We start from the raw sequence: 144,179 nt of genomic DNA, 5'->3' as shown, positions 1-144,179 counted from the left end.
TTTTTTATCTCTAAGAAAGACTCAAAGGAACTAAGACCCTGTATCGACTTTCGAGGGCTTAATAAAATAATGATACAAGACCAGCACCCCATGCCCTTGATCAAAGATATCCTTGAGGCAGTCCAGGGAGCAGTGATCTTTACTAAGCTCGATTTAAGGGGTGCCTATCACCTTCTAAGGATTAAGGAGGGCAATGAGTTGAAGACGGCCTTCCAGACTCAGTTTAAGCTTTTTGAATACTGTGTGATGCCCTTCTGCCAGGTAAACGCGCCGGCTGTATTGCAGCTGTTTATGGAGAGACTCTTTGCAGTCCTGCTGTATATTTCTGTCATTGCATATTTTGACGATATACTGGTGTTTTCCAACCAAACCGATTCACATCATGAGCATCTCACAGAGGTACTTAAATAGTTAAGAACATCAACTGTTTGCTAAATATGAGAAGTGTCTAATAGCAGTTACCTCTGTCCCTTATCTTGGGTTCATCCTGTCGAGAAAGGAGTAGAGATGGATCCCAGCAAGGTCTCTTCAATTATGGATTGGCCAATACCCTCCTCAGTGAAGGAAATCCAAGCATTCCTTGGCCTATTGAATTTCTAAAGAAAGTTAATTGAAAACGTCTCGGACAAGGCTCTTCCATTAACAGCTTTATTGAAGAAAGACGTTCCATTTCTCTGGAGTTCTGATGCTGGACTAGCCTTTCAAGGTTTAAAATCAGCATTTTGTTCTGCTCCCATTCTCAGGCAACCATACCAACAATTTCCTTTCATTGTCGAAACACACACATCAGCAGGAGCCATAGGGGCTGTTCTTAAACAAGAACAAGATGGGAGGAACATCCAGTCGCCTACTATTTCCGATCCCTAACCTCTAGTGAGACTCAGTACTCTGTTATAGAGAAAGAATTGTTGGCTGTTATGCAGGCTTGTATCGAATGGCACCACCTGCTTCAGAGTTCTTCCCATCTTTTTGAAATAGGGATGGATCACAGCAATCTTAAAGTTTTACAACAGATGGAATGTCGAAATGACCGTCAGGCCAGATGAGCTTGTTTTTGCACGATACGATTTCTTCATTACCTGTATTCCAGGCAGTAAGAACACTGTGGCAGATAGCCTGTCCAGATGCCCGTCGGTTTGTCAAAACCTCCCCTTCAACGCAGAGCTTCTGTTACAAGACGTACCATTTGTGGGTATTGTGTCTCAATTCCTGTGAGAGGTGAAGACTGCGTCAGCAAAGGCCTTAACACCACTCTTCCGAGATGTACAGGCCCAGATGTCTATCAAGGAGTGATTACTCTTTCTTAAAAACCGACTCTACATTCCGAATATCCATCTTCAACATCTCGTTCTTTCATGTGGTCACCACTCTCGTTCAGCTGGCCATAAAGGGGTGGTGGCTACCACACATCTCATCACTCGAGTCTTCTGATGACCAACCATATGGACAGATGTCAAGCAATATGTACAGTCTTGTACGGTCTGTGCCAGGAGTACATATCTAACCTCCAAACCTGTTGGGTTGCTAGAACAACCCAAACTGCCTGCTGAACCCTGGACTCACATATCCACTGCCTTTGTGTTGGATCTCCCCCCCCCATCTCAAGGGTTTACAGCCATAATTCATTGATGTGGACAATTTCAGCTAGGTAGCCCATTTTTCGCCACTAAAAGGAGGACCCTCGGCCCCAGAAATGGCACATGTATTCCTAAGAGACATCGTCAGACTACATGGTATACCCGAATCTATCATCTACGACAGAGGGTCCCAATATACATCACACTTCAGGAGGGTCCTTTGTGAGCTAGTTGGCATCAAACGGGCACTCATGTCAGGGTACCATTCACAATCCAACAACTAGACAGAACTCTTGAATGGCACAATGGAAAAATACCTCCAATGTTTTGCCAATGCTGATCAAGATAATTGGGCTAATCTAATTTCCATAACTGTTCACTCGGCTATAAAGATGTTTCCCTTCTTTTGTCTTTAGGGTAGACATGCCAGTGTGTTCCCTTCTATGTCTTTTCCTCCCACAAATCTAGTCAATGTAGACTCTGTGTTGGATTCCATCTCCTCTGCCAAGAGAAGGGCTCTACTCAACTTGGAAGAGAGCTGCAAGAGATACAAACGCCATGCTGATTGCCATCACTGCCCGGTACCAAATTCGAAGGAAGGAGATCTTGTTTGGCTCTCTTCTAAATATCTGCCACGGTGGACTCATCCCTCCAAACTTGCACCGATGTACCTTGGTCCTTTTCCCATTGTGTCACGGATAAATCTGGTGGCTTTCAAGCTCAAGTTACCCAAATACCTGCAGCAAATCCATCCGGTATTCCATGCTTCCTTGTTGAAGACTTTTGTGTCTGACAAATAACAGAGAAAGGACGCTTACAAGGCCCCTGTCAGGGATCCCTCCCCTGATATCTACGAGGTAAAGGAGATTCTGGATTCTCACTATCATAAGGGAAGGTTACAATATCTGGTCAGATGGAAGGGTTATTCTTCTACAGAAGACTCTTGGGAACCTATCACCAACTTAACAGCTCCCAGATGTTTGCAGAGGATTAATCAACTCCATCCGAGGAAGCCGGGGGTGTCCGCTCCTAGAAGGGGGCATACTGTCATGAAATGCCATGCCTGGAAGCTTTGGAGCTGGTGGAGGAGCCGCCATTAATCAGCCCGTTACGTTTCTCCTGATACAGTCTAGTCTTTCTGTACCTAGACTGTTATCTGTGCCTTGGCCCCGCCCCCTGGTGTGTTGCAACTTTAGTTACTATCCATTCCAGTGCTCCTCTGTGTGCTATACCTCAGAGATTCTCTGCTTTTTGTCCGGTGCCTGCTTTCCTCCTTGATTAGCCCTCTCTTTCCCTTCTGTATGCCGACACACTCTGCCGGCCTTCCTATCCCATTTCTCCCTGTTGCTTCATTAGTCAGCTTCTCTCGTTGACGGCTCGCTTTCCATTCCTCTGTCATTTCCTGCTTCGCTTGTCGCTCTCTCACCGACAGTCCTCTCATCCTCTTTGCTTCCTGATTCGCAGTCAGAATCCCTGCCTTCCGCGCTCTCTCCCTCTTTCAGCTGTTTTCCGCGAGTGCCAAGGATCAAGCAGGTTTTGTACCTTCTTTCCAATACGTATACCTAGCCAGGCACTCGCTTCCTTTTTTCTTTTATTACGTTACACTCGCCTTCTCTTACCCCTTGTTTTCCATCTCTTGGATTCTTCCCAGTCATCGCCCCCTTTTCCTTCTACTTCATTTTACTTCCCTTCTTTACTTCTTGCTCCTGCAATCCTCCTGTTTGGGCTACGATCCTCTGCTCTCTGGCAATCTACTTGCCTGGTGGATATCTTTGGAACTTCTTTGGTTCAGACTCTGGAATACCTTACAAAGTTCACTTCCTCCAAACGCTCTTCACCTCTGGAACTTTATCAATTCCTTCATCCGACCAGCTCAACACTCAACAACACCTATAGGGGTTCTATCTGCCCTCTGGCTTTTAACCCTGACCTGGGCTGCACAGGGGGGATGCCATTATTTCTTGATTGTTCTCCAGTCAGAAAGAGTGGGTAATCCCGGAACAGACCCTATCTCTCTCGTGAAGAAGAGGACATTCAAGGAACCTACCACCGAATTCTCAGACTCCGAAGCCTCTGCCAGCGAGAGCGACTCAGATCATCAAGTGAGATCTGACACCTGCCTCCAGATCTCCCATTGGGGGGCAACTCTCCACTCAGAGGAGGTTTGGGAAAGGTTGGTTCCTAATGCTTGGGCATGGCTTATCTCTCAACACCACCTCCTTACCACCATATGACCAGATGCCAGAACCAGAGTGAAACCCTGACCCATAGGCCCTGCGAATAAGCTGAACTCTCATCAAGGGATCAACTCACTCCTCCTCAATAAAGTTATCTTACCTTTTCCTCCACAGGAAAATAACTAGGTGTTCATGCCAACACCCTGAGGTTCCTTCTGGCCCATCATAGGCCCTTTTTGTGAGAAAAGGTTCCTGAATTTTACAGTCTACAAGATAGGAATATGTCAATCCATTATCCCCATGACAGCACCAGATTTGGAGGATGCCTACGTCCACATACACGTCAGAGAGAGAGACCAGCAGTTCCTCAGATTTGCAAAACAGCAGAGTCACTTTTAGTTCTGGGCCCTCCGTTTCAGTCTATCCTCAGCACACAGTACTTACACCGAGATCCTGGCTCTTCTGGTGGGAATCCTCCATGTCAGAGAGATCAAGTTACACCCTTATCTAGATTACTGGTTGGTGCATAGCTCTTGATATCAGAGGCTTTCGAGGGCAGGACTGCTGTCTAACCCTCATCAGGTTTTGGTGGATCCTGAACCTATCCAAGATCAATATTCCCCTGGGATCCAAATGGACTTCATTGGCACTGGCTTTGACATTCCAAAGACACGCATTTCCTTTCACACAGCAAGGACCTATAAAACCAAATGTGCTTGTTTTCTGACAAAAGCATCTGCCCATTATGCCATTATGTCAATGGCTCCAAACCCAGTGGGCTGTATGTTTGTGGTCCGCTGTGACAGGGCTCCCCTGAAGCTCCTGACAAATCTTGTGCTCCCACACTGGTTTTCCAGTTAGTAGTTGTTTTTAACAGGACCTAAGTGCAAGGAGTGGGTGCAAGGCCACACATCCGTCTTATTTTAATTAAACAGGAACTCTTTTGCATGCACAGTTCATGCATTTAATTTCAGAAGACTGGTAAAAATAACACTGGTGGACCCTATACAACACAACCCTTGATGTTACTACATGATAGAAGCAGCTACAAATCAAGGAATAGACACTTTCCAAAAACTACCATTTGAACCTGGCCATGACATGGCAACAGCCGGAAAAGGCTGAAAGTGTCCAATCATATATTGGTGCCACACAAATCTGTGTGTGTGTGTGTGTGTGTGTGCACGTGCATGGCTATACACAAGTCAGCATAGACTAAAGAAGCTCTTAGAGCTGCATTCTACAACCTGCAGACCCAGCTTACACAGTCGTCTGGGCACTTAGAAAATGCCTGATCAAATGCCAGTTAGCTCGCTTTTCAGGGAGCTTCAAGCGTCTTCTCTGTATTGCAAATCCACTGTTTAAATTTCTTAGCTGCTTTAGCATGAGACCAAGGGAGGGGGGGGCAATGATCCATTGCTTTTGTGGTCTCAGATGGCACCCACCGCAGCTACCCAGTTTAGCAGGAGTGTGGGGTTCTTCTGCTTCCTTCTCTGACATTTCTGCAAGACAGCTTACCAATCAGCATAATTCAGTCAACACCCCCAAGTACTTCAGAGAGACAGCCTGGTAGCCCTTCTCCTCCTTCCCTCTTTTATGTAGGGTAAACAGCTGTTAATGGGTGAGGCAGAACCTTTCCTGGCTCCAGGACACCCCCTGTAGGGAACAGCTCACACCTTGTTCATATGCTAATCATTGACAGCCCTGCCCTTCCCTTGGAAGGACAACCCTTACAATATGGATGAATAAAGCATGGCAGCTGTCTTTGCCTAGCTCCCATCATTTTAACTTGGCACAAGTAAGGGAAATCACCTGAGACACTTAGCTAAAAAGGGGCCAGAGAGACTGCCCACTCATGATGGTAGACTTATTGGAACCCCCATCATATGGGCGCATCTCCCCGTCCCCTTTTTTACATCAAGGTGCAGCATCGCTGATACAGAGGGCCTGGTGCCACGTCGAAACCTGGTGAGTTTTTGTCTGTTGAATGTGGTGGAAGGGGGATTTTCACTGCGGACTGTGCAATAAGAGTTTGGAGCTCGAGGGAGACAGCAAGGTAGACCTCTTGGGGAAATTACCAGGGATTCTTGCCCCTGCCCGACCAATGTCTGATAAACACCTGACAAAACGCTTTTATTGCCCTGCCAAGCAGAATTCCCAGCAGGTCAGTGAACACAGTTCCTTAGCAAGGTATAGTGATCTTTGAGGTCTGCCAACCAGCATGCTAAGCAAGGCAAAATGGGTGACTGGGACCCAAATTTCAAGGAGTCCTTTTCTTGAACCAAAGGTTCTTGCCTCCCAATACCCTTAGCTATTGCTTATTGTAATTGAGTGGACTTCACAGACTGCCTAGCCCTTCCCCTCATCTGCCAACTCACAGATTCTTTTGCTGAACATAGGATACAATGGGCCTCATTACAAGTCGGCCAGTCTGGTATCAAAGTGCTGGTATTAATGTATACGGGCCCTTTACCAGACCGGCCGACTAAAGGCTTACCGGTGAGGTACATGAGTTACCTCCAGCAAAAGCTGGAGGTAAGAGAGGCACCTTACATGCAAAAAACACTGTCATTACCGGCAATGGTTTTGCCGGTGCTGGTAACGGTGACAAATCCACCCATGGAGTCCTATGGGACTTCATGAATGGGGATTTACACCGTCACTCTGGCACCCCTAATCCGATGATAATGCTGCCATACTGAGTGCCGGAAATGGTAATAGAATTTTCCGGTATACTGGCAGATTTACCACTAGGATACCGACAGCATTGTAATGAGGCTCAATTTATTACATGGCCACAGTAGTGGCCATGTAGTTATGGTAAAGTTGCTGTTTCCATAGGAAGAGCACTTTTTGGGCAGCTTATGACTCGGCTCCCCCTGGACGAATCCTCACCAAAGTTTGCAAATAAAGTATATGGGCCACTTTGAATGTTTTCCAAAGCTTGGTGTGGATTCGTCCAGGGGGGCCAAAGTTATAGGGGGGGTCCGAAAACGTCTTTTTTTCCCATAGACTGAATGGGGGAAAAACTTTGCACACAGATACATGCCAAACCGCTGGACATATTGTCAACATTTTTGCGGCAGGGGCAGGGGCTTGTTCCCCAAGGCGTGCTTTTGTAAAATTTGTGAGAAATCCTACTGTAGTTTCCTTTAAAATGATCAGAAAGTAACACTCTAAGAATTAGTGATATCTATGTCCGCTCTGCGGTCCCACTTCGCTGTTTGATCAGTGGAGCATATTTCTATTGGCTAATCGATGGCTTGCTGTACGGCAAGATGTTGCGCTTTCACCGATTGGTTCTGCCGCAGCGTCACATGCGTAGTGTTCTTTTGATACGGCCGCCATGGTCATTTAGTTTTTGTGCTGTACGCCGAAATCCCCGCAAACAAACCCTTATGGAACACTGTGTGGAAAGGTAAGCATTACTTATATGTGGCAGTAGAAAGTGAAACAGTGCTTAGTTCTTGTTACCACTATTGTGTCGTGCAGTGAAACTTGGTAGGCAATGTACAAGTCCTTACTGCGTCTATGTAAGAAGCCACCACCAAAAGTACTGCGGTTACACTGGCGTCCTATATTTTGGAATCTGAGGCAGCCACCTGCACAGTTTCGTAAACACAGCACGTCTGCACGTGGCCGGGAGTAACGGTTCTCATGATTGACTGCTGCTATGTTGTTGCAAAATGAGAATGTATTTGCGTTCGGAGTGAAGGTCAGTTAATTTTATTTCATTTTTCCAGTAGGCGCTCAGTGTGGTCGCACATGTACCAGACATCATAAGGGTCAATTGTTTTTCAACCTTGACGTACAGGGAATGGAGACAGAAAGAATGTAGGGAGTCACAGTTTGTGAAACATTCCCTTTGATAAGTTATGCTTCAAAAAGGTTTGTGAAGCACATGAAATATCAGTTCCCGAGGATGTCTTCTTGCAAACAACTACTGTGTGACTGCAGAGGCTGAAATGGAGGCAGTGCATATCATGTAAGCTTATTTTGCAAGCCTGTACACCAAACTGCCATTTAAAAAAAATGTTTTTACTCGTAATGTATTTGGAAGTTTGTGTGCCGTTGAAATTTCAGATTGCACATTGCTGCCGTCTGTATGATGTCACTACAATTTCCACTATTACCTACGAAATTTATGTGGCATTGCTATTTTTTTACCTATTATGCAGATTGTACATTGACACCGTTTGTAGGGAGTTAGTACATTTCCACATATAACATTATTTTTTATAGAAATGTTATGTGTTACACTTTACATTTCCGCAAAGGCTTCGTATTGATAGATATTTTTTGTCATTTTCCTCTGTTACTTCCTTCCGTATTGCGAAAGTCCTGGATTGCAGCGTCTGAGTGATGGTTTTTTTAATCGTCAAGTGCAGCTACTAGTCACCGTTGTATGTGCGTCATCATTGAATAGGATGACCGCATCGGACCTCTGTCGGTACGCAGTTGTAGCAGTAAGAAGCAACATACCATACTTTCGGGTGTCATTGTTCACAGCCATTCACATCGCCGTGTAAATCACTGTGACAGCAATACGCCTACTGTGGCAACAACGCATAATTTCAGTGTGGTTAAACAACGTCACCATTGCCACTAACATTATAAGTAACATACCATACTTTCTGATGGACTACATCACAGCGATTGCCGCTGTCTTGTCAATGAATGTGAGAGGAAAACGACTACTGTGTCGCCACTGCATACTGTGTGTGTGATAAAAACTGTAGCGCCAACGCATGGTGATTGTGTGGGAAAACATCAATGTGACCGTCAAAATTAACCTTTTCATTGTGCAGCAGACACACAAACTTCCAATTTCTTTGCAACTGAGAAAAGGGCGATGATTTAGCACTGTGCATTGTGAAATAAAAGTACCTTACTACCTTTTACATGTTACTGTTTTTTTTACCCATTTCGTGTTTCCCTTCACAATGTGCTATGCTACGTTGCAGGTTGTAGTATGTTCTATAATAGGTGCCGTATCACAGTACGTAAGTCCTTATGGAATCATTTGTTTGCGCTGCCAAGGTACATTTTCCAGAACGCTATTGCATACCACTTGCTTTGCGAACGTAAGGCTCAATGCCATCTATTAAGCTTTTGTGCCGTTAGGGTACTTTCTGTTACCCAGATGCACCAATTACCAAGAGCAGTTCTGCATGAAGACTTTCTGCTATGTTGTCATATTTACCATCTTTCTAAAAGTGGAAAAATGAGATCAGGTGCAGTGAAAGTACAAAAACGTTTCAAAAGCTATGCTTCCTTACACCTTCTCACTACACATTTCTTCACCCATTTCTCCTTGTGACACTTACACAAAAATGTGTGCACAGGTCGGTGGTAATGGTGTTGCTTGCAATATTTCTGCTATTAGTGCACTTCACTTCACAGGGTTTGTTGTGATTTTGTCCACACATTAGAAGACTCATTCTTTGCCTTCTGTGCGCACATTTTTGCCAAACATATTCCCTGTATTTTCCACACATTTATGGAAAGATCATTGCGCACGAACAAACACCTTTGTGTTTTACATGTGGTAGTGTACAAGAGTCGTTATTTACATAAGAAAACAATGGTACGCCTTTCGTCTCTGAAGGGTACGCTGTAGGTATGCTTACTGACCACAATGTCGGGGCGGTAAATACTGCCATTTACTGGTTGGGACAAAACATTGCATTGCAGTCGCCATGTCCACCAGGCACTGGCTTTCTGTTAAAGGTGTTGCTGATAACCACACATTTTAGAGTGAATACAAATCTTCTTCGCCCACTGTGGTCACATGTTTTCCTTTTTTACTTTCTGGCAGCTGTAATGGAAAGCAGAAAAAGACTTTCTATGCAACGGCCGTCTTCCCTTTCCATGGTGGCCATCTTGGAAAAGGATTTGTTTTCTTCAAACGGGAATGCCGCAGGCGTTCCGGTTGAAGATAAAAAATCCTTTTTTATGGTACAATGGGTTAGTGCCATAAAATCTGTATAGCTAATGGCATTCAGCCCCCAATCTTTTAGGGTGCAGTGGGGTTTACTGATTGAAAGACCTCGGTATGCACTCTTCCTTCTATTGTGGTGCAGACTTCTTTGCCTTCTTTACGCACATTTTTGCAAGACATATTCCCTGTATTTTCCACACATTTATGGAAAGGTCATTGTGCATGAACAAACACCTTTGTGTTTTACATGTGGTAGTGTTTTCATACTTCACAAGTGTCGTCATGTACATAAGAAATTAACGGTATGCCTTTCCTCTGAAGGGTACGCTGTAGGTATGCTTACTGGCCACAATGTTGGGGAGGTAAATACTGCCATTTACTGGTTGGGACACTGGCTTTCTGTTAAAGGTGTTGCTGATAACCACACATTTTAGAACGAACACAAATCTTCTTCGCCCACTACGGTCACACGTTTTCCTTTTTTACTTTCTGGAAGCTGTAATTGAAAGCAGCAAAAGACTTTCTATGCAAGGGCCGCCTTCACTTTCCATGGGAGCCATCTTAGAAAAGGATTTCTTTTATTCAAACGGGAACGTCGGAGGAGGTGTTCTGGTTGAAGATAAAAAATCCTTTCTTTTGGTGCAATGGGTTAGTGCCGTAAAATCTGTATTTGTAATGGCATTCAGCCCCCATTTTTTTTAGGGTCCAATAGGGTTTACTGCTTCAAAGACCTTGGTATGCACTGTAGCTTCATTTGTGCTGCAAACTTGCCCTGTTGAGTTGTGAACAGGAATTGTTTCAGTTACAAGTTCGTACAACAATATACAATGTCCTTCCGCACTATCACCGACTCACCCATATTATTGTGAAGTGTGTCTGAGTTTTGTACCATGTGGCCATGCTGTGCTACAGCATATGCTACTGTGCAATTTGTAGAAAGATGGGCAGTGCAGTCAAATGCTGCTTTACAGTATGCTTATGTGTTATTATTGGAATCCTTCTAAATAATCAGTACATATTTTGGTCAACTTATGTTATGATTCACTTACAGTACTGCCAACGTATGCCAATAATTAAAAAAACGTTTCTCAAAGGGACATTATGGTTATGTTGCCTTACTAAAAACGTCCAAAATTCACTACAAAAAAATCTTTGTTAAAGGGACGTTATGGTTAAATTGCCCTATTAAAAACCTATGCCATTCTGTAAAAAACTTTGTAAAAGGACGTTATGATTACAAGTAAAATCTAAAACCCCTGAAATTCGGGAGTTATGGTAGGCTAATCAGCCATTTTTCCCATCAGCACTCTCCACTGCTACCACTAACACCCCGAACATTAAATATACCACCACTCATGTCATTGATGCCATCACTGACGCCATCACTTCTTTAGCCCCTTTCTTTTATGTCAGCTAAGCAACCATAACTCGCGCCACCACCGTGCACTGCTAAGACTAACACCCAGGATATCAAAGATGACATGACAAATGTCATTGATGACATCACTGATGACATCAAGGGGGTAATTCATAGAATTCAGTGCACAAGTGACGCATGCAACTGGCGCACAGTGTGCACGTGCGGCAGTTTGCACCAGCTGTGCGCCAAAATCAATTTCCACACACAGCGTATTCATGGATTTCAACATCCATAACCAGCCGTGGCGCAGAGTAGCGCAGCGACCCTGCAGCAGTGCCAGTTACGCCCCCAACCCCTCACTGTACGCCATGAACAGCGCACAAATCCCGTAAATGGCGCACAGGCCAGTGGACCAGCATACAGCCCCCCAACCACGAAAATGTCTGTAAAACTCCCCGCTCACTCCTCTGAATACACGTACCCCGCTGTGTGGGGAAAGTTTCACATGCGATTGCCCCTGTGTGAGCGGGGTACGTGTATTTCGGGGGTGTGTGTGAACTTTCACACGCGACCGGCCCTGTGCGAGTGGGGTACATGTATTTCGGGGGTGCGCGGGAACTTTCACATGCGATTGGCCCTGTACGAGCGGGATACGTGTATTTCGGAGGTGCGCGGGAACTTTCACACGCGATTGGCCCTGTGCGAGCGGGATACGTGTATTTCGGGGGTGCATGGGAACTTTCACACACGATTGGCCCTGTGCGAGTGGGGTACGTCTATTTCTGGGGTGCGCGGGAAGTTTCACACGAGATTGCCCCTGTGCGAGCGGGATACGTGTATTTCTGGGCTGCGCAGGAAGTTTCACACGCGATTGGCCCTGTGCGAGCGGGGTATGTGTATTTCGGGGGGTACGTGTGAACTTTCACCCGCGACCGGCCCTGTGCGAGCGGGGTACATGTATTGCAGGGGTGCGCGGGAACTTTCACACGCGATTGGGCCTGTGCGAGCATGGTACGTGTATTTCGGGGGTGCGCGGGAAGTTTTACACGTGATTGAGCCTGTGCGAGCGGGGTACGTGTATTTCGGGGGTGCGCGGGAAGTTTTACACGTGATTGGGCCTGTGCGAGTGGGGTACGTGTATTTCGGGGGTGCGCGGGAAGTTTTACACGCGATTGGGCCTGTGCGAGCGGGGTACGGTTATTTCTGGGGTGTGCGGGAAGTTTTACATGTGATTGGCCCTGTGTGAGCGGAGTACGTGTATTTCTCGGGTGCGCGCAAAGTTTTACACGCGATTTACCCTGTGCGAGTGGGGTACGTGTATTTCGGGGGTGCGCGGGAAGTTTTACATGCGATTGGCCCTGTGCGAGCGGGGTACGCGTATTTCGGGGGTGCGCAGGAAGTTTTACACGCGATTGGGCCTGTGCGAGCAGGGTATGTGTATTTCTGGGGAACCCCAATGAATTGACAATGTGTGTCCTCCCAGGTGTGCCCTCTACCCCCTCCCCAGGGCCTGCAGGCAGACCCCAACACAGGGGTACACACTGCACCCCTGGCCATGCCCACGTGTCACCATGCAAGAGTGAGCACTGACTCATGTCCCCCAGCAACCCCCATCCACCCATCATTGAGGGTCACCTGCCAGCAGACCCCGACTCATGTCCCCCAGAGCTCCCATCCACCCAGCATTGAGGACCACCTGCCAGCAGGCCCCGACTCATGTCCCCCAGCACCCCCATCCACCCAGCATTGAGGGGCACCTGCCAGCAGGCCCTGACTCATGTCCCCTTGCAACGCGAAAGGAAGCTGCACAATCATGGGCCTCATGTGCACCAAAATACCACTGCAAGCCACCCCAGTCTTGACATGCAATGATTTCACCAATCCACCCCACACCGACATGCCTATGTCAGGACACAAATCAAAAGTCAACCATGTACATCAACACATGTCCGTCACACACACACACTGTTTGCCATAGATTGTGTAAAACCACAATTTTGCATGCATGAACCCAATGAGCGAATCCCACACATGGAATTAAAATATCAAAATGTATTATAAACAAAATCAATGTAATGAAATGAAAGGCAAAAAAATAATACAAACGTGAAATGAAATGCATGGCCAAAAATATGAAAAATGAAATGTAAAAAGAATGCAAATAAATTCTGAAGAAAAATGGTCCAAATGCTCTGTCCACCAAAACAAATTCAAAGGAAATGTAAAAATCAAAATCCATTGCCCCATGGTGAAATCCGAAGAAAATATGCACATAAATCCAAAGTCCAACTATGCACAAGGAATTTTGAAAGGGTCCATGAGCCCAACAAAAGAACTGAAACCTATCTAAGAAACTACCTAAGAAATAACTATATACAAAAGTGTGGGGCATAGTCCAATCACCCCAAAAGAAATGAAAACGAAAATGAAACCTAACACTAAAAACTATTTACAATGGTGGCAGGCTAGTCCGACGGCTCACTTTCCGATGTCCCGGACCAGGGCATCATCGAACTCCTGCTCAATGTCCTGGAGGCGGTCCTCTTCCATGGCCCTGAGGGTTCCCAGGGACGATGCCATGTTGGACTCCAACTTCCTGCGAATAGCCTCGAGGCACTCAGCCCGCCTCAGTGACCTCCACATGGAGTTCTCCGCCCTGACCATTGTAAGCCGTGCCTCTTCCACCCGCCGCCGCTCCGCATCTATACACTGGCCCAACCGCAGCCACATGGACGACACACCCATTCCAGGGTCCTCCTGCCCTCTGGCCGATGCCTGCCTCTGATGTCGATGGCCCGGGCCATCATTGCTCCCACCTAGAGCCTGCTGATCTATGTTCCCTGTCCAATGATGCCTGCACATCCTCCATCTGCTGCTCTCCAGTTGTTGGGGTGTCAGCCGACTCCCGACTGTGGCAGGGATGGGATCTCCACCAAGCTGGCTGTGTTGGTCGGGCCAGGTCCACAGGGGGCCCTGGTGGAATCCCGGCTGGAAGACGGCAGGGAGAACGACTGACGCATAGTCTCCACAGAGGAGGAGAGGCCCGCCAGAGTGCGCGACACATGTAGGAACCCACCACCAGGGCCCCTCCCAACAGTGCCACGTCGTGACGCTACTCCTCATGATGTCGTGCGTGCTCCCCCCAGGAAGCATGCACATCATCACGAAGGACACACGTGCGTAACTTGACAACAATCAGGATGGAGCCCATACGGTCATGGGACTCCTCGTCCGCAGGTAGTGGAGAGGCAGATGACGTGGGCCTCCCCCTTACCTGCGGACAGGCCTGGGACGGGGCATCCCCGATGGTGCATGGTGGTGCAGTCACAGGGTCAGGGACAGCGACATGCACAGGCCCCTCCGCGGTGACCTGTGCTGCCTCCTGACCTGGCCCTCGACTGCACCACTTGCATCAGTGGTACTACCCCCACCAGGCCCCATGTGCGGCTCAGTAGTGGGCTCCTCCTCCACTGTGGAGACGACCAACCTGGATGTCTCTGCACCGTCTTCTGCCATTGCAAGCCTCTGTGGGGGCTCACCCGGCCATTCCGCTACAGCCGTAGTGGCAGACGCGGCACCAGTCCCCTCGCTCCCAGATGATGGCAATTCCTGGGAGGGTGGCTGGGTCTTGCGTCGCCACCCGGTGGAGTCACCCCCGCCGCTTAGCTCCACAGCGCCGTCTCCGCCCTCTTCTTCATTGGCCGCTGCGAAGAGGGAGACATAGAACACAAGCATCAGGGTACTGTACAATAGTCCCCTAGACAGGAAGCAATAATACATGAGTGGCACTGTCAAACGTCACTTCCATCCTGTCCCTCCACAACACATGGGTCAATGCACACAACACACATGCAGAAACAGGCATGGCGCATGCAATCAACATCAGCATCCATGTACAAGGGCCTCTGTTAACTAAAATGTTGCCTTCTAAATCACATGCATCATGGCTCATACTGACCCCATGCACACACATCACTGGAGGCTCATGCATCCATGGCGTTTCAAAGTCACACACACACTTTTCAGACATGCACAACATACATGTACATGAGAGCAGCACCCATCTCTCACGCACCACCCATGTCCAAGAACAGGGACTAGCATGCATTCATGTGTGCATTTCGCATGCAGCTCCCCATGTCTCATTGGAACACATGCACCATCCATGTGGTTCATGCATTACTGGTCTCACATGCACTACCATGATGTCCCGGCTCACACACATCCATACATGGCCTATGTTAAACATACAGGTAAGTAGCTGACTATCAGCACACTGCAACATGCCCTGTTTCACACAGCAATGCATGGCTACTTACCGCTCAACTCCAGACGGGCCTGCATCCTGAGGATCTGGCGGTGAGGCACTGGGCGAATGCGCTCCAGGACCCTCATCTGCTGGTTGGTAAGCTGGCCCCGGCGCCCGCTGCATCCTCTGCCTCTAAGAGGCGCCCAGCCTTCCTGAGGGTCCTGGACTTGTAATCCTCCCAGCGCTTCTTGACGTGTCTCAGGTCTCGGGGTGCCACCCCCTCCGCATTGATGGCACCCACAATGTCCATCCAGATCCTCATCCGTCCTTCCTTGTCGGCGCGCGATGGTGTGAAGAGGGCATCATAATGCCCCAGGACATGCTCCACCAGGACACCAACTTCCTTCTCACTGAAGCTGGTGGCCCTCTGCCTCTCTGGCTGGGGGTCGCCAGTGGTCTTGGAAGGTGTTTGCCCTGACATGGCGACCCCCGAGGCAGGCGTGGGTGGGCAACTGGGTCCTGGGGCTGGGCTGTGGAGCGATGGTATCCCAGTCAGGAGTCTTCTGTTCCAGCAGGGGTGGACACAGCAACTAGACCCCTGCAGATGGCTGACGTGCAGGCACCAAATAGCAGGGCACATGGGCAGCAGGAGGGCAGGCAGCAGCAGATGGCAGGTGGGAGCGTGCTCGGGGTTATGGGGGGCAGAAATATGGCCTTATGGGCAGGAGCGTGATCTTCCGTGTGTTTTCGCGTGGCCAGCTTGATATGGAGTGATTTGGCACGTGAAAAAAGTGCACGTCAGCGTGAAATCCGAGGAAAGGCCCTTAGCAGGTAAGAGCGTCTGTGACGTTACGTGCACAGGTGTTTCCCTCATGACGTGTGCATAGTGGTTCAGCATGTGAAAAAACTGCACGTCCGCGTTTGAATGCGTGTAATCCGAGGAAAGGGCCTACGCGCATAAGTGACGTGACATGCACAGGCGTTTCCCTCAGCACGGGCTAAAGGTGAGCGGGGCCAGCAGTTCGCTGTACGTGCCTTTCGTGGAGAACGACGTGTGTGTTGCTACTTCGTGTTGTTTCGCGCGCCATCACAACTTCAGAGCAGATCAAGGATATATCTCTTCTTTTGGCGGGGGTATTGGCTATGCGTGTTTTTCATCATCGCGCTAGTCTGACGGTGAGTCGCGCACGCTATTTTTCCCACTTTGGGTGCCCCTGTGTATCGCGTACCTGTTTTCGAGGTCATAGTAGCCTGCGCGTCCCACGCGTACGCGTTTTTCGTGTTACTGGGTGACACCGCGTACTGCGGGAGGTTAATTCCACGCACGTAGGATGCAGGGGATGCGTGCACGGTTCTACTGCAGTTTTGGAGTGCCTGAGCGTTGCGTGACCCGTCACTACATCACCGGGGTCACATACAGCCTTACAGGTGCAGGGGTGCTCTTAACATCTTGCATCCCACCCCCTTCACCCCAATTGCCCAGGACAATTGTGGTCTACACCTCCCATTGGCACTCCTAAATCTGTGCCGGCACTACTCCATCTGTGCCATGGTTCGGAGGCCACGAAAGGTGAGGGGCGCCTCAGCTGGGTGTCCTCCTCGTGGCGGGCGTGGTAAGGGACGTGGCCGGGGTGATCAGGGAGTAGGGGGACTCCAGGGTGTCCAGGGTGGCCGCAGAGGGGGAAGAAGCAGAGGTGCGCCACTTGTGCACGATGTTGTGCCATGTGTCGGTGCAGTTATGCCACCAGCCTCTGTGGTTCTGGGAGATGCAGCTTCTGCATCTGGCACTGGCGCCCGTGTGACCCGGCAGTCCGTTTCATCGACTTCCAAGGGCCCAAGGGTAGTGGTAGCTGCATGTGCAGCTGTGGACACCAACACCCAGGCTCAGGGTCTGCCAGCCCAGGCTGCATTGGCACTTGAGGAGTCCTTGGAAGATTTCCAATAGGGCAGGAGGGAAACCATAGATGCACGTAGGGCTGCCCTGACCGAGACACGTGTCCCTGGGGCAGTAATGTCATCTGCTGCCCCAACCAGCCGGGTGTTGGCAAGTGCAGGGGCAGATGCAGCCAACAACACCCCGGTTGTGAGTTTGCCAACCAGGACAGTCACAGTCAATGACCCTGCCACAGCAGATGTTGCTGCGCAGGGTCCATTAGAGGGCACCCAGCTGCCACTGACGCAAGTCAGGCCTTTGGTCGTCCCTCCACCTGCCACTCCCTTGGCTCAATCCACCGGTGCCACTGGCCATACTGATCAGGGCGGCATTTGCCAGCCAGGGTCTGCGCCACAATCCAAGAGGAGGAAGGCTGCACCTGCAGCACAGGCTGGGACCCCACACACAGCCACGACCTCCTGCATGTCGAGGGAGAAGCCTTTCTGTAACCAGGAACTGGACTTCCTCGTGGACTACGTGTGGGACCGCAGCCGTGACATGCTAGTGGGGCCTAATTGTCAGAATGCGGCTGCCCACCGTGATACCCACTGGAAGCAAGTTGTGGAACATGTGAATGCATTCGGTCATGAGGTGCGCACGGCGCAAGAGTGCAAAAAGTGTTGGAATGACCTCAAACGCAGCACTAAGGCTAAGCGTGCCTCAAATTACAACTTGACTCTGGTGACTTGCAGTGGGCCTGCACCTGAGGAGGAAGACCTCACTCCTCACGAGTCACTCGTTACGGAGTTCATACCACCTGAATCGGTCAAAGAAGTGGGAGAGATGACGGACTTTGATGCTGTCGGGGTGTTTCTCCCGGGGTCGGCTGGGCAGTCCGCGGACCTCCGGGCTGGGAGGCCCCAACTCCTCCCGTGTTCCCCAAAAATGAGTATGAGACACACGCAAGAAGCAAGGTGGTTCTGCTGTTTATTGAACAACGGCAGGGATGGGTCTAGGATCGTACGCATCCGTCCAGACTCTCAAAATTCGTGGGGCTCGCAGGCCCCTTTTTGCCTCAGTATGACGCGCTACTTGCGTCACCTGGGAAAGTTAGCGAAAAACCTATCGCCACTCTGGATTGGTTCCTTGAGTGGTAGGGTTAGTATAGAATACATATAGAGAACATTGTTAGTGGTTGAGGGTCAGTCAGGTGGTATACTTGGGTTGTCCCTTCTATTAGATTCTTGTAAATCGTTACACGAAGACCTCTAATGATTGGCTAATGTTAGTGGCGTCAGTGATGAGTGCCCCCATGTTCTGATTGGTCCACTCGCGAGCCCCCCAGCCTGGGACCATCGTTGTTCCCAGCTCGCGGTGTACCTGTCATTTGCAACAATATGTAACTATGTGTTCGTGCAGACAATGCGTGGATTTGCTCATAGGCCTGAGAGCAGACCATTCCCATCGCTGTAGGTGTCCATTGGGTCATTTCATTGTTGCAGCCTGTGTCCCAGACGTGGGACCCAGGCGACTTCTCCTTCGTGGGTCTGGCACCTTGTCAGGTTTGGCTTGGTCACGTGAGGAGAGACCGTGGCTGAGGCAGAATTCTGCACATTTAAAGTTGTATTTGCTTCTGCGTGCCTGGTTTTGCTTACAGGTGTGACCTTGGCGTCGGCTGGTAGCATACGAGTTGCAACATCGCTCCCTTGGCTGTCGGCTCTCGCTGGGCTCGTTCTGCATGGTCAGCACTTGTACCCTTGCTCATTCAGTGTTCATGGCGACTCTTGCTTGCTGCCTACTTGGGCCTGGTTCATAGGTGGGGATATGTAATGCACGGTACTTATGTTGCGGTGTGACATGGCTTTATAGGCAGTATCATATCTTTGTTGTATTTTCATCAAGATGCAAGGGTCGGAAGAAGCATCAGCAAGCGTGTAAGCGAGTGCTTTGTGCGTCTTGCGTTTCTGCATTTCGGAAAACCTATGTGAAAAATAATAAAGGTCCGCGTCAGTGGGTGTATCCGTCACCTACGTCATATCACTGAGTATATTCTTCGTGTGGGTTGTGTGGGAGTGTCCAGTGTGCACGGTGGCACGTGTGTTCTTGACAGTTGGCTAGGTCGTCATGGCAGCTCTAATGATGTGGGTGCTTGTTGTTGAAGTCTTAGTCGAGTTCATCCATGCCGCAGGTGTCGGCTTGAGTAGGGCAGGCTGGTGGGCACATCCGTATGTTCTTGAACCAGGGTATTTGGTCGTCTGGTAGATAGACGAATTCATCTCGTGGCGGGTGTCTGGGCCGCGATCCTCTGGGCCAGGATCGTGAGGAGATTTTGGGGAGTTTTTTCTCCCATTCTCCCACTTCATGTCATGCATGCTGGACGTGGTTCTACCTCTTACGATCACAGAACAGCTAGACCGTTCTATTCCAAATGGCGGTTGTTCGATACGTTGCCGGGAAAACGACATTTGCACTTTTCACGTCGCTAACTTCACATGTATTCTGCTTCGTCACGTGAACTACGGCATTACGTATATAAGCAGCGTGGAAACTTCACTTGGAAAAATCATTTGGCGTTGTGTAACTGAACCTCCGATCTGCGTCCTTGCAGGTTTCCTCAGCTGCTTCTTGGGCCTTCTATAGCGTGTTTTCCGCCACACGCTGATTCCTGGAGCTGTTTGTTCGCGTATACTTCCACACGCACACGTTGTCTTCAAACACGGCTGTCTTGGGCTGTGTGAATCCTGTTCGCGTGCAAATCCACAAGCGCACGCTATCTTCAAGCGCGGCTGGCCTGGACTGCGTGAATCCTGTTCGCGTGTAAATCCACACGCGCACGGTGTCTTCAAACGCGGCTGGCCTGGGCTGCGTGAATCCTGTTCGCGTGCAAATCCACAAGCGCACGCTATCTTCAAGCGCGGCTGGCCTGGACTGCATGAATCCTGTTCGCGTGTAAATCCACACGCACACGTTGTCTTCAAGCGCTGCTGGCCTGGGCTGCGTGAATCCTGTTTGCGTGCATAGCCACAAGTGCACGCTATCTTCAAACGCGGCTGGCCTGGACTGCGTGAATCCTGTTCGCGTGTAAATCCACACGCACACGTTGTCTTCAAGCGCTGCTGGTCTGGGCTGCGTGAATCCTGTTCGCGTGCAAATCCACAAGCGCACGCTATGTTCAAGCGCGGCTGGCCTGGACTGCGTGAATCCTGTTCGCGTGTAATTCCACACGCACACGTTATCTTCAAGCGCGGCTTCAAGACTGCGTGAATCCTATTCGCGTGTATTTTCACACGCGCACGCTATTTTCTTCGCGGCTGTTCAGAACCGCGTGTACTTTGTTTATACCATAAAAAGGGCGCTATTTCCAACTCCTGCACCTGTGATATTAACAGGGGGATTGATTCATTTCTATACTTTTCTCTACGTTGGAAGGAAGCTTTTCAAGGATTATTTGAAGGTGACAGTGAACAGTACTTTGGACGCTATCCTGTGGTGCATCAACCCGGTATCTAGCGTGAGCCTCGTTCCGTTCGGGATAAGTCTCCCTTACTAATCTTCCCTTCCTTGTCGTTTGTTCTACTTCTGGATTTTCCTCAAGAGACTTCTGCTGGATTCTTCTGCCCTAGACTTAAGGTCAGTGTGTGCATCAATGTCAAATACTGTTCTATCATAGTCAATTTGGGGCAGTTTCTTATGATACTTTATTTTGTTCTAGGCTGACTTCCTATACCTTACCCACGCCCTTTCCAGTGATCCATCTCTCTGCCTGTTTTACCAGTCAGAGAGTTGTATCATTTGGAAGGTCTAAACTTGACTTCACAACTATCAAATCGTGTGAACAGGGATCCGGAAGACCCTACCATCTGTATCCTTTTGAGTACCGTATCCTTTTCAGTCAATACTTTGGTACTTTATGACAGAATCAGAAGCCATGGAGGGAACGGATCCTTTAGCTGTTTTGACTCAGTTGATCAGCGATTTGAGAAATGAAATGGTTACGGCACAGGACATGTTACGGCACCGTATGGACGTTATGCAAGACGCCATGCACGCTAGTCCTCAGGGAGCACAGGTTCCAATGGCCACTGCATCTGGATCTGGGACTATGACACATCCACAGGAAACTATTAATGTGGTTATGCCCACTCAGTTTCCCTTGGCCCCCCCGGAACGGTTCACTGGTGATCCCAAAACCTATAGAACCTTCGTTAATCAGTGCCGACTCCATTTTCTTTGTCGTCCTACATCATTTCCTGACCTAACCACAAAAGCAGCATTCGTGCTTTCCCATTTAGGGGGTACAGCTGCTGCTTGGGCTAACCCTTTGTTGGAAACAAATAGCCCTTTGTTATACGACTGTGACGATCTCTTGGCTGCTATGAGTAAAGTCTTTGACATGCGTTATGCTACTCAAGCCATGGATCTGGAGTTACTTAATCTACAACAAGGCAGTCAACCTCTTTTGCCTTACATTGCCCGATTCAATCAACTAACAGCTGAAACTCATTGGCCTGAAGGCAAGAAAACGGCTATTTTCTACAAGGGTCTTTCAGAAGAACTGAAAGATGCCTTATCTACGGTTCCGGTGGTTCCTACGGGATTCACAGAGCTGCTCGATTTGGTTCTACAAATTGATGCCCGAAGAAATGCTCGGAAAGGAGAGAAAAAACCCTTCTTACAAGCCTCGGTTCGTTCAGAGACACCGGCAGTCCCCTCGAACGACCCTGAACCAATGCAGATTGGCGCCGTGAGAGGCCGTTTGTCCAATGCAGAACGAGAGAACCGAAGAAAGAACCATTTATGTATGTATTGCGGTTCATCCGAGCATTTATTAGCGACATGTCCTAAGAAACCCGTCAAGCGTACGGGAAACGCCAAAACTCGACAGTAGCAGGAGTCCCTGTGTCGAGTGTTTCCTCGGACTCCAGTACCATTCCTAATCACGCACCCATAGCTGTTGAGGTGACGTTACATTGTGATGACCGAGAATTGGTTTCCAAGGCCATGGTTGATTCCGGAGCCACCAACAATTACATAGACATCACATATGCCAAGAATTGTTCCATACCCCTTGTAAACAAGAACAAACCTGAAACGGTTAATACCGTGGACGGATCTGTTTTGACTTCTGGTATGGTAACCCAGGAGACGGTACCTGTTCAGATGACATTATCGAATAATCATTCGGAAGAAATCGTCTTCAATGTCATAGCTGCTCCGCAGTACGAAATCATACTTGGTCTTGCCTGGTTAACCCTTCATAATCCCGCCATTGACTGGGTTTCGGGATTGCTCCAGTATCCTTCAATTTATTGCAATGAACATTGCTTTACCAGTCAGGAGGTGTCAAACAATCAACATATATTGGCCTCTATGGGGGGAGTTTCAACTATTAGCGTGGTACATCAAAGCGATACTACCATACCATGCGAATACGCTGAGTACGCTGATGTCTTTGATAAAGGCCAGGCAGAACAATTGCCTCCACATCGACAGTATGACTGTCCAATTGAATTGATTCCTGGAGCTAAAATTCCTACAGGTCGTTTATATTCACTGACTCCAAAAGAAGACGTTGTGTTGAAAGAATACATCGACAAAGCTTTAGCGATGGGATTCATACGACCGTCGCAATCACCTGCTGCGTCGCTTCTTTTCTTTGTTCCGAAGAAAGAGGGAGATCTAAGGCCTTGCATTGATTACAGGGCACTTAACGACATCACCATAAAAAATCAATATCCTTTACCGCTGATAAACGTTCTATTGGATCAATTAGGTACTTCCAGGTACTTCACCAAATTGGACTTGCGAGGAGCATACAATTTAGTTCGCATTCGTGAGGGCGACGAATGGAAGACCGCTTTCAAGACACGGTATGGTCTTTACGAGTATTTGGTGATGCCTTTTGGTCTGTGAAACGCTCCCGCTACTTTTCAGTTCTTCATGAACGATATATTCAGGGATATAATGGACCAGTTCGTGGTGATTTATTTGGATGATATTCTGATCTATTCATCATCTTTTTTGGAACACGTCAAACACGTTTCTACAGTCTTACAAAGACTCAGGGAGAACCTTCTTTTTGTGAAAGCCGAGAAATGCGCCTTTCATTCACAGGAAGTGGAATTCCTGGGTTACGACATTACCAATCTAGGTGCTCGAATGAGTCGTTCCAAAGTGAAGGCCATATTGAATTGGCCTATTCCGCACAATGTCAAGTCATTAGAGTCTTTCCTAGGCTTTGCAAATTTTTATCGCAGATTTATTCGTTCCTTCTCCAGAAGAGTAGCTCCTTTGACGGCTTTAACTAGTTCCAAAGTTCCTTTCTGTTGGAACCAGAATGCCCAAGCATCATTCGAAATGTTAAAGGAAGCATTTACCACTGCACCTGTGCTTCAACATCCAGATCCAGATCGCCAGTTTATCGTTGAAGCGGATGCATCCAGTGTCGCTACTGGAGCGGTACTCACACAAGTTTGCACAGAAACCAAGGAGGAGCACCCAGTGGCTTTCTTCTCTCGCAAACTTACCCCATATGATTGAAATTACACCGTCACTGAGCGGGAATTGCTGGCTATCAAGGATGCTTTCCGAGAATGGCGTCATCATCTTCTTGGGGCCAAACATCAGGTGTTGGTGTACTCTGACCATAGAAATCTTCAAGCATTCAAATCTATGAAATGCCTTACGGCTCGACAGGCCAGATGGCATGTCTTTTTTGCCCAATACGATTTCCAGGTCACATATCGTCCTGCCAGAGAACACGTTAAGTCAGACGCGTTGTCTCGTATTGGTGAGGAGGTGAAGGAAGAAGCACAAGTGCAAAATCAGTTGTTGGCAGATCATGTAATATGTAGTTGTTCTGTTCAACCATCCTTAAAAACCAAAGTACAAGAGTGGGTGAAAAATCATCCACAAGTTATCCAGGACATGAATCTGGACGTACATAACGGTTTACCTTTCACACAAGGAGTGCTCTACTTACCAACGTCTTCAACGCGGAATAAGGCCCTCAAGTGGAATCATGATTCCTTGATCGCAGCCCATCCTGGACGGAAAAAAACACTAGAGCTGCTCAAAAGATGGTGCTGGTGGCCATCCATGACAAAAGATGTCATAAAACATGTATCAATTTGTTCTGTATGCATCCAATGCAAAAACACTCCTGGTAAACCAGTGGGCTTACTCCAGTCCCTACCTGTCCCTAACAAACCATGGGACATGATATCTATGGACTTTGTGGTAGAACTCCCACAAAACCAGGAGTACAATACCATATGGGTTGTAGTGGATTACTTCACTAAATTGGCTCTTTATATTCCCTGTATTGGTTTACCAACCGCTGCTGTTCTGGCTGACCTATTCATTCAACATATATTCAGTTTCTTTGGTCTACCGTCAGTAATCATTACGGACAGGGGCTCACAGTTTGCATCACGCTTTTGGAGAGCACTAACATCAGCATTACTGATTGATGACAGAATGTCCAGTGCTTATCACCCTCAAACTGATGGACAGACCGAAAGAGTCAATAGCACTATGGAACAATATCTGCGGTGTTTGTGTCTGCAGTTTCAATCAGATTGGCTCAAGGTCCTGCCGGCAGCAGAATTAGCCTATAACAACTCCTATCATAGTGCCATAGGCACTTCACCATTCTATGCTCTTTATGGACAACACCCCCGATCAATACCTTTGGATTCCAGCTTGTCTTTGGATACTCCTGCCATAGGCCATACTTTTCGTGATCTGAAGAATCTACAGAGGAAAGTGAAGCAGCAATTGGAGCAAGCTAAAAAACGCGACAAGTTCTATGCCGATGCTCATAGAGTACCCGCACCTGTCTACAAGGCTGGTATGAAAGTATGGTTATCCACTAAGAACTTGAGGATACCAGGCAAAAAGAAATTATTGCCTAAATACATTGGTCTGTATGCAGTACTCCAAGTAATTAATACGGCTGCTGTCCGTCTGCCTTTACCACAACGATGGCGAGTGCATCCCGTATTCCACGTGTCACTCATTAAGCCGTGTTCTGAAGCTACCAGATTGCCTGTACGGCCTGTTGCTATTTCTGTGAGGGGTTCAGATGAATAAGAGGTACAGGACATACTGGATATGAGACTACGTTCTGGTAGGCTGTTTTATCTGGTGGATTGGAAGGGCTATGGTCCCGAAGATAGGTGCTGGGAACCTCTTTCCAATATACATGCTCCTGCTTTACTGAAGTGTTTCCACACGAGAAGGGGAGAGGTTGCCCCTTTGGGGGATGGCACTGTCATGAATGCTGGACGTGGTTCTACCTCTTACGCTCAGAGAACAGCTAGACCGTTCTATTCCAAATGGCGGTTGTTCGATACGTTGCCGGGAAAACGACGTTTGCACTTTTCACGTCGCTAACTTCACGTGTATTCTGCTTCGTCACGTGAACTACGGCATTACGTATATAAGCAGCGTGGAAACTTCACTCGCTGCTTCTGATCGAATTATTTGGCATTGTGTAGCTGAACTTCCGATCTGCGTCCTTGCAGGTTTCCTCAGCTGCTTCTTGGGCCTTCTATAGCGTGTTTTCCGCCACACGCTGATTCCTGGAGCTGTTTGTTCGCGTGTACTTCCACACGCGCACGTTGTCTTCAAACGCGGCTGTCCTGGGCTGCGTGAATCCTGTTCACGTGCAAATCCACAAGCGCATGCTATCTTCAAGTGCGGCTGGCCTGGGCTGCGTGAATCCTGTTTGCGTGTAAATCCACACGCACACGTTGTCTTCAAACGCGGCTGGCCTGGGCTGCGTGAATCCTGTTCGCGTGCAAATCCACAAGCGCACGCTATCTTCAAGCGCGGCTGGCCTGGACTGCATGAATCCTGTTCGCGTGTAAATCCACACGTGCACGTTGTCTTCAAACGCGGCTGGCCTGGGCTGCGTGAATCCTGTTCGCGTGCAAATCCACAAGCGCACGCTATCTTCAAGCGCGGCTGGCCTGGACTGCATGAATCCTGTTCGCGTGTAAATCCACACGCACACGTTGTCTTCAAGCGCTGCTGGCCTGGGCTGCGTGAATCCTGTTCGCGTGTAAATCCACAGACACACGTTGTCTTCAAGCGCTGCTGGTCTGGGCTGCGTGAATCCTGTTCGCGTGCAAATCCACAGCGCACGCTATCTTCAAGCGCGGCTGGCCTGGACTGCGTGAATCCTGTTCGCGTGTAATTCCACACGCACACGTTATCTTCAAGCGCGGCTTCAAGACTGCATGAATCCTATTTGCGTGTATTTTCACACGTGCACGCTATTTTCTTCGCGGCTGTTCAGAACCGCATGTACTTTGTTTATACCATAAAAAGGACGCTATTTCCAACTCCTGCACCTGTGATATTAACAGGGGGATTGATTCATTTCTATACTTTTCTCTACGTGGGAAGGAAGCTTTTCAAGGATTATTGGAAGGTGACAGTGAACAGTACTTTGGACGCTATCCTGTGGTGCATCAACCCGGTATCTAGCGTGAGCCTCATTCCGTTCGGGATAAGTCTCCCTTACTAATCTTCCCTTCCTTGTCGTTTGTTCTACTTCTGGATTTTCCTCAAGAGACTTCTGCTGGATTCTTCTGCCCTAGACTTAAGGCCAGTGTGTGCATCAATGTCAAATACTGTTCTATCATAGTCAATTTGGGGCAGTTTCTTATGATACTTTATTTTGTTCTAGGCTGACTTCCTATACCTTACCCACGCCCTTTCCAGCGATCCATCTCTCTGCCTATTTTACCAGTCAGAGAGTTGTATCATTTGGAAGGTCTAAACTTGACTTCACAACTATCAAATCGTGTGAACAGGGATCCGGAAGACCCTACCATCTGTATCCTTTTGAGTACCGTATCCTTTTCAGTCAATACTTTGGTACTTTATGACACTTCAGTCCCCCCTTTGGTCGACTTGTCGACCACAAACATATCTTTTTCTTTATCTCATCTTACTCTCCATATTTTAGTCACTCCTCCCAGGTGTCCATAGTGGTTGACAAGGTCTTCGAATGACCAATACATGTATACACAGCTCCCTCCCGGTTTGCAGTATACCCATCTTCCGATATAGCTCCTCGGGTTTCTTGGGTTTTCAAGCTTTACGGATGGTGGGTCTAAGTGATTGGCGATGATCTGTCTGCGCAGTTTCTCTCTTTCCTTTATTATCACGTCTGTGTGCTGGTCATCGTCAGTTGGCATCAAGGGGTGCATGCCGACCATTTCGATCATTTCGTCTGTAGTGCGTGCCTTCCTGGCCTTCCAAAACCTTATTATGTTCAATACAGCTCCAGCAAGTATTATGCATCCAACTATAATCTTCAGTCCGTCCGACAGCCATGATGGCATCCATGACCATAACAATGAAAACCAGCTATCATCCTTCTTCACTCCTTTACTTTCTTCCATCATCTTGGAGTGCATTTGGGCCAGTTGTGATACTGCTTCAGTAAGTGTACCATTATCGGCATCGTTAGCAGGAATAAATGTGCAGTATGATTGTCCTATCTTTGCGCAAACTCCTCCCTCCATCGCTGTGAGGAGATCCAATACATATCTGTTCTGTAGTGCGACCATTCTTACCGCTCGCAGTTCCTCTTTTATTGCATTGAATCCGTTTACTGTTGAATTAATCGTCATCATCAGTTCCCATCGGGTTATCTGGAGCCATTTAGCATTCGCATAAGCTTGAAGTCCAGGGTGTATTATTGACGAGAAGAACATAGCAGCCCTGCAAAATAACCTGTGTTCTGGTGGGATAGACGTGAGTGCTGTTTCCGACCTTCCCCACATGTAGTTTCCTGTTAGGGTTCTCCTTGTCTCTTTTTCCTGTTTAGGACATTATTGGTGTTGCTGTTGTTCTCTCTCTCCTGTGATTGTACAGATCTCTTCTTCCTCTTGTTCCCTTCATCCATCTTGGGGAAGTTGGCCATATTCACATGTTTTTGGGGCACCACTAGCGATGGTACATTGATCTGTACCATTGTGCATATACCATTCCACAACGGGGGCAGGGTGTGATATGCCTTATTTCCGCAGGCCCAATAGTGATCCATTATCACTGCCGTTCCAGCACCCCCCTCTGGTAATTCTAACACGCTTCCACAGTTGGTGTTGTATCCCACCTCCACATCTCCTCTGTGTTGGTAGCATAACTTGGGCGCGGTCAGCGGTAGTATGCTCATTGGGTCTTCATCCTTCTCCATCCATGTCAGCATGGGTACGTACTTGCCCCATGTCATCCAACATCAGTCATTGTGTTCCTTTATGATGGTAATATTTTCTCTTGTTACCATGTTGCTACCGACCACTCCTATGTCCCATTCATTGTTCATGTATACCTTCCCTGTTATTGTTACCAGTGGCCTTTCCCAACAGCCTTGTGTACCAGGAACTTCAGTGGCGTACCAATCACATGGTAGGTATTGTAGTGTTACTTTCTTCGTTTCTCCCTTTTCAGGGCCACTTGTCATGTATCTGAACGCTTCAGCATGCAAACTGCTCTTATGGTAACTCAAATATGACTTGAGGAAATTGTTTTCGTATGGGTATGTGTCTCTTGTTTTCCACTCCATTCTCATCACCGTTCCTTGAAATCGCCCTCTCGTTTGGAATAGCACCAGATATACTATACATCGTGCTGTCTTTTCTTCTATTTCTGTGGCGACGAATGTTCGAGAAGCGCTCATGGCGTATGGGATCAAAGAGCAAACATAACAGCTATCTTCTGTTGTCTGCTTACCTATTTGGGTCATGTGCTGGTACCACATGTTGTTTGAGACGTGTGCTGAGTCTGTTATGTAATTATCAATACCCTTATTGTCTGAATATGTGCTGCGTTTAACTCTACTTCCCTTATGCGGAGGGTTGCTAGTACCACCTGACGTCACACCTGTTGCAGCCGTGGGAGGGGGTATGTTAGGTCTGGGTGCAGCCATAATATTGATAGCATAACTTTTCTGCCATACAGAGGCAGCCAATAGACCAGTGATGACCAATACTCCTATCATTTTTATTACAAAGGCTAGTCTCACCGGCATTTGCTCTTAACTTGCTGCAGTCCGGCAGCTTATTCTTGCGACGTTAAAGTTGCCCACCTGAAAATCCTCAATACGCTTGTTATTATAGCTAGTTGTTGTTATCAAGTTCTCCCTATCAAGTAATCGTTCAGTGCCCAGGCGAAGAGCTGTTCCCACGCTAACCTTAGTGATCTATCCCTTAGCGCGGGTAAGTGCTGGTGAAGATGGGGAAATGATTGTTCTATGGCCAAAATAAATGCGCTGTAATATACACGTACCCTCCTTCTTTTCAGGTACTTCGGTCTTTTTATGTGATATACAAATTGGTGTGATAGTGCTTCAGGGGTGCTATCATCCGTGTGCAGCATCTACTCCTGGGCACAGTACACTGTTAGTCACCTAATTTCTTAACAGAACAATTATACACGGTACCTGCATGTGCAAGAGAAGAAAAAAGAGAGAACATACAAGTGTTTACATGTGTGTGTGCACAAAACAATGTCCTTCAATTGGGATGACCTTAGCGGGGAGGGGGTTTGGGGCTCAATTGGCGGAAGTCTGTTTACTTTTCGATCTCGTGACCATGGGATGGGCTGTGGGCAAGTGTCCAGTGTCTATTTCAGTAGTTGTCTCTGGGGAATCTGGGGTGTGATCACGTATGGTGACACTACTGTCATCAGCGGTGGCCGACGTTTCCTTCTCCGTAGCCAATTCCGTTGCTGTCGTTGCTCTTCCAATGGCCCTGTCGTTAACGCTAGGGCGGGTCTGGAGTTTGTAGATCTTCACGTCGTGTAAGAGATTCCAGGCACGCTTGTCCTGCAATTTCACCGCTCTGGTAGCTACCTCTTCTACCAAATTAGGACCAGTAAAGCCTGGGCCGTTCCACTTTCTATTGAAGTTGCGGAGTAGCACCTGGTCACCTTTAGCAATTTTGCTTAGTCCTTCCTTTTCCAGTTCCTTGTCGGTGTCTTCTTGTTGAGAACTCTTCGACCCGCCCCGCGTGCGCTCGAGCTGTTGAGATACAAACGCTACACTAGTAATCAAGGAAGACACATATTGATACATTTCATCACCAAGAACAGTTGCAGTGTTTTCATAGTCTGTGAATGCTCTTGATGTAGGCGTTAGAGGAAGGCGCATTTGATGTCCTGTCACCACCTCGTGAGGAGTGAGGTGGTGATCAGACCCTGGCCTATTCCTTAGCTCAAATAGAGCTAGCGGAAGACAGTACAACCAGCTCTTCTTTGTTGTTTGCTGTATCTTTGCTATTTCTTCTTTCAATAGGCCATTCAGACATTCACATGAACCGTTGGCCTGTGGGTGGTATGCACACGCAAATTTATGCTTAATGCCCAGCAAGGACGTGATGTGCTGAAACATTTCATTAGCAAAGTGTGGGCCGTTGTCTGACCGCAACACTTCACACACACCCCATCTGGGGAAAACCTCTCTCACTTGAAATTTAGCTGCTCTGAACACATCTGCATGTGAGAAGGGTCCGGCCTCGATCCACCTGGAGAATGGGCATACCACTACAATCATATACCTATTTCCTTGACATACATTGATCATATCAACGTAGTCAATATGAATGTGCAGGAAGGGTCCCTCTGGCCGGGGTATAGTACCTTTTATCACCTGCAGCATGTGACCGGCCGTAAACTGTTGGCATGTAAGGCAGTTGCTGATAAAATTTGTTACAGGAGAGTTTAACTCGGGGCAGAACCAGTCTTCCCTAATTCGTGCTGCAATAACTTCCTTTCCAGTATGAGATGGGTGATGGAGCTGGGCCAGGGCGGTGTTCAACAGTGCCAACGGCATGACCACCTTTCCGGTGTTATTTTGACGCCACAGTGAGTCAGTTGGGGACATCGTACATCCTCTTTTTACCCATAGTTCCTTTTCTGCCATTGGTGCGGCCGCCTGTAATTCCATTATCTGTGTGGCTGGGAGATGGGTGTACCCTTCTTTCATCAACATCTGTTTGGCCATCCCCCTCCCTCTCCCTCTCTTTGACTCTGGGGGGTTCCATATTTCACCAAAGTACGCCGCATGTTTGGCATGTGCGTCTGCTGTTTCATTCCCTTTTGAGATATGATCTTCCCCATTAGTGTGTGCCAGGCATTTGACCAAAGCTATTTCTTGGGGATCATTAATTACTTCAATTAATTCAGCTAGCAAGAGAGCATGTTGCACTGGGGTGCCATCAGCTCTCCTAAACCCCCTTCTCTGCCATTTTATCAACCCCGAATGGACAGTTGACGTGACATATGCGCTATCAGAATATATAGTAACTCTTTTGTCAACGCTTTCCTTCAACGCCAAGATCAGTGCAACCAATTCTGCTGCTTGAGCCGAATAATGCTGTGGTAACTGTACACATTTCACCAGGACACACATCAAATCTTCTGTCATTTTTACAACTGCTGCCCCAGTTCTCCTTATCTCATCACTCTGGTCTATTGTTGATGACCCATCAATGAACAAAATGTCTCCACCCTTGAGTGCATCCTCTTCAACTTTTCTAGTGCATGAGTACATTTCGATAGTCTGTGTACAATCGTGAGCATAATCGCCTTCCTCAATAACTTCCACTATAAACCTTGCTGGGTTAACTGTACTACATCTGACAATTGACAGTTCAGGTCTAGACAAAATGATCTCATAACCTGACGCCCCCTGCGTGGTTAGTGTGGACTTAGGTTTATTCAATATTGCAAACAGCGCATGCTCCACAAATAGTGTGGTTGGGCACCCCATTGTAATCGATGATGATTTCTCTACCGCAAATGCAGCTGCGGTGAGACTCTGTTCGCAAGGGAAATGACCTAACATAACAGGGTCCAAGTGACCGCTGTAGAACGCTATTGGCTTGTGTCCCATGCTGGTTTTCTGAGTCAATACTGCTTTCATTACTGCAGAGTCGCAATGTGAAAAGATAAAGAACTGTCGTTCATAATCTGGGGTGGCTAGTACCGGAGCAGTGGATATGGCGTGCTTCAACTCGTCAAATGCCTCCTTCATTTCCCTTGTCCACCCCAATGTTTTGTCCCCTTTGTGTGCTTCTCTCAATGCTTCAAGTAGGGGTCCTATGTATGAGCTGTAGTCAAAAATCCATGCTCTACAGTAGTTGCACAGTCCCAGGAACTGCTGCAGCTCCCTCACCGTTTGTGGCGTGTTTGATATAGCTTGTGCTCTTTGTGGTGCAATCTTCCTTCCGTGTTGGGATATTAGTTGACCAATGTATAATACCTGTTCCTGACAGTACTGCAACTTTTCTTTGTCTACCTTGTAACCTTTTTCAGCCAATACTGTCAGCATTTTCAATGAGTCTTCCCTGCACCTTTCCTCGCTTGTGCTGCAAATTATTATATCGTCAACATATTGCAGCACTGTACTTTCCAATTCAACGTTTCCCAAGTCCATCTGTATTACTCTGTTGAAAATTGAGGGTGACTCACAGTACCCTTGTGGTAACCTGGTGTGTTTCCATTTTCTGTTTCTGTACGTGAAGCTTGTCAAGTCTTGTGAGTCTGGGTGCAGGGGTATTGAGAAAAAGGCATTTTTGAGGTCAATCACTGTGAACCGTGAGGCCTCTGCCGGAATTCCACATAATATTGTGGCCGGGTTTGCTGCTATGGGGTATTCTGCTTCCACAATGTTGTTCAAGGGTCTGAGGTCCTGGATAAAACGCCAAGACCCTCCTTTAGCTTTGCGCACTGGGTACACGCCCGTGTTACATGGTGATTCTGATGGTGCCAATATGCCATTGTTTATTAGGGCCGTTATTGTTTCGTATATGCCCTCATCTGCCTCTTTTGATAGTGGGTATTGCTTCACTCTAGGGAGTATTGCACCCTTTTTCAGCTTTATTCTTACACCCCCGATACTCTTTATGCAGCCTACGTCATAGGGACTGGTGGTCCACAGTGATGTTGGAATTTTTGCCATATCTTCCTCATAAAAGAGAACTGGGGTAGATGCGGGTGCTTCAAGTGCCATGGCCATTTTCTGTGCCACTTGCTTATATGTCACTCTTAGCCATATATCCACACTCATCATAAATACCATTTCACCCTCTTCCTTGTCTTCTGAAAAGAGCTCCTCATCGGACACCTGGGTGGGCCTGCATCCCTCATCCAGGGCTATCACTGCCCTCCATGCTCTCCCTTCCCGGTCTTGGGCATGTACTGCGATATAATCAGCAGTCGCTATAATACTCTCGGTGCTCACCGAAATCACCTTCCCTTCTGGTTCATTGGCTGGTGTTTCAGGCCTGAACAAATATGCTGCTGGCCTCCTCCAGATCTTTCCTTCTATTCCTGGCATCTAGGCGAATGCCATGTCCGTTCCGTACTGGAACAGTTCGCCATCCACTGGCTCAGCCCTAGTTACTGTCTGTCCACAGTATGCTTGCAGTATTTGTCGTGCAGTGAGCATATTTATTCCTGGAGTGGAACAAATTATGCCATCCTCCGTGAAGGAGATTGTCATATTTAGCCTGCTCATTATGTCCCTCCCGAGTATGTTCACTGGTGACTCCCTTGAATACAGGAGCGGGACAGCCATGTCATAATCTCCAATAGATAAGGAGATGTTATCAGTAAAGGGAACCAACCCCCGAGCCCCAGAGAATCCTTGGGTGTTCATGGCCTCACCTGACATCTTAAATCTGCCTTCCCTTATGCAAGACCGGGTTGCCCCAGTATCAACAAGGAATGATAATTTTTTGTCACCTATCGTTACCTCAATGCGTGGTTCCTCGGCACTATTATGTGTTATCGACAAGATGGGACACACCAAGGATGTCTGTGAGCTGTCCTATTGTGGGTATAATGATTGACCACTTCCTGTGTAAGGGTTGTGTCCCAGGACAGTCACCCTTCCCAATTGTGTTTGTTGTATCTGTGTATCGGTGGACGTTACCTTTTGGTCCTGTATTTGAGTGGGCTGCTGCACTGGCTGCACTTGGTGTTGTTGTGTTATTGCTACCTGTTGTTGCGGTAGTGAATATGCCTCTGGCTGTTGTTGTGTTATTAACTGTTGCTGTGTACTGCTCTGTGGCGGCCCCTGCAGTTGTTGGTATCCCTGCTGCTCCCTTGTAGGCCCTTGTTGTCCTTGTTCCCCCCATGCTGGTGTGGAGGGTCTCATTCTACATGTACTTGACATATGTCCCAACATTCCACAAATCCAACATACAGGTGGTTCCCTGGTCTGCCATGGGAAAGTTCCCGCATTGTCCTGGTACACTGGTTGCCCAGTGGGGTAGAAGCTTCGGAATCCTCCCCCTTGCTGTTGTGCAGGATAGCCATATCCCCTCCCCCTCATCATTCCTCCCCTTCCCCTGATGTTATTATAATTTCCAGTTCCTGAAGCCATGTACCCTCCTCCCATGTTAGCCGTGTATGTTGGGGGTGGTGGCAGCTGTTGTGTTATAATTTGTGGTGATTGTGGTAGTGGTGGTATTTGTAGTTGTGAGGGATCCTGCGTGGCCACTACTTGAATGGGGTTTAGTGTCATTGTGGTTGGTGTAGTTATTAGTGCAACTTCCATGGTGTACTTAGTCAGTTTTTTCTGCACTAATTTAGCCTCTTCCGCTTTTCTATCTTCTTCCTTTTGTTTCATCTTTTCTTGCCACGTCCTACAATGGTGTACTATTGTCAGTTGTATTTCCGGCCAAGCCTTTGCTTCCATCCCCACTACTTTCTTCAATTGTTTCTGTACTGCCTCCGGGAGCCCTTGTATTAGTATGTGGTAAAATATTGCCGGTGTCTTGTCCCATTGCTCTCTAGTTTCCATACGCCACTTCTCCTGAATTTCCTGGATATAATCAACAGGATCTTCGTTCTCACGCATCTTGCGTGACGTAATTGCTCCTATGTCTGAGGTGTCTGGGTATTGTACCCTCAGTGCTTGCCATAATGCATGTCTGCAATTCGCAAATGGCGCCCCGTCATGTGATGTGTTCGTTATTGTCACCCCGGGGAAACCCGCTCTCTTCCAGATGTCATCTGCTGCATCCCCTAATATTGATATTAGTAGGCCCTTCACGTCCCCCACTGCTAGTTTCTGTCCTGCAGTGTGTTTTTCCATCTCATATATCCATTTTCCCGCTCCTCCACTTAGTGATGGGAGCCTACACTTTATATTTTCCTTATCTGCATGCTTCCAGGGGACGTATTGTGGTCTAACCCCGCCTCTCTCCAATAGTGGCATAGGATTGTATCCCATCTGTCCCCCCAGTTGTCGCGGTGTAGAGTCTGTATACCCCTCCTCTTCTTCTGTGTCGTCTACGTCATTTGTTATGTCCATATTTCCCCCGCTCATTGCGGTTTCCCCTTCATCTCTTCCCCTTCTCTTATTATTTCCTTTATTTGATGTGGGCGTATGTGTTCGTTCTTCCTGCCTGCGTCCGGGGAGATCTCTAAGCCTGCCGGCGTAGGGGGTGTGTTCAGGAGCGGGTGTGGGCGGACAAGTTGGACGGGATGATGCGGGTGTAGCTGCACGTGTTTGCCTTCCTGCCATTCCTTGTTCTTTCTCCTCACTTCCCCCCAACTCTTCCTTCCTTCTACATGCCCATGGCGATTCCCTGTTGGTGCAGGTGATGTACAATTTGTCTAAGCTTTCCCTTTCGCCGCTTCTTCCTTCTTCCCCCATTCCTTCTTCTTCCTCACTGCAGAAATCATCCAGGAGCGACAACCCCCAATCTGTCTTTTTCCCCCAAATCGTCACTGTTTTTAAATCTATTAAATCCGTTCCACCCACTTCTTCTTTACCAATTGCTCCCCTTTGTGCTGATGTTGTGGCTACTTCTGTGTCCCTGCGTACATATTTCCTTACCCCACTCTCTCCTTTCCTATCTCCTCTTTTCCCTTCCCTTTTCTCTACTATTTCACCACCTATTTCCTCTCTTTTCTTCTTTAATTCCTCCTTCACCTCACTACTCACCTTTTCTAATATCCTTTCTTCCTCTCTCCTCCTTCCCCATCTCTCTCTCTCCCTTTCGAATATGCTTTCTATTACCTTCCCTTCCTCGTATTTCTTGGTGGTTTCTGATAGTATTTTTCTCTTCCATATTTCCATTTCCTTTTCTTTCTCTTCTTCCTCCCTTTTCCTGTCGCGCTGCGCTGCTCGAGATACCCCTTCTGCTATCGCCTTCATCCTTTCAGCTTCCCTCTTCCGTTCTTCAGTTCGCTCCCTCATTTTTTCTAACTCGTCCTTACTTTCCTTCCTTTCCCTCCTTCTCTCTCGTTCCTCCCTCTCAAGCTGTTTAATCAGGGCGTTTTTCTCATTCCTTAACTCCGCCAATCGTTCCTCCAACATCTCCTCCTCTGCTCGTGACAGCTCCCCTTCTTTCTTTTTGCCTCCTTCCCCTTTTATTTCACTGCTACTCTCATAGTCCTCGTTCATTTTCCTTACTACCTCCTTCTCTTCTTCCGTTAATGTCCCTCGCAATTTTAATATCACCTGCTCAGCTACCCACTCGTTGTGTCCTATGGCTGGGATTGGTTCTTCACTAGTCTTCCCTTCCCTTGCGTGCATCTTCGTATAAGTTGGGCCTACCGCACTTGTCACCTCCCCCCCTGTGTAGCTACCTGTAGCTATATATAGTGGTGGGCTGTATGCTGGGTTCGAATACCCCTCAGCCACCGTTAGTTGTTGCCTTACCACTTCTCGTAGTTCCGTTACAGGATATAAGCCCCCTTCCTCCTTTTTCACTACTTTCGCTAAAGGCATGTCGTCGGTCCGTTCCTTTTTTATTTCTGTTTCATTTATGTTGCTGAGCTTTTCCTCCCCCTCTCGGCCTCTTCCCGCGCACTGTGCGCTTTCAGCCTCCTTTTCCCCATTCCCTTCTTCCTCCTTAATCTTCTTCTCCTCCTTCATTTCCTCCACAGTGAACATTCCGGTTGGTCCTGGTCAGGACCCCTGGAACATCCTCCATAAGTTAAACACCTCCACGTGGTGTGTCAATTTCTTCCCCTTATATGTGTTGTGTAGATGTGTCAGTAGCGAGTGTTGGACGTATGGGTCGAAATTGCTGCTAGGCGGCCAGGGTGTCGTCATTTTGTTGTCCGTCCCTTGTGTCCATTCTATGCTGTATTTAATCAGTTTCTCCCTATGGGGTGACAGTGTTTTACATATATGCTGTAGTGGGGTAGTGAGGGTGTTCCCCCACCCTCCCGATCCTAACCCGTATGACATAGTTACACTGTGTTGTTTTAGTTCCCTTCAGTATAGTAGTCGTTACCTGGCCCCGTAGTTTGGGGACTTACGACCGTCCGCTAAAAATGAACTCAGTCAAATATGACAATTGCAGATGTGTTACCTGGCCCCGTAATTTGGGGACTTGCGACCGTCCGCTAAAAGGAAAAACAGCCAAATATAATGCTTGCAAGTATGTAGTCTTTTCTCTGTCTTTGTTCCTCTTCCTTAATACCGTTACGGCCCCCTACGGCCAAGGCCCACGTAGCCCCCTGCGGCTGTGTGCCCCGTGTGACGTGCTTATACAGCCGTCCCACTTTTCTTCACCCCTCCTCCTCCTTCCTCACTCGTTGTGGCCGGCGTTCTCCGTGCACGGTCACTTCCCCCTCTCCACCTGTCCCGGATTTAACGTGGCCGCTAACCTCCGTGCCCACCCCCTCGCCACTCTTCAACAATGCTGTGTGGTCGAGGTATCCTATGAAAGCCCTACGGGTGACGTCACCAACCTCTTCCAAAACTATCGGTAAGATCTTTCACACTTCAGAAAGCTTGAAGTAAGTTTTGCTATTTGTCCCCGTTAACCCCACAGCTCTCCTCTTGTCACAGCTGGAACAAGGTAACCAATAATATAATCAGACTGCGCACGCTGCGTCGCCTCGCGTGTGATACGCCCCTCAGCAGGAGTGCTTAACCAGCCAATTATCTTCCGTATTAGGCAACCAGTTAGCTACTGCCTACAGGAAAACGTCATCTATCTATCGAGTTTCGCTGCTCGATCAATAGGGATCCTCATCTACTCATTGATCAATAACCGTCAATTCGTAGGAAGTCACACACACACACACACACACACACACACACCCTTACAGGTGGTCACGACCTAGGCCAATCAGTGTCTACGAGCAGCCACACGTGATGTTTTCATGCTCCGCCCACTCTTTTCCGTAACGTAGCGGACGGCTCTCGCGCTTGTCCAGCTACCATTCACTTCACCGTCAACACTAATTTATCAAATCTTCGCGGTACACCTTAGTAACACCTCCCACCACCCTTATTTCACTCCTCCCCCCTCCCTCACAATCTCACATTGCTTGTTGGGTGTGGCATACTCACCAAGTTCTCTTGATGCGGGGTCGCTCGACTGCGTGCACCCCTCCAAGCGGCTCGCCACCTCCCCTCGTCTGGACCACGTCTGGACACTCGCCAACCGCGGGCAGGATACTCCTCAACAGGCTCCCGAGGGCCAATATCTGGATTTCGCTGTCCGGTCTTCTCGCAGTTCCGCGATGGTCCTGTAGTCCTCAAAAAGGGGGCAGCGGCAGAGGGGGCCGCGCCGCCGGGCATCCTCGCAACGAGAGTATTCGGAAAAATAAAAAGGTAGATTGTAACCAGATCTCAGCAATGCCTCCAACTTGTCGGGGTGTTTCTCCCGGGGTCGGCTGGGCCGTCCGCAAACCTCTGGGCTGGGAGGCCCCAACTCCTCCCGTGTTCCCCAAAAATGAGTATGAGACACACGCAAGAATCAAGGTGGTTCTGCTGTTTATTGAACAACGGCAGGGATGGGTCTAGGATCGTACGCGTCCGTCTAGACTCTCAAAACTCGTGGAGCTCGCAGGCCCCTTTTTGCCTCAGTATGACGCGCTACTTGCGTCACCTGGGAAAGTTAGCGAAAAACCTATCGCCACTCTGGATTGGTTCCTTGAGTGGTAGGGTTAGTATAGCATACATATAGAGAACATTGTTAGTGGTTGAGGGTCAGTCAGGTGGTATACTTGGGTTGTCCCTTCTATTAGATTCTTGTAAATCGTTACACAAAGACCCCTAATGATTGGCTAATGTTAGTGGCGTCAGTGATGAGTGCCCCCATGTTCTGATTGGGCCATTCGCGAGCCCCCCAGCCTGGGACCATCGTTGTTCCCAGCTCGCGGTGTACCTGTCATTTGCAACAATATGTAACTATGTGTTCGTGCAGACAATGCGTGGATTTGCTCATAGGCCTGAGAGCTGACCATTCCCATTCCCATCCATTGGGTCATTTCATTGTTGCAGCCTGTGTCCCAGACGTGGGACCCAGGCGACTTCTCTTTCGTGGGTCTGGCACCTTGTCAGGTTTCGCTTGGTCACGTGAGGCGAGACCGAGGCTGAGGCAGAATTCTGCACATTTAAAGTTGTATTTGCTTCTGCGTGCCTGGTTTTGCTTACAGGTGTGACCTTGGCGTCGGCTGGTAGCATACGAGTTGCAACATCGCTCCCATGGCTGTCGGCTCTCGCTAGGCTCGTTCTGCATGGTCAGCACTTGTACTCTTGCTCATTCAGTGTTCATGGCGACTCTTGCTTGCTGCCTACTTGGGCATGGTTCATAGGTGGGGATATGTAATGCACGGTACTTATGTTGCGGTGTGACATGGCTTTATAGGCAGTATCATATCTTCGTTGTATTTTCATCACGATGCAAGGGTTGGGAGAAGTGTCAGCAAGCGTGTAAGCGAGTGCTTTGTGCGTCTTGCGTTTCTGCATTTCGGAAAACCTATGTGAAAAATAATAAAGATGCGCGTCAGTGGGTGTATCCGTCACCTACGTCATAGCACTGAGCATATTCTTCGTGTGGGTTGGTGTGGGAGTGTCCAGTGTGCACGGTGGCACGTGTGTTCTTGACAGTTGGCTAGGTCGTCATGGCATCTCTAACGATGTGGGTGCTTGTTGTTGAGGTCTTAGTCGAGTTCATCCATGCCGCAGATGTTGGCTTGAGTAGGGCAGGCTGGTGGGCACATCCGTATGTTCTTGAACCAGGGTATTTGGTCGTCTGGTAGATAGACGACCAAATACCTGCGTGCCCCGTGTGACGTGCTTATACAGCCGTCCCACTTTTCTTCACCCCTCCTCCTCCTTCCTCACTCGTCGTGGCCGGCATTCTCCGTGCACGGTCACTTCCCCCTCTCCACCTGTCCCGGATTTAACGTGGCCACTAACCTCCGTGCCCACCCCCTCGCCACTCTTCAACAATGCTGTGTGGTCGAGGTATCCTATAAAAGCCCTACGGGTCACGTCACCAACCTCTTCCAAAACTATCGGTAAGATCTTTCACACTTCAGAAAGCTTGAAATAAGTTTTGCTATTTGTCCCCGTTAACCCCACAGCTGTCCTCTTGTCACGCCTGGAACAAGGTAACCAATAATATAATCAGACTGCGCACGCTGCGTCGCCTCGCGTGTGATACGCCCCTCAACAGGAGGGCTTAACCAGCCAATTATCTTCCGTATTATGCAACCAGTTAGCTACCGCCTACAAACGTCATCTATCTATCGAGTTTCGCTGCTCGATCAATAGGGATCCTCATCTACTCATTGATCAATAACCGCCAATTCGTAGGAAGTCACACACACACACACACAAACCCTTATGGGTGGTCACGACCTAGGCCAATCAGTGTCTACGAGCAGCCACACGTGATGTTTTCATGCTCCGCCCACTCTTTTCCGTAACGTAGCGGACAGCTCTCGCGCTTGTCCAGCTACCATTCACTTCACCGTCAACACTAATTCATCAAATCTTCGCCGTACACCTTAGTAACACCTCCCACCACCCTTATTTCACTCCTCCCCCCTCCCTCACAATCTCACATTGCTTGTTGGGTGTGGCATACTCACCAAGTTCTCTTGATGCGGGGTCGCTCGACTGCGTGCACCCCTCCAAGCGGCTCGCCACCTCCCCTCGTCTGGACCACGTCTGGACACTCGCCAACCGCGGGCAGGATACTTCTCAACCGGCTCCCGAGGGCCAATATCCGGATTTCGCTGTCCGGTCTTCTCGCAGTTCCGTGATGGTTCTGTAGTCCTCAAAAAGGGGGCAGCGGCAGAGGGGGCCGCGCCGCCGGGCCTCCTCGCAACGAGAGTACTCGGAAAAATAAAAAGGTAGATCGTAACCAGATCTCAGCAGTGCCTCCAACTTGTCGGGGTGTTTCTCCCGGGGTCGGCTGGGCCGTCCGTGGACCTCCGGGCTGGGAGGCCCCAACTCCTCCCGTGTGCCCCAAAAATGAGTATGAGACACACGCAAGAAGCAAGGTGGTTCTGCTGTTTATTGAACAACGGCAGGGATGGGTCTAGGATCGTACGTGTCCGTCCAGACTCTCAAAATTCATGGGGCTCGCAGGCCCCTTTTTGCCTCAGTATGATGCGCTACTTGTGTCACCTGGGAAAGTTAGCGAAAAACCTATCGCCACTCTGGATTGGTTCCTTGAGTGGTAGGGTTAGTATAGCATACATATAGAGAACATTGTTAGTGGTTGAGGGTCAGTCAGGTGGTATACTTGGGTTGTCCCTTCTATTAGATACTTGTAAATTGTTGCACGAAGACCCCTAATGATTGGCTAATGTTAGTGGCGTCAGTGATGAGTGCCCCCATGTTCTGATTGGTCCACTCGCGAGCCCCCCAGCCTGGGACCATCGTTGTTCCCAGCTCGCGGTGTACCTGTCATTTGCAACAATATGTAACTATGTGTTCGTGCAGACAATGCGTGGATTTGCTCATAGGCCTGAGAGCTGACCATTCCCATCGCTGTAGGTGTCCATTGGGTCATTTCATTGTTGCAGCCTGTGTCCCAGACGTGGGACCCAGGCGACTTCTCCTTCGTGGGTCTGGCACCTTGTCAGGTTTGGCTTGGTCACGTGAGGAGAGACCGTGGCTGAGGCAGAATTCTGCACATTTAAAGTTGTATTTGCTTCTGCGTGCCTGGTTTTGCTTACAGGTGTGACCTTGGCGTCGGCTGGTAGCATACGAGTTGCAACATCGCTCCCTTGGCTGTCGGCTCTCGCTGGGCTTGTTCTGCATGGTCAGCACTTGTACTCTTGCTCGTTCAGTGTTCATGGCGACTCTTGCTTGCTGCCTACTTGGGCCTGGTTCATAGGTGGGGATATGTAATGCACGGTACTTATGTTGCGGTGTGACATGGCTTTATAGGCAGTATCATATCAGCAAGCGTGTAAGCGAGTGCTTTGTGCATCTTGCGTTTCTGCATTTCGGAAAACCTATGTGAAAAATAATAAAGATGCGCGTCAGTAGGTGTATCTGTCACCTACGTCATAGCACTGAGTATATTCTTCGTGTGGGTTGGTGTGGGAGTGTCCAGTGTGCACGGTGGCACGTGTGTTCTTGACAGTTGGCTAGGTCGTCATGGCATCTCTAACGATGTGGGTGCTTGTTGTTGAGGTCTTAGTCGAGTTCATCCATGCCGCAGGTGTCGGCTTGAGTAGGGCAGGCTGGTGGGCACATCCGTATGTTCTTGAACCAGGGTATTTGGTCGTCTGATAGATAGACAAATTCATCTTGTGGCGGGTGTCTGGGCCGCGATCCTCTGGGCCAGGGTCACGAGGAGATTGGGGGGAGAATTTTCTCCCATTCTCCCACTTCAATGCCCAGTCCAGTGAGTGTTGCTGCGTGTTTGTTGAGGACATGTGTGTTTTACTTGTGTGATGTGTTGTGCATGACTGCCACTACATGTCATGTGTACATGGTTCTGATGTGCAAGTAATGCAATTCTTCACTGATGCATGGCTGCTCTGCAGGATGGTGGACATGTGGAGCGGACGGGGACTGTCCGCATCACCACTATTGCACCCTACTCACATGCTGGTCACCAGGATGCCCCTCCGGTCCATGTTCCAGCTCACTGGCCCTTCTGCATGTGGCCTGGGGTGACCTTCCTCTCAGCCCTGGGACTATGTCATAGCATGACTGACGTGCATGTGTCCTCTGCCTGCATGTGGGTACTCCACATAGGCATGCTCCCTTGCCCCTCCACCCCCCCTCTGCACCCCAATTTCACCTTTGCACTGGTCTGCTTCAATTTTGCCGTTGAGTACTTGCCTGTTCATGCTTCCTGTGTACATGCTAACTTCCACCAGCCAATCTGCCAGACATATGCTGTGGGGTACATCCTTTGTACTTGATGCAGGGTGTCTCACTTGGACTGTGCAGAGGTCAGATGCCCTGCAGGGACATGAGTGCCCATTCATGCTCCATGTGGATTCCATGCATTCCCCTATGTGTCCTTGACTGGATGATCATTGTAGTACGTGTCCAGGGTGACCTACATTGCATGGCATTTCATCAGCCTTCCCATGGCCACTGTGGCTCAGTCGTGCATCGCACACATGTTTAGGGTGTGACAGTCTGTGTGGGTCACAGGCCTCAGCCTGTTTCATGGCCAATGACTCTGTCCAACTGGTGTAGTGTCTTCTACACACGTGGGTGTACTCCTGAGGTTTCCTCATGTGTCCTGCTTACTATCCCATCATCATCTGCTGTGTTGTCACTTGACTCACATGATGCAATTGATGCTAGTCAACACTGTCTGTCAGTACATAGGTCTATGGTCACGTGATGGCTGAAGTTGACCTTGCACTGCCTTCACATTTTCTGATACACATCATGAAGTACTTGTACATGTGGATAGTGAGTAATGTACAAATGTGCTGCACTGCATCAACCCACTTCAGAGCGATATAACACCCGTCTACATGCCTAATCACAGAAGCAATGTCAAGTTGACCCAGCATGCATGGCAGGTTCTCTTTTGTGTGTGACATGTCTGCTTCATGTGTTTGGTGTCTGTGTGATGTCTATGTGTGTGTTGTGTGCTTCTAACAAGTGTAGTGACCTTTTTTCTCTCTACTTTTCAGATGATGACGCAATGAAGCCAGAGGATGGTTTTGTAATGCCAGGCACAGGGTTGTTATCACTACAGCAACCCGGCACAAGTGGGGGTAGTGGGGTGGTAGGCCACGAAAACCCACATGTGCTACAGTCCATCTTGACTTTGGCTGGCACTGAGTCCCGCCCTGATGACCACTCTGACGTCCATGTCGAGTTGGATGTGCATCAGGTCCATATCCCATGGGTGAGTGATTCTGATGTGGGCACTCCTCTGTCCGTGACACCTGCACTGAGGGGTCAGACAGTCTTGGAACCTCCGCCTGTGGTGGATAGGGACGCAGGGTCACCCTCCACACCAGTCACTGATGTGCCTGGGCCATCACGTCGACAGGGGCATGTAGTCGTGCAGCCGCGAGCGGTGCCAACACAACGAGGACACCCGGACCTTAGGTCCCGCAGGTGTCAAGCCCAGCAATGCGGCCGCCGCGCGCAACCGCTGTATACTGAGTGGGAGCAAGACATGACTGCCAATTCTGAATGCCAGGGGGCAGCAATGGAGATCATCGCTGTGAGCATGCAGCGTGTGGCCCAATCCGTGCTCCCCCCTGCTAGGCAGGTACTTCTCCAGCAGCAGGCGGCACAGTCCACGGCCCGCTCGCTCAGGCTGGGCATGGCAGCCTCAGACAGGGCACGCCAGGCTGAAATGTTGTCTCTGCGTGAAGCAATTGCTGCTCACGCAGAGGCACACATGGAGGCCCTGAGGGAGGAGTATGCTTCCCTCAGATCCACTCTGGGTGTCCTTCTGATGTCCCAGAGGGAGCAGTCAGAGGAGAGGTTTGCGCAGCTTCAGCGTACCATCTCGGCTGAGCTACATGCTTGCCGGGAGGTGCATCAGTTGTCCAGCCAGGCCTTGCAGGAGGAACTCCATGTTACACGTGTTACCTTGCAAGAGGAAGCACGCGTATCACGTGAGGTTCTGCATGCAGACCTACGTGTCATCGCCACACAGAACCAGGCTCACCCGTCCGGCAGACTTGCTGCCGATGAGGGGCAAGCTGCGGCTAGGCATGGTCAGGCTCCTGTGACACGTCCTCCTTTCCAGGAAGAGCCAGACTCGGACGACGAGGTATCTCCCACATAGGTCGGGCTGTGCAGACGTTGAGCCCATGGAGGTTTTTTTTTTCCTCAACATCATCACATGTGGGTGTTGAGCAGCACCCTGTACCTCCCCCCTCCTGGTTGCCTCCCTCCCCGGGTTGTATGTGGCCATTTTTGATTTTTCTTTTAGTTTAGTTAGTTAAGTTTCTATTTGATAGTTAGTTTAATTAGGTAATGTAGGTTTTTGAAAGTTAGTGTAATCAGTTAATATAGTTTAAAATTGCTTGTCTGTTGTGCTTTCACTTGACGGTGTGGTGCTTTGTGGCTTTTGAAAGCGTCCACTGTCTGTTCCAGCTGGTCCCTTCAAGCTTGTCTCGTGTATGTGTTTGCAGCTTGGGGTCCTGACTCACATATGCACCTCCTGCTTCCCCTATCCATGGGCTCGCAAGGATGGTTCGGTGTAACAGCCTATTGCACAAGGGCTTAGGACTGTCATATCTGTGGCGTGTCTGCTGCTGTACTACTTGTGTTGACACCCCTAATGGGGATGATAGGGGTGATTTTGACCGCAGTTCTTCCTATGCTAGATGGGTGGTTTCATGATTCATGTGTGCATTAATTGCTATACATTGTGTAGTGTGTTTCTTATCTTTGCTATACATGTGCTTCATGCAATTCATGCTGTAGACAGTGGCTGACACACTTTGGCTGGAAAGGTTGCACTGATGGAGTGATTTCAGATGTACGTCTCTGACATGGTCTACTCATGACATGCCTGAGGAGACACACACAGGGAAATGTCATGCATTAATCATGTGTTTTCTGCCCTTTCTGCAGGGGGATGAGCCTCCAGACCACCTTTCCCAGCAAACATGGTCCATTGGCTGTCTGGAAGCTTGCCACGTTTGGTGGTGCAGACATGCACATGTGTGCGCAGGCAGAGCCACAGGGATTGTGCTCATACATCATACAGAAGTTGACGTGTTTCAAGAAACTGCAGGAAAGGTGAGCAGCACAAGGGGGCCACACTGCAGCCAACCGTCCACCAGGACAGTTGCACATGCATGCTAAGTAGCACCACTGACGGTGAGCTTGGACAGATATTGGTGTTGAAGCGCACAGTACAGCTAAGATGCGTTGGTGGAGTAATGGATAGTTGATGGGAAAGTTGTCAGGAGCACATGCAGGGGCAGTGGCACATATCCTCCGGTCCAACATGGTCCATTGAGGCAGTTGTATTATCCTTGTAGCGTTCCAAGACAGGGAAAGAAGCAGCTCACAGGGACAGACAGCGAGGGACAGACTCGTGTGCAGTGCATTTCATTTACAGGTTTGAATTGCCACATGCGCTACCTACTTTATTTAGGTTATGCTGGAACATGACTTGTACTGAAGTCGTACCTTGCTAAATGCGTCTGGATGCTTACCCAGGGAACATTGGATGTTGTGTGAATCTTGACACATTGGTCTTACATTTGCCATGCACCCACCGGCGCATTACTTACTGCATTGACTGTGTATGAACCATCACAGGGGGAATCTTACGTATGGGTACGAAGCACCACACCAGATAGTTTGTAGAGCATCTTGTTACTTTGGGGCATGCATGGTGATGTGAGTGTGTGTTATGGGCATGCACAGATTAGTGACTCTGGCTCTCTTTGCAGCATTGAACTGCTCATGTTACCGGACCTGAGAGTGTGCAGGCAGGAGGCCAGCACTCACCCCAGAGATAGGTTTCTCTTTGACTTCAATTTGAGTAATTTGGTACTATGTGCATGATGTACATGTTTGGTCTGATTTTGTATGTGTTAATGTGATTATTATTTTTTTGTACATTCCCTACTTTCCCTTGTCAATCCCACTCCCCTCTCCTGCCCCTCATTCCGGTTATCCAGTATAGCAATGCATGGCCCGACTGCATATCCCTGACCCTCCTTCCCCACCAGGGTCTCAGAGGCCTGTGTGAGTTTGACCTTGCAGGCACCCAGACCACGGTGGGGGTGGTTGGTTCATGCCACTCCTGCGCCTGTACATGGGAGCTGTGACAGTACACATCAGTTCGTGGTGCATCTTTCGATATTATGTACCACACATGGTAGACATCCTGTAGTGACATTGTTTTACTGTGCTACCTTGGTTGTTCCATCATTGTGCTAGTACTTGGGCTTTGTGACGTACTGCTACTTCAAGTCATCTACTGGAGGCTCTTCTGGTTTGTTTTGCTGCCTGCAGGCTATTTGCTTGGCTTATGTGTTGGCCTGCTTTGAGTTCTCTTTGATGTGTTGTTTTTGCAAGTCAAGGTGGCCTCTGAGGGTGCTGGACACTTTTTACATGCAAGGTGGAAGATGGAGACAAAGGGGAAGGGTGATCCTGTGGCCAGGTGAACTTCAAGGATGAAGGCTACATACCCCATGCGCAGTTGTTCAGTGGGTCATGGTGATATGTGAGGGAGGGGGGGTATTTTGTTGTTGGACAGTTGCCTTGCCCCACAGTGTGATGGGCGCCCTGACATTGTAAGTGTGGTATCCTATGTACATGATGTATTCTGCTGATCAATGGCTGTTCATGTGTTGTGTTTACCTTTCAGGTGTGAGGGTATAGTTGTGGTTTGACATGCTGGGGTGTACACATGGGCAATGTTCACATGTGATGAGGACACTGATGGTCACTTGATTGCACATGCATGTATTCAGTGCATGTCCCTACTGGCACACACACTCGCACTATGATCCACAACATGTACAACCACCCTTCCATGTCCACATGTGCACACAGTTAGCCTTCTGGGGACCACTGTGTCCCTGCAGCACATGATTTATGACCATTTGTGGATCCTGTACATGCGTGATTTGTTTTTTATTTAGTTTGTCATTTTCATGTGATGCTCAGGGTGTGCATCACACACAATGACTGGTCACTATGCTGTGTGCTAAGCAGTGTGTTGCAGGAGATGGACACAGCACACGTATTATGCAGTGTTTATTTTGCCTGCACAATGTGCATGTGAACAGGCATTCATTGTTATGTTCAAGCTACAACTGTTGTTATGCATTCGGGTATGACTTGCTTTGTGTGGGAGGTTGTTGGTCAGTCATTTCATCTGATTCCATGTCAGGCATCATTGTCGGATGCCACTTTGCATTTTTCACATGTCAACGTGTACATTATTGTTATTGCCATGTCATGTTGTGGTTTTGGTGGCTTTGTGTGACATACCAGTGATTGGCATGGCCTGTTTTGCAAGTCTGTGTGATACACACCTTGCATGTGTACCTTTTGGTCACACAGGATTGGTTAGGCTTGAGTACCTAGGGATGCACACAATGTGGTTTTACCATGGCAACATTCTCATGGTGGTAAGGTTGTGACAGTTGACTGTCTCTTTGTCATCATCGATTGTCACCTGGTATGTGCCAGGCCTGTGTGCACTCCACAGGGGTGGGAGTTTAGGTGAAAAATGTGGCCACAAGCTGGGTCCGGGCTGCCTCGCTACTTGTCCTATCCCCTCCCATGGGCAGCGCCTGTGGTTGGGGATGTGGGGGCACCACCATGTCCACCGGTACGCCCTGCCGTGTTGCAACATTGTGCAGGACACATGCTGCCACAATGATCCTGCACACTACTGGGAGTGCATAGAGTAGCTGGCCGCCAGAGCGGTCAAGGGAGCGGAAGCGTGACTTGAGCACTCCGAATGTGCGCTCCACTATGGCCCTGGTTGCAATATGGGAAGCGCTGTATCTTACCTGGGGTGGTGTGGTGGTGTTCCGGATTGGCATCATCATGTGGTTGCTCAGAGGGTAGGCACTGTCCACTGGAGAGGTGATAATGGTAGTGATTATTGTGGTTTGTGTATTTGTCTGTGTGTGACATGCATGTATGTGCAAGGGCATTTGTACTCACATAGGAGCGATGTGTCGCCATGCTGTCCAGCTTCCAGGGCCCGGCTCAGGGCGGACATTCTGTATATGAAACTGTCATGGGTGGAGCCAGGGTAGTTTGCATAGACAGAGTTGATGATTCCCTTGGCATCGCATACCATCTGCACGTTGATCGAATGCCAGTGCTTGCGGTTTTGGTAGATGTGCTCAGTGGCCCTAGGTGGACATAGGGCCACATGGGTGAAATCTATGGCATCGAGCACTTTGGGGAAGTGTGCCACCCTGTAAAAGTCCTGGACAACGGCCTGCCTTTCTGCAGGTGTTCTGGGCATGTATATGTGCCTGCGGACTGAGGGGCGCGCAGTCATGATTGCCAATACCTGGTGTAGGCAGCGTGACTGCGTGGCCTGTGAGACCCCCCCCCCACTATGGCAGAAGTCTGGTGAAATGACCCAGTGGCCAAAAAATACAGGACATTGAGCGCCTTCTCAAGGGGATCAATGCTTGGGAGCAGAGGGTGGGTGATGTAAGGACATCTTCCCACTCCCTGACCAGGTCTAGGATGATACAAGGTGGAAACCTATACCCGCCGTAGTCCTGGTCGTCAGGCATCCCAAAAAGGCCTGTCCGGGGGGAAAAAATGCGGGCCCTGGCTATTCTCCTCCTCCTGTAGTGTCCCACGATCAGTGCTGCGACAAATGGGACATTCATCATAGCGGTATGTACGTGTTTGTTGATTGTGTGCGCTTTTATACTGTCAGCGGGGACGCTTCTGCCTGCCTTCCTGTGGCGGACGTGTTGACGCCTGTGCGCGTCTTTTAGCGTGCGCTTGTTTCCCATATTCAAATCCATGAATACGAGTTGTTCGCGTGTGTGTGGGTGTTCCGTGTATTTCCCTGCAGTTACGCCTTCTTTTTCACGCGTTGTTCCCTATTTCGTGCATTACGTGCACGTGCACTTCCTTTTTCACGCTTGTGCCTGCTTGCGCCAGCTTGTGCCACTTTTTTCGGCACACATTTGTTGCATGAATCGGCCCCCAAATGTCTGACTTACTTATATTGTGTCATTGAAAAATCTAGGCCAGGTGGTTTTCTTCAATAACAATCACAATTTCAATTTTTTTTTTTTATTTATTTATTTAAATTTATATAGCGCGCAAGCAGCCCAGGGGCATTGAGGCGCTGTTACTTGCAATAACTTAGTTACATGGTACATATGATAGCGATTGTTGACACATTATGAGTAGTACAGGAAATCATACTGTTGTTACAAATATTGCATTTGGGCGTAAATTACAAACATAAATGATAAGTATTTGTGCTGATGTGTCGGTCCTTATGTGAAGAGGGTAGTTTTCAGTGTTTTGCGGAAGGTGGTGAGGGAGTCCTCGCCACGGATGGTGGGAGGTAGGGCATTCCAGAGGGTGGGCGCGAGGTAGGGGAAGCTGGATCCACCCGCTTTTACTCTTTTTACTAGTGGCACAGAGAGCATGTTGGTGTACGGGGATCTGGTTGGCCTGGTGGTGGAGACAGGGTGGATCCTTTGAGAAAGGTATTTCTGAAAAGGTGCTGTACATAAACACGTTAACCTTCTCATATGTTCTTAAAGTATATGCCTTAGGGTTTGCTCTCAGATCATGGTACACATGCATGGGGCAATTGGAGGCATCCATCACAGACTTAATTTGCCTACAGGGAGATAAACTTTAATGCCATTAACATTTTCTGAAGATGCTGTTTCTTTCTTTCTTCCTTCATTTAGTTTCCCTCTGTGTGCCTCTAGTTTGTATGCATTGCGGGTCTTCATATGTATTGTTTCTACCACAAGTGTATATGCAGTCTTGCATTGTTAGCTAGTTATTGCATGTTTACCATTACATAAACACCTCTCACATCTTGTTACCAACATAATACTCACAAACCCTTGCAGGTAGGTATTTTTAATTGGCATTATTTTACATGTGATGTCATCAGTGATGTCATCAATGACATTTGTCATGTCATCTTTGATATCCTGGATGTTAGTCTTAGCAGTGCACGGTGGTGGCGCGAGTTATGGTTGCTTAGCTGACATAAAATAAAAGGGCTAAATAAGTGATGGCATCAGTGATGGCATCAATGACATGAGTGGTGGCATCTTTTATGTTCGGGATGGTAGTGGTAGCAGTGGAGAGTGCTGATGGGAAAAATGGGTGATTAGCCTACCATAACTCCCGAATTTCAGGGGTTTTAGATTTTACTTGTAATCATAACGTCCTTTTTACAAAGTTTTTGTACAGAATGGCATAGGTTTTTAATAGGGCAACTTAACCATAACATCCCTTTAACAAAGTTTTTTTTGTAGTGCATATATATATATATATATATATATATATATATATATATATATATATATATATATATATATATATATATATATTCAGTGAAAAAAACCTTGTTAAAGGGACGTTATGGTTAAGTTGTGCTACTAAAAACCTATGAAATTCAGTGAAAAAACTTTGTTAAAGGGACGTTATGGTTCCAAGTAAAACAGAAAAACCCTTGAAATTCGCCAGTTATGGTAAGCTAAGCAACCATAACTCGCGCCACCACCGTGCACTGCTAAGACTAGCACCCAGGACATCAAAGATGACATCACAAATGTCATTGATGACATCACTGATGACATCACATGTCTGGCTCACTATTTTTTCTTTTGCTGACATATCTAGGCCACATGGTTTTCTTCAGTAACAGTCAGAAACTAAGAATTTTATTTTATTTGTAGACGTATCCTTCTAGTAGGTTCTTACAGTAATTCCCTTAGAGTACAGTCACATCATATGAAACATATACATATGGGAAAACACAAGCTTGAAAGACAGCAATCCTTTTTGTGCATAAAGATAATCACTAGACTTAGGAGCACTTTCTGATAGTTCTGTTGTTTTTTTTATGGCTGTACTTTCCCTGTATATGGTCATATTTCTATACATTGTACTCACACTACTTTCCTTAGGGTTCAATCACATCAAGTGATACATATACATAGGGTAAATAGCAGCTTTGAAACAGAGCAATCATTTATTTGCATGAAACTAATCAGTTAAGTTATGAATTGTTTCTGCTACTACTTGTGCTTTTTTGCTAACTTCACTTTCCCTGTATATACCCATATTGGTATGTGTTCTTGTGTCTTTGTGTTTTGTCTATAGTAATGCAATTATGTAATACATGGGTTTTATTAGCTACTTATTACATATTTCACAGTACACAAAAATCTATTAAGAAAACAATTATCATTTCATTATTCAACATATTAACATTACGAATATCATACCTTCATCTTGTACGCTGCACACAATGTTATGTTTCTGTATGAGTAGCTTAGTATACTAGATAGAACCCCATAATAGGATGCTATTTATATCAATGCATCGTTCAATGCACTTATTAGAGTATATTTCTTGCAATGATTCTTGACACTTTTTTCGCAACATAATAAGAATCCCTTCTACACGTACTTCATGAGAAGTACATACACATGTGATGTCATCAGTGATGTCATCAATGACATTTGTGGTGTCATCTTTGATGTCCTGGGTGTTAGTCTTAGCAGTACACGGTGGTGGCGCGAGTTATGGTTGCTTAGCTTACCATAACTGGCGAATTTCAAGGGTTTTTCGGTTTTACTTGGAACCATAACGTCCCTTCAACAAAGTTTTTTCACTGAATTTCATAGGTTTTTAGTAGCACAACTTAACCATAACGTCCCTTTAACAAAGTTTTTTTCACTGAATTTCATAGGTTTTTAGTAGCGCAACTTAACCATAACGTCCCTTTAACAAAGTTTTTTCATTGAATTTCATAGTTTTTTAGTAGCACAACTTAACAATAATGACTTTGACTTTATATACATGTCATATGGAACTGACTAGATCTCTTCTTATGAACTTGATGTCCGCGAACTTATTTAATGTTCGCGGACATGTTCGGAGAACAGTACTACCACCTACAAACTCTGGGGAGGTATGATGTGTAATAGTTATATCATAACAAATCAACATTTAACAAATTCACAAAGCAGCACACATACAAAGTATATGTAGTAATACTTAAAAAATGACCGGTCTATAGGCGGTCAAGCGCTCTACTCGCTGTGCCACTTCACTGTAGCCTGTCAAGTGGCACAGCGAGTACAGCGCTCGCTTTGACATCCGTACACAGCTTGCTAACGCAAGTTTGAATCCCGGCAAGGCGAAACTCAGCCTTTCATCCTTCCGTGGTCGATAAATGAGCACCACACACCGTGGTTAATAATAAGCACCGCTTACATACCTCACGGTTCTTAGCGCTATATGAATGGGAAAATATTATTATTTTATTATTAACATACTCTGTTGCACTAACTTCGATAGCAAATAGTTTCACGCCCTAATAAATAAAATGATGATTTTTAATGAAGATCGGCTGGTAAGACTAATTTATGTTTTTTAAAACAGGTACGTGGCCCCATTTTGTCTGTCACGATTTACAGACTCCAGCGGATGGGGTCTTCAACTGCCAGGTGCAAGTCCAAGTATGCAACTTCATGACCCTCACCATTTTATGGGACAATCGCCAAGGACCAATATGCCCTTACGCAGTACTAGCGGCTACAAACAACATACCAACCAATAGGGTGGTCTAATGGCTCGTTATTGGAGCAACCTTCCGATTATCAGAGCGACTATTTACTGCTTTTATCATAAACCAACAGCCTATCTACCGCAAAGGAACAACGCGTGGCTCCAAATAAACTTTTGCTGATGGACAGCAGAGACAATAGCAAATCGCTGAATATTCACTAAACATTTCATGTGAAATAAATGTACTTTACCAAATGTACAATCCTGCTGTTTACTTTTAAACCACAGTTTCATATTCCGAATTGTGGCGCACTGAGTTGTAAGCTGATCTAACACTCTCTGTACCGCAAAGGAACATCGCGTGTCTCAACATGAACTTTTGCGGATCGACAACAAAGACAAATGCAAATTGCTGAATATTCTCTAAACATTTGATGTCAAATAAATGTACTTTACAACATTTACAATCTTGGTCTTTGCTTTTAAATCAGTTTCATATTCCGAATTGTGGCGCGCTGTGTTGTGACATAATGTGTGTTGTCTTCCGGGTTCTGTGTAAAGTCGCGTAGTACTGGAGACGACTGGGCGCGTTTCATTACGCACCCTGTAACGTCACGGAGAAAGGCGGGGAATATGAATGCTTTGATAATATCAGGCTTAGGGGCGGGAGATATGATTTAGTGTCGCAAAAGCAAGTCAGCCAGGTCAATAGCGCCAGTCATAGGATTATCACATAATGTCGGCGCACACCAGCCGGATTTATCGTTTCTTTAGTGGACAAAAAGTCGGTTGACGCCCCTAGCAAATTGTACTATTAGCGAACAAAAGGAGTGCTCTTAAAACACTTTCACCCTGACAACGAACAATACAAACAACGTTCTCAGAACACCCCCATTTTGTGTAATTGCAACCATTTCGGGACACTGCGAGTGTTCTTAGAACACATTCAACTAGACAGATTACAATACGGACAGCGTCCTGAGGACACCCCCAGTTTGTGTATTTACGAACAATTAAGTACACCGCGAGTGTTCATAGCTCATTTTTACCTTCCTTGCGAGCAAAAATGACACATACTCCGTCCTCTAAACACCCCACCATTTAGTTTATTTACAAAATGTCAGAACAGCCGTGTTCTCCGCGGACAAATCGAACGCAACAAAAAGGTCTAGCACATAAAAAAACAAAACATTGAACCTATCTCATACTCCCCCACCCTCCCCAAACACTCTTACAAACCAACACACGGCACTAAATACAACTTTTTATCCACGTTTCACTGCGCTGTACGCGGTCGACTGCGAATACAAGATGGCGGGCGCCACAGAAAATCTGACGCGCTCCACGCCCCTCGCCGTCCAATCAGCGAACACGTCGCATGTCCGCGGACATGACGCAAGCCCATGGGCCAATCGGGGTGCTGTCCGCGGAGCGAACAGGGAAGTCCGTCCGCGAAGCGAACGCAGATATCACTAATTTTTTTTCCTTACATTTTGGTCATTTTTAAAAAAACTACTGGACAGATTTACACCAAATTACACAAAAGCACGCTTTTGGGACCAGGCCGTCGCTCCTGCCGCAAATTTGGTGTAAATTCGTCCAGCGGTTCGGGCTGTAGCCGTGCGCAAAGTTTTTTCCCATTCAGTCTATGGGAAAAAAAAAAGTTTTGGGACCCCCCCTATCACTTTTCCCCCCCTGGACGAATCCTCACCAAACTTTGCAAAAAGATTCAGAGTGACCAAACTACTTTTTTTGCAAAGTTTGGTGAGGATCCGTCTAGGGAGAGCGAAGTTATAAGCCGCCCAAAAAGTGCTCTTCCTATGGAAACAGCAACTTAACCATAACTACATGGCCACTAGCGTGGCCATGTAATATATGTGTATATATATATATATATATATATATATATATATATATATATAGAGAGAGAGAGAGAGAGAGAGAGCAGGAGAGAGCAGAGGCAGTGTGAGCTAGTGAAGTGGGACCTGTATGGAAGAAGCCAGAAGGCTGTAGGTTGTTTTGCCTCTTAACTACATGTTATTCAGTGTGCATGTGTACATCGTGTAAAGTATAGCAGAGCCCTCAACTGCAAACAGTTGTCTTAGGGGTTGATAGACTATTTATAATACCAATTACCTCTGTTGCACTGCAAACCATAGAATACAGCTGAGTCCCACAAAACATTTGGTCCAGCTGTCACACAGTCACTGGCATAGCAGTCATCTCTGCGCCGGAACACAATGTTCTGCATGATTTTTTATAATGTTTTAAACTAGTCATCTCTGCTAGTAATAGAATAGTCACCTAATTTTAATTATTATTTGCATGCAATGTAATGCTCTTTCATTTCCATGTTTGCACAGACCACGGTCTTCTGAAGGGCCTTGCACCCCACAGCACTTCGAAGCCATAACAATGGCAGTAGGTGCTTTACAAATACCAAATAATATAACATAACATAGAAACCCAGTAACAAATGTCATGCCACAGTAAGAAATGGCTATATTGGCTGCAGCAAAATGCTATTCTAGCCATGTAAGGACACTTATCATGTATGCTTTATCATAGATGCTCAGTTAAACATGGAATGCAGGGTAAGATATCAAAATGCCAGTCTAGTCACGTAATAACGTTCATCATGCTTGCATTATCATGGGATGCCCAGTAAAAAATGTCATGCCACAGTAAGAAATAGGTATACCGGCTCCACCAAAATGCCAGTATGGAAACATAGTGGTGGCATTATTATTTGTTTGGGATGCCTAGCAGTGACATGTTTTGCTGTATGCCTTCACTGAGCTAAAGTATCTATGCCATGCCTGGTTTTGTAGTGCTAAACTCAGTTAGATTTGATATGCTACACTATGTTATGCTATGCAATGTCATGGTTTAAGCTGAAGAAACATGTTGTTTAATTTCTTGTTCTGCAGGGATGAATGTATTATTTTCCCAAAGCTAAATGCACGTTGACTAGATTGTACCTGAGTACTATTATATGTAGTCATTCACCCCTTCTTTGGGGGAGAAGGGATCAAATGTGGGTTTAATTTTATACTAGCTTAATAGGTCATGTTATATTATGCTGAGGTTTCATTTTAATATTTAGCTTTAAAAGTCTAATTTTCAAGCACCATTGAATCTGCCATAAAACAGCAGGTAGCAACCATCTAAACACGCAAAGAAAAAACAATAGGGTACACTAGGAAATCTAGGAGAAAATCTACTCTGCTATCGTTATCATACACCCCAGTTTTGACCTAACGTTGCCATGATGCCCTCTATTAACAGGACACAATAATTGCAGCCCAGGGTGAGCAGGCTAGTCAAAGGCAATATTTTGCAAAATAATTCCTATAAGCGCTGAGCCTCACCGTAAGGGGATTCCTGCCTCACACACCAAGATAACAATTACCTTAAAGACCCCAGCAGGCATCAGAAACCTCCTGCAAGGCTGGACTGGTGCATCTGCTCCCAAGAAAGCCATGGTAGACATCCCACCCTCAGTTAAATGTGCCCATATTTCCTTCCAGCCTTCCGATCTATAGAAACTAGCAGTTTGTGATCATGCAGTGCCCAGGGGAGTGTATACGGGGCTTTGCACACTGTATTTTCTTGGGCATGGTTTCTACATGTATTTCATCACCATGGCACTGTGGAGGGCTCATAAGTCTGACAGGCTTGCTGTTCTTAAGCACTCTATGCACAGGCATAGGGGTTTGGTAACCATGACATACATTAATGAGATAACAAACAATGTGGGTTTTTTGCTTGCTTTTTGGGGATCTGCTGCAAAAATTGGCAATTTTGGATTTCTGTCATACAGCCCATGCCAAACGTTGATGAGTACATAAAAGGACTTTGCCGCCTTTGTTTTCTTTGGTCATGGCTTCAATATGCCCCATCTTCCATGCAGTGAGTCAATTCCAGACATACCCCCTGACACAGCGAAAGGCCTCTTCTCCAGCAATCTTTCCTTTCGGTGCTATGCCCCATTGAATACAGTTGAGTCCTATGATAAATTCGGTCCACTTCTACACCTTCCACCTTTTCCTTCTCACGCCTTCCTGAGCACCTTATCTATCCCTCGCACTGACCCAACTATCTACCCTACTGTCCTCCTCGCTACCACTACTGAATGTTCTATCATACTCCTCCTTTGCCTCTCTGACAGACAAAAGTGCTTCAATGCCATAAACTATGGTAATAGGTGCTATACAAATGCAAGATAACATAACACAAATCCCCAATACAAAAATGGCACACCACAATAAGAAATGGCTAGATTTGCTGCACCAAAATGCCAGTGTAGCCACTTCATAACACTGATCATGCTTGCTTAATCATAGATGCCAGTACAAAATGCCATGCCACAATAAGGAATGGCTAGACGGGCTGCACCAAAATGCTAGTCTAGCCATGCAATAACATTTATCATGTTTGCTTTATCATAGATGTCCAGTAAAAAATGTCATGCCACAGTAAGGAATGACCAGACTGCGTATGCCAAAATGCCAGTGGAGCCACTTAATAACACTTATGCTTGCTTCATCATAGATTCCCAGTAAAACATGTTATGCCACAGTAGGAAGTGGCTAGATTGGCTGCACCAACATTCCAGTCGAGCCATGTAATAACCCTTACCATGCTTGCTTCATCAGGGCTCGCAAAATCTACTAGTCCACTCGCATTTGTGAGGAGATTTTGTGAATGGTAAGTATCATTTATACGGTACTTGACCATGCTGGTGTATAGGGATGTTTGAAACTTTTATTTGACATTTACTGCAGACAAATGTTGTTTGCAGTAAATGACAACTACACGTTTCACTGTGCATGGTTGGCCTTTGGGTGGCAGCATTGCACCATATATTAAGTTCAACTATGGTGACATGCACCATTTTACAAAAAGACATGAGAGAAAGGGGTGATGTTAATAAAATAAATTAAGTTAGAGATAGTAACATCAACAGATGAAACTGAGGAAGTAAAGGCAGTAAAGGATGTGAAGGCAGAGTCGATAAAATCAGAGTTAGAGAATGAGCAGAAGGGGGTTGTGTTGGAATTATAGACACAAGATGAGTTGGTAACCGAAGGGGGAGGATATAGAGCAGAATGAGGTGGTATTGGCAGCAGAGACCCGGGAGACAATGTTTGCATCAGTGGTGGAGTGGGTGCAGAGGGAGATTGTGGCAGCAGGAGTGATCCAGGAGGAGGTTGTAAAATCAGGGTGTGAGAAAGCAGAAGGAGTTGGTGGTAGCACTAGAGGCCCAGGAGGAGGTGGTACCATCAGGAGTTGAGCTAGAGCAGAAGGAGAGAAGGAGGTGGTAGCAGCAAGACAGGCCCAGGAGGTGGTTGTAACATCAAGGGTGGATATGGAACAGATGGAGTGGCGGCAGGGAAATAGGTTAAGGTGGAGGAAGTAACATCAAGCAACAAGAGTGGTGGAAGGAAAGGAGATGCAGGCAGAGGTGATAATATCAGGGGTAGAGAGTGAACAGAATGAGGAGGTGGTAGCATGAGGGATCCAGGAGGAGTTGGTAACATCAGGGGCGGAGGGGGAGAAGAAGGTGGTTGTGGTAGCAGGAGAGAGTCAGGAGGAAGTAGTAACATCAGGTGTGGACACAGGGCAGAAGGAGGTGCTGGTAGTAAAGGTAGCTAAGGTAGAGGTGGTAACATCAAAGAGGAGAGTGAGGTGGTAGCAGTAAAGGAGATCAAGGCAGGGGTGATAACAACAAAAAGCGAGAGGTGACAGAAAGAGTTGGTGGGGAAGCAAAGCAGAGAAGGAGATGGGAGAAATGGCAACGGTGAGATCAGAAGCCTGATAAGACCAGAAAATAAAAAAAGGACACATATAGTGAGAATAGGAATGTTCCTGCAGGCATACTCAGAATCCCACGGTCGGAGGAGGAACAAGAAAGGGACAGGAAGGTAATAGTCAGCTCTGAGAGGCAAACGGAAATAGGCTTTGGGAAGGCTTAGACCAGGCCTGGAACTCCTCTTTAGCTCTCCTTGCTGACCACTACCATGGACTCTTCTGCTTGTAGGACTTGGTGGCACAGTCTGTGCTGGTGTATGGGACCACGGAAAGCTTGGAAGTACCAAGGTGAAAGGAGAGGTTTCAGAACACCAATAAGCTTACAACCCTAGAGAAGGGGAGGTAAAGGTCCCCCCCCCCCCACACACACAGAACCTCACAGACTAAAACATTAGCCCAGGTGCCCACATGCCTTATCACCCACCCAGCAGGAAGACCATCCTGACTATTATTATTATTATTATTATTATTATTATTATTATTATTATTATTATTGTTATTATTATTATTATTATTACTTCTTCATCTGAGATCTTTTTGTATTTCAGTTGATCTCTAGTTGTACTCAGTCCTCAAAAAAAAAAACTAAAATGAAGAGCCAATAACCACACCAGCAGGGTATCTTGGTAGGTTTATTAGCATTTATGAAGACATATATTTAAGACCCCCAACCTGTAAAGCAGCCCTCACCAACTGATCAACTTTGAGCACAAACAACAGTAATGGGGATTCTGACATCAGAATGCTCTGACCTCATAAGCTCAGCCTATCTCATAACATTCTACCAGATATAATACACAGCACTGTAAATAGAATAAGCATTCACTTAACACACCCCCCTCCCTTATTATAAAAAAAAAAACAGATGATGAAATCACATTTTAAAAGAACATTTCGAATAAATGAATGATCAAAATACAACTGGTTAGCAAATGTCAGTACATATAAATGTCTTACTTTTTCAATTTCGCCACTCTGGACAAATTCCACACTTGCCCACTCTCCAGTCTCACAGCATTTTCAAAAACTTAGGTGACCCTTACCGGATCTGAATATAGAGGATCACCCTTTTTGGGTATCACAGCTCTTCTTATCCTAATGTGATCTCCCACCTCAACCATTGTTCTTTTTTTAGGAAACCTCTCATTCACCCTTTTTACCCATTTATCCTTCCGAATATTCATCCTTTTTCTTACATCATCCGCAACAATGTCAGTTCTCTTGCTCTCCCTAGCCATGCAGGTGAACAGTGTGTTACCCTTGCGACCTCTCATAAGTTCGAAGGGACTAGCACCAGTTTCGACACACGGCGCCATTCGCAAAGCATCAAACCGTTCCTTCACTGCCACCTTCTTATCAAAACCACATGCGTTTGCTCCTCTGATAGCCTCCATTATGGACCGGTTCACCCTCTCAATCATACAGTTTCCCTGTGGATAATATAGGGCGGACCTTTTGTGCTTTATACCACACTTTACTAAATAATCTTCAAACAATCTCCCAGCAAATTTCGGACCATTATCCGTCAGTACACTCCTGGGTAATCCTTCCCTCTCAAATATCCCAGACAAAAAAATCCACAACATGCTGACACGTTACATCTCTCAGTATTTTAAATTCAGTCCATCTTAAAAATGTGTCTACTAAAGCAAGGATAAATCTTCCTTGCCCCATTCCCATATCAACCGGTCCCAAAATATCAATTGCAACATCTTGCCACACTCCCTTGGGTGCTTGAAGCTTCCCCATTGGCTGTGACACAGCCGACAAATTCTTCCCCGATTTGATACAATCGGCACAACCACCAACCATTTTCTCAATTTCTCGCTCCAAACCCGGCCACCAGTATTCGGCTTTAATTATTTCTTTAGTTTTGTACACACCTATGTGTCCCTAATGTGCAATTTTTACACGTCTTTCCCTCAGACAATGCGGAACAACCAATTTATCCCACCGATGCACCAGTTCATCCTTCAGAGACAATTCAAACCTTACCTCCCATAATGCTCTTTCCTCACCAGATAACAATCTTTTTTCTGGCCACTCCTCTCTAACAAAACTCATTACTCGTTTCCACATCTCATCAGACTCCAATATTCGTGTCCATTCATCTTTTTGTATAATTTCTTCTACAGTTGCAAAAACCATGTTTGTTTCCCATCTCAACAAATTCCTCTCTCTTCTCTTCATCAACTCCCTCTGTCCTTACTCTGGACACATGGTCAGCCTGTACATTTTCTTTACCTGAAACAATTTCTATGACAAGTTTGTGACATTGTATCCTAGACACCCAACAGGAAACTCTCCTTGACACTTTATCAAGGCCCTTCGTTTCAAATATGGCCTTCAGCGGTTTATGATCAGTTCTCAACGTAAATTCTTGTCCCCACACAAAGTTTTTGAGTTTTTCTATACTCCAATGACATGCTAGGGCTTCTTTCTCCAAGACAGAATAGTTGAGTTCTGCCCCTCTCAACATGCGGGAAGCATGTAACACCACAACCTCATTGCCATCTCCTTCCAATTGTGACATCACCACCCCTATGCCGGTATCACTGGCATCCACAGCGAGAATGCTTCTCCTTCTAGTGTCATACATCCCCAATGGCTTCGCCATGTCAATTTTCTGTTTAATGTCATTGAACTCTCGTTCACATTCCTCACTCCACATAAATTCTGCTCCCTTCTTCAAAATGGCTCTCAAACAGGTTACACTATCAGCATAGTTCTCCACAAATCTATGGTAAAACTCAATCGTTCCCAGAAACAACCTCAATTCCGCCTTATTTTTGGGTGGTTGCATTCTCACAATACCATCCACAAGGTCCCTTTTAGGCCTCAAACCTTCCTCTGAAATCTCATGACCTAGATATTCTACCACATGGGTTAGAAAAACACATTTTTCGCCTCTCAATGTTACACCCCTCGCTTTAAAAATCTCCAAAACAGTATCAACTCTCTTTTTTAATTCCTCCTCACTATTTCCACAAATTAGGACATCATCCTGAAAGCACCATACTCCACTTATATCCTTCAACAATTTATCCATAACTTTCTGGAACACCGAGGATGCCGAAATTAGTCCAAAGGGCATGTGGCGAAATTGGTAAATTCCCTCATACGTAATAAAGGCAGTCAGTTTTCTCGACTCCACATCTAAATTAATCTGGTGATATGCACTCGCCATGTCTAATTTAGCGAAGAACCTTGCATTCCCGATGCGACTTAAGAGCTCTCCCATATTTGGAAGGGGATGTCGATCAGCTACTACACAACGATTAAGTTCTCTTAAATCCACGCAAACTCTCAGATCACCATTGGCTTTTTTGACTACTACAACTGGGGAAATCCATTCGACAGCTCTAGTGGGTTCAATTATTCCATCTTTTTCTAACTTGCTTAGCTCTTCATGCACAGCAGTGCTCATTGACAACGGCAAAGGCCTACGTTTGGCCGCAACCAGTACACTTCCCTCTTTCACCACTATCTTATGTACCATACCCTTGAGACACCCTACTCCCTTGCCAAACACTTCAGGATATTTAACAATGGCATCTTGGCCCTTGTACGCACTTTTGTCTGAAATGTCATTGTTGGCGACATTGAAGACTTGTTCCTTGCTGTTGGGGTTGAGTTTGATACCCAGCCCCCTCTGTTCTCTCCACCCAAGCAGAGTTTCACCCTTCTCCGTAACATACATTTTTCCATGGGTAATCCTACCCTTGAACTTAAATTGAGCCTTGCAGCATCCTAGAATCTCAATCTTACTTCCATTGTACCCCCCTGGGTTTTTATCCGAGGGGCACAAGCTTCTCACACACCCTCCAATTATATTTTCATAAACCATCCTGGACATCAGGGAGATTTTTGAGCAAGAATCAGCCAACATCTTCACTTGATGACCATTTACCTCCACCCAAGCAGACGGATGTTCACAGTCATCATAATCTGAACACTGAACCATATTCACTGTAATGATCTCATTTTCAGAAAAATCTCCTTCTTCTGACGAAATTGCATCATTTTCATCCACCAACATTACCCCCTTTCCACCACCAATACGATAATTTTTGCAACAATTTTCAAAGTGTCCCCATCTCTTACAAATGTTACAATTGGTCCGTCTCCCAGGGCACATGGGAGAGGTGGATAAATGGCGTGAGCTACCGCACCAGAAACACAATCTATCATCTCTCTTGGTGCTCCCTTGCATAGCACACTGCACGCCATCTTTTTGAGATCGTTTATTGCCTGGGACACTCACACCGCCTTTGCTTTGACTGGAATTATATTGCTTAGATGTTCTGACTCTGTTTCTTTTTCTTTCTTTTTATCACCCACTCTCAGTACTTCTGCAGGTTGGACAACTTTGGGCACATTGGCAGACAGCCTTGCGACACACTGCAAAGTATGTTCAATTCTTTTGGCCATACCAATCACTTCCTCTAAACTGGGATCATCTTTGAGCCACACTTCTTTACGGATTTTGTCATTAGAGCAGTGCAGCATGAACTGGTCTCTTATGTGCTCGTCCAACCCTCCACCAAACTTACAGTTTAAAGACAAATGTCTCAAGGCAGTAACATAATCCTCCACTGACTCTCCTTCATGTTGGTGCCTCATACCAAAATGGTACCTTTCAAGAACAGTGCTTATTTTGGCTTCAAAGTGCTTATCTAGTTTAGCCAGTGCTACATCAAAATCAGTTGCTCCATCTTCCAATTCTAACTCTGAGGCATCAGGAAGGGTATCATAGATCCTCTGTCCTTCATACCCAAGAAAATGCATCAGCATCGCAACCTTGCGCTCCACAGACATGGCGTTCCCACATGTAGCTTTAACATAATGCAGAAATCCCTTTTTCCAGGGCGCCCACTTGATCCTAAGAGGCCCAGGTGTGGGCATGAATACCTGTGGGCCGTGTACTACTGATAGAGCCATTTCCCTCCTATTTGGCTGGTGGTTGCTAGTTTATTCTGACTCCCTGCCTGCCCCGAAAAGAGCAATGGACAATTATTTTCCTTCAACACCAAAAATGAGTGCTTGCGCTCCTTTTTCTCCTCACTGTGGTCCGTCTATGCAGTGCTTAGCACACAGCGTCAATGACAAACCAGTTGCTGTTCCCAACGTTCGGACCGCCTTCCCATTAGGGCCCTGGGTGGGTGTTCTGACGCTGTGACTCTTCGGGGCTCAGAACAAGTAAACTGCAAGCATGCAGTGCTGCATTGTGCCCGCACTTAACCTGTCTCCGGATGCACGATCTGTCAAGGATGCACCCACCCCGCGATCGCAACAACAGGCACGTGAACTACCTCTCACGTGATGATCGGGAGGTGGAGCTGGAAGGAGGGGGGAAGCAGACCTTAGCTCGGTCAAGAGAAACTGAAAGCTTCCTGCCTCCAATGTGTCCCGGCACACCGCTTCCGCTTCAATCCAGGCAGGGGGGTCGAAGCAGGACCCAAATCACGCGCCGGAGCGGGCAAAGCCAAGATCCACTCCTCCTCGACTCCTGTGTACCTGGTCGCTTCCTCTCCGATTCTCGGCGCTGCCGCCTCTCAGTTTTCCAAGGCAACCAGAGGAATCCTCCGTCTCTCGACGCCACTCTCCGACTCTCGAAGGCGTTCCGAGAAATCTTCCATTTCTCGGCACCGCTTCCGAGATCTCTGAAGCGTTGGGGAACCGGTGATGGCTCCCTCAGAAGGACGCTTGCCAACACACTGCGGGTCCCGCAGAAGGACGGTCGCTCTCCTCCTCACTCCAACTGAGCGACACGGCGATGGGGTGTCACGAAGGTAGGCAACACCCTTTCTTCTCCTGCTGGTCGGGGGTCTTTGGGATGGGAACTAACACCAGAGAGGCAGTGCTAGCATCACTGATCCCATCCTCGTCGCCAATGTTGAGCCAATAACCACACCAGCAGGGTATCTTGGTAGGTTTATTAGCATTTATCAAGACATATATTTAAGACCCCAACCTGTAAAGCAGCCCTCACCAACTGATCAACTTTGAGCACAAACAACAGTAATGGGGATTCTAACATCAGAATGCTCTGACCTCATAAACTCAGCCTATCTCATAACATTCTACCAGATATAATACACAGCACTGTAAATAGAATAAGCATTCACTTAACACAAACCAACATTACTTGGTCTTGGCATCCTTCTTGATCTCAAGTGTCCTATGCAACACCCCTGGCATCACAAATACCAACATTTGTGCACTCAACTCAACTCTTCAACTCCATCACCCACACTTTTCCAGTACATTCTGGTCCATCTTTGTCCCCTATCCCATCACATTGTCGATATGCTTGCTGACATGTTTCTCTTTGCTCCTCAGTGGGTTTCTTCTCTGTCCCCAATTCAAGTCCTGACTTCACATCTCACTATCAGGGAGACCTTGGCAAAAATGTTAAAACAAGGTCTGTTTTGTCTAGCGGTGGGAAAACCTGATCATTCTATTGTTGGTGTCTCTCAAATAGTGGAGAAAACTCAAAATATTATCGTGTTGGGAGCTCAGGTAGTGGAGAGTACACAATAAAATCTCATGTTGGTTGCTCTCTGGTCGAGGGAAGAACCTGAATAATTTGCTTGTTGGGGGCACTGTTAAGGATTTCAAACAGGCAATACACCTAGGTCTCAGCCAGGCATGCAATGCACAAATTATTTATTGTGTCTGTAGGTTCAATATTCTGAGTTATATCCCACTCATATCACACCCCTTCTCAAAATACCCCCAGGTCACAATGGACCAGGAATCAGGCTGGTTGGTAAAGGTAATATTTATTTATTTATTTAAAATTCAAATCAAACATATGTTTTAATATATGGCGCAGCAATCACCAATGTGGTGACAATACAAATAAGAAAGTAGGTAATGCAGTTGAATTCACTTATAGCAACACAGAATATAAAACACAGGGTAAAGAACAGTTTTGACTTGTTGAAAAGATAGCGCTTAAGTTAAAATCTCCCCCTGCAAATTTCTCAACTCACAAATAAACAATTCTACACAGATGTAAGTAAGTATCAGGAATCGACCTTACTAAAGGCAAAACAAGTACCCTTTTACAATACTGCTCTCTCAAATGGTCAGGGGGTGACCACAAATATTTATATATCGAGGAGACAGGTTCAATGGTTTCACATTCACTGATCTATATAGAGGGTTTAATGCAACCAAAACCCTCCCTGTATCTCTAGTCTTGAAAAAATAGACCAAGTACGTGATGCTTATGCTCGGTATCAAAACATTGTTTTAATAAAGTTTCACACAGAGATAAAAAAAACTCCTAAAAATGTTCTACATGAGTATGACCCCACATTACAAAACATGGTAGATATAAAAACAATACAAATCACTGAATTCACATACATATAATCACATACAATAGTAAAAAAACAGTACAAGACACACAAATGGCTTTAACACTTCTTATAACAACTGAGTATTATAACTCAGACCAACACAGATCCCGACATGTTTCAGTTCTTTGTTGCACTAATTGCACAAACTTTCTTCAGGGAAAGAATTCGATTTCCCTAGTCTCCACCATCAGCTAACCAGAGCGGTATTGTCCTCTTTTTAGGGGCCGTATGGGAAAGGACTACAATCTATCACAAAAAAACGCAACCCATATAAACGGCTTCCTTCCTTTAGGTTATAGAGCTGTCTATAACATCAGCCTGACACATACACAATCCACCCTTTCTAACTTCAGGTAGGCACACAAGGTTTTTCAAAAAATATACATATTTTAATGTCTATCACATTGCATTTAAAACAATCATAAACAAGATCATACATTTGTAAAAAAAAACAAGTGTTGTGTTTGTCTCTACTATACAATATATAAAGGGGGAATCCCAGATTACCACATGAGTGGTAGCTCTATCTTATTCTGGGAGGTAGAGACTAATTTAACTGGAGATAGATAGCTTAGGATAACACAACAGTTATAAGCATTAAACATCAACTGCTATTTATGACACATTTAATATTTTAATAAAGACATAAAAAGTAATTTTACAAATTCGTAGTAAATCACTAAATAAAACACTCTAAAACAGTGACAGTATCATACCCTAATGGGTAGGATTGACATCAATGTTAATCTGATCCTATGGTCTGAGACTATACAATGGTAAAAATTTGTTGACCATAGTAATAAGAGAAATGTCGAAATAAGGACAATACCAGAGAACTAAAACGCTAGATACTCTGCATTATCATTGATCAGATTCTTTCAGGGATCTGTCAGTTCAGCAAATATTCCAGACTGCTGTCTATCTACAATAAAACACACAATGCCACAAACGAGTTATAACCCCGTCTCTTTTTAAATCGTCTGCCTTGCCCCTTCATCACTCTGTCTTACCAAAAAACTCTAGGCAAGGCGAGTGCAGCGCAGCATATATTCATGATTTTCTGTATTCAACCATGTTTCTTAATGGCCGTGGGTCATCGCAAAGGAGGTCCCAGATAGTTAAACCTATAACAACAACATTTCTAATGTGAACAACACCCCTCACTCTGCCTTCTTTTGTATGTGGAAAAATCCTTTCATTTACCTTCTCTTTTACTCCAAGTTTATTCCGTCTCGTTTGCCTGCGCACGAGTGTTAGTCTCCACCATGTAATCCAGGGCCGTATATAGAGATTCCAATATGCTCCTCTTCGTATGGTATTAGTAGTGCTGGAGTCTCAATACACCCTTGAATAGCTGTAGACTCCAAACATCAAGTCTGTCCAGGCCCTCGTGACATCACCATTCATCTTCAATTAAGGCCTTTTCAGTTTCTTCTGGGACAGTGTTTAAGCAATCTTCATTTCGTTTTATTTGCTGGTAGGGTTTTCTCAATGGAAACCTTACTGTCCATGGTTGTCTGGTTATTGGTACTTCAATAGGTATTATTCTTCCGATAGGCACTGGGCAGAGCCCCACTGCGGCTTTCTGCTGGGTTATTTGCTCATCATGCATCACATATCTCAGTGTGAACGTTTCTGGTACTTCAAAATGGGCGGTTGGAGTGCAGGCTTTATTTTGGACCTTCTCTACACTCCCCCCTCTGGTCGAGTCAACAACCACTTCTGCTTCCTCTTTTGGATTCACCTTACTTGGTTCTTCTGTATTCATTTCTTCTTCATCTTCTCGGTTTGTTCATGATGGTTTGAAGAAGTGTCTCTTTGGAATCCATATTTTTATCACTCCTCTCAAGTTTCCTGTTGTCCTTACATGTTCGTCTTTGTTCTATGTCATTAGCTGACATTGTCCATTTGGGCTGCAATAAATCAATTGTTCTTCATAATTTCTGCATTTCTTGGGGTAGAGAAACTTTGTACCTTCTGGCGCATGCTCGCTGGCCTTCACAAAGTCTCTTTTTTCATCATCAGTTAGATCTCTGGGCTTCCATCCTGGTTGACATCAATCATGATCTTCATCCCTATGGCTTTCTTCACAGTTTTCTGGCATTGCGAGATTATTATCTTGATAATGCAAAATCCTAGTAATATCATCACTAGCAAGGCTCCTAAGAATTTGAATGTATCTGCCATCCATTGGAGAACCCATGAAAACATTGATCCAAACCAGCTGTCATCATAAACTTCATCGTTTTCATTGATCATCTGGTTCTGCAGGTTTGTAAGCATACCTATACCTTCTGTTAAACTTCAATTTTCTTCGTCGTGAGAAGGTATATATGTGCAACATGATTCTCAAATGTTTGCACAAACTCCTCCATCCATAGCTGTTATCATGTCAAGTACATATCTGTTCTGGAGAGTCATCAGTCGGATGGCTCTTAACTCTTCCTTGATCGCATTTAATCCTTTTATCTTCATGATGATGATTTACAGTAACTCCCATCTAGTTATCTGCAACCATTTAGTATTTGCTCCAACTTGGAATCTTGGCATGAAGATTGTCGCAAACACTGATGAGGTGATGCTGAACAGCCTGTGTTCGTATGGGATTGCATGAAATGCTTCTTCCGATTTAGCAGAGAAGTAATTCTCTCTCTTCATTCATGTTATAAGTTCCACAGATCTCTTATTCCTCAGGTGAGCATCTGCTTTAAAAAAAACTGTCAATATTCAGGTAACTTTTCGGGATCACTAGTGCTGGAACGTGGACGTTCACTATTGTGCACATGCCTCCTCAGTTTTTTGGCAGTCTGATGTATCCTTTGGATCCACATGCCCAATAATGATCCGTTATCACTGCAGTCCCATGGGTCATCCCCGGAGCTTCAAAAATGTGTCTGCAGTCCTGATTCTCTCCCATCTTCCTTGTGCCATTGTTCCTGAAGCACAATTTCGGGCTTTCTAGTGGCACTATCTGCCAGGGTCCGCCTCTGCCTTCGACCCATGTCAGTAATTTTGCAAGTTTTGGCCATATTGGTTTGCACAGTCTTTGTGAGTTCTCAATTGCTCCCTTGCAGGCTCCAAGGACCATCCAGGCTCGGCAGATCACTACTCCTTCTTTCCATCCATTTGGTGAAAGCACTGTTCCCCAGATCTGCATTTGGCCTCTGTTTTTCCAAATTTGAGCCTCTTCTGGAGTTTTTCCGTGGACATTCAGTCTCGGGTTTACTTGGCATCTTATTCCTGCTCCTTTAACTTCAGGTTTCTCATACCTGATCACGTGATTCCTAGTATGGGCTCTGTTTCTTGTTTTAATATCTTGGACATAATCATCTTCATCAAGGTATGCTGTTTCAGTTGCCCATATCAATGAGGCACCCCTTCCCATGAACTGGCCTCTGGTGTTGCACATTGCTATGTGTGAGAGACAGTGTGCTGTCGGGACATCAATTTCCACATCCACAAATATCTTGGATTTCCCTATGCTGTATGGTAGAAGTGCACAAACAAAGCATTCTCCTTCTGAATTTCGTCTTCCAACTTCTTTCATGTGCTGGTACCAAATGTTTCCTAGATGTGCTGTGCTGTTCAGGTAGTCATTTAGTTCATTATTATCTTCATGCATGCTTCTCTTGATTCTTAAGGTTTTTCTGTAGTTTGCTATAACTACATACCTGAACGCCTCTGTATGGTTTTATCTTGCTGAAGGATCCTCAGGTATCTTGGTCCATGGTGCAGGCCTCTTCATCTGTGCTGTTTGAGTGGATAAGAGTCTGGCAGCTATTCCCTGGTCCTCATGCATCTTTTCTCTGCTGCATGCAAGTACCCATGCCAACCAGCCTGACACTGGTCCGGTATATGGCTGCATTGTAGACCTGGTACTTGTCCCTTGTGTTAGAACACGTGTGCTTGGAAATACAGTCTCTGCCGTTTTGTTCTTCAGTTTCTCTTGTCATTTCCTCGCTCTGGCTATGTATGGGAATAGTAAGTCTACTAACATGTGTGTACTTGCGGAGAGTTTTTCTGAGGCCGCTTCTGTTTTCTTAAGTGTTTCTGATATGACTGCTTCTGTTGGTCTTTCTCTTAATTCTTCTTGTTTTCTCCCACTACCTTCTGTGAAAGTTCTTATGGTAGGCAGTCTAATCTTCTATGCTGCTTTTGTTTGTGGTTCTGTGATTATTGATACTAGGCCGGTTTCGTGTGCATTCAGTGTGCGTGTAGTTGTCAATGTTTTTCCTTCATTCATTTCATGCCGACCCTGTCTCCGGTTTTCCTGCTCATTTGTTACCATAAGTCTATGTATATCACTATTAATCATGTTCATTCCAAGTTCATTTACTTTACCATCAGATTTCCTAGGGACTGGAATGGGGGTTCCATGCGTGTATTATCAGGTATCATCAGGTGGGTGCGCTGAAATTGGAACGCTCCGTGCACCAATAAAAAATGCAGTTCTGACAGAAAAATAATGACAAATATAATACATAAGTACATTATGCCCTTATAGGTCAGGCGACAGCATTTTCTTCCAGAGAAGCGGGGGTGCCTCTTTGCTTGTGGGAGGACCAGGTTGCTGCTCTGGGCCCCCATCTCGATCATTCGCCAAATGTCAGTGTTATTGTTCCCTCACCCAATATCGTTCTTCGTGTTTTGTGTCAAAAGTGTCAGATGCTTCACGAGTGTCCCCCTCTTGCGAGCGACAATTGTCTCTTAATTCAGGGTACAGTTCCCTTGCTAGACTATGGGAAAAATCAATTAAAATAATACTTTGGTGAGTCACTTTTACTGTGCATGTTCAAAGTACATCAGCTCCCAGTCCACCCCTCAAATCTGTTTCAATCATGAGGACATGTTGGACACTGATCAGTATGAAGAAATAGGGAAAAATGACAACAAATATAACAAATAAAGTTCTTGACTCTGCTCCCTCGATCTGTCCCTCGTCGGAAAGTTTCACGATCTTCTCCTAAGGATCTGATGGAGATTGGAAATTTTGATTTGAGCTATAATACCCTGTAAGAGCATGTTTAGCTGAGTACACTTTACTGGATCTCCAAGAAATGTAAGTACGCCAACATTGATTGGTCTTCCCACTAGAGCTGTAAAGTTCTCACTGAGGTGAAAGAAGACGTTTTATGCCAATCTGCTGACTTCTGGTGACATCGTTCTGTCCTCTTTGGGATTCAGGATCATATGTTCTTTCCTTGATGTAAACAATGTCTGCACTGTCCATTTGCGTGGAGTGGGACCAAAATGATTATTTTATTTAAAAGATGGCTTAAATGTTCAGTATTCGCTCGGTCTCGAAGAAACGTGATTGTGTCTGTCGTCCTTCCAATAAGAGTTGAACAGTCTCCGATTATGCGAAAGAACAATGTGTTGATGAGCTCATCAATTTCCGCCTGTGTTGCGAGCATTCGATTCCTTCTCGCTGTACTCAAGGAGTACAATTAATTGTTTGGCAATGACAGTAAGCAGTTGTCTTATTATTTGTTTGTCTTCAGGATCTTGGAGAAAGTCTCCCTACCAGTGACGGGTATGATCCTAGCACTATGTTGAAATAGGTGACCACATCCTTTGTGATGTCTCTACTGTGGGACACCATAAGTGCTTCGAAACAAAGCCTCGGTTTTGAATGAATCGGGATACTGTATCTGTTTCCAATGTAAATATCCTCGGTCACAATTCATCATAGTCTCCTGTTTTTCATTTGTTTTTCATCAAGGCTTAAGTGTGCCTCAGTTTAAAGTTCAAATCAACAAAACATGTAGTGGCTCATACACACAATTTTCTTTTTCACCCTACAACTAGGATGCACAGAGTGTCCATTTTTTATGTCCTTATCCCCTTTTTTGCTTAGAGGAAGTGTCCAAGTTAAGCCACAACTTGCAAAAAGTTATTTGTCTTTACTTTGCTGGTCATGCGTCCTTCCTTGTCATGGATCTCTTCTGCATGTGCTGTGGTTCTTCCACGTTGTCTGTAGTGTCTTCATGGTGGGGTGCAGGTAGGGGGGTTCCTCCGATGCATGTCTTGATATCACCCAGGAAAATCCAAGCTCTCCTTCCTTGTAGCTTGACAGCAGAAGAAGTAACGTCTTCAACTGTGAATGGTCCGTTGAACCTTGGCTCATCCCACCTTTCCTTGTGTGATTCCTTACCAAGACGGTGTCTCCAGGGAAGACAAGTGGAACATGAAGACCGTGAACTGAGTCTGATGTAGTGTCTCCTTCTGTGTTCTGTGCTGCACTGCATCCTTTTCGCCATCGATGCAGCTGGTCTGAAATTACAGTAAGGCAAGATGTCATGCAGTTCAGATAGTTTTGCATTTCAGACCCTAAATCCTCTCCTGTGGACTGGGCATCACATCTAGCTCTATCTCGGGGTGTGAGGGGAGTTCTTATTCTTCTTCCTGTGGCTATCTCATGTGGCGTAAGATGATGGTCGGAGCAAGGTTGGTTCCGAAGAGCATACAGTGCCAGTGGATGGCAGTGCAACCATCCCCTCTTTAGAGTAAGCTTCAACTTGGCTATTCTCTCCTTCAACAAGCCGTTGAGCTTCTCACAGATTCCATTACCTTGTAGATGATAAGCCGACGAGAACTTGTGCTTTATACCAAGCAGCAAATTAATCTGCTCGAACACTCCAGTAACAAAATGAGGACCATTATCTGATCTCATGACTTTGCATACCCCCCACCAGGGGAACACTTCCCTCACTAAAAATGTGGCCACACAGGTAGAGTTTGGGTGTGTACATGGACCTGCCTCTATCCATCTAGAGAATGGACACACCACATCAATTAAGTATCTGTACCCATTACATACTTTAATCATGTCGACGTACTCGACATGCAAGTGCTGAAAAGGCCCATTTGGCCTGGGGATGACTCCTCTCATTACTTTTAATGTGTGCCCAGTGTTGAATTGCTGGCAGATTATGCAGTTCACCATAAAGAATGCAACATGCACAGCTAAATTCGGTATGAACCAGTCTTCCGCGAGCGTTGCTGCTAGATGCTCTTTTGTCATATGCGCCGGGTAATGTAACTGTTCCAGTGCTATTTTTAATAGGGTCACAGGCATTACTGGTTTACCAGTGCTGCCTTGTTGCCACAAGCTGTCTGAGGGTTTAAAGAACACCCTTGACGTTTCCACAGGTTTTTCTCTTCCTGTGGTGCCTCCCCTTGGAGATCCATTAGTTGTGTTTGCCCAAGATTGTTATAGGCTTCAGATGTTGTTCGTGCAACCATTATCCTTTCTTTGGTGCACGCCACTTCCACTTCCATAATCATCTAACTTTTGGATGCCATACGCTTGGCTTACATGTCTCCTGCTTGATTTCCGTGTGAGACAAAATCTGTCCCTTTCGCGTGGGCGGCACATTTCATGACCGCTATGCCCACTGGGAGCTGTAGTGCCTTAATCAGCATGTTCAATAAGGCTGCATGCTGCACTGGAATGCCGTCCGCTCGGAGGTAGCCCCTCCTTTTCCAGCGCGCTAAGCCTGCATGCACTGTTGACGTCACATAGGCGGAGTCATTGTATACTGTTACTTCCTGGTCTGCGTGATTCTCAATGGCGACTATCGATGCCAATAATTTGGCAGCCTGTGCTGAATAATGAGATGGTATTCTTGCACTAAGAAGCGCTTTAAACTTTCCATTCGCTGTGTGCTTTATCACAGCAACGCCTGTACATCTTTGCCCATCACTTTGGTCGATTCTCGAAGACCCATCAATAAAGACGATCTCTCCTCCTGCCAAGGCATTTTCTTTTACCTAGGGATTTCATCATAGAATTCTTCATAATTCATGCACTCATGTATCGGCTCTCCTTCAGTGACTGGCTCTGCTATAAACATAGCTGGGTTCACGATCTTACATCCGACTATTTTAATCGATGGGTTTGATATGATCACTTCATAGGCAGAAGCTCTCTGAGATGTCAGTGTGCCCTTTGGTTTCTCTAGAATGGCAAATAATGAGAGCTCGACGTACAACGTCATGGAGCATCCCATTACAATGGTTGTCACCTTCTCCATGGCGAACGCTGCGGCAGCTAAACGTTGTTCGCATGGGAAGTGGGTTCTCATTACTGGGTCCAGATTCCAACCGTAGTATGCTAGGGGCTTGTACCCCAACGAGGTTCTTTGAGCGAGCACTGCCGTCATGACGTTACCATCTGTGTGTGAAAAAAGGAAAAATTCCTCTGCATAATTGGGAATTCCGAGAACTGGAGCTGTACAAATAGCTCTTTTGGGTTCAGCAAACCCTTTCTCCATCGTCTCAGACCATTCAATCTTTTCTTTTGTCACTTGGACCTTCTTTAGGGACTGAAGTAAAGGCTTAGTATAAGAGCTGTAATCGAAAACCCATGCCCTAACATAGTTGCACAGGCCTAGGAAGCTCTGCATTTGCTTTATCGTGTGTGGCTTAGCCATGTTCAATATGGCTTCAGCCCTTTCTGGGGTCACTTTCTTGCCTTCATGTGAGATCAGCTGGCCTATGTACATCACTTCCTGTTGACAATATTGTAACTTTTTCTTGTCAACCTTATAACCCTTCTCAGCCAGTATAGTCAGTAGCTGAACAGAATCGTGCCTGCATTGCTCTTCTGTGGTGATGCATATTAGTATGTCATCCACGTATTGTAAGAGGACACTTTCTAGTGCAATATTGCTCAAATCCATCTGCAGGACTCTGTTGAAAATAGACGGAGACTCACAGTATCCCTGTGGCAGCCTTGTGCTTTTCAGAAGCATTTGTCTGAACGTGAATGACGTAAGATCTTGTGAGTCACGGTGCAATGGGATTGAGAAAAATGCATTTTTCAAGTCAATCACCGTGAAATAATTTGCCTCGACAGGTATATAGCATAGCATTGTAGCCGGGTTCGGGACTAAAGGGAACTCGGCCTCAACAATATCGTTAGTCAGTCTAAGAAATTGAATTAGCCTCCATGACCCCCCCTTTGATTTCTTGACAGGATAAACTGCCGTACTACATGGTGACTCTGACGTCACTAAGATGCCCTGGTCCATCATGGCAGAAGTTGTCTTAGAAATCCCTTCATCTGCCTCTCTGGACATGGGATATTGTCGGGCTCTTGGTAAAATGACTGCTGGTTTTGGTTTAATTTTCACTTCTTCCACCCTCTTCAAGAGGCCTACATCATAGGGTCCTGTAGTCTACACTGAGACAGGCACTTAAGCTATATCGTCATCAAAATATTCAGGACGTTTTAGTGCCAACATCATTCTCTGAGGCACTTCTATTTTAATCATCTTTACCCAAAAGGTGAGACTTACTTCCAACATTGTCTCCCCTGTTTCTGTTTGTTCTTCAAACAGATCATCATCGGTTACGTCAGTCACTCGATATCCTTCTTCGATGGTGATAATCACGCACCGTTGTCTGACTTCATCATCGTAACCGTCAACCAATACCACTTTCCCTCGCACTGCAGCTGTGTGTATCATCAAGGGAAATACTTGTCCCTCCTCCTCATGCATAGGTATTCTTGGTCTGGATAAAAATTCTTCAGGGGTTCTCACGAACCTGTCTGCAAGGCTTGGCAATCCCACCATAAGCACTCGCATGCCATATGCGAACATTTCTGGCTCTATTTGTATAGCCCTCATGGCTATGTGTCCTGAGTAAGCTCTAATAATTTTGCATACATTTGAATAGTGCATTCCTGGAGTGGAGCATACTATGCCCTCCTCCGTGAACGAAAACGTCAAGTTCAACTTTGTCATCAAGTCTCGACCCAAAATGTTTACTGGGGTCTGACATGAATATAATCAAGGAACATTCATTTCGCACTCTCCTATGTAGACTGGGAATGCGTCTGTAAAGGGAGCTCGACTGGGGAGCTCCTGTAAAACTCTGAGTATCTATGGCCTCGCCGGACAAGGAAAACTTGCCTTCACGTATGCACGAGCGTGTTGCACCCGTGTCCACTAGGAAGGAATATTCTTTAGCCCCTATGACGACATCCACCCTAGGTTTCCTATGAGGGTCTGGTGTCACTGATAGGATAGAGCACATCAGGGTTCCCAGTGAGCTGTCCTAGTTCATATACAAGTTTGGCACACTGTCCACTTGTGGATTTTCCCCATTCCCATTGTTATTTCCCCTTCCAGGGTTCTGGGCTGCCCTGTGCTCATCGTGTGTGACGCTTGCAACGGTGCCTGTTGGGGTTGTCTTTGTGGGAAACTGCCCATGCTCTGAGGTTGCACTCCTTGTTGCGCTCCTGGCGCTTGTTGCACCGTGAGATTCTATGCAACGCCCTGTTGTAAAACTGCAGGTTCATTCGCCATGCCTGCTTCCATTCCTTGGCCGTTCTGCGTCATGCCTTGGTTTCTGCATGTGCGTGCCAAATGCCCTGCCATTCCACACAGCCAACATACTGGCGGTGGTCGAATTATTTGCCCATTTGACATATCCGGGTTTCCATTTTGCATATTTTGAAAGCCTCCTTGATTATTTTGGAAACCTCCGTGATTGCTCTGTCATCCTCTTTCCCTAAATCCTCTTACCTGTGGGTAAAACCCTACGTTACCCTGATTATTCTGTTGTGCACTAGCCACCTGCTGCATTCTTTGTTCAGCTGTGCTAGTTAGCATGGCTCCTTCAAGAGCATACTTTGATAGTTACTTCTGCACCAATTTTGCTTCTTCTCCCTTTCGAGTTGCTTCCTTTTTGCGATTCTTTTCTTGCAACAGTCTACAATAATGTGCGAAGGTCAACTGTATTCCTGCACAAGGTTTAGCCTCAACTCCTACCAATTTCTTGAGTTCTTTCTGCACCGGTTCTGGCAACCCTTGGCACAATATATGGTAAAACACAGGTATTGATTTCGTCCAAGATTCATTGCGTTTCGAGCACCCACGTGTCTTGGAAATTCTGTATATAAATTAACGGTTCCTCAGAATCCTTCATTTTTCGAGTCATTATGGCTCCCATATCGGAAGTATCTGGGTAAAGTACTCGTAGTGCTTTCCATACTGCTGCTCTACAATTGTTAAATGGTGCTCCGTCATGCGTGGTATTAATTGTGGTTACACCAGGGTAGCGTGCTCGTGCCCACACATCGTCTGCTCTCTCACCAAGTATGGCGATCAGGAGACCTTTGATGTCCCCCATAGCTAGCGTGTTTCTGCCTGTCATTTAGAACTCATCTATCCACTTTCCGGCTCCCGATGACAGCATTGGAAGCTTGTTTTATAGGTTTTCTCGATCCATATGTGGCCATGGAATATATTGTGGTCTTACTCCCCCCTTCTCTAGTAGCGGAAATTGAAATGCATAGCTCCCTTTCTCTTCTCTCATTGTTCTCCGGTCTATTGCAGGAGTGATATTCCCGCTTCGCCGTCTACCTGGCAATGTCCTTAGCCTGTCTACATTAGGCGGTGAAGACATCCCCTCTGACCACGAGGTACTCCTTCATGTCGGTCAGACTGCATGGCTGAGCCTGAAGCCCTCGGTACAGACTTGCTAGTGTCTGACCATCGTATCCCTCTTTCCCTTGGGAGTCGTCTTTCGCTCTGCCTCCCTTCCTCGTTTTCATCGCACTCCTCCTTTTTGGAGTCGGACATTGTTTGTCCCCAATCCACACAACTTTTTGGTCTTCATTGTTTCTACTGATTTCTAATCTATCCAGGGACAGTTCCCTATTCCCACTACTTCGGGTGACATCATCAGTGTCATATAGCTGAGTGCTTTCCAAGCGCTCATCCTCCCCCTCTTCTTGGGGTATTTGTTCTAGCCCCATTTCATCATATATTGTATCGATCGTTTCCTCGATGCTTCTGGTGTCGAAGTCATCATCAATGTTTGCCCTAGACGTGCCTGGTACTGAATCGTACGCAGGAAAGAATTCTTCAATGTCTTCCCAGTCTACAACTGGATCAGGTTTTTTAATTTCCCTCTCCAAATATTCGAGATCGCGTTTTCTCTGTCTTCGCTTACGTTCGATATCGTTATCAAATTCTTTGCGCCTCCTTGCCTCTTCTCTGACCCTATCCTCTTCCTTTCTCTTTTCATTTCTACGTACATCTGCCCTTCGAATTTCCTAATCTCTTCGTCTCCTTATCCTTTTTTCACGTACCCTTTGCTCTTCTTCTAACCTTTGCTGTTTCTGTCTGTCTTGATCATAGGCTGCTCTCGGGTTGCGATTGAGCTGTTTTTCTTGCTCTTCGCGATATAGCTGTTCTCACCTTTGTCTGTCTTTCCTTCTTATCCTTTCGTCTCTTAACTCCTTCTCTTTCTCCTTTCTCTGTGTCTCATCTAACCTCTCTTTTTGTCTCGCATCATCAATGCCTTTACCATCGAATTTCAATAAAATGTGTCCTCCCATCCATTCATCTTTCGCGAATGCTATCTCATCAGTTCTGTCTTTGCTCCCTTTCCATTGCTTCCCTTCTCTCTCCTTGCCGAGAGATGCACTTGTCAGTGCCTGATCTTTTCCTTCATCATCGTGTCTCCCCTTGTCCCTTGGTACTACGGAGGCAATATTTTTGTCCTTTTTTCTCCCTTGATTCTCGTCACTACTGTGTATAGGTGACTCATATGCTGGGTTGCTGTACCCCGTGGCTGCTTTGAGCTCCCTTAACGCGTATAATCGCTCATCCTTACTTTCTTTGGTTTTTATCTCGGGCAGGGCAGGTGGTGTGGTAGGCATCACACCCCCCTCTGTACATACATTAAGTATCCAATCTGCTGGCGGCTCTTCCTCCTTTACCTGTTTGTACATTTTCCACAATTCAAGAACAGCAAGGCGTTTTTCTAACTTCCTGCCTGTATATGTGGCAAGCAAATATGTTGTCATATGCTGTAAAACAGCTTTAGACAAAGACCCATTTTGTGGCCACGGCATAAACATCTTGTGGGCAGTACCTTTAACCCACTCTGTGCTATATTTCTTTAGCTTGGGTGCGTGTTTTGGCAATTGCTTGCATAAGTGTGCTAATGGAGTAATATCTTCCATGCTTAAATTTGTTCCCTTTCCTCTTATATAACACTTTTCAGTGCTTTCATGCAAATTCAACACTTCCAATAATATGTGCGAGCACCAAACATCGCAAGCTCCAATCCAAAAATGTTTACAAAAAACTTTTTATACTTCCAATTTGTTCAAGAACATCAATTCACGTGCGATTATGTCTCAGCTATCAAATCGCATGAAATTTTAACTCGATTTCCTCAACAACAAAAAAATTCAATACATATGACGTCACAACAGAAAACATGTAAGACAGATGCTTAACAGACTAGACAGACACCAGCTGGAGACAAATATCTCTGCCTCTAATCATTACCCATTCATGGAGTGTAAACAAACCCCTTTCACAATGTCTTTAAACGTTATGGTAGCCTATTAATTCCCCATTATGTGGGACTTTGGGTATACGTTTGTTCTGGCCGCTATATTTAAAGCGCAGGAATAAGGCGAATCCTCTCACTTCTCAGGTGTCCGCCCTGGTAACCTCTCTCTTCTCGGGGGTCCACCCCAGTAATCTCTCATTTACCCTTTATTACTTTCGAGTCATTGTCCCCTTATACATAGTCTATTCTACTTCTAACTATATTTTGTTTTTCCTCCTCCCTCTGTTACCTTTTCCCTTTACTTGTTTCTAAAGCATGCACTGTTTGCCAAAGCACTCAATTTTTTTCTTTCTTCACTCACCGTTCTCATGTTCCTCTCTCGACTCTCTGGATCACTGCCTTTGTTACCGCCTTCTTCAGCTTTTTGCTCGCTCAGCTGCCTGTAGGGATGAAAAGGGATATGTTGGAAAACAGGTCCCTTCAGGCCCTTACTGCAGACTTCTTTTACACTACCATTGTCTACGGGGAGCTTCACGGTCTACTCAGCCATATGGCAAAGGACTTGTGATATTGCCGAAGACCTAGAGTTACTTTATGTCGACGCCCAATAGGTGTCTTAGTATAGTCAAATACTCGATAGTCGATAAACCATCAAATCTCTGTTACCAAGTGTACTGGAGAGACTCCCGGCCGGCCCATAGAGTTGGGGTTTGCTCTGCAATACTTTAAGATGAGATAGCTGCACCTTGAGATGGATGGGGGTGCAGGTTTTCTTACTCCAACACCAATCAATGAGGACAACTCAATGGTTTGGCAAAGGGCAGTCTGTTTAATGACAAGTACAAAAAACGGGGAAACATGGAAATCAACAGTGTTGCGATAGCCTGTCTTGCTTCAACTCCCAAGAAATTCATACAAACAGTAACATTTATACCCAAAACTCGTCATCATTGACGTGTAACACTTGAAAAGTTAACTTGTAATTCTATTGGTTAGGAAAAGGTAACTTTAATATAGGTGCTATATCTGTATATGGTAACGGAGTGCAGGGATTGGATAAACACTATCAGGTGGGTATCTAAGCCCTTCCTTAAACAATGAATATGGTAGATGTCACTAAAAGTACGACGTCTCATTGGTTCTACTATCTATAGGACCCTAGATTATTTGGTCCATTGTGATTGGGTTGGCATCAACCCCATGCATAAATCTCCACTTTAATTAGCAGCACGCAGAATGGTCAGCCAGGTGCAGGATGCCCCAAGATTCACCTGGCCTCCCTTCCATCAATCATTACTTTAGTGGCTATGTGTCAATTAGTTGGCTGTGGTTGAGTTATGATATCTCTGTCTGGGCGACAGCCAGGCGTAGGTGTGAATCCATGCCTCTTCTTGCTCGGATGGTCACGTGCTGCCCACACCGTGAATCTGCCTAGTTTTCCTTCTATTTGCGCATTTAATTCTTGTTCGGCTTGCCACCTGCCTGGGCCTCCTTATCCCGGCCTTTCTGAGATAGGCTGTTCTGTTCTTAAGTTTCAATTCCACAAAGCTACTGTTCGCTCCTTCTATTGGTCTGACCATGGCTCCTCAGGCATGAGTTGCTCTAGCTGAGTTTTGATTCAGCCATCTCTTCTTGTTTTAGCTGAAATACAAATCCTGTCCTGTTTGACCTCTAGTAACCTGAGTTAATTCGGCTTTTGTGTAAAGTGGACTCGCACTTGTATAGTGTGCTTCGTTGAGGTAGATATGTATAGGTGGCGCTTGCTGCGGTCTATCTTCTACTAAGCAAAGCAAGCCGCACTGTTTTCTTAGCTTCTTGTGGTTCCAAGCATATGTACAGGCGTTAGCTGCTTGAATATCTTCATCCTGCTTACGGCTTAAGTTTCTTTATTTTTCAACATCGTCTCTCCTTCTATGTTCACGATATCCTTATTCATGGCGTTTCGTCTCTGTGTGTCATCTTTTGGTTGTCGTTTCTTTCAACTGTGAGTCTGTCCGGGCCCTTGTGATGTCACCATCCGTCTTCAATTAAGGCCTTTTGAGTTTCTTCCGGGACAGTGTTTAAGCAATCTTCATTTCGTTTCTTTTGCTGGTAGGATTTTCTTAATTGATACCTTACTGTACATTGTTGTCTAGTTATTGGTACTTCAATAGGTATTATTCTTCTGATAGGCACTGGGCAGAGCCCTACTGCGGCTCTCTGCTGGTTTATTTGCTCATCATATGTCACATATCTCGGTGTGATCGTTTCTGGTACTTCAAAATGGGCGGTTAGAGTGCAGGCTTTATTTGGGACCTCCTCTACAATTTTAAATCCAAAATCGCATGTCAGATTTTTTTCTTCCTTCCCAAGTTGGAGCAAATGGTCAGTCCTTTGAAGTTCAATGAGAAGCCTCTCCCTGGAGAGTGGAGCATTTTGCCCCTCGCCTGGAAGGATGAGTGTCCAAGCCTTCTATTGTCTTTGCCTGGGGCCCAGACGAATGTCTAATGAAGCGAATTGTCATAAGTATGCGAGGCTTCCCAACAGCAATTAGCCTTTCCTGCCAGCAGCGAAGTGTCAACCTTTCCCAGGCTAAGGACTGTCAGAGCAGAATAGATTTTTTTATAGTTAATTAACTGAAGGCTGGGTTTAACTTTACATTTCACTTAAATCTTTCATTTAATCAAATAAAATGAATACAGTTTATAGGTAGATGTTTAACCTTAGCAATCATTTGGCATTCTTGAGGAATTAAGCCTTTAAACAAAACATGCTTTCACAACAGGCGATTTTGCACTTCATTCATAAATTCAGCACATTCACATTTTATTTAGCATTATTTCTTCCCTTGAGTGCTGGGATTGTTTGCAGTCTGGATACATGTATCCTGCCTTTGTTTAGAGTTTCTCTCTGCACAGCTGATTCTGTTACTTGTTGCAATTTTAGCAGCGTTTTTCCCATGGAAATGAAAACAAAGGTTCCTAGGTTGCTTTTTCATTAGATACATTTTATAGAGCTGTCAGTCAATGAGGCCCAGTTCCTCTGAGCCACACTGGATGATCCTGGGCATTGCAGTACCCATTTAATCTCAATGATTCAATGGAAATAATGGATACAGCGCCAAAAACAGCACTTTTTAAGGCTGCAAAGCTAACATTTTAAAAGGCATTTTCGGTTTTTAGCACAATTCTTCTGCTTTGCTCCATGTTGAATGTGGCAGAGCCCACTGGCATGCTCCTGCAGTGAGAACTCTGTTTTCACCTCCCCTTGACTGTGTGTGGCAGGGTGTGCAGCGTTTTCTGTTTGTGACCCAAAGGAAGTTTCAAGATTTTGACGCACACAGGAGTCAGCGCATCCATTTCAAGCTGTTTCTTTCACCATTTGTGAAGTGATGCAGTGAGGCACATAAGTCAAAATATCCCACAGCAGTCAGGAAGTGGGGAGAAAAGAAAGTACTCAAGTTGGTGGCTTTCAGCCCTGTTGAAAGGTAGCTTTCGCCTTCACTACTGCAGTTTTAAAATATCAGGAGAAAGGAATGGTAACAAGACTTACAAACTGAAAACTTTTACCACAAACATTAATGGCATCTCATAATTAAATGGCAGCCACATCTTACCCACAGAAGCAGTTAATCACTAGAGATATCAGTTTCACAACCACAAGAAGTCGCACTATACAACCCCTCTCCACGTGTCGGTTTGTTACTTTAAGTTGACAAGTCTTCATAATCATTATACTTTCTATAGCTATGTGCCTGGCCATAGTCTTCCTCAATGTAGCACAGGTCCTTTTTAGTTCATCTTAATTGTTCAACATGGGGCACTGCCAGGCTTTTCCTGTGGTCAAATACAACATCCCCGGCAACACTAAAGGCTTGCTCTGACTGTTTAGTGTCAGGGAGGCAGCATAGGCCTTCTAAGACAATGGGCACTCTCACATGTGGTGCTGATCAGAGGGATTGGATCATCATCCCTAATTGGGTGAATTGCTTCAAGCAAATATACATCCACTGTCTGAGCTACTGAAGGTTTGCTATGTAATCTTTAAAAGCCATCGTCATTGAGGATTCCTGGCCGAGAGAGGGGTGTATTCCACAGGCTCTCCCTTCAACATCTTATTACAGTAGGTGGTGCAGGTGACGTGTATTGTACTCCCTCTTGATGAAGATGGCAATGGTCTTGTCAAATCTGGCACTGGTGTGTTGAGCACAGGGGTTAATGCCGTCCTTCCAGACTCTGTTATTCACACAATTGCATTTCCACCCGCTATATCAGTGCATCTTTGCGCATCTTAACTGTTTGACCTCCTATGGATTATCTGAGTCCTCGTGTTGCTGAAAAGCAGTCACTTTGATTTTGAAGCATGAGCAAAGGATTTAGGGCAGAACGTATTCAGTGGTTTCTTTCATTGACCCTATGCATTGATCAGCATGTGAGGTTATCCCTCACTAGCTGCAATGTATCCACCAGTATCTTGCTATACAGGTTACGTCCCTGCATGCACAACATTGGCACTGGGTTTTGTATTGTGCCAGATAACAGACTTGGTGGTCTCCTCAAATGTCCATAGTACACAACAGATATCAGACAGCAGCCGCCACCGTCCTTCCATTAAGAATGAGCCATCTACAGGTAGGCTGCGGCTGCAGCAATAATCAGTGATGTCATTGCATTGCTCACTTAGTCCAACATTTGCAAAGTAGCATTCCAGCTAATGGCAATGGCGATTAGAGCTGTGGCAACCTGCAATTGGTGCATCTTAGCTTGTCTTGTGGGCCTTAGCAATGATGAAACATGTAACAACACAATTCGTAGGGCAGCAGAAACAAGCCCAGGTGTAGGTTCCATGGCCATAGCCAATGCAAAAGCACCTCCTGCAGCATTGTCCAGATGTCAGCCCCCCCCACACCCTGAGGGCCCTGCCTTAAAATCCTTGCATATAAAGCCTGGTGCCAGGCTGCATGCACTTGCTCTACTCTAGGGTTACTTAGGGGTCCAGACTTTTCTCAGCTGGCAGGAGTAGAGAAAGTCGCATAGTAGGTCACTGTCATATAGTCCCGCCCTCTCCACTGGTCCACATGTCCATGGTGAAGTGGACTTTTTGTCCCTGCCACTGATCTTGTGCTTGCCCCATGCATAACGTATGCTGTCCTTTAACTATGGTACTTCCTTATGTGAAAAGTAACATAACTCTTAATTTACCCGCAGTGATCGACTTTACATATTAAGCGAGGGAAGACTATAGCAAGGGGTCAGCAGACAACATTACTGCCATGCTAGTGATGAGCAAACACGCCCTGGTCATATTTTTGTTTATGCTCAAATGCCCCCATCGCGCTTACCTGGCCCTTATTAGGAGTATTACTGGGAGTATCAACTGGGATCCTGTGTGTTCATCCCACTCCTGTGCATGGTGCAGAATCACGTGGAACCGCAAAAATGTGATTCCCGAGTTAGTCCCAGTGATTCCTTGCTAAATGCTTTCTTGTACAGATTATAGGTCGCAAAATGTGGTAGCTCTTTGTCCTTTTTGAAAAAAGTGTGCACTTTGAATTTTCAGGGTGTGTCAAGACATGGCATTTTACGCATATCTAACTGCAGAGGTTGTAGAGAGGGTGGGGGTTCTGATTATGCGTTGGTGGTCTGGCTACCACACATTGATGTTTTGCATTTGCAGATTGTGATTGAAAGACAGTGTGCACAGGTGGAGGAGCAAAGTTGTCTTTCCAATCTTGGTAATGGTGACATTGTCCTCCTGTCCCTCCTCAGATGGCTCATTACCTCTATGTAGCTGACTATATTTATTATTCTTAAGACTTACTGAATGGGAGTGATGGATGAACTCCCCATATCCTGCTCCTCTATACTGTGTGCTGTTACTTCCTGGGCCAGCATGCTCCGGTAAACTGTGTGTTGTTTTTCCTGAATAATCATGCACCTGTACACTAAGTCATGTTTCTCCTGGCTCATCTTTCTACTCAACAGTGTGTGTTGTTTGTATGGCTCATCCGTGGAGATAATGTACACCTTTCCACCATCCCGAGAGACAGTGGATTGACCCTTAACCTCTGACTACAATGCCTGAGCAGTGTGCATGACTATTTCTTGTGTAGCAGGTGTGGCTGACTGTGAAATTGATGCTTCGGTTTATAAATACAGTTCTGGCCTTCCCATTGCACACAGTGGTTTCTGTGGTTGATGTAAAACACCCTCTGGCCACATTCCTTCCGTCTGCTTTGCATGTTTATTTACGCAGATATGGTGGCACTCAAGATGGCTATTTTTTCCACTTTCACACTCAGTTACGATCACTCATGCCTAAAATTATTTCTAAGATTTTTGATTCACAGCTTTGTAAGCAACACATATCTGGTCAAGGCACAAAAAGATGACCTACCCAGTTACAAAAACTGAATATAATGTCTACTTGCCTCCAAATAATTATAACACACTGAATGCAATCTCTTACATAAAAAGAATTCTAAGGGCCTCATTACAAGTATGCCGGTCCGGAAATAGCATTGCCGGTATATCCGTACCGGCACCTTTTTCCAGATCAGTGTAGTCCGAGTAGCAATGCCAGTACTACCAGCATCCTCAGGGTTCCGGAGCGCCTGGCAACACCGTTGCTGGTTCCTCCGGTGACACGCGGCAGCTGTGCCAGTGATACTGGCATGGCGGAATCAAGTTCACATTCTGAGATGCACGTTAACGCAAATACCGCCATGTACATGCCGGTAATAAAGTGAAAATTATGCCGTAAACACTGGCATCGCGGACCTGGCATTAAGTGGATCATGGTGTGCCCAAACATGCCACAAGTGCCCAAAATGAGCACAAGTGGGCCAATGGCCTGTGCAACAGCACAAAAGGACAACTCTAACACCCCACACCACTTCCAAAACCACAATGCTACCATTAGCACTCGCAGTACTGGAGCTGGATGACATGCCTGCAGAGCTACTCGTTCAAGAGGCAGTGAGGCGGAGGTGCATGAGGAGAAGGAGGGCCATCATGGCACAGCAAATCCCCAATGTGCAGCAGGTTGTACCCCGCAGGCAGCCAAGAATCCCTCGCCTATGGGCCACCCCATTCAATCTCACCCCCGCTCAGATCCACACCCTGTTCCGGCTAAACAGGGACACCATCACCACAATAGTGGACCTGATACATGATGACCTGGTGAGCCTAATTACCACCCAGACAGCCACCCCCCCTTGCTGAAGGTAGTGTATGTGATACACTTCCTAGCCACAGGGACATATCAGCACACAGTGGAGCAGCTGCATGGAATCTCCCAACCCTGTTGCTCCTGTGTCCTCCTCCAGGTGTTAGATGCACTTCTGTCCCACGTCCGCGACCACATCAGCTTACCACGGACTGCGGAGGAGGTGAATGCAACCAAAATAGCATTCCATGCACTTGCAGGCATGCCTAATGTAATTGGTACGGTCGACTGCACACATGTGGAGCTGGTGGAGGTAGTGCTGTGGAGGTAGTGTACCGCAACAGGTAGCTCAGGTAGCTGTACCATTCGCTCAACGTACAGATGGTATGTGATACCCGCCAAGTCATCACACATTGCTGTGCAAGATTTCCTGGCTGGCTCTACACATTACTCCATGGTGCTGAACAACTCCCTGCTGCCCCACTACATAGCAAGAAACACTGGACACTGTACCTGGCAGCTGGGTGAGTCCACCTACAAGGGCATGTGGAGTGTTGAATGGGGGGGGCAGTAATAAGCAAAGCCAACTTGGCTGCTGTGTGGGACCAACTACAAGGCCATATGGAGTGTTCAATTGGGGGAAGCAGTAATCAGCAGAGCCAACCTGGCTGCTGGGTAGGTCCAAAAACAAGACCATGTGGAGTGTTCAATTGGGGGGGGCAGAAATCAGCACAGCCAACCTGCTGCTGGGTGGGTCCAACTACACGGTCATGTGGAGTGTTGAATGGGGGGGGGCAGTAATCAGCACAGCCAACCTGGCTGCTGGGTGGGTCCAACTACAAGCCCATGTGGAGTGTTGAATTGGGGGAGGGGCAGTAATCAGCACAGCCAACCTGGCTGCAACGTGGGACCAACTACAAGGCCATGTGGAGTGTTCAATTGGGGGAGGCAGTAATCAGCACAGCCAACCTGGCTGCTGGATGGGTCCAACTACAAGGCTGTGTCGAGTGTTGAATTGGGGGGGCAGTAATCAGCACAGCCAACCTAGCTGCTGGGTGGGTCCAACTACAAGGTCATGTGGAGTGTTGAATGGGGGGCAGTAATCGGCACAGCCAACCTGACTGCTGGGTGGATCCAACTACAAGGCCATGTGGAGTGTTGAAATAGGGCCTGCATGAGTTGCCTTACCAGCGGATGTGCCCACTGCCTGCAACAATCCATCAGTACTTGAGCTGCAACATTCTGTTACCTTCAACAAACATCCGTGAAAGTATACAGAGGCTGGAGAGGCCATCGAAAGGCAAAGGTAGATGCGGAATAAGACCAATGTACCTTTCTACACGCAACCTGCACATCAACATACCTCGCACATACAACCTGACATGGCCATCCACAGAGTTGAGAGTTCAAGACATTTGCTAGTGTATAGGTGTAATTGAAGGTGCAACACATTGGTAGCCTGCCAAAGCACAAGGCCTTGACAGCCGTGCCTCCATGAGTGTAAAACATACAGTGATTACACAACTGCATGTAATTCGGTCTAGCATAACACAGAAACCACATGTACCAGAATACACCACACCATAGTGACCATAAATACTAGCAAAAACACATTTAGGTCACAACACAAGTCATGATGCACAGCCAGAGATTTCAGTAGCTGTCGCACTTAAGCATTTAGTGACTGCACACACATTTCACAGGTACACCGCCTGTTAGTTCACTTCTCATGTCTCCTTAAGGGGCATCTCCAAGTAGAATGCGTTAGGAGCAGTTTGTTACAAATGGAAATACCTTCACTACTGAGAATACATGATTGGGATTTTGTGGGCTAACCCAATTCAGCGTTTATCATACATGAATACACGCACCCACCCTTATTGCCATTATGTCACCCTCAACCCCTCACACACCCAATTGAAAGATATGTGTTCTCGTCAAATGGGTTACGATATTCAAGTATGTCGACATGAAGGATTGTAAATAGGAACTGCATACCATGAATACTACCAAATCACCAATGCCAATCACTTTAATGTCCAAAGTACCGTTGTACTGGGACAGTCCACCTTCATTTGTCAGACATCAATGGATCTTACATCAATTGGCATCAGTTGTGCGGAAATCTCAGAGGCCAACTTGACTGTGATTGGTCCATGTGATAGCAACTGCACTACACCCTCCCCCCTCTACACATCCTGTTTAAGTTCCCTTGGGGTACACTGAAGAGAAGATATGCTATGTGAATACATTATTGCCTGTGCATGTCAGTCTTCTCAAATGGACACCATACAGCCTGTTGCAACATGACATGTCAAAGTAATTGACATATACTCTCGCTCTTGTTCCCGTGCAGGTGATACCGGGTATCCCCTGATATATAATAAGAGGGTACCTGTATACACCAAAGGTCCTCTAGGTATATCATATAGTAATAAACACAAGTTGGACCTTGGCAATGAGGTTGGAAGGAAAATACTGCCATATATATTTCATACACAAAATGAATTTATTAGAAAACATTAAAAATCAATACTATTTCCCATATATAACACAGTAGATTTCTATCAACAATGTCTGCCACTATGGGCGTATCCGCAGGGTTGTCCGTAACATGGTCCACCCCACTCAAACCCTGAGAGTCTTTCAATTCCCCTTCCTCCTCACCTGAGGAAGACGAGAAGTCCAACTTCCTTCCACGAGGTCGACGAGTAAAAGTCCTCCTCTCCTTGTGTAGATAGGGTCTGCCTCGGGAGGAAGCCACCGCGACCCTTTGGGAATGAATTCGCCGGGACTCCCCTCCCGCGACAGACAAGTGCGGCAAGGGGAAAAGCCTTACGGCACAAAAACCCCTTTGGAGTGTAGGTATCTGATGATGCGGAACGAGAGGAAGGTCCAAAGCCAGCTGGAATACGGGAGACCGGCAAAACTGATGGTAGTAGAGCACGGCCTGGAATGAGAATGGGAGGGTTCCAGAGAGTGAAAATAAAACAAGTAGGGCAGGAGGAAAGAAGGGAGGAGAACAAACAAGCGCCCGAGTACAAGAAGGAGCACCGGAAATAGAGAGGGAGAGAGTGGACAACAGGAGGAAAATAGGACAGGAGCGGAACTCCGCTAAGCGAGAGTAACAATGGAGCGCTGGCAACGAAGAAGAATCAGAAGTTGCAACGCGCCGAACTGCCGAGAGTGAACAGAGAAGTAATCTCAGCGGCGGCCATGTTGGAAAGGACTAGAACGTAAACCACGCTAGTGAGCACAACGTGGCGACACGGCCTGACGACCGCCATGTTTCCACCTCTTCCATAAACGCCAGGAACCTGCGGTTGTGACAGTATGCCCCCCTCGAAGCCGGGTTCCCCCCGGCTTGCCGGGATGTAATCTGTGAAACTGACGTAACAAGCGGGGAGCATGTACATGGATCCTAGGTTCCCAAGTATCTTCCGAGGAAGGATACCCCTTCCAATGAATAAGATATTCGAGGCGACCTCTGCGATAACGTGAATCCCGGATATGGGAGACCTCGTATTCTTCAGAGATGGGAGCAGACAAAGTAGGGAGTCTGGGGATATTCTGTTTCCTGTTCCCTGGTCTGAAGGGACGTAATTGAGAGGCATGAAAGGTCGGATGTATGCGACTAAGATTGTTAGGCTGTTTGAGGTGATAAGCCACCGGATTGATCCTGGATAGAACATCGAAGGGACCAATAAATCGGGGGGATAGTTTAGAAGGGCGTACCCAGCGGGGTAAAAACTTAGTGGATAGCATGACCTTAGATCCTCTATTCCACTCCGGTACAGGTCTCCGGTGTTTATCCGCTTGTAGTTTGTTACGGGTATTGGCCTTTAGAAGACTTTGGTTGGCGGTGTTATGGGCTTCCTTTAATCTAGACAGAGAGTTTTCCAAGGAAGGTATGGGAGTCTCAGTCCAGAAGTAGGTACTATGGATTTAGGATGGTACCCATACGTACAAAAGAAAGGGCTGATTCCCAATGCGCTGTGTACTGAATTGTTATAAGCAAACTCAGCTGTTGGTAAGAGGGACACCCAGTTGTCCTGTTGTTGGTTGATGAAACACCTCAAATACTGCTCAAGGGTACCGTTTAGCCTTTCTGTCTGCCCGTTGGTCTGTGGGTGAAATCCAGAAGATAGAGCCCTTTCGATACCCAGCAATCTGCACAAGGCTGTCCAGAACTTTGAGGTGTATTGGCTCCCACGGTCAGACACAATCTTCTTGGGGAGACCATGTAATCTGAAGATATCTTTCATGAAGACTTCCGCCATAAGGGAGGCCAAAGGTATTCTGGGTAAGGGGGAAAAATGAGCCAACTTCGAGAAGGAGTCCACAGTTACCATGATACAGGTACAGCCCTGGGAATTCGGTAGGTCTACGATGAAATCTGTAGATATGTGCTTCCAGGGGCCTGATGGAATCGGGTCTTGTTGAAGCAGGCCAAGGGGACTTCGAGTGGAATGCTTATTTTGCATACAGATAAGACAGGTCTGGATGTATGCCTGAGTATCGGCTCGCATACCGGGCCAGTAAAAAGATCTCTGCAGTAATTCCAGGGTCCCTCGTAATCCTCTATGTCCGGCTACCCTTGAGTCGTGGCACCACTGGAGAGCTTGTATTCTGAGGTCCTGTGAAGGAAGGATAAGCCTTCCTCGAGAGAAGTACAGACCGTCCCTCAGATCCACCGGAGTCTTCCCCACTTGCATGAGTGTTTCTTCGGGGGAAAGGGATTTTTCTCTCACTTTTTCCAGGAAAGACGATACGGCGGAAATGATATTGATTTGGGGAAACATGAGTTCTTTCTCGTATCCCAGAGAGGTCTCATCTCTGCGGGATAAGGCGTCCGCAACCTGGTTTTGGGTTCCGGGTATGTATGTTATGAGAAAATGGAACTGTGCAAAGAAATGTGCCCATCGGGCTTGTCTGGTGTTATAGCACTCTTGTTGACGTAGGATCTGTAGGTTCTTGTGATCAGTCCGTATCAGGAACGGGTGTAAGCTTCCTTGGAGAAGATGTCTCCATTCAAGACAAGCCAGTTTCATGCCTAAAAGTTCCTTTTCTATAACGGAGTAGTTCTGTTGGCTAGGGTTGAGGGTCTTTGAGAAATAGGCGATGGGATGTTCTTGACCCTGATTAGTTTGTAGGAGAACGGCGCCAACCGCACCCGCAGAGGCGTCCGTTTCAAGAATAAAGGGGAGCAGTTGGTCCGGCTGTCTCAGTATAGGGGCTGAACAGAACCTTCTTTTCAGGCCAATGAAACTCTCTTCGGCTTCCCTGGACCATTGAAATGGCCTGGAGGCTTTCTTCAGTAAGGAGGTGATGGGCAGGGTGAGTCTGGAGAATTCGGGAATGAACCTCTGGTAAAAGTTGGCCAGTCCCAAAAATCTTTGGATCTCTTTAACCGATGAAGGGGAGGGCCAGCCTAGAATAGCTTCGACCTTCTTTGGATCCATGGCGATTCCCTCGCTGGATAAGATGAAGCCCAAATAGGAGACAGAGGACTTAGCGAAAGCACACTTTTCCGGCTTGACCAGTAAATGATGATGCTGCAGCCTGCGTAATACTTCCTTCACATGACGGGTATGTTCTTCGGGTTGACGGGAGTAAACCAGAATATCGTCTAAATAGACAACAGTATTTTGACCCAAGAGATCTGAAAATATACGGTCCATAAACCTTTGAAAGATTGAGGGAGCATTGACCAATCCGAACGGCATTACTTGATATTCGAACAATCCATATGGAGTGCGGAAAGCCGTCTTCCATTCGTCACTAGTTCTGATGCGAAGCAAATGATAAGCATTCCGTAGGTCGAGTTTGGAAAACACTACCGAACCTTGGATGGCCTCCAGGATCTCAACGATGATGGGCATAGGGTACCGGTCCTTGATGGTAAATTGGTTGAGCCCTCGGTAATCGATACAAGGTTTTAGGTCTTTGGAGTCCCTCTTTGGAATGAAGAATAAAGATGCTCCTGCTGGTGATCTAGATGGTCGGATAAGTCCATTTGCTAAGTTGTCATCTAAGTAACGTCAAAGGACTTCTTTTTCCGACAATGAAAGGGGATACATCCTACAAAACGGAACCAGAGCCTGAGGGACTAAGTCTATCCTACAGTCCTCAGGTCGGTGAGGAGGAAGTTCCATAGGTTGTTGGTCTTGGAACACTGTTGCGTACTCCTGGAAACTGTTTGGGATACAGTGGATCGTGCTCCTCTCTGGGGCACACCCCATCTTGACGCTTTCGAACAAGGGTCCTGGAAGACACTTCTCCTGGCAGAAGGCCGAATGAAAACCTAGGAGATTTGCCGACCAATCGATGGTAGGGTTGTGTCGTCGGAGCCATCCAATCCCCAAAATGACTGGGAAATGAGCTGCTCGGATGATGTCGAAATTCAGTTCTTCAGTGTGTTGTTGAATGGATACTCTTACCTCCTCTGTGGTATGGGTAATGAGGCCGGAGCACAGAGGGGTACCATCTACACCCTCTACCTTCTGGTCTTCCTTCTTGGCTATCCTACGAAGGCCTATCTTGTCGGCCCATAGGTTGTCCAGGAAGTTTCCGGCTGCTCCACAATCCAGCAGGGCCAGAGTCTCTATTTCCTTTCCTCTGAACTGAAGCTGGACGGATATCACCATAAGAGGCTGGTCCTCCGAGGGATGAGCAGAAGTAACTGAAAGTGTTACATAGGAACTGAGAAAATCCCCTCGGTAGTCCGTCCTACCAACTACCGAGGGCGTTCGTTTCCCGAACGTCTGGGAGGTACATCTGGGCAGTCTCTCAAGAGGTGAGTGGAGGAGCCACAGTATAGACACAGGCTGCCTTCTCTTCTCCTCTTCTTCTCTTCAGCTGTCAAGGGCGATCTGGTTGTTCCAATCTGCATAGGTTCTTCCCGGGTGGATGGACGAGCGGCAGGTGAGGAGGTCGATGGGTGAGTCTCGGGGTAGGTACTGACGTTACGGGTCTTTCTCTTTTCATTTCTCCTTTCAGACAACCGAAAATCTATTCGTACCACTGCTTTTATGAGATCTGAGAAAGAATCAGGGCGAGGGATTCTAGCGAGCTCGTCCTTTAGCTCTTCGCGCAATCCTCTCCTGAAGATGGTATATTGAGCCTCTTCTTGCCAGCCGGCTTCAGCAGCTAGTCTTTTCAAGGAGGATATGTAAGTGAGTAGGTCAGAACCACCCTGACGTACATCCAACAGGTCTTCACTAGCCTGGTGAGCGCCTTCAGTGCGAAGAAATGCCTGCTTGAGAAGATCCTTGAATGCTACATAGTCCTGTAATACTGGGTCGGACCGGGACACCAGAGGGGTAGCCCAGGCTAGGGCATTCCCAGTCATGTGAGTGATCATAAACCCCACTTTGGCATGATCGGAGGAAAAGGTGTTCTGTCTGAATGTGAAATGGATATTACAAGCCTCCAAGAATTCTTTGACTTTTTTCTCAGATCCGTCAAATTTACCCGACACCAGAGGCAAAGGCGGTAAATCTGTGACTTGCTGTTCTCTGGCGGTAACTCTCTGTTGGAGAGCAGTATTTGCCGTTTGAAGTGCTTGAACCTCCAGGTTTAAGTTTTGTACCGCTGTGACCAATTCTTGAAGTTGCTGGGGAGTTGCCATGTCTATATCTGGGCGTTGCAAGCTATCAACAATGTCTGCCACTGTGGGCGTATCCGCAGGGTTGTCCGTAACGTGGTCCACCCCACTCAAACCCTGAGAGTCTTTCAATTCCCCTTCCTCCTCACCTGATGAAGACGAGAAGTCCAACTTCCTTCCACGAGGTCGACGAGTAAAAGTCCTCCTCTCCTTGTGTAGATAGGGTCTGCCTCGGGAGGAAGCCACCGCGACCCTTTGGGAATGAATTTGCGGGGACTCCCCTCCCGCGACAGACAAGTGCGGCAAGGGGAAAAGCCTTACGGCACAAAAACCCCTTTGGAGTGTAGGTATCTGATGATGCGGAACGAGAGGAAGGTCCAAAGCCAGCTGGAATACGGGAGACCGGCAAAACTGATGGTAGTAGAGCACGGCCCGGAATGAGAACGGGAGGGTTCCAGAGAGTGAAAATAAAACAAGTAGGGCAGGAGGAAAGAAGGGAGGAGAACAAACAAGTGCCCGAGTACAAGAAGGAGCACCGGAAATAGAGAGGGAGAGAGTGGACAACAGGAGGAAAATAGGACAGGAGCGGAACTCCGCTAAGCGAGAGTAACAATGGAGCGCTGGCAACGAAGAAGAATCAGAAGTTGCAACGCGCCGAACCGCCGAGAGTGAACAGAGAAGTAATCTCAGCGGCGGCCATGTTGGAAAGGACTAGAGCGTAAACCACGCTAGTGAGCACAACGTGGCGGCACGGCCTGACGACCGCCATGTTTCCACCTCTTCCATAAACGCCAGGAACCTGCGGTTGTGACAATTTCTCAATTTTGACATCATAAATTTCATTCCACCTTGGATACACATTCTCACTACTGTGATATATCTGGGAAATAGTACTGATTTTTTTAATGTTTTCTAATAAATTCATTTTGTGTATGAAATATATATGGTAGTTCGTTTATTTATTATTAAAGGCTTTGTTTGGTTCTAAAAATAGAAATTCTTCATGAAATGACATATAATACCAAAGAAAAAGAGAAAACAAAGGCGTTCACTTGTTTATTGGATTTGTGCTTCCAATCAAGTTTTAGTCTCACTAAGTCTTTTAAAAATGTTTACCAACAATTTCACTAGTGCCAGAGAAACCGAAATTCGATTTCCCCTAAGAACTTCTAACCACCAGTCCTCTGTGGTTCTCCAGCAGTGCTTCTTGGTTAAATTCTTCCATAGGATGAGTTCTCTCATCTTTCATTTTTGGGCAAAATAAGACTAAGGCCCTCATTACGACCCTGGCGGAAAGCGACAGACCGGAGCGGCACAGCGTAAATAGCGTTTCCGCCATTGCACGAAGGAGCAAAGTGCGGCCCATTCCGACCCATCGGGCACGAGCACCACGCCACGGCGGAAGTGCAAAGTCCGCGATGGCGGAAATGACCCCAAAACGGCCCACACCGCCGCCGTACGGCGCCCTAGGTGCAATACCGCCACCCCTCTCAGCGGTCACCGCAGTGTGCGCCTACCGGAAAGTACGGTGACCGGAAATATACGGAAACGGAAGTTAAAACATGGGCCCGGAACGGGAAACATCCCGGCGTACACCTATAAAAACACTAAAACCACACAACCACTAAAATCACTACCCTGAAACACACCCCAACCCGTCAACCACCCTAGCGAAACCAAGAAAAATGGGAAAAGTAGCGAAGAAAGCGTGCGACCGCAAGCGGCAGGTCCACTCCTCCCGTGAGGAACTCACCGTGCTAACAGAGACCCTCCAGGAGAATGCTGCCGTCGTCTTCTCCACGCAAAGGACCAGGACGGCACTTGCAAACAAGAAGGCCATATGGGCTCTGGTGGCACAGCGGGTAAGTGCGGTGGGGACCGCACCCCGCACCCCACAGCAATGCCGCAAGCGATGGGACGACCTGCGGATACGCGTCCGCAGCATACTCTCTGCCAACCGCAACATAGCCACAGCCACCGGGGAAGGCCCTGAATCACCCATCAAGTTGACCCCCTGGGAAGAAATCTGTGCCTCCACCATCGGAATGGAGAGCATAGAGGGAGTCGGAGGGATGGAGAAAGGAGTGCAGACATCCGAAGATTCAGGTAGGTGGGCCAGATAAAACAATGCCAAATCCACACAGTCCATCCATGTGAAGTACCATGCGTCCACATAGTGCAACAGAAACACATGTCCAGGAGAACGTCCACACACATCGGCCTGATAGCGCACGTTAAAACCCACAATAAATACATAAATAATTAAAAACCCCTAAAACACGCACTACACGTGCAGCAGGCACACCCAAACTGCAGGCTGCCAAACAACTGCACCCTCACTCCACACACAAATCAAAGCACCTCCAAGGACCCGACCCAAATCACCCTCAGGTACCACCCCAATGCATGTGATATAATGCCATTCCAATTCCCACAGACCCATCAATAACCCTCGCCCTCCTTTACTCCACCACAGGGTCCGATCCAAACGACGAGCTACAGGACACCCCTACCAGCACACCTGCAAAGAGGGCCAAGACCAACGGCCAGAAACCCTCCACCTCAGCTGCACGCATCAAGACACGGCAGCAGCACAAATCAGGTGGCAGCACAGAGGAGGGAACATCAACAGGCACCCCAGCAGCCAGCATGCCCACAACACCACCACCACAGGTCCCCCCAATGGATGCCACAGAAGGCACTGCCTCTGGTGGCAGCAGCACCATAGGTGACACCCCATTGATGGCAGCATGCTCCGACACAGAAAACGGGGATGCCGAAGTCAGATCCATCCATGACCTGTCCCAATCCCCCTGTCTGTCCCATCCCGTACAACATGAGGATACCACGCAGGGGCACCCACAAGACGACGACTGGCCATCCCCCACAAGCCCTGTGGCAAGGCAACATGAGGACAACAGCCCCTCTGTGACACCCCCACAAATGGCCATGGCCCAGCAGAGGCAACAGTCCCTCGACCAGTTGATCGAACAACAGCAGCAACTGGCCACACTCCTCAAGGACCATGCCGATGAATGTGGGGGCACTAAGGCAGACATAGAAACATCAACTGAGACACTTAGGGCAGAAATGGAGAGAGGTACAGAGACGCTAAGGGCACAAATTGAGAGAAGCACCGAGAGCCTGAGGGGGGAACTGCATGCGACGTCCAAAGACGTATGTGCCGAACTTGCCGCAGTGCGCCGTGTGCTCACTGAGCTCTCGCAAACCCTTAGGGACATGCATGGACGTGAGCAGGCAGACACATCATCCGTTGCAAGTTCCGTCCAGGGCAGCCCCCAACGTAGATCTGGAAGGAACCTGCGCTCCACAGGCAGGGGTGCCCCTGATACCCGCAGAGGGGGCTTGCAATAGCGACAGCCCACTGACAATGAGCATCTTTGGACACTGGTGTTCGGGGGGGAGGTAGGAGGGTGGAGGGGGTGTGTTGGGCTCACTTGGGTGGCGGGTCGATAGGGTGTTCAACATGACATCACATATGCCATAAACAGTGCACGATAAACCAATGAGATGTGTGGACATTGATCTTTGTGTACTAGGCCATCATAGGCGTAGAGTCCATATTGTGCATGTCCCAGACACACGCAGTGCCACGAGTCCCGTGGCCATGTATCAGCCACCAGGCGTGAGTGCTAGAAGCATACATCAATGAGATGCTGACGAATGTCACGGCCCTCCGGTGCCTCGCAGACTCCATGAGGTGCTACCACATCCCCACCCTCATCATGACCATCATCAGGTGCTTGCAGTTCTGCGTCAGGGGGCATGGGCACATTTCTACGTACGCACATGTTGTGGAACATGACACATGCCATCACCATCTTTGCAACCTTCTCATGGCGGTACAGGAGTGCCCCGCCAGACCTGCTGAGGCAGCGGAAACGGCCCTTCAGTAGGCCGAATGCCTGTTCTATGACTACACGGGTACGTGAGTGGGCATGGTTGTAGTCCTCCTCATGCTGGTCCCGTGGGTTCCGGACTGGTGTGAGGAGCCATCTCTTCAGTGGATATCCAGCATCACCTGTATGTGGACGAGAAACGTATGCTGTGGAATGCCATTGATACGTACGCACACCCCCCCCCCTTCCTGCCAGGTCATTGCCAATTCACATACCCCACATCATCATGCATGTAATGAGACTCACCGAGTAGCCAGGATCTGTTCCCTGCGTGTCGCTCCATGTAGCGTGGTATTGTAGAGTTCCTCAAGACCATAGAATCATGGGTTGATCCAGGGAATCGGGCACAACAATGTGTAATGATCCTGTTGGAGTCACACACCATTTGTACATTCAGTGAGTGAAATTGTTTTCGGTTGCGGTACTGGGCCTCCATGGCATGTGGGACGACCAATTCAACATGGGTGCAGTCGATGGCACCAATGCAACCCGGTATGCCGGCAAGTGCATGGAATCCCACTTTTGTGTTGGTAATTTCCTGCTCCGAGCGTGGTAGAGAGATGTAGTCGTCTGCGTGCTGCAGGAGGGCATCGAGCACTTGCAATAGTGTCCGTGAGAACAGTGGCTGAGAAATGCCATGCAACTGTCCGACTGTGTGCTGGTAGGTGCCTGTGGCCAGGAAGTGGAGTACAGACACCACCTTCAGTAGGGGTGGGATGGCGGTTGGGCTATCTATCATGCTGACAAGGTCAGCCTGTGTCATGTCCACAATGGCGGCTATGGTGTCCCGGTCCAGACGGTAGAGGGTGTGGATCTGCTCATCAGTGAGGTTGAACGGATGTGCTCGGAGGCGTGGGATTGCGGGCTGCCTGCGTGGTGGTAGTGGCTGTGCTGGTGGGCCTTGCTGGCCCTGCCTTGGCCTCCTCCTCCTCCTGCGTCTCCTCCGTGCGGCTGGTTGTAGTTGGTGTTCGTCTTCTTCTTGGAGTCGGAGCACTTGCAGTGCTATCAGGTCCCCCAGGGCCAACATCGCGAGTCCTGCCGGTAGCATTTCGGTGTGGTTGTGGGAGGAGACTGGCTGTGCAATTTATGTGTTTCCAGGCTGTATGGCCTCCACCTGTGGTGATTATTTCCACCTGTGCAAACTGCTCTCCCCTTTGGCCGAGCACGTCCCGCGCACAACGCTGTGATTCGGGGAATGGTATCTTGCTATTGCAATCATGTATTTGTACCCGATGGCCGTGTAAGATTGGTTGACATGTTCATTCTGCTGTGGTCCCATTGTTTCCCATACTATCTGTGCAGTCGCGAACAGACTTGTGAAGGGTAAGTGGAACGTAGTACTCGAGTAACGGTGGGCCCTCATGCATCACTGTACCGAGTTGCAACGACGGGCGGGGCGTCCCATTTGTGGGTGAAGGCAGTTGCCATTTTCACACACAGCCGCACTCGATGGAATAATTAGTGATTTCAAACGGCCACAGATGCCTTTTCGACGTGATGTTGCAAATGAGGAATTCGAAGGGCGGCGCTTTCGGTTTCCAGCTAGCGGCGAGGAGATGCCCACAGGTCTGACTGCAAATGTAACGTTCTATTGTTCAATGTCCTTGAGACAGGGCCCATGGCGAGGGAGCAATGATTGATATGAATAGTTTTGGATGCGCAATAGCTACGTGGGCGATGAGGCCGTCCGTTCCCAAATACATGTTACTTCACAACACTGGAATTACGGGCTGGGGCACTGTGGATTTAGCAGGCTGCATAACGCACAGACTCAATGGATGTTTCTAATGTTATGTGAGTAATTATTCAGGCGTTTTGATTCCGGGATGAGGGAATGATGAATGGATGCATGGGCAGGTGATTTGATACAGAGTTTGCCATGTACAGGGCTTCTTGGGATCTATCCGCCTCCCCTACGCTATGTGATGCAGGGCTGCCATAGTGGGACCATCGTCTATCTGGCCTTGTTGAGCCCTCCCTGTCTCGACGCGCCCTCAGACACTTGTGTCCATGCACGTTAACATTCCCATCTGATGGATTCTGTTTTGACAGACGCATGCACAGGTACACTCGTTTGTGATGGTGTTTGCACCTCGATATAGATGGTTATGAGTCGCAAGTGGTTTTGGGGTGGTGATGATCCTTTTGAGTGGGCTAGCATGCATATGGCTGTGGATTTCGTGTGATCATTGAAGTGAGTTGTTCGAATGTAGTTCTGATGGCCATTCTGTTCTTGTTCTTTTCTTTTGGTTGACAGGTATCTCCTCCCCTTTTGCCACTGCCATCTGTATGCCACTCCTGCAGATGGATTTTACTCCCGACACCTGCTGCTTCGTGTTAATCAGTGGAGCAGCATTACGATCTTATGGGACGATCGCCAATGGCCCACATGCCCTTACGCAGTACTGGTGGCTCGGAGCAACATTTCGGCCTTTCAGCTGGACTAGTGCCTCCCCATTGGGTCGGCCCTGCGGTTCTGTGCGCTTCCATGTTGCCTTTTCGTACGTGAATGTGGCTCTGTGTACCATGGGGGAACAGGGCGACACACAGGTAGTGGCTGGTCATTTCTTGCGGATGCAGGCCACAATGGTGATTAGTGTTTTGGAGTTCATGGCCTGATGGCTGTATGGGCTTGGTGACTTTGATGTGCATTAAATTTCTATTCTGATTTGGCCCGTGTAGCGTTTTTCTTTGCAAGTGATGTGGCATATGCCTATTTGGGGGGCGATGTATTGTGAGGAGATCTGCATTGGGTTCCAGCTTCGGGGTTTAGTTGCGTGGTACTGTGCTGGGCGCGTTTGCCTACGAAGCCCAGTGAGGTCAGGGATGGGGGCTGCCAATATGACTGTTTGAATGTTGTCATGCTCAGGGGCGGGGGATTGGGTTTTGTGTAACAGATGCCGGTCAGCCAGGTGGACTGGTGGAATGATGTGATTTTCGGAATATTGCTGGTCACAGGTGCCTGTGTTTGCGTGCGTTTCTTGGTGGGGGACTGTGGTCATGTCCATTGGGATGGCTTCTGTATTCGTGCCATCTGTGCCCTGCAGCTCACATTGGCCCCTCTTGTGTTTCTTTTGTTCGTTGCCATGCATGGGTGACTTGTACATTTCAATGGTTGCATTGTGACTTCATTGCACCTACGGGGAGTTGTACTTTGTGGCCAGGGAGCGGTGTACAGGCACTCAGTGGGGCCGTTTACGGTTGATTCGCGATGCCGTACTTCTCGCCATGGCGGAATGGTACATTCCGCCATGCCTGATGGCGTTAGGTACATGTCCGCTAGGGTCGGAATTGGCGTACCCTTGCGCCATGGTGGTGTTTGCGGTTTGGCATGGCGCGCGCGCGCATGCTTGGTGCAGTTAGCGTTGGCGTTCACTACGGTGTCGCTAATGGCTTCGTACTTTGCGGTGACGGCTCATAGTCGCACCGAGCGCTATTCGATGGCGGTATTGCATTTCCGCCATCGTTTTCCCCTTTCCGCCAGGGTCGTAATGAGGGCCTAAGTGCTTTAGTGACTCAACACAGGACTCTTCTTGGCACAGTCTGCAGTTGGCAGTACTCGAGTTCTTTTTCCTGAAGCTTAATAACTTGCCTGTCAGAAAAAGTTTCAGTCTGAATCTCATGAATTTTTCCCTAAAGAACCAATTAGGGAATTGCTCAAGGCACTTTGGTAGCAAGTTTAATTTTCTTGCCTCAGTAAACGGTTTCCCATATGCTTTCAGGCCTTGTCTTTCTTCTTGTCTATGGGGGGTCATTCCGAGGTTGGAGGTAAGGGATTACCGGTGCCTGTAAGGGCACCGATGGCGGTAATCCCTTACCTCCGTATTCCGAGTTCCCTTTGCGGGTCCCTCTTTACCTCCTGCTTTTAGCAGGAGTAAATTACGGGACCCGCAAAGTGACCTTGGAGTAAATTACGGCACCGTAATTTACGGTGCCGTAATTACCTCCTTCCCCATTCCCATTGAGCCCTATGAGGGCAGAAATGGGGATGGGGAAGGGCTATGGTGAATGGGGAATTACCGGTCCATCCAACCTTGGAATGGACCGGAAATTACTCCATTCACCATGCCGGTATTCCATGGAGTAAATAGCTCCATGGTTGCCAACCATGGAGCTATTTACTCCATGGTGTAGTCCTAACTCAGAATGAGGGCCTATATATGGTAGTACTTTCCTTCCAACCTCATTGTCAAAGTGTAACATTTGGGTATCCCCTGATGCCATGGCTCCTTACCCACAACAGGCACAAACAGGCATACAACCGTGCCCATGTACACACTCGCTGCACTATTGAGCAGGCATTTGGCCTGTTGAAGGCAAGGTTCCTCTGCCTCAGCAGATCTGGGGAGCCCTCTTGTACTGCCTAGAAAAGGTGGGGAAATCTGTGCTGGTATGTGCCATGTTGCACAACATGTGCATCCAGCGCAATGTCCCCCTGCCCCCTGACATGGACATGCTTCCACCAGAGGCAGAGGACGATGATGACGATGATGAAGATAATGCACCACGCCACAATGGCAATGATGGACGTACCACACGGCAAGAACTAATTCACCACTACTTTTGAGCAGCTATTACAGACATGGCAATGGACACTGGACGTGGATTACATTGGGTACGTGACACTGTACATGAATAAATGCACTCACACTCAAAGAGCAATGTCCAGTCAGGTTGTTTTGCTACACCAGATGCATTGTGAGATTAACTATGTACATTAATGAAGGTCATTACCTAACACTACCATCCCGTCCTACTATCCCCACACCCCCTCCCCAACTATCCCTGCCCAAGTCGCCTCCCCAACTATCTCTCCCCACACGCAACACATCTATGTCCTATTTATGCCCTGTTTTTGTTGGAGGTGTGTGCCCCTCTGCTGGGCGAGTGAGCCATTGCGACCGACGCAAAGGGTTTCTTTGCCACCAACTGGTGGGTGTTATGATGGAGGATAGCCCCAGTGGCGTTGTAATGTGCTGTTGTTGGGCTATTTCCAGGACCGACATAAATATGGACTCCACAAGGGATGAGATGCTGCCATTGCCCTCCCTCATACACCACGCAAGATGGTACACGGCCTCCGTGGCTCTGCCCAGCATGCGTGCAGTGTTCCTGGCCGTGTCCTGCATTATCTGGTGCATGAGCTGTGCCTCTGCAAGGTATTTCTGCACCATCATATGCATGCCTGTTGACGTTCCTCTATCCTTTAGAGGCGCCCCTCAATGTTGCGTATGTGTCACGACCCTCGCCCAAAACCCCCTCTGGCAAACCCATTGGCCAGGTGGAGTCAGGACTCGGGCCTCTAGAGCCTGGCATCCTCTTCAAAAGCCCTCATGGGGCCAGTCCTGGCGCCTATGGCGCGCCAGGCTCATACACCATGAACAACAATATGCTTGGGAACTACTTTATTGTATTGTCAGCCAACATGGAGGCATCCACATAGCTTGGTTCCTAAGAACCAAGCTATGCGGTCTAGTGTTTTGGGTTTGGCAGGCCTGGAAATACTTTTCCTGGTACTACTTTACCTGTGCTATATAAACCACACCCTGACTGCAGAACATGCTTTGTGTTACTTTGCAGCTTGCAACATGACGCTCACCGTGTTCAGCTATTCCCTCGAACCTCGGAGAAGCAGAACCTGCAAGGAGACAAAAGGAATATCATTAGCATCAGCATGTTACCTGCAGTCTTCATCTTTAAACACTTGCAGCTACTGAGAACAGCTTCCTCGAATCTGCACGCCTCCCGGACAGAACGACCTGAAAGAGGAAGAGGCAACATTAAAGAAAGCTGTAGAGACATTTACAAATCACAAACTGCTCAAAAGGCTTACCTGGCTGGTCGCCTCTCGGCTCGCACCACTCCGGACATTCCACTCGCGCTGAAGAACACTGCGACCTACAAGGAAGGAAAACACAGGTTAGCAAAGGCAAGACTTTGCAGCACTGCGCATAGCGCTTACTTACCGCATCATAGCGCTCTTAATGCGCCATCATTTGCCAGCGGGGCTCAACCAAGCCAGTTCGCCGTGCTGAAGCTCTGCATACCTAAGGGAGAAAAAAAGAGACATTTTGAACAAAGAAAGGCATGCAGGATAGCAACAAAACTAAAGAACAGGAATAAGACCTACCTGAACAATATCAAACGGGCCGGCGTCAGTAACTGGACCGCACTCGCCCATGAAAGACAACGCGCCCCTGCAAAGAAGGCAGGACGGAGAGCACGCCTAATTCTACCACAAGGTGAGGAGAGGGCGCCAGACGGACTGAAAGCATACGGGGGTGGAGGGAGGATACTTAACTCAGTCGGTCAGTCTTGAACACAGTCCTCCTGTATTTTCAGGCAGAACCTTCTCCGCAGACCACATCAGGGCAAAGCTGAGAAGCATACCAGTGAGTAACCCAGCTGGGTGGTGTCCCTGTGGATACCAGGTGTGCGTAGCAGAACACAAAGCCTACCATAACAAATCCACCTGGGCGCCATGGAGACATAAGAAATGGACCAATTGGCCCAATTACTAGGAGAGCTTCATGCTGAGGTTCATTCTGCCTGACAAGAAACTAATGCCCTACGGAGAGACCTAATAGTGACCAAAGAACGCACTGAAGAGATTAGCAGGCAATACTTGCAATCACAGGCAGGACAGACTCCTCTACCTGGAAGCAATCCAATGATGCAAAACCCTGCCATACCACCCACTCCGGTACAGATCACGTTACCTGGAACAGTGCCCCTGGCACCACCAGAAAGGTTCTCAGGCGACCCACGGAAGTATGCGGCATTCATCGATCAGTGCCGCCTTCATTTTCTTTGTAGGCCTGGAGCATTTCCAAACGCCCAAGCTCGGGTAGCTTTTGGGCCTCATTACGAACCGGGCGGTAAGGGATTACAGGTACCGGTAAGGGCACCGGTACCGGTAATCCCTTACCACCCTATTACGAGTTCCCTTTGCGGGTCCTCCCTTAACGCCTGGTTTCACCAGGCGTTAAGGATGGGACCCGCAAAGTGACTTTGGTGCTAATAACGGTACCGCAATTTGCCGTACAGCTTATTAGCGCCATCCCCATTGAGCCCTATGGGGGCTCAAATGGGAATGGGGAAGAGCCCTGGTGAATGGGGAATTACTACCCCCGCCAAACTTGGAATGGGCTGGTAATAGCTCCATTCACCAGGGCGGAGTTGGTATGGGTTTGGAAGCAGCCATGGCGCTAATAGCGCCATGGTTACCTCCAAACTCGTAATGACCCCCTTTGTCTTATCATACCTGAGTGGTAGTGCAGCAGATTTGTCGGTGCGGTTGGTAACCCCTGACGATCCTCTATTACATGACTTTGGGGGGTTCCAGAGAGAAATGGAAAAACGTTTTGCTCACCATACCCAGGAACAAGCAGTAGACAATGAACTCTTGTCCCTCCGACAGGGGAATCAGGACTTGTTAACGTACACTGCTACCTTCAACAGACTGGTTGCCAAAGCTAGGTGGCCAGAAAACAAAAGAACCACATTATTCCATAGAGGCCTTACGAGGCGAATTAAAGGACGTCTTAGCTCAGGTGGTTGATCCACCCAGAGACTGTGCAGAATACATAAATCTGGTTGTGCAGCTAGAGCACTGGTTGCAGGACAGAAAAGGCAGACCGGTCTAAGATGGACCCTCGGACCATGTATGTTCGACCAAGGGAAAACACACCCTGTGTACCTGAAAATGCTTTGGAACCCATGCAGATTGGAGGGATATGGCCTCCATTAACAAAACAAGAGTGGGACAAAAGAAGACAACAACAGCTTTGTTTGTATTGTGGGAAACCAGGACATTTCCTGAAGGACTGCCCAGTAAAACCCCCAAGAAGAACAGTCGGGGCCACAGAGAAGGATAAAGCTAAGGAATCAGGAAACTACCAAGCTTGACAAACGTAGAGGTCAGTTTGTCGAGTGAGAAGAAAGAGTTGCTGACCTCGCAATTTGCAAAACCAGTGATCTTAATTAACCACCAACAGTCGTCAAGAATGCATGCCATTGAAGCATACATCGATAGCGGAGCAGTTGGAAATTATATTGATCAAGAACTGGCAGCAGAGATGGGGCTTTCTTTGTGTTCTAAGCCAACTATGGACAAGGTAACCACCGTGGATGGGACTGAAATCGTTTCCGGACCAGTAACCCAGTGCACAGCCAGGGTAACCTTGCTGTGTCAGGACAGACATCGGGAGTCTATTTCATTCGATCTCATCAAGGCACCTCAGTTCAGGCTAACACTAGGGATGCCATGGTTGGTTGCTCACAACCCTTTGATAGACTGGCGGGCATGAAAAATTAACCTTCCCCGGTGACTGCTCCCCTGCCTGCTATTACCAAGAGGAGAAACCCGACGTCTGTATCCCCATGACTCCCGGAGCAACAGTATCAACCCTCGGAGCAACTAATACCTTGCCAAGTGAATACTATGATTTCCAATACATTGCCGCCGCACAGGCCCTATGACTGTCAGATCGACCTTGTTCCTGGTGCACAAATCCCTTGCAGCAGGATCTACGCTCTCACAGAACCAGAAAACCTTCATTTGAAATCCTATTTAGACCAGTACCTTGCAAACGGATTTATTCGTCCTTGGAAGTCCCCTGCAGCCAGTCCTTTGTTCTGCGTACCGAAAAAGGAAGGAGACTTGAGAACATGTATTGACTACCGCTCATTGAACCAGATCACCGTGAAGAACCGCTACCCCTTGCCACTTATCCCTGAGATGCTAGACCAAGTTAAAGATGCCCAGATTTATACCAAATTGGACCTTAGAGGAGCGTACCACCTGGTCCGAGTCAGAAAAGGAGATGAATCGAAAACGGCCTTCTGTACTAAGTATGGCCTGTTTGAATATCAAGTCATGCATTTCGGGTTATGCAACGCTCCTGCGGCATTCCAATATTTCATGAATGACATCTTAAGGGAGTTAATTGATGTGTGCGCCTTAGTGTACATAGATGACATCTTAGTATACTCAGCCTCGGAACAAGATCATGTCAGGCACGTTCACTCATTCCTCACCAAGCTCCGTCAAAATCGCTTGTTTGCAAAGCTTGAAAAATGCTTTTTTCACGTCACCAAAGTAGAATTTCTTGGTTTTATCCTTACTCCAGGAGGCATCAGAACGGACGTGCACAAGGTAGATGCCATTCTGAAATGGCCTTCACCGACATCTCTGAAAGGGGTACAAAGCATGCTGGGCTTTGCAAACTTCTACCGCCGGTTCATCCCAGACTTCTCTCAGGTTGTGCACCTAATCACAGTAATATTACGAAAAAACAATAAAATGTTTGCTTGGACCGAAGAAGCAGAAGAAGCCTTTCAGGAACTTAAACAAAGGTTTACCTCCGCTCCAATCCTGTGACATCCTCGTCCAGACCTCCCTTATGTCGTTGAAACTGATGCGTCCAGTCTCGCAATGGGGGCTGTCCTTTCACAGAGAGACCCGGAAACCGGCCAGCTACATCCTGTGGCCTTCTGGTCGAAAAAATTCTCACCTCCAGAGATAAATTATGCCATCACGGACAAGGAACTCCTGGCTATCAAATCCGCCTATAAAGCCTGGAGGCACTACCTTCTGGGGGCCAGACACACCATTACAGTCATCACAGACCACGAAAACCTGCAATATCTCAAAACAGCCAAGACCCAGTCCTTACGCCAATTACGGTGGGCCCTTTTCTTCGCCGAATATGATTATGTAATCACATTTCGACCAGGAGTCAGAAACGGAAAGGCGGATGCCTTATCTCGCATGGGCATAGATGAAATAATATATACATCTCCAGACCCAGTACCTATTATACCTGAAGACAAACTCTTGGGTATCACGACAGCCTTAACACAAGCAGCACTACGAAAAGAAATCCAATGGACAATGAATCCTGATGCCTACCTCGCATGGCAAACTCAAGGAGAATAATATACCATCAAGGACCACCTACCCTTTTTTAGTGATCGCCTATATGTACCAAAGAAGGAATTACAACAGCATATTATTTCAAACTATCACGATTCACTGATCAAAGGGCATCCTGGGATCACCGAAACCCTAGCTAAGGTGAAAGAGAACTTTTGGTGGCCTACCTGGCGTAAGTACATCATTCAGTATATTCAGTCCTGCGGTGTCTGCACACAAAATAAATCACAGAAACAAAATCCATCTGTTCTCTTACAACCATTGGACATTCCTCCAGTTCCATGGCACACTCTTTCTCTTGACTTCATCACTGATCTACCTCCGAGCCAAGGGTTCAACACCATCCTTGTAGTTGTGGACTTATTCTCGAAGATGGCCCATTTTATTCCTCTCAAAGGCCTCCCAGACGCAGCCACTTTAGCAAAGGTGTTCCTGGAGGGCGTGGTTAAGCTACATAGCTTCCCTTCGGTTCTGGTCTCTGATCGAGGCAGCCAGTTTGTTTCAAACTTCTGGAAAAAATGCTGTGCAATGGGTCAGATTGACATTCGGCTATCTACCAGTCACCATCCCCAAATGGACAGCCAAACCGAGAGAACCAGTCAGACACTCGAGCAATATTTACGGTGCATGCCGCACCACGAACAAAGGAATTGGAAAGACCTACTATGGATAGCCGAATATGCATATAACAATTCTTTGCATTCAAGCACGGGACAAACGCCCTCCTATACTCTTCATGGCAGACATCCACATACCTTTGAACTAGACCTTCCAGCCAGCTTGGAAATGCCAGCGGTAAAGACTCTACACACAACCATTACTCAGGTTTTCAAAAGGGCAAAGGAACACCTTATTCATGCCAAAGAAAAACAAAAGAGATTCGCCGACCAACACCGGAAAAAGGCCTCTGATTATCAAGTAGGAGACAAAGTTTGGTTAGCCGCTAAATTCGTACCCATCAAGGGAACCCAGACCTTTCATCCCAGATTCTCAGGACCCTATACCATTAAGACAATTATCAACCCAGCAGCCGTGAAACTGGATTTACCACCTAATCTACACATCCACCCGGTATTCCATGTGTCCCTCCTGAAACCAATGCAACCCGGCACACGGATTGGGACACCACCTAAGCCCATACTTGTTGATGGAGAACCAGAATTCAGAGTCAAAGATATCTTGGTCTCTAAATACTCTAGGACCAAGCTATATTATCTCGTCCATTGGAAAGGATTTGGACACAAGATAGATCCTGGGAGCCCAATGAAAATATCCACGCACCACGTCTAATCAGGAAATTCCATCGGAACTTCCCAACCAAACCTGGGCCAGACAGAAGGAACACCATGGGAGGGGCCTTAGGGGGGAGTGCTTTCACGACCCTCGCCCAAAACCCCCTCTGGCAAACCCATTGGCCAGGTGGAGTCAGGACTCAGGCCTCTAGAGCCTGGCATCCTCTTCAAAAGCCCTCATGGGGCCAGTCCTGGCGCCTATGGCGCCAGGCTCATACACCATGAACAACAATGTGCTTGAGAACTACTTTAGTGTATTGTCAGCCAACATGGAGGCATCTACATAGCTTGGTTCCTAAGAACCAAGCTATGCGGGCTAGTGTTTTGGGTGTGGCAGGCTTGGAACTACTTTCCCTGGTACTACTTTACCTGGGCTATATAAACCACACCCTGACTGCAGAACATGCTTCGTGTTACTTTGCAGCTTGCAATGTGACGCTCACCGCGTCCAGCTATTCCCTCGAACCTCAGAGAAGCAGAACCTGCAAGGAGACAAAAGGAACATCATTAGCAGCAGCATCTTACCTGCAGTCTTCATCTTTAAACACTCGCAGCTACTGAGAAAAGCTTCCTCGAATCTGCACGCCTCCCGGACAGAACAACCTGAAAGAGGAAGATAGAGGCAACATTAAAGAAAGCTGTAGAGACATTTACAAATTACAAACTGCTCAAAAGGCTTACCTGGCTGGTCGCCTCTCGTCTGGCACCACTCCGTACATTCCACTCGCGCTGAAGAACACCGTGACCTACAAGGAAGGACAACACAAGTTAGCAAAGGCAAGACTTGCAGCGCTGCGCATAGCGCTTACTTACCGCATCATAGCGTTGTTAATGCGCTATCATTTACCAGTGGGGCTCAACCAAGCCAGTTTGCCGCGCTGAAGCTCCGCATACCTAAGGGAGAAAAAAGAGACATTTAAAACAAAGAAAGGCATGCAGGATAGCAACAAAACTAAAGAACAGCAATAAGACCTACCTGAACAATATCAAACGGGCCGGCGTCAGTAAAGTAACTGGACCGCACTCGCCCATGAAAGACAACGCGCCCCTGCAAAGAAGGCAGGATGGAGAGCACGCCTAATTCTACCACAAGGTGAGGAGAGGGCGCCAGAGGGACTGAAAGCATACAGGGGTGGAGGGAGGATACTTACACCAGTCGGTCAGTCTTGAACACAGTCCTCCTGTATTTTCAGGCAGAACCTTCCCCACAGACCACATCAGGGCAAAGCTGAGAAGCATACCAGCGAGTAACCCAGCTGGGTGGCGTCCCTGTGGATACCAGGTGAGCGTAACAGTATGTTATGCATTGGTTGATGTTGGATGGGTTGTGGGCTATGAGGGCCCATGGGACTGAAGCCAACAGCATCCACATAGCTCTGGTTACTAGGTATGTCCTCCACATCACCTTCATCCCCAATGTTGTCCACTCCACCCACTTGTGGAAGTGCTGGAGGTTCACCCTGCTAGTGGGGTGGCTGGCCAACAAGTACATCCTGCTGGCGGGGTGGCTGGCCAACAAGTACATCCTGCTGGCGGGGTGGCTGGCCAACAAGAACATCCTGCTGGCGGGGTGCCTTGGACGCAGGTGCCTCCTGCTTGTGGGGTGCCTTGGACGCAGGTGCCTCCTGCTGGCGGTGTGCCTTGGACGCAGGTGCCTCCTGCTGGCAGGTTGCCTTGGATGCAGGTGCATCCTGCTGGCTGGGGGGCTGGGACGCAGGTTCCTCCTGCTCTGATCTGATATGATAGTTTATTTATATAGCGCCTATACACAATGTGTTTCAATGCGCTTCAAGGCAAGGGAGGGAACAAGGGAAAATACAATGACATTCTTAAAGGCCATGAACAGTAAGGATGTGAAGTTAACTATCGTACTCGGCCTGACGATATTTCAGATAGTGCAAGAGCTAAGACATAGATAAGGAAGGGAGGGGCAGGGTGGGAAAGAAATGGAAACATACAGGCAATTACCGTACTAGGCCTGCCGACATTTCTGGTAGAGCCGGAGAAAAACAAAAGGTGAGGGAGTGGGGTGTAGAAAGGGAGGGGAGGAACAAAACAAGTGACTATTAGGTCCAGGGACAATTCTGATAGATTAAGTGCATAGAAGAAAGTAAGGGGAGGAGATAGGAAAAGGGAGAAGGGAAAGGAGGAGAGAACAGAGAGTAAGCAGTCAAAAAGAGTGGAGAAGCAAGAGTGGGGAGCAAATAAAATTGCAGAAGTCAATAGTAACGCACAATGTTGCAAGCCAGGATACAAGATGAAGATGGGAACAGCATGATTCAGGGCCACCATGAGTACAAGATCAAAGGAAGTCCAGCATGAGAGTTCCGAAAGAGTGACACACCGTGAATGAATGAAGTCCATAAAAGTCAAATCCAGCAATGGCCACAAGACGGTGATGGTGAAACCAGAATGTATCAGGACAGACTCCTGCAGAAGTAGGCTGGAGGAGGTTGAGGGGGAGCAGGGTAGAAGAATCAAGCAAAACAGGCAACACCTGTGTGCGAGAAGGGGGGGCACAAGGGAACATCACAGGGGGATCAACGGGGATGGCGATGGCCTGTGAGGACAGAGGAGGTAACACATGTTGGTGCATGCTTACCTCCTGGTCTGAACAGGTCCAAACAGGAATTGCCCTTTTCTTCGTTTGCCCTTCACTGCAGACGCCCAGACAAGAGATGCCCTTGATCTAATAGTTAAGAGCAGGAAGGAAGAGGCAGGGCTAAGAAGTTGGGTGGTGCTTAGACCAGATGACCTAGATCCACTTGCACCTGCTCCCCATCTGCAAAGGAAAAAGAGGCTGGAGGACTCCTTAAGTAGGGAAACAGAGCGGCAAGCAGGAAGGCACCAGGTGGACGGGGCTTGCTAAGTGGTGAAAAAGAGCGGCAAGCAGGAAGGCACCAGGTGGGCCGGCCTTGCTAAGAGGTGAAAAAGAGCGGCAAGCAGGAAGGCACCAGGTGGGCGGGGCCTGCTAAGTGGTGAATAAGAGCGGCAGGCATGAAGGCACCAGGTGGGCAGGACTTAGGCCAGGTGACCTAGATCCACTTGCACCTGCTCCCCATCTGCAAAGGAAAAGAGTCTGGAGGGTTTCTTAAGTAGGGAAACAGAGCGGCAAGCAGGAAGGCACCAGGCGAGCGAGGCTTGCTAAGAGGTGAAAAAGAGTGGCAAGCAGGAAGGCACCAGGTGGGCGGGGCTTGCTAAGCGGTGAAAAAGAGCGGCAAGCAGGAAGGCACTAGTTGGGCGGGGATTGCTAAGTGGTGAATAAGAGCGGCAGGCAGGAAGGCACCAAGTGGGCAGGTCTTAGGCCAGGTGACCTAGATCCACTTGCACCTGCTCCCCATCTGCGAAGGAAAAGAGGCTGGAGGGCTCCTTAAGTAGGGAAACAGAGCGGCAAGCAGGAAGGCACCAGGTGGACGGGGCTTGCTAAGTGGTGAAAATGAGCGGCAAGCAGGAAGGCACCAGGTGGCCCGGCTTGCTAAGCGGTGAAAAACAGCGGCAAGCAGGAAGGCGGCTGGTGGGCGGGGCTTGCTAAGTGGTGAATAAGAGCGGCAGGCAGGAAGGCACCAGGTGGGCAGGGCTTAGGCCAGGTGACCTAGATCAACTTGCACCTGCTCCCCATCTGCAAAGGGAAAAAAAAAGCTGGCTGTGGGGGTGGGGGGGTCGGACGCAGGTGCCTCCTGGTGGCTAGGCGGCTGGGAAGCTAGTGCCTCCTGCTGGCTGGGGGGATGGGATGCAGTCTGTAGACATGTCTGAGTATGAGTGGTCACTCAGGTTTAGGCTCACACTCCTGTGTACTGAGGATTGCAATGGATTGTGTCTTTATAATGGCCGCCGGTACATTTCCTGTTCCGGTGATGACATTATTTCTGGTGCCGGTATTACCGGTGCCGGTAATAGCAGTATGCGTGAAGCCGGACTCGGAGTCAACGCAAGCAAGGATGCCGATATGGGGGCCCTTTACTGGCATGCCGGTGCTACCATTTCCGGCATGCCGGGATCCGCTTGCACACTGACTCGGAATCACCCGTTGATTCCGGCAGCAGTGCTACACAGACACAGTAGAACTGGCTTGCCTGTAATGCTTTAATGTTTACCAGATAACTCGCAATGAGGCCCTAAGACTTGTTTGCAACTTTGCAAGCAACAAGTATTTGGTCTGTGACAAAAGATGACAAAGAGAGTTACACTGAACATAATCTCCTCCTGACTCCAAAGAATTATAAAACGTTTTGAATGGAAGCAACAATTATTTGGTCTGGCCAAAAAAAGATGACAGGCTGTTTTACAGCTACTGAATGCACTCTGCTTCTTAAAAAGAATTTCAATACTTTTTATTTGACACTTTACAAGCGATAAGTATTTTGTCGGACCACAAAAAAGATGGTGCACTGAGTTATAGACAATAAATGTAATCTCATGGATGCCACTTCCTCCAAACAATTCTGTGACAAGAGACAATACCCTCAAATGCCAAATCCATAGCGAAGACAGCTTTTTAAATTGTTTTAACTGAGAATATTGAAGATAAAAAAGGGCCCAAGCGTTCTGTGAAGGGGCTGTGCCTGGACATATGTGCTATCTTGACCATTTGAGGACCACAATACTGTTGAGAGGGGAAAACAGTGTTGGGACAGCATCTTTATTTGCAACAACTTGTCTTTGGAAGCAATAATGGCTAGCGTAATGGTTAGTATATGCTGACAACATAGTTCTTCTTGATCATTCCTCAGTAGGTTTACAGTGTATGATAAACGCCTTCCAGTCATATGTTCTTAATACTGAAATATTATCAATAATATGAAATCAAAAGGTATATGTTTAACTGCCTCTCAAAAAGCTTTGCGATACTCTTGCAAAATTGCCAGAACAAAATTGGATGTTTTGAACCAATTGACCTATCTAGGATTTTTGGTTTCTATTAAGGCAAATGCAGAAGTTATATTCATTAAGTTAGAGAATAATTAGTGCATGCATAACCCCACTGATTACATTCTATATATGTGAAGTTGTTCTTTATTCATTGTTTATTATTGTCTGAACACTTAGCACCTGAGGGTTGTAGTGCGACTCACCTCCACCATGATCGAGGAACAATAGCAATAGCAATTGCCTACGGCTCTGAGATTTAGAAAAGGGAGGAGTGGGATAAACTGGTCAGGTTGGAAGGATTATTATGGGGAAGATCCTTTTGGCTTCCCGGTTAGTGTTCTGAACAATGATGTGGGGCTATTATCCTTGCAAGTTCAAGTAAAATGGAACTAACTACGGTTGTATCATAAGATGCTAGGTTTTCCAAAGGATTCACTATATGTGAACCTGCACCAGATTATAAATAAGTTTCAGCTAAAGGGATTCAGTCAATGGGGACCACTTCTGATGAGTTCCTCTCTAACATCCCTCATACTAAGAGGAAACTGTAGTGAAATGACTAGCGTATGACGTAGGACTTCTTTTTAAGGTATACACTATATGAAGACTTGGCACTACTTGGCCCATGAGGAGAAAAAATGCAGAATAAGACCCCCTTTTTATGTAAGTTTTCTATTGCAATCTGGAACCCATTTATTTTATAGATGTTGCTTTAATATGCCCTGTCCTAAAGAGATCCCAGGGACATGGACATAGGACACTGTCCAGGGGAAAGGGGTGATAAATCCCCCACACCAATTTTAAGCAGGGGGATACAATATGATGTACCCGATTTTATTGCACAAAATGTCACCTTCTAAGAACACAAGATGACATGATTTTCTTTCCTGCGCAGCTTAGCAGAAAATACAAACATTAAGGGTTTCTTCTCCAACTAAGAGAAATATTGAATTCTTATTTGTTAATGTGTTTGAGACAGGCAGGGTATCAAGAGATGACACAGACTACAGATGTACCCATTTTTCAAAACCTTTATTAAATTGTCAGGATGGATGGAATGCCTACCTTGCCTTATATCTGTGGTGGGAATTGCCCTACCTCAAGAAACTAAGGAACGCCTATGTCTAGAAGTGCAAAACGAAAATCTATCTGTATCAAAACCTATGCTTACCATCACGTCTAATACATAAATGTAGTGCAGGGATATTTTAACTCAATATTAGTGTCCAAATTAAAGTATGGAACAATCTCTAGCTCCCTTCTCCAAGTTCAGGATACCGTTCCCAAGGCAATGTACTCAAAAGGAGCTCAGGGATCCTCCTCCAAACTAAATAAAACTCTGGAGCACTCTCTAGCTCCCTTCCCCAAGTACATGATACAATTCCAAAGGCAACATTCTCAAAAGGAGCTCAGGGTTATTTCCCTAAACTAAATTGAAGTCTGCAGCAATCTCTAGCTCCCTTTCCAAAGTTCAAGATATAGTTCCAAAGACAATGTTCTAAAAAAGGAGCCCAGGGTTCCTCTCCCAGGCTGTAGAGTCTGGCTCACCAAAACAAAGTTCCAAAGGAGCTTGTAGTTCCCTTTCTCAGGTTGTAAGCACTAGTTCACAACACAATGTTCATAAGATAATGTTCCCAAGAAACTCAGGATTCCCTTCCCCAGGTTTCAAGCACTAAGTCACAACACAATGTTCAGAAAGGTTTAGGGTTCCTCCCCCAAGCGGAAGGAGCTGGTATACAACAAACAAAATTCCAAAAGATAATGTTCCCAAGAACTTTAGGTCTTCCTTGCTCAGGCTTGTAGTCTGGTTTCACCGATATTCTCACAGTGTTCAGTAGGAGCTTAGGTCTCTCTTTCCCAAGCTTGTTGCACTGATTCAAAGGCAATATTGTGCTCTTCCTAGTTGTATTAGTTGGGGGCTCCCTGGTCTAGGTGCAGTTGACAGACCGCACGGTCAACCGACTACAGGTCGTGCAACCAGTGACCCGTACCCAGGCACTTTATCCACTAACCTGGGATTGTTTGTTTCTTCACACTTGGAAGGTTCAAATGCACTTTAACCTTTAAGTTCAGTATTTTGCTCACACTTTGCTGAACAACTCGATTTCTCACGTGCAGAAAACTCTTTCTCATCATTTTGTTAGCTTGCGTTGCTCTAGAATTGTTATTCACACTTGGAAGGGTCAAATGCAGCTTTGAACTTTCACTTTGGTATTTTGCTCACAATTCGCTGCTCCTCTCAGCTACTCATTTAAAGGAAACACTTTCTTATCATCATTCAGTTCTCATCAGAGGCTTTCGAGAACATTCTGCCTACAAGCGACCACTCCGATACCCTGTAGCTTCCCTAGCTCTCCAATGCCTACCGGGTCTCTTTCATTCATTGGCACTCACCAGTCGCGTGACAATTCTTTCACAGTTTCTCAGTGTGCATGATGCTGCCTGTTCCGCAGACACCCTCACACTGTTGCTTCCAGTCAGGGAACGAGCCCCTCTCAGCCACAGCATAGGGACTGTAAGTGATTTCAACCCGGCACTTCAGCTAAGTCAATGCCTAGCGTGGGATGCACAATTGAAACCCTTAATTATTTATTTATGTCTATAGGTTCTTTTACTTCTGAACGATGTACCCTTATCTCACGCCCCTCTCTTTGAATCCCCCCCCCCCCGGTCACACTGAACCTGGAAGCAGGCTGTTTTGCAAAGTTAAACATATTTATTTTATGTATCACACAATAGATATATATCAGACTATTTAATGGTTGTACAATGATCACCAATGGGGTGATGTCACGCTAAAAACAATCTCTCTAATCAGAAGGAGTAATCATAGGAAAAATAATGCAGCATAGAAATAATGCTTTTGTGTGGGTTCAATCAAAACTGCAAGGTGATTACTCTTTCCCCCTGCACACTACTCAATCCCCCCAATATGCAATATAAAGAGATGGAAGGGGAGAAAACAGGTTTCAGGAAACAGAATTCAACAAAATGGTATCAATCCCAATTTCCCCCCAGCAAACACAGAGAGAGAAACAGGAATGATTGCAAACTTGTCAAAATGGTTTTGAATGTGGCTTTGAATGGAATGGTAAAACCACTGAAAATGGATTTAATTCACTAAAATGGTTTCAATACCAGTGGGAGCCGCTTTGTATAGTTTCAGACAAACACTAGCAATGATTATGGAGTAACTAGAAAGTTGAAAACTTAATTCTGAGGTCGGATGCAATGAACAGCTATTTCACACGTGATAGATTTGAGCCGAACGAAAAATGTGCGGCAAACCTTTCCATGTGGATAGGGTTCATTGGAGAGCTGAGGATGTTAGCTTCATGTAGACACTTAAATTCCGTTTCTAGCATAAACAGTGAAGAAGTTATGAAGGTTTTTGTGGAGGTCGGTTTTTCAGAGAGAGTCAAAATAGCAAAACAAGACTGCGCTTTTTTTAAAATTTTCAAACAACTTTTTTTTTACACTAGGGGAGACTATGAAGATGCAAACTACACGACAGCGCAGCCACCAGCGCAGGATATCTCTGGTTGGTTTGGCCTGTCGAGACGCTCGCCTTTCTTCAGAAAATATATCAGCGCAAAGATGATTTTAACATTACTATTACAAAGGACTATAGGGTAAGAGAAAGAGTTCAGGCCAGACAAAATATTCTAGCAATACAGTTCTGTATATAATAGAATGGGTTTGATAAGGATGGTATATGGACAATGCATTTGCTAGTGACAATCTTATGCTATGGATACTCACTACCAATGTTTGGAATGGACCCGGATACTTTCTGGACAGGAATTCTGCTAGCACACCAGACTGAACACAAGGCGCTCTGTTTCTGCAATCATCATGGCACTCTGGACACTGCACGGCGGTATTGGACTGGATCTCACGGGTTCTGGTTCTGGTTCACAGCTATCTGGTCACAGCTCTGCTCTACTGGGTTGAATCTTTGGATTCTGGCATTAATTTTGAGCAAGAAAGCAGCACAGCACAGCCAGGCTGTTCTTTTGTTCCCCTTAGAGGTCTGGGGTAAAATCTGGTTCCTGGATTTCTTAAAGGCCAAGCTAAAAATGGTTCAGCTTTGGAAATGGGCCTTTCTGCTTTCAAAGTTCTGGAGTCTGGAAAATTGATTTCTCTTGCAAAGTGCTCCACCAGCAATCGGTTGGTGGGTGAATGTGTGTGTGTCTTTCTAGGTATTAAGCTGTCTCTATTTATGTATTTCTTAAAGGGGTAAGTATGCTGAATTATACTAGCCACACCCCTATGTATTCTATTGGTTAGGGTCTTTCCTCTCCCTTGATTTGAGAAGAAACAGAGTGTCATCATGACGATGTGTTTTATGATCCAGGGAAGACCTCCCCTTTGTTTCTGCACATGAAATCTATTTTTCATACAAGACATATTTATAATTTTACAAACATGATAGCAATAGCATATTGATATCAGATTTGGTGGAGCAAGTATTCATCCAAGCCCGGTCGCGGTGAGAGCTTGGGCCTAGATTTGGCAATTTTTCGCACTTTTGGTCTGGTACCCAATGTCTGATTTGTTCCCAATTTTACACATATGTGCGCATGCTATGTGGGCATAATCATATGAAGTTTCATGTTTCTGGCATCATCACAAATGCTACAAAACCACAAATTCTTCAGGCATGTCCCTGAACATAGCACAGAGTTCTGAGTACTTTTAAAACGTGACCAATAATTTCACATTAACAATACTATAATTTTGCAATTTTTACAAATTTGCACAGTCCTTTGTCGGTCCTTTTCAAAAATATACTTTTCTGTGCTTTAAGAATACACAAAACTGTCTATTCCCGCCCCCAAATTTCCTGGTGGCTCAGAGCAATCCCCGCCTCTTTCCTCAGGCAGGGGCTTCTGTTGACACTGGCATCTGCATATCTTTTCAATCAAGGAAGTCCTTTGTCTCTTCCAGGAACAGCAGCCCAAATCTCCTCCCCTCTCCATTAATACCTGAATGCGAGTTCCTGGGCCAGAGAGCAGAAGGGAGGTGCCTTTTGTTGGGGTCAGCTGTGGAATTTGCTTTGTAGTTCTTTGGCTTAGAGTATTACTTTAAAACTCAATTTGTTAAGTTTTTCTTTGAGGAAAATTAAACTTACATTTTCAAAACAGGCAAACAGATCTCAAATTCCAATCTTTTTAAACATAGAGATTAAATAGTTTCAACCTATAATGCTTTTGATAGCAAGTCACTTAATTCCAACAATTTGATTTTAACTGCACAATTTTAAGTTTCCAATGCACTTAAATGACAGCTGTCATGCAGGCGGCCGGTGGTACTGCACCCATATTCTGACAGATTTTTACAGACAAGCACACTTTTTAATGTGGATATTCTTATGATGGATTCTGCTTTTCCTGACATTGTGGGCTCATGTGGATTCCTTAAATAAGGTGACGGGTAACACCCATCAAGGATGTTGGATATTTTCAGGTGTTTTGAACCATTATTTTGTGATCTCAGCAACCAAAGAAAAAAAGGATTTCAGAGCACTTCGGGGTTTCCTTGCAATAAATCACTGCCTTTAAATGTAGTTTCCATTTTCACTCTGTGGGCAGCCCAATGACAGGTTTTAGCAGTGTGGTCTCCTGTTCCACCACTGACATAGGCAAAGTAGATTGGCAGCCAGGTTTCTGGTTTTACAGCGCAATTTTCATAGGATTAGCGCCCATAGGGCTTTTTGCGGCCATTTTGCTGGTTCTGGTGCCACCAGCACACAGTGATGTCGCAGGACAGAGCCTAGTGGGTCAGTACACCCCACAAGCCCCCCCCTCGCGATTTGGCTTTGACAGCCCGCCAAGGGGAAGTCGCGAGATTGGGATGAACAGTTTCTTTTCTTTCTGGTCCAAATGGCAAAATTCATCTGCTTCTCCCATCAGTGGTGGATCGACTGGTTTTCCTCACCGATTCAGGATGAGAGTATGGAGCGATACCCCGGGCCCCTTGGATCTTTCCTTCCGGTCCCTGGGTGGTCCTCCTTGGTTTTTAGTCTCCGTGGTTTCCAATTCTAGGATGACAAGGCAAAGCATATTTGTAGACATTTCCCCACCACTATTTATGTAGTGGGGCAGATACATACATGTTGACATATCAGGACAATTTTTCTATTTGCAATTTATTGATTATACAGATGGAATCGTTTTTTTTTTATAGTTGGAATTCTAGGGAGCTGGATTGACCCCCTCTGGGGTTCCAGAAGAATCCTCTAGTTGCTGCAGAGTGTACCTAGGACGGCAACACTACAGTTGGTTGATATGGACCCACTTATCTTCCCCCTCTGCCTAACTGTCTTTGGGGATACAGATTTTGTAGGCGACTGGTGATATTTTGTCTACAATTTCAAAAGGACCCCTCCAGCTAGGCAAAAATGTGCGCTGTTTGGCCTGGTTCCTTTGGAAATTGTATAAGTAGACCCAGTCTCCTACATGGTATTCGTTTCTAGTCGTCTTTAAGTCCTAGTGGGTCTTCATGCTGTCTGCAGATCTTTCCCGATTTCGCTGAGCATAGGCAAAAGCATGTTGAAGGGGTTTTCTCAGATTTTTAACATACTCATGAGTTGTGGGGGCATTTATCAATGTCTGCTCTTGGGTTCTGTAGAGCAGATGCTGGGCAAGGACCATCCTTCGTCCAGTCATCAGCTCAAACGGCGAAATTTTAGTTGCAGATGAAGGGGTAGATCTGATGGCCATCAGGACAAGAGGTAATCAAATATCCCAACTTGGCCCAGAATCTGCCACAAACTTTTTAAATATGCTCACAATTGTCTTGTTGTATCTCTCCATTGCACCACTAGAGGTTTGTCGTTAGGCAATTTGTAATTTCCTTTTGACCCCAAGTATCTCCCACATCTTTGTCATTACTTTGCTAGTGAAGTGCTACCATCGTCTGACTCGATCCTTTGGGGTAGTCCAAAACGCGAGAAGATGTGGTTGATCATCAGGGCAGCTGCTGTTTCTTCCTTGCAATCTGAGGCTGGGAGACATTCCACCCATTTAGTGAACAAGCATGTCACGGTCAACATGTACTTGTTCCCCCTAGAGGAGCGAATCATGGGCCCGATAGAATTGACTTGTAAATCTGACCAAGGCAGTGTCATCCCCCTCTTTTGGAGAGGTGCACGGTGTGTGAGCGATGTTGGCTGAATTTGTGCACACCTAAGACACCCCTTCAAGTATTGGTCGAGGTCCGGCCCCATGTGTGGCCAGTATGCAACCTCTCTTAAGATTTAAAGTGTTGTATGAAACCCCCTATGACCGGCTGTGGTTGCATCATGGGCGTGACTTAACATCAGGCTTCAGAATGAGGTAGGGACCAACCACTGATCATGGCCAGCTAGGGATCTCCTCACTAACAGACCGTCTTGGATTCAGAACATTTTTGGACATTTCATCAAACCTCTGAGGTCCTCTTTCCCTATGTAATCGGTATCCGTTAGGGGAAAGTTCTCAGGGTCCTCAATGTGTTGATAAAACTTACCAATTATTGGATCCCCTTTTTTGAGCCGTAATCAAATCAGCATCTTGGGTCTCTTTACTCCATTGTGCAGTTGAGAGTTAATTGTGAGCATTTGTCTGGGACCTAGTGATAGTAGTGACCTGGATTTCCCCCAACAGGGACTCGATCTCAAGTAGATCCCCTTGGATGGCTCCGGTTTTGGCCAGCTGATCAGCTAGGTCATTTCCAGTTTTGTCTGGTCCCTCTACTTTAGAATGACCCTTGATCTTTTTCCAGTAGATGGTCATCCCATTCGAGGTGACCAGCTCATCAATATTTTGTATTAATGTCCCATGTTTCAATGGTTTGTTATTAGCACATAGCATACCTCTGGTTTTCCAGTTAACCAGGTGCTCCATGAACCCATTCCGTACATAATCTGAATCTGTGATTATGAGCAGTTCGTGGAGTTGGTGTTGGACAGCAGTGAGGATGGCTTGATGCACAGCCATCAACTCTGCCACTTGACTACTTTGGGGACCGATTTTGTACCCAGCTGAGGGTTCTGGGGCCATATTCACCCATGCATTCCCTACGCCGGCCACAAGTTCTTTTTCCCCGTTGTTGTCAACATGGTAGGAGCATCCATCCACATAGACAGTGAGCATTCCCTCACACGTGTCTTCTTCAAAGACTTTGTTTGGGGAATTAAGGTATGCCTCCATGTTGTCCTTGATTTTAAGACTTTTGTCCTCAAGACAGTTTTCTCTGGCACAATCATGCAAGTCAGCCAGACCTTGCGTGAGGGGACTCTTCTTGTTTTGGCCATATCTGACCTCCACAGGAAAGCCTTGCGTTGACAGAATCCAGGAAGTCATTTGGGAATTACTCACATTTCCGGCCCGGATTCTGTCACTTTGGAGATATTGCAGAGGCTGGTGTGGAGTCTCCACTATGATGTGTTCCCCCTGGATAAACGGGCGGTAATTCTTCAATGCCCACACCGTTGCCAGGATGCCTTCTCACAATCGTTCAATTTTTCCTCCACAAAGGATAAAGTTTTACTCGCATAGGAGATTACTTTATTGACCTTGTCATGCTTTTGGTATAATACTGCAGTCAAGCATGTATTTGAGAACTCTGTCTCCAAGAAGAACTCCTTGTTTTTGACAGGGTAAAGTAGGCAAGGAGCTTGTGAGAGGCTTCTTTTGAGTTGTCTTACTGCCTCGTCTTGTTCTGGACCCCACTCCCACTTGACCCCCCCTTCAAAAGATGGATCAGGGGTCTTGTGATCTCTGCGTAGTCCTCAATGAACTTTCTGCTATAATTAGTCAGTCCAAGGAGGCTCCTTAGTTCCCGCAGAGTTGTGGGGTCTTTTAATTTCTGGAGTGCTTCCACTTTCTTTTCCTGGGGACAGAGACCCTGAGGAGTAATCTCATGCCCCAAGAAATTGACACGGGTTCTACACCACTGTGCCTTTTGAAAGGAGAATTTTGCTCCGGCAGCCCTCAACTGTGCGGAACATAACGGATCTCCGCTATGTGTTCCTCCACAGCTGAGCTCTTGACTAAAACATCATTTACATAGGCCAGGTTACCCCTCTCACCCAGGTCGGGCATGGCCTTATGTAGAAAAATGTTAAATTCATTGCCGGAGTTGATTTTTCCGAAGGGAGTCCGGGTCCATGTGTACTGCTGCCCCCGAAGGTAAAGGCCAGCTTGTATTGGTCCTTGCTACTGACAGGTACAGTCCGGTACCCATTGATCAGGTCTATTAAAGTGAATACGTGTGACCCCTGGATCTGGGCCAGCCCTTGGTCTATGTAGGGAAGAGGCCATCAGGAAGTATGGACCCGTTTGTTGAGCTCCCTTACGTCGGCGCAGAGTCTCCACTAGTCGTTTGGCTTCACAATCCCCAGCACCGGATTATTGAAGGTGCTGTGGACTGGACGGATTATCCCACGGGACTCAAGGTTCTTAATTATTTCAGTAAGGGATTCCATTGATGCGAGAGGCAAGCGATATTGCTTCACAAAAACTGGAGTCATGCCAGGGTCCGTGGGAATTGTTGTTGTGTGGATGTTGGTGCAACCACAGTCATATGAGTCCACCGCAAAGAGATCTTGAAAATCTAAGAAAACTTGTTTCAATTTTTGCCTTTGCTCCAGAGTTTCACAGGCATCAGCTAGGCTGACTCTCTCTTCAACCATCTGCCTGAAGCCGGGAAAGACTTCCGGTTTTGCTATCTCAGCGGCCTCCTCCAGCTGGGTGGAGAAGTCTCTGGTCAAAGTTCTGATTTGGACTGGTGACTTCAGGTGGGGAAGGCAGTCCTCGCGGACCTGGAATATCACCTCATCCCTCCTGAAGTCACCAGTCACATCTTCCCTACCTTAAGGGCAGGAAGTGTACACCAGGAAATTCCCCCCATGCCGGGTAAAGATCCTGTCTGGTGTTGTGTTGTCATCACTATCACTGTCAAAACAGTCCTTTGGGATTGGTCCTGCTAGAGTAATACTCTTAAAGTCGCTGTTATCCACCTCTATTGGAATGGTGTCATGTTCTGTATTGACTAGTGGTGTTGGGTTTACCCGCAACCCTTGCTGTTGGAAAGACGCATTGAGATGAATTTGGGCGTCAGGGTTTTTCAATTTCTGTCCTCTTTTAACTTTCACTTCCAGTGAGAATTGTCAGGTCCTTTCTGGGATAGTGACTTGCTCCCCAATCTGAATTTCAACTGCATAAGGCAGCAGTTGAGCTGACCTAAATGCTTTCTCTGGGTCATCAAAGCCCATGGGATTATCCGCTAATCGGGACCAAGCTTTGAAGTTCATTGGGTCCAAACTAATGGCAAAGCGATTGAGAATGTCACTGCCTAGGGTAAAGGCGGCAATGACGTCTCGCATGACCCAACAATTATGGACTATGCTCTTGTTGCCTATGGAGATTTTGAGCATACACCTGCTTGGCAGGAGATGCTTGGAATAGGGTGTCTCCAGATCCATTTCCCATTTGTCTAACAGTTTAAATGTGGGAATGGCTGGATCTTTTGGGAGTTTGCGGAACATGGCTTCGCTGATGAAGTTCTTACCGTTGTTCACACACACTCGGGCGAGAACAGAGTCCTTCCCTTCATTTAACTGAATATGGATGAACAACTGCTCTCCAATTTTCGGAATATCAGCCAGGCTTTGAGCTGATTTCTCATCTTTCTGGACTCTAGGAGTGGGATTTTCTGATTGTGGATTTGTAAAGGATTTCAGAGTGTTTCCTTCCAGTGTGGAATGCCACCTTAGACTGGAAGGAAGGTTGATTTTCAGAAATAGAGAGGACCCCCCATCACCAGTTTGTTGTCTTACTGCTATTACAGTCATGTGTGGGATTTGGTTGTTCTGGAAGTGAAATTCTACTTGGTCAGATTTTATCGGTCAGTTAGTCTGGGTCCAGAGGACCTTCTTTACACAATCTATTAGGGGAGACAACCTTCGCAGGAGGTCATTCCCTCGTAAACAATGGGTGTCCTCTGGAGTTACAACTATGACCGGGTGCTTCACCTTGTGTCGCCCAATTTTAATATCCAAAGCCGCAGTCCCCTCAACATGAATTTCCTTCCCGTCGAAGTTCTGAAGTTGTCCAGGAAGAGGGGTGAGAGGAATTTGATAATTCTCCCCCCTTCCCGAATTCAGTTTATCAAAGGCCCTTTTTGACAGAAGGGTAGCTTGGGATCCAGTGTCCACCTGCGCCAAAATTGTACACTGCCCCTGTATTTGGACCGGGGCATATAATCTTCCCTCCTTCTCCTAAAGGGGGCACAGATAATGTACATTTTTGGACAACTGGTGGGTTAGTTTCTTGGTTTTGGACACTGATAAAGAGGTGATTTGGGCAGGATTCTGTTTGGAGTCTTGGGAATCTGAAAAGAAAAGGTGACAGCTAGATATGGGAGGAGTTTCGGGTTCCCCTGGTTCTGGTTCTGGGCTGTCCCCCTCTTTTGGAAGACAGTCACCAGGATGGGTTTGAACCAGGGGATTTTCATGCTGATGATTCTGGGGTTGGATGATGGGCGGTGCTAACTCTGTCCCCACATCTACCCAGTCTGGATTCAAATCCTTTGGGACCCATTTTTCTTTGGGAGGAGTTCCACCATCTCTGAAGGAGAATATCCTTTTCCCAGGATCCTCTGAGGATCCCTCTCCTTCAAACTGGAAGATTTGTACCTCCTCCTCAAAATGGGTCTTTTTGGGATCTTTATTTCTCCTATCCCCTACCCCCTCTGCTCTTTGGGTTGCAGACTTTCAGGGGCAGGAGATTTTGGTTCCGGTTCCTGGGTTTCCAGGGGCTTTGTACAAGTGGGGAAGGAAGCTTCCTCCAAGGCTTTACACCCCTCTTCCCCTTGTGCTTCTTCCCTGGGAACCAGTGGGTTGTCGGGGGTCTTCCCCCATCATTGCTCTGGGGCACCAGGTCCTGAGTTTGAGGCATTCTGCGCCGCCATGCTCATCTGAGGGTTCAGTTGAGCCCTCAGCATGTGACCCAGATCCTGTGCCATGTTTTGGACCTGGCGCTCTAGTTGTGACACCCGCTCAGGCTGATACAGGGTTCTCATTTCTCCCCTGGCCTGATACCGGGAAGGGTAGCTCTCCCTTCTCCCAAAATACCCTGGGTTAGGGAAGTTTGGGTACCCCTCCACCCTTGGCCTCCCCTCCCCTGGATTAGGTTGTGTGGGCTCAGGAAATTGGGGAAAAAAGGATGTATGGTTCTGGGGTTGAAAGTTTTGCGGGTACCTTGGGAAGAAATTCTGTTCAGTATTTGGGGAATTACTGCCCTCTTGGGGCAAGTGAGGAGGGAAGTTCTCTGGGTTAACGGCTGTCTGGTTGGACCCCCCCCTTGGGCTGGAGGAGTCCACACATAACCCAGGATGTGTCTATTCCCCTTGTAGCGGGTGCTGATGTAGTCAGGGGAGTTAGGGGTCCCATTTGTGGGATTGCCTCCCTGGCTCCCTGTTTGTGACTGGCCCGAGGGCCTTCTTGGCTTGGGGTTGCTTTGATTGTGTGCAGGCAGGTTATTAGGCCCCCCATCTCTAAATCTAAAATGGGGGAAACCTTCACCTCTGCCACCTTAGCAGCAGCAGGGGTGTTGGTTGTTTTGGGGCTTTTTGGATTATTTTTGTTTTCCACTGGCTTTTGCATCTCATAAATGTGTGTGGCTTGTTCAATGACCCAGTCTAGCGATCTTTTCTCATGAAAGTCTCTCACTATCTGGGTCATGATGTACTTGGGGAGAGCATGGAAGAAGGTATTCACAAACTCTTTGCTGTCCGTTCGCACCCTTCTGGTGGTCTGCGCAAAGGCTCGCTTTAATTCTGGAACAAATTCTTGTGGGGCCTGATCTTCCCCACATTGCAAGTTGTAGGCTGCCTTGTGAGCCTCCTGAGGATTCCTGTGCACAGAAAAATGTTTCAAGATGGCCGCCCTATAGGTGGACCATCTAAAATGATTCTGGTCCTCCAGCCCTGCAAAGAAGCTGGAGTACTCTGGAGAGAAGGTCCATTTCACATATTGAATACAGCTTTGGCTGTCCTTCAAATGGAAAGTTTCCAACATCTGTTCAAAGAGCTCTAGGTGCTCCCAAACTGAATATTTTGCGTTCTTATGATAGGGCATGATGACGCTCCTTATCGCTTTGATTTGTTTTGGGGGATCCTTGAGCAAGGCCCCTTTTACCTTGTCGGCCTTCTTGGTTCGGGTGACCCTGGTCCACTCCTCCTCTGACTCAGAGGGACTGCTACCAGAGGTTCCTGTCTGGTGTTCTAGGCTCTCCCGGATTCTGCGAGCCTGGGAATGGCTGGCAGAATGTGGGGCCTAGTTTCTTGTGTCCTGGGGTGCTCAGAGGTGTCTTCTGATTCCTCCTTGCTCCCAGGATTTGCTGAGTACCCCCCCCCCACTGTCCTAGCTGGGCAGAGGTTTTCAGGATGCCTTTAGTGGGCCTACTCTCATGGAGTTCCCCACTAAATTTTACAGCACTTGGGAACCCATACCCAGATGCCCGCCCATCCATTCCTGGGAGGTGCTGATCTATGAGCCCCATATTCCTTATTGGATTGAAGTCTGCCATCCCCGTGGCCCTTGGCTCATGTGCGCCAGTGGACATGGGGGTGGCAGAGTCCAGGGATTGGAAGAGATTAAAGCCTCTGGTGCTAGGGTTCCTGAGGTTATGCTCAGGTGTTTCCCTTTCCCAACGAACCTCATCTCTCTCAGCCCCTGCTCCCTGTTGCCATGCAAGAACCTGAGCTTTCTGTTCCTCTATCAAGGCCTTGCTAATTTCTATCAGTTGCTCTTGCATAGCTACCTGTCTGTGGAGCCTGTCATTGTTCTCACAGAGAGCCTCATTGTCTCTCTGTGCTTCCTGTGCCGTTTTAGAGTACTGGGCCAATTTTTGCTGCAGGAGGGTTACCTCCTGAGTCCTGTCCACTGGCCTGGTCCTTCCTTGATAGAGCATCTTCCACCCTCATGGTGTGCTCTAACCATTTTTCATGGTCTTTTTGGAGGTCACCCAGTCCCTGAAGGGGCAGGTGATTTTCTTCGATCTTCTCTTTTAAATAATTGACCTCCTGGCCTAAGGTGTCCCTTTCCTGAACCAGAGTATGCCTCTGTGCAGACAGGTCGTCCATCTGTCTTTGGAGCGCACCAGCTTTCTGGCGCTCTTCATCAAATTCTGCCTGGTTGTACAGTTCTTTGAGAATTAGTTTATTATTCTCTTCTTTATCTTGGTCTAGTCGGTTTGTCAGGGTGACTACCTGCTCTGCTCATGCCCTGTTAAAATGTATTTGCTCTTCCAGCTTTTTCTGGCCCTGCAGTAGAGAGTCCAAACGTTCTTGGTACTCCTTCTGCAAGGCCAGCATTTTGGTATCCTGCTCTACCTTCTCCTGCTGCAGGATACCCATATCTTCTTTTATTTTGGTTATGTACTGCCTGATTTCATTTTCTGATTCATGGCTGCTCTGTAGCCTTTGCTCTGCAGAGTCCAGATCAGTTTGGGCGTTTTCTAATGCTTGCAGTTGCTTGTTTGCCAGATCTTGGCCTTCGGCATATTTGTCCTGTATTGCTCCAATATGGAGGTACAGATATGCCGCTATGTTGGCAATCTTACTTTGCTCTTCCTTTACCTTAGGGGCCATATATAGTTCACTCAGTGCCATATGTAATGGACCCTGATCTTGCCATACGTGTAATCCTGTTGCAGTGGCCTGTTCTGTGACTGCCTGCAACCACACATTCTGATCCTGCTCTGTCCATTCATCCCTTACAAATAATTTCTGCAGTAGGTGTTCTTTAGCCATATTGATTTCTACCAAGGTTGCCATTATGGAAATATTCATTTCCTTTCTGACTTACAGGAGGTTATTTTATTTTTGCAAAACAGACCAATTCCTTAGAGCATTCCTATTGAGGGGTTTTTTTCACAGTGTAACACAGTGTGGTAGCCCAACAGGGTTTATGTACCTCGTTAGTTAGCATGCTGTATTAGACTGTCACAAGTGGTATGACTAATTCAGAAATCCCGGACACGAGCCCCCAATCCTGTAAGTGATTTCAACCCGGCACTTCACCTAAGTCAATGCCTAGCATGGGATGCACAATTGAAACCCTTAATTATTTATTTATGTCTATAGGTTCTTTTATTTCTGAACGATGTATCCTTATATCACGCCCCTCTCTTTGAATCCCCCCCCGGTCACACTGAACCTGGAAGCAGGCTGTTTTGAAAAGTTAAAAATATTTATTTTATGTATCTCACAATAGATATATATCACACTATTTAATGGTTATACACTGATCACCAATGGGGTGATGTCACGCTAAACAATCTCTTTAATCAGAAGGAGTAATGATAGGAAAAATAATGCTGCATAGAAATAATACTTTTCTGTGGGTTCAATCAAAAATGCAAGGTGATTACTCTTTCCCCCTGCACACTACTCAATCCCCCCAGTATGCAATATAAAGAGATGGAAGGGGAGAAAACAGGTTTCAGGAAACAGAATTCAACAAAATGGTATAAATCCCAATTTCCCCCCAGCAAACACAGAGAGAGAAACAGGAATGATTGCAAACTTGTCAAAATGGTTTTAAATGTGGCTTTGCATGGAATGGTAAAACCACTGAAAATGGATTTAATTCACTAAAATGGTTTCAATACCAGTGGGAGCCGCTTTGTATAGTTTCAGACAAACACTAGCAATGATTATGGAGTAACTAGAAAGTTGAAAACTTAATTCTGAGGTCGGATGCAATGAACAGCTATTTCACACGTGATAGATTTGAGCCGAACGAAAAATGTGCGGCAAACCTTTCCATGTGGATAGGGTTCATTGGAGAGCTGAGGATGTTAGCTTCATGTAGACACTTAAATTCCGTTTCTAGCATAAACAGTGAAGAAGTTATGAAGGTTTTTGTGGAGGTCGGTTTTTCAGAGAGAGTCAAAATAGCAAAACAAGACTGCGCTTTTTTTAAAATTTTCAAACAACTTTTTTTTTACACTAGGGGAGACTATGAAGATGCAAACTACACGACAGCGCAGCCACCAGCGCAGGATATCTCTGGTTGGTTTGGCCTGTCGAGACGCTCGCCTTTCTTCAGAAAATATATCAGCGCAAAGATGATTTTAACATTACTATTACAAAGGACTATAGGGTAAGAGAAAGAGTTCAGGCCAGACAAAATATTCTAGCAATACAGTTCTGTATATAATAGAATGGGTTTGATAAGGATGGTATATGGACAATGCATTTGCTAGTGACAATCTTATGCTATGGATACTCACTACCAATGTTTGGAATGGACCCGGATACTTTCTGGACAGGAATTCTGCTAGCACACCAGACTGAACACAAGGCGCTCTGTTTCTGCAATCATCATGGCACTCTGGACACTGCACGGCGGGATTGGACTGGATCTCACGGGTTCTGGTTCTGGTTCACAGCTATCTGGTCACAGCTCTGCTCTACTGGGTTGAATCTTTGGATTCTGGCATTAATTTTGAGCAAGAAAGCAGCACAGCACAGCCAGGCTGTTCTTTTGTTCCCCTTAGAGGTCTGGGGTAAAATCTGGTTCCTGGATTTCTTAAAGGCCAAGCTAAAAATGGTTCAGCTTTGGAAATGGGCCTTTCTGCTTTCAAAGTTCTGGAGTCTGGAAAATTGATTTCTCTAGCAAAGTGCTCCACCAGCAATCGGTTGGTGGGTGAATGTGTGTGTGTCTTTCTAGGTATTAAGCTGTCTCTATTTATGTATTTCTTAAAGGGGTAAGTATGCTGAATTATACTAGCCACACCCCTATGTATTTTATTGGTTAGGGTCTTTCCTCTCCCTTGATTTGAGAAGAAACAGAGTGTCATCATGACGATGTGTTTTATGATCCAGGGAAGACCTCCCCTTTGTTTCTGCACATGAAATCTATTTTTCATACAAGACATATTTATAATTTTACAAACATGATAGCAATAGCATATTGAAATCAGATTTGGTGGAGCAAGTATTCATCCAAGCCCCGTCGCGGTGAGAGCTTGGGTCTAGATTTGGCAATTTTTCGCACTTTTGGTCTGGTACCCAATGTCTGATTTGTTCCCAATTTTACACATATGTGCGCATGATATGTGGGCATAATCATATGAAGTTTCATGTTTCTGGCATCATCACAAATGCTACAAATCCACAAATTCTGCAGGCATGTCCCTGAACATAGCACAGAGTTCTGAGTACTTTTAAAACGTGACCAATAATTTCACATTAACAATACTATAATTTTGCAATTTTTACAAATTTGCACAGTCCTTTGTCGGTCCTTTTCAAAAATATACTTTTCTGTGCTTTAAGAATACACAAAACTGTCTATTCCCGCCCCCAAATTTCCTGGTGGCTCAGAGCAATCCCCGCCTCTTTCCTCAGGCAGGGGCTTCTGTTGACACTGGCATCTGCATATCTTTTCAATCAAGGAAGTCCTTTGTCTCTCCCAGGAACAGCAGCCCAAATCTCCTCCCCTCTCCATTAATACCTGAATGCGAGTTCCTGGGCCAGAGAGCAGAAGGGAGGTGCCTTTTGTTGGGGTCAGCTGTGGAATTTGCTTTGTAGTTCTTTGGCTTAGAGTATTACTTTAAAACTCAATTTGTTAAGTTTTTCTTTGAGGAAAATTAAACTTACATTTTCAAAACAGGCAAACAGATCTCAAATTCCAATCTTTTTAAACATAGAGATTAAATAGTTTCAACCTATAATGCTTTTGATAGCAAGTCACTTAATTCCAACAATTTGATTTTAACTGCACAATTTTAAGTTTCCAATGCACTTAAATGACAGCTGTCATGCAGGCGGCCGGTGGTACTGCACCCATATTCTGACAGATTTTTACAGACAAGCACACTTTTTAATGTGGATATTCTTATGATGGATTCTGCTTTTCCTGACATTGTGGGCTCATGTGGATTCCTTAAATAAGGTGACGGGTAACACCCATCAAGGATGTTGGATATTTTCAGGTGTTTTGAACCATTATTTTGTGATCTCAGCAACCAAAGAAAAAAAGGATTTCAGAGCACTTCGGGGTTTCCCTGCAATAAATCACTGCCTTTAAATGTAGTTTCCATTTTCACTCTGTGGGCAGCCCAATGACAGGTTTTAGCAGTGTGGTCTCCTGTTCCACCACTGACATAGGCAAAGTAGATTGGCAGCCAGGTTTCTGGTTTTACAGCGCAATTTTCATAGGATTAGCGCGCATAGGGCTTTTTGCGGCCATTTTGCTGGTTCTGGTGCCACCAGCACACAGTGATGTCGCAGGACAGAGCCTAGTGGGTCAGTATACCCCACAAGCCCCCCCTCGCGATTTGGCTTTGACAGCCCGCCAAGGGGAAGTCGCGAGATTGGGATGAACAGTTTCTTTTCTTTCTGGTCCAAATGGCAAAATTCATCTGCTTCTCCCATCAGTGGTGGATCGACTGGTTTTCCTCACCGATTCAGGATGAGAGTATGGAGCGATACCCCGGGCCCCTTGGATCTTTCCTTCCGGTCCCTGGGTGGTCCTCCTTGGTTTTTAGTCTCCGTGGTTTCCAATTCTAGGATGACAAGGCAAAGCATATTTGTAGACATTTCCCCACCACTATTTATGTAGTGGGGCAGATACATACATTTTGACATATCAGGACAATTTTTCTATTTGCAATTTATTGATTATACAGATGGAATCGTTTTTTTTTTTATAGTTGGAATTCTAGGGAGCTGGATTGACCCCCTCTGGGGTTCCAGAAGAATCCTCTAGTTGCTGCAGAGTGTACCTAGGACGGCAACACTACAGTTGGTTGATATGGACCCACTTATCTTCCCCCTCTGCCTAACTGTCTTTGGGGATACAGATTTTGTAGGCGACTGGTGATATTTTGTCTACAATTTCAAAAGGACCCCTCCAGCTAGGCAAAAATGTGCGCTGTTTGGCCTGGTTCCTTTGGAAATTGTATAAGTAGACCCAGTCTCCTACATGGTATTCGTTTCTAGTCGTCTTTAAGTCCTAGTAGGTCTTCATGCTGTCTGCAGATCTTTCCCGATTTCGCTGAGCATAGGCAAAAGCATGTTGAAGGGGTTTTCTCAGATTTTTAACATACTCATGAGTTGTGGGGGCATTTATCAATGTCTGCTCTTGGGTTCTGTAGAGCAGATGCTGGGCAAGGACCATCCTTCGTCCAGTCATCAGCTCAAACGGCGAAATTTTAGTTGCAGATGAAGGGGTAGATCTGATGGCCATCAGGACAAGAGGTAATCAAATATCCCAACTTGGCCCAGAATCTGCCACAAACTTTTTAAATATGCTCACAATTGTCTTGTTGTATCTCTCCATTGCACCACTAGAGGTTTGTCGGTAGGCAATTTGTAATTTCCTTTTGACCCCAAGTATCTCCCACATCTTTGTCATTACTTTGCTAGTGAAGTGCTACCATCGTCTGACTCGATCCTTTGGGGTATTCCAAAACGCGAGAAGATGTGGTTGATCATCAGGGCAGCTGCTGTTTCTTCCTTGCAATCTGAGGCTGGGAGACATTCCACCCATTTAGTGAACAAGCATGTCACGGTCAACATGTACTTGTTCCCCCTAGAGGAGCGAATCATGGGCCCGATAGAATTGACTTGTAAATCTGACCAAGGCAGTGTCATCCCCCTCTTTTGGAGAGGTGCACGGTGTGTGAGCGATGTTGGCTGAATTTGTGCACACCTAAGACACCCCTTCAAGTATTGGTCGAGGTCCGGCCCCATGTGTGGCCAGTATGCAACCTCTCTTAAGATTTAAAGTGTTGTATGAAACCCCCTATGACCGGCTGTGGTTGCATCATGGGCGTGACTTAACATCAGGCTTCAGAATGAGGTAGGGACCAACCACTGATCATGGCCAGCTAGGGATCTCCTCACTAACAGACCGTCTTGGATTCAGAACATTTTTGGACATTTCATCAAACCTCTGAGGTCCTCTTTCCCTATGTAATCGGTATCCGTTAGGGGAAAGTTCTCAGGGTCCTCAATGTGTTGATAAAACTTACCAATTATTGGATCCCCTTTTTTGAGCCGTAATCAAATCAGCATCTTGGGTCTCTTTACTCCATTGTGCAGTTGAGAGTTAATTGTGAGCATTTGTCTGGGACCTAGTGATAGCAGTGACCTGGATTTCCCCCAACAGGGACTCGATCTCAAGTAGATCCCCTTGGATGGCTCCGGTTTTGGCCAGCTGATCAGCTAGGTAATTTCCAGTTTTGTCTGGTCCCTCTACTTTAGAATGACCCTTGATCTTTTTCCAGTAGATGGTCATCCCATTCGAGGTGACCAGCTCATCAATATTTTGTATTAATGTCCCATGTTTCAATGGTTTGTTATTAGCACATAGCATACCTCTGGTTTTCCAGTTAACCAGGTGCTCCATGAACCCATTCCGTACATAATCTGAATCTGTGATTATGAGCAGTTCGTGGAGTTGGTGTTGGACAGCAGTGAGGATGGCTTGATGCACAGCCATCAACTCTGCCACTTGACTACTTTGGGGACCGATTTTGTACCCAGCTGAGGGTTCTGGGGCCATATTCACCCATGCATTCCCTACGCCGGCCACAAGTTCTTTTTCCCCGTTGTTGTCAACATGGTAGGAGCATCCATCCACATAGACAGTGAGCATTCCCTCACACGTGTCTTCTTCAAAGACTTTGTTTGGGGAATTAAGGTATGCCTCCATGTTGTCCTTGATTTTAAGACTTTTGTCCTCAAGACAGTTTTCTCTGGCACAATCATGCAAGTCAGCCAGACCTTGCGTGAGGGGACTCTTCTTGTTTTGGCCATATCTGACCTCCACAGGAAAGCCTTGCGTTGACAGAATCCAGGAAGTCATTTGGGAATTACTCACATTTCCGGCCCGGATTCTGTCACTTTGGAGATATTGCAGAGGCTGGTGTGGAGTCTCCACTATGATGTGTTCCCCCTGGATAAACGGGCGGTAATTCTTCAATGCCCACACCGTTGCCAGGATGCCTTCTCACAATCGTTCAATTTTTCCTCCACAAAGGATAAAGTTTTACTCGCATAGGAGATTACTTTATTGACCTTGTCATGCTTTTGGTATAATACTGCAGTCAAGCATGTATTTGAGAACTCTGTCTCCAAGAAGAACTCCTTGTTTTTGACAGGGTAAAGTAGGCAAGGAGCTTGTGAGAGGCTTCTTTTGAGTTGTCTTACTGCCTCGTCTTGTTCTGGACCCCACTCCCACTTGACCCCCCCTTCAAAAGATGGATCAGGGGTCTTGTGATCTCTACGTAGTCCTCAATGAACTTTCTGCTATAATTAGTCAGTCCAAGGAGGCTCCTTAGTTCCCGCAGAGTTGTGGGGTCTTTTAATTTCTGGAGTGCTTCCACTTTCTTTTCCTGGGGACAGAGACCCTGAGGAGTAATCTCATGCCCCAAGAAATTGACACGGGTTCTACACCACTGTGCCTTTTGAAAGGAGAATTTTGCTCCGGCAGCCCTCAACTGTGCGGAACATAACGGATCTCCGCTATGTGTTCCTCCACAGCTGAGCTCTTGACTAAAACATCATTTACATAGGCCAGGTTACCCCTCTCACCCAGGTCGGGCATGGCCTTATGTAGAAAAATGTTAAATTCATTGCCGGAGTTGATTTTTCCGAAGGGAGTCCGGGTCCATGTGTACTGCTGCCCCCGAAGGTAAAGGCCAGCTTGTATTGGTCCTTGCTACTGACAGGTACAGTCCGGTACCCATTGATCAGGTCTATTAAAGTGAATACGTGTGACCCCTGGATCTGGGCCAGCCCTTGGTCTATGTAGGGAAGAGGCCATCAGGAAGTATGGACCCGTTTGTTGAGCTCCCTTACGTCGGCGCAGAGTCTCCACTAGTCGTTTGGCTTCACAATCCCCAGCACCGGATTATTGAAGGTGCTGTGGACTGGACGGATTATCCCACGGGACTCAAGGTTCTTAATTATTTCAGTAAGGGATTCCATTGATGCGAGAGGCAAGCGATATTGCTTCACAAAAACTGGAGTCATGCCAGGGTCCGTGGGAATTGTTGTTGTGTGGATGTTGGTGCGACCACAGTCATATGAGTCCACCGCAAAGAGATCTTGAAAATCTAAGAAAACTTGTTTCAATTTTTGCCTTTGCTCCAGAGTTTCACAGGCATCAGCTAGGCTGACTCTCTCTTCAACCATCTGCCTGAAGCCGGGAAAGACTTCCGGTTTTGCTATCTCAGCGGCCTCCTCCAGCTGGGTGGAGAAATCTCTGGTCAAAGTTCTGATTTGGACTGGTGACTTCAGGTGGGGAAGGCAGTCCTCGCGGACCTGGAATATCACCTCATCCCTCCTGAAGTCACCAGTCACATCTTCCCTACCTTAAGGGCAGGAAGTGTACACCAGGAAATTCCCCCCATGCCGGGTAAAGATCCTGTCTGGTGTTGTGTTGTCATCACTATCACTGTCAAAACAGTCCTTTGGGATTGGTCCTGCTAGAGTAATACTCTTAAAGTCGCTGTTATCCACCTCTATTGGAATGGTGTCATGTTCTGTATTGACTAGTGGTGTTGGGTTTACCCGCAACCCTTGCTGTTGGAAAGACGCATTGAGATGAATTTGGGCGTCAGGGTTTTTCAATTTCTGTCCTCTTTTAACTTTCACTTCCAGTGAGAATTGTCAGGTCCTTTCTGGGATAGTGACTTGCTCCCCAATCTGAATTTCAACTGCATAAGGCAGCAGTTGAGCTGACCTAAATGCTTTCTCTGGGTCATCAAAGCCCATGGGATTATCCGCTAATCGGGACCAAGCTTTGAAGTTCATTGGGTCCAAACTAATGGCAAAGCGATTGAGAATGTCACTGCCTAGGGTAAAGGCGGCAATGACCTCTCGCATGACCCAACAATTATGGACTATGCTCTTGTTGCCTATGGAGATTTTGAGCATACACCTGCTTGGCAGGAGATGCTTGGAATAGGGTGTCTCCAGATCCATTTCCCATTTGTCTAACAGTTTAAATGTGGGAATGGCTGGATCTTTTGGGAGTTTGCGGAACATGGCTTCGCTGATGAAGTTCTTACCGTTGTTCACACACACTCGGGCGAGAACAGAGTCCTTCCCTTCATTTAACTGAATATGGATGAACAACTGCTCTCCAATTTTCGGAATATCAGCCAGGCTTTGAGCTGATTTCTCATCTTTCTGGACTCTAGGAGTGGGATTTTCTGATTGTGGATTTGTAAAGGATTTCAGAGTGTTTCCTTCCAGTGTGGAATGCCACCTTAGACTGGAAGGAAGGTTGATTTTCAGAAATAGAGAGGACCCCCCATCACCAGTTTGTTGTCTTACTGCTATTACAGTCATGTGTGGGATTTGGTTGTTCTGGAAGTGAAATTCTACTTGGTCAGATTTTATCGGTCAGTTAGTCTGGGTCCAGAGGACCTTCTTTACACAATCTATTAGGGGAGACAACCTTCGCAGGAGGTCATTCCCTCGTAAACAATGGGTGTCCTCTGGAGTTACAACTATGACCGGGTGCTTCACCTTGTGTCGCCCAATTTTAATATCCAAAGCCGCAGTCCCCTCAACGGGAATTTCCTTCCCGTCGAAGTTCTGAAGTTGTCCAGGAAGAGGGGTGAGAGGAATTTGATAATTCTCCCCCCTTCCCGAATTCAGTTTATCAAAGGCCCTTTTTGACAGAAGGGTAGCTTGGGATCCAGTGTCCACCTGCGCCAAAATTGTACACTGCCCCTGTATTTGGACCGGGGCATATAATCTTCCCTCCTTCTCCTAAAGGGGGCACAGATAATGTACATTTTTGGACAACTGGTGGGTTAGTTTCTTGGTTTTGGACACTGATAAAGAGGTGATTTGGGCAGGATTCTGTTTGGAGTCTTGGGAATCTGAAAAGAAAAGGTGACAGCTAGATATGGGAGGAGTTTCGGGTTCCCCTGGTTCTGGTTCTGGGCTGTCCCCCTCTTTTGGAAGACAGTCACCAGGATGGGTTTGAACCAGGGGATTTTCATGCTGATGATTCTGGGGTTGGATGATGGGCGGTGCTAACTCTGTCCCCACATCTACCCAGTCTGGATTCAAATCCTTTGGGACCCATTTTTCTTTGGGAGGAGTTCCACCATCTCTGAAGGAGAATATCCTTTTCCCAGGATCCTCTGAGGATCCCTCTCCTTCAAACTGGAAGATTTGTACCTCCTCCTCAAAATGGGTCTTTTTGGGATCTTTATTTCTCCTATCCCCTACCCCCTCTGCTCTTTGGGTTGCAGACTTTCAGGGGCAGGAGATTTTGGTTCCGGTTCCTGGGTTTCCAGGGGCTTTGTACAAGTGGGGAAGGAAGCTTCCTCCAAGGCTTTACACCCCTCTTCCCCTTGTGCTTCTTCCCTGGGAACCAGTGGGTTGTCGGGGGTCTTCCCCCATCATTGCTCTGGGGCACCAGGTCCTGAGTTTGAGGCATTCTGCGCCGCCATGCTCATCTGAGGGTTCAGTTGAGCCCTCAGCATGTGACCCAGATCCTGTGCCATGTTTTGGACCTGGCGCTCTAGTTGTGACACCCGCTCAGGCTGATACAGGGTTCTCATTTCTCCCCTGGGCTGATACCGGGAAGGGTAGCTCTCCCTTCTCCCAAAATACCCTGGGTTAGGGAAGTTTGGGTACCCCTCCACCCTTGGCCTCCCCTCCCCTGGATTAGGTTGTGTGGGCTCAGGAAATTGGGGAAAAAAGGATGTATGGTTCTGGGGTTGAAAGTTTTGCGGGTACCTTGGGCAGAAATTCTGTTCAGTATTTGGGGAATTACTGCCCTCTTGGGGCAAGTGAGGAGGGAAGTTCTCTGGGTTAACGGCTGTCTGGTTGGACCCCCCCCCCTTGGGCTGGAGGAGTCCACACATAACCCAGGATGTGTCTATTCCCCTTGTAGCGGGGGCTGATGTAGTCAGGGGAGTTAGGGGTCCCATTTGTGGGATTGCCTCCCTGGCTCCCTGTTTGTGACTGGCCCGAGGGCCTTCTTGGCTTGGGGTTGCTTTGATTGTGTGCAGGCAGGTTATTAGGCCCCCCATCTCTAAATCTAAAATGGGGGAAACCTTCACCTCTGCCACCTTAGCAGCAGCAGGGGTGTTGGTTGTTTTGGGGCTTTTTGGATTATTTTTGTTTTCCACTGGCTTTTGCATCTCATAAATGCGTGTGGCTTGTTCAATGACCCAGTCTAGCGATCTTTTCTCATGAAAGTCTCTCACTATCTGGGTCATGATGTACTTGGGGAGAGCATGGAAGAAGGTAGTCACAAACTCTTTGCTGTCCGTTCCCACCCTTCTGGTGGTCTGCGCAAAGGCTTGCTTTAATTCTTGAACAAATTCTTGTGGGGCCTGATCTTCCCCACATTGCAAGTTGTAGGCTGCCTTGTGAGCCTCCTGAGGATTCCTGTGCACAGAAAAATGTTTCAAGATGGCCGCCCTATAGGTGGACCATCTAAAATGATTCTGGTCCTCCAGCCCTGCAAAGAAGCTGGAGTACTCTGGAGAGAAGGTCCATTTCACATATTGAATACAGCTTTGGCTGTCCTTCAAATGGAAAGTTTCCAACATCTGTTCAAAGAGCTCTAGGTGCTCCCAAACTGAATATTTTGCGTTCTTATGATAGGGCATGATGACGCTCCTTATCGCTTTGATTTGTTTTGGGGGATCCTTGAGCAAGGCCCTTTTTACCTTGTCGGCCTTCTTGGTTCGGGTGACCCTGGTCCACTCCTCCTCTGACTCAGAGGGACTGCTACCAGAGGTTCCTGTCTGGTGTTCTAGGCTCTCCCGGATTCTGCGAGCCTGGGAATGGCTGGCAGAATGTGGGGCCTAGTTTCTTGTGTCCTGGGGTGCTCAGAGGTGTCTTCTGATTCCTCCTTGCTCCCAGGATTTGCTGAGTACCCCCCCCCCCACTGTCCTAGCTGGGCAGAGGTTTTCAGGATGCCTTTAGTGGGCCTACTCTCATGGAGTTCCCCACTAAATTTTACAGCACTTGGGAACCCATACCCAGATGCCCGCCCATCCATTCCTGGGAGGTGCTGATCTATGAGCCCCATATTCCTTATTGGATTGAAGTCTGCCATCCCCGTGGCCCTTGGCTCATGTGCGCCAGTGGACATGGGGGTGGCAGAGTCCAGGGATTGGAAGAGATTAAAGCCTCTGGTGCTAGGGTTCCTGAGGTTATGCTCAGGTGTTTCCCTTTCCCAACGAACCTCATCTCTCTCAGCCCCTGCTCCCTGTTGCCATGCAAGAACCTGAGCTTTCTGTTCCTCTATCAAGGCCTTGCTAATTTCTATCAGTTGCTCTTGCATAGCTACCTGTCTGTGGAGCCTGTCATTGGTCTCACAGAGAGCCTCATTGTCTCTCTGTGCTTCCTGTGCCGTTTTAGAGTACTGGGCCAATTTTTGCTGCAGGAGGGTTACCTCCTGAGTCCTGTCCACTGGCCTGGTCCTTCCTTGATAGAGCATCTTCCACCCTCCTGGTGTGCTCTAACCATTTTTCATGGTCTTTTTGGAGGTCACCCAGTCCCTGAAGGGGCAGGTGATTTTCTTCGATCTTCTCTTTTAAATAATTGACCTCCTGGCCTAAGGTGTCCCTTTCCTGAACCAGAGTATGCCTCTGTGCAGACAGGTCGTCCATCTGTCTTTGGAGCGCACCAGCTTTCTGGCGCTCTTCATCAAATTCTGCCTGGTTGTACAGTTCTTTGAGAATTAGTTTATTATTCTCTTCTTTATCTTGGTCTAGTCGGTTTGTCAGGGTGACTACCTGCTCTGCTCATGCCCTGTTAAAATGTATTTGCTCTTCCAGCTTTTTCTGGCCCTGCAGTAGAGAGTCCAAACTTTCTTGGTACTCCTTCTGCAAGGCCAGCATTTTGGTATCCTGCTCTACCTTCTCCTGCTGCAGGATACCCATATCTTCTTTTATTTTGGTTATGTACTGCCTGATTTCATTTTCTGATTCATGGCTGCTCTGTAGCCTTTGCTCTGCAGAGTCCAGATCAGTTTGGGCGTTTTCTAATGCTTGCAGTTGCTTGTTTGCCAGATCTTGGCCTTCGGCATATTTGTCCTGTATTGCTCCAATATGGAGGTACAGATATGCCGCTATGTTGGCAATCTTACTTTGCTCTTCCTTTACCTTAGGGGCCATATATAGTTCACTCAGTGCCATATGTAATGGACCCTGATCTTGCCATACATGTAATCCTGTTGCAGTGGCCTGTTCTGTGACTGCCTGCAACCACACATTCTGATCCTGCTCTGTCCATTCATCCCTTACAAATAATTTCTGCAGTAGGTGTTCTTTAGCCATATTGATTTCTACCAAGGTTGCCATTATGGAAATATTCATTTCCTTTCTGACTTACAGGAGGTTATTTTATTTTTGCAAAACAGACCAATTCCTTAGAGCATTCCTATTGAGGGTTTTTTTTCACAGTGTAACACAGTGTGGTAGCCCAACAGGGTTTATGTACCTCGTTAGTTAGCATGCTGTATTAGACTGTCACAAGTGGTATGACTAATTCAGAAATCCCGGACACGAGCCCCCAATCCTGTAAGTGATTTCAACCCGGCACTTCACCTAAGTCAATGCCTAGCATGGGATGCACAATTGAAACCCTTAATTATTTATTTATGTCTATAGGTTCTTTTATTTCTGAACGATGTATCCTTATATCACGCCCCTCTCTTTGAATCCCCCCCCGGTCACACTGAACCTGGAAGCAGGCTGTTTTGAAAAGTTAAAAATATTTATTTTATGTATCTCACAATAGATATATATCACACTATTTAATGGTTATACACTGATCACCAATGGGGTGATGTCACGCTAAACAATCTCTTTAATCAGAAGGAGTAATGATAGGAAAAATAATGCTGCATAGAAATAATACTTTTCTGTGGGTTCAATCAAAAATGCAAGGTGATTACTCTTTCCCCCTGCACACTACTCAATCCCCCCAGTATGCAATATAAAGAGATGGAAGGGGAGAAAACAGGTTTCAGGAAACAGAATTCAACAAAATGGTATAAATCCCAATTTCCCCCCAGCAAACACAGAGAGAGAAACAGGAATGATTGCAAACCTGTCAAAATGGTTTTGAATGTGGCTTTGAATGGAATGTTAAAAACACTGAAAATAGATTTAATTCACTAAAATGGTTTCAATACCAGTGGGATCCACTTTGTATAGTTTCAGACAAACAATAGCAATGATTATGGAGTAACTAGAAAGTTGAAAACTTAATTCTGAGGTCGGATGCAATGAACAGCTATTTCACACGTGATAGATTTGAGCCAAACGAAAAATTTCCGGCAAACCTTTCCACGTGGATTGGGTTTGTTGGAAAGCTGGAAAGCAGAGGATGTTAGCTTCAAGTAGACACTTACATTTTGTTTCTAGCATAAACAGTGAAGAAATTATGAAGGTTTTTGTGGAGGTCGGTTTTTCAGAGAGAGTCAAAAGAGCAAAACAAGAATGCGCTTTTTTTAAAATTAACAAACAAGGTTTCTTTACACTAGGGGAGACTATGAAGATGCAAACTACACGACAGCGCATCCACCAGCCCAGGATATCTCTGGTTGGTTTAGCCTGCCGAGACGCTCGCCTTTCTTCAGAAAATATATCAGCGCAAAGATGATTTTATCACTACTATTACAAAGGACTACAGGGTAAGAGAAAGAGTTCAGGCAAGACAAAATATTCTAGCAATACAGTTCTGGATATAATAGAATGGGTTTGCTAAGGATGGCTTATGGACAATGCATTTGCTAGTGACAATCCTATGCTATGGATACTCACTACCAATGTTTGTAATGGACCCTTCAGGGATCTGGTCAGGGATACTTTCTGGACAGGAATTCTGCTAGCACACCGGACTGGACTCAAGGCGCTCTGGTTCTGCAATCAGCAAGGCACTCTGAACACTGCACGGCGGGATTGGATTGGATCTCACGGGTTCTGGTTCGCAGCTATCTGGTCACAGCTCTGCTCTACTGGGTTGGATCTTTGGATTCTGGCATTAATTTTGAGCAAGAACGCAGCACAGCACAGCCAGGCTGTTCTTTTGTTCCCCTTAGAGGTCTGGGGTAAAATCTGGTTTCTGGATTTCTTAAAGGCCAAGCTAAGAATGGTTCAGCTTTGGAAATGGGCCTTTCTGCTTTCAAAGTTCTGGAGTCTGGCGTCTGGAAAATGGATTTCTCTTGCAAAGTGCTCCACCAGCAATCGGTTGGTGGGTGAA

The sequence above is a fragment of the Ambystoma mexicanum genome, chromosome 3p (assembly GCF_040938575.1).
Source record: "Ambystoma mexicanum isolate Mex_15411 chromosome 3p, UKY_AmexF1_1, whole genome shotgun sequence".
NCBI lineage: Eukaryota > Metazoa > Chordata > Amphibia > Caudata > Ambystomatidae > Ambystoma > Ambystoma mexicanum.
This window is presented reverse-complemented; position numbering follows the sequence as displayed.